This window comes from Saccopteryx leptura, chromosome 7, assembly GCF_036850995.1.
Source record: "Saccopteryx leptura isolate mSacLep1 chromosome 7, mSacLep1_pri_phased_curated, whole genome shotgun sequence".
Taxonomy (NCBI): Eukaryota; Metazoa; Chordata; class Mammalia; order Chiroptera; family Emballonuridae; genus Saccopteryx; species Saccopteryx leptura.
The window spans coordinates 14,652,379-14,796,557 of record NC_089509.1 but is presented as its reverse complement, the minus strand read 5'-3'; the positions used below and the strand labels follow the sequence as shown (position 1 = coordinate 14,796,557).

At 38.9% G+C, this 144,179-nt stretch overlaps 1 protein-coding gene across 1 annotated transcript; it reads left to right on the top strand.

Annotated features, from left to right (window-relative positions):
* The first annotated feature begins 23,994 nt into the window (after positions 1 to 23,994).
* ACTR3 (actin related protein 3) lies at positions 23,995 to 83,787 on the top strand. The gene is made up of 12 exons (XM_066345214.1): positions 23,995 to 24,322; positions 46,987 to 47,042; positions 51,500 to 51,624; positions 57,022 to 57,132; positions 62,252 to 62,347; positions 63,713 to 63,820; positions 68,732 to 68,875; positions 70,874 to 71,047; positions 74,461 to 74,553; positions 74,748 to 74,873; positions 79,972 to 80,055; positions 81,140 to 83,787. Exons 1-12 carry the CDS (start codon positions 24,279 to 24,281, stop codon positions 81,233 to 81,235), a joined length of 1,257 nt encoding a protein of 418 aa, XP_066201311.1. The 5' UTR covers positions 23,995 to 24,278; the 3' UTR covers positions 81,236 to 83,787.
* Positions 83,788 to 144,179: the final 60,392 nt, after the last annotated feature.

Below are 144,179 nucleotides of genomic sequence, written 5' to 3'. Positions count from 1 at the left end.
TTTGTGTTTTCCGTTTATCCAAAGTTAATTCCCACATCTGCTTGACAGTGTACTGTGAACTCACTGGCACTAGCTTGCCTGCATCTGCTTGATAGTGTACTGTGAACTCACTGGCACTAGCTTGCCTGCTTGTCATCGCGCTTTCTCAACGAGAGGAGATTAGTAATGACAGTTGTTAACCATTTGACATTTCTGTTGATTTCAGACTCTGTAAGTAGAATATTCCTGTTAATGCTCAGAAGGTATTTGACTGCGACAAAGTATTTGAAGGCAAAAATAGTGGGGAACAAAAAGAGAAATCATCCAATCCATGAACAGAACAAAAGCTTATACTTAGAGTAATGTAACTTTTGAGTTAGGCTAATGTTTTCTGTTCCTTCATGGCAGTATCTCTCTCTCTCTCTCATTTTAAACCAGAACATTAACTGTGCAACTAATCATTGAAATCCTTAAGATAAACTAGATGCTGCTACAGCTGCCCTTTTGAGTTTAGATGTTGCTTCACAGAATGTGCCTGAATATGCAGCATACAATTTTTAGGTGCCTCGTGTGACCAGGTCCAGCGGTGTTTCATCGTTTAGCCTTGGCATTGCAGATATACTTTCTTTCCCGCTTGGCTGGAGGCCACACTTGCCACAGGTAGACTTCTGAAGGAGGTGGGCCTTCCAACCACAGGGATGATACAGCGTATGTCTTGCTGCAACACAGGCTGAACATGGCGTCCCTTTCACATCTCACTTCTGCATCAAGACCGAAGAGTCTGTTTCTTATTATTTCATTTAGCATCATATGAGAAAAAAATAGATACTTTATTTTTTTATTTTTTTGTATTTTTCTGAAATTGGAAACGAGGAGGCAGACAGACTCCCGCATGCGCCCGACCGGGATCCACCCGGCACGCCCACCAGGGGGCGATGCTCTGCCCATCTGGGGCATCGCTCTGCTGCAACCAGAGCCATTCTAGCGCCTGAGGCAGAGGCCACAGAGCCATCCTCAGCGCCCAGGCCAACTTTGCTCCAATGAAGCCTTGGCTGCGGGAGGGGAAGAGAGAGACAGAGAGGAAGGAGAGGGGGAGGGTTGGAGAAGCAGATGGGCGCTTCTCCTGTGTGCCCTGGCCGGGAATCAAACCCAGGACTCCTGCACGCCAGGCCGATGCTCTACCACTGAGCCAACCGGCCAGGGCCAAAAAAATAGATACTTTAAAGTGATCGTACCACTTGACTTTAAAATAACCTCTCTGAATCCATATATGCATATTTGGATAACTGAATTGAAAATTATAGCTTGTCCTTAATTAAATTGAAAGGTTTATAAATAATATTTTTTTATTATCAAGCTCTTGGTGGAATCTAAATTAGTATTTGTAAGAGATGCCTGGTTCACTAATTACACAGACATTTTGCAATAATATTTGGAAGAAAGCAGTGTCTTTTGCATACTGTTATTCATTACAAAAATGTGCAGTTTGGAGTGTAATAACGAAATCATGTAGAATTAGAGAAATACTAGTTATATTATCACACACACACAAATGAAGCCCAAAGCTTATACAGACCTGGCCACATGAGGCATCTAAAAACTGCACACCGCAGATTCAGGTGTGGATTCTGTGTAGGAACACAACTAAACCCAGGAGGACAGCTGTAGCAGTACTGAGTTTATTCTAAGGACTTCTATGATTAGTCACACAATAAGGTTACTGTAGCTGTAATTATCTAGGTAATGAATAAAATTTATTTGCCTAGAAATGTGAGCATCAAATATGTGCAGGCACTAGGCTAGGCTCTGAGAATAAATAGGTTCCCATAGTTCCTGGCTGCCAGAAGTTTATAAGCTAGAGAGGCTACTCTATGGGCTATGAGAGATGACTTACACAAAGAAGGGAGATGTCCCTAGGTTAAGGGCCATCAGCAAGTTTTTAACCTCAGGGTTGGCAGATCTGAGCCTCTGGATCCTGGATAACACAGGAAGCCTTGGCCTCCTGCCCATGGCAAGCTTCAGCCTAGTGCATCACCTTGAGTTAATGTCACTCTGCTGTACACACCGCCACACCTTCTGCTAACCTCTCACTCCCAGTTCACAAGGGCACCCTTCACAAACTAACTTTCCACCACTTACACACACACACACACACACACACACACACACACACACACACTCTCTCTCTCTCTCTCTCTCTCTCTCTCTCTCTCTCTCTCTCTCTCTCTCTTCCCACATCAAACAGATCATCTAGTCCTGTGGATTACATTTCTAGAAATATCTCTGAACATTCTCCCCCTCTGCACCTACACTGCTCTGCTTGCCATTTCTCAATGCATTCTGTCACAATGGTCTCTTATCAGGTCTCCACGTTTCCTGTTTTGACTTGCTTTACTGACACTTTCTCCTGGCAAGAGAGTCCATTTCCAAAACACATTCTTCTCTTTTCCAGCACCCTCTGATAGACCCCCTTCCCTATACATGGTGATTCTCAGACCTGCATGTGCTCCACAATCATGTAAGGAATTTTTTTAAAACACAGATAACCCCAGAACCATTATTTCCAAAAGTGGGGCCAGAGCAATCTGTATTGTTTCAAGTTCTTTAGATGGTTTTTTACTGACATCTGGTTCTAGTTGGAGGACCAGGGTTTTAGGAACTGCAAGATAAAGTCAAATTTAGCACACATTCACATCTTCACACTGACTCTTCCTCTGCACATACCTGATACCATAGGGGTGGTTGTTATCTATTTCTGAAAACCCCAGGGTGTTTTAAACCTCTGTGTCGTTACCTGTTATGCTCTCCAGATTCGCTTATCCCCTCCCTTTTTCTCTCTGGAAAGCATTTCCGAAGGCTTCTTCTCCATAACCTTCCTGGATCTCTCAGCTGAGGGAACTATGGGTCATCCTCTGCCCCTAAAACCTTGTGCAAACCCCTTCTTATGGTGTGCTTTCCTTTAACTTACCTGTTTCCTTTCTTTCACTTTGACTTCTTCAAGGGGTGGGGCTGCCAATCACTCATCTTTTTCATCTTAGGTCCAGCCTTGTTCCTGATTCATAACTGGCCCATCATATAAATGAATGAATGGACAAATGAATAAGCAGAGTTCTAGTTACACAGTGATAAAAATTGGTTGTATGTGTATATGAGGCCATTACACTTTATGAACTGAATAATTATATAACTTCCAATAAAATACTGTTAAGTGAAGCTAGTGCAAACTCATCAGCCTTTGAGATGAAACAGAAACCAAAATAAACAAGTGCTACTGCAAAAATATAATGACTACTTTCCTAGTGCAGGATTGAGGCAATCATTATGCCTTTAATGTAATGTTTGGCAGATGTCCAACATTTAAAAAAAAAATATTTAAGAGAGCAGTGTTTTTTTTGTTTGTTTTTTAATTTTTATTTTATTTATTCATTTAGAAAGGAGAGAGAGAGAGAGAGAAGGGGGGAGGAGCAGGAAGCATCAACTCCTTATGTGCCTTGACCAGGCAAGCCCAGGGTTTCGAACCGGCAACCTCAGCATTTCCAGGTCGACGCTTTATCCACTGCGCCACCACAGGTCAGGCAAGATGTCCAACATTTTTATTTTTCATTTGCTTTTGTGTTTATTTATGGACTGACAATATAAACTCACACATGCAATGTATTTTTTTTGCAAAGTCAATGTTATTTTTCAATGTAGTTCTATCTTTATTTTTTTACAAGTATCCTTTTACTTAGTGTTGGTAGTATTTAAATTTTTTTATTGGTTGCTTTTAGAGAGACAGAGAGAGGAAGGGAGAAAGGCATTCATTTGTTGTTCCATTTAATTGTTCATTCACTGGTTTCTTTCCATATGTGTCCTCATTGGGGATTGAACCTGCAACCTTGTTATCTCGAGAGGATCCTCTAACCAACTGAGCTAACAGGCCAGGGCCAGTGGAATTTTTTAAAATGAAATTCTCATGAACACCCAAACACTAAGCAAGAAATTAACTTAGTGATGTAAGTTTATGATTCAACATAAGTGGAACTTTTAGTGAACTTCACTTGTTTTAACTTGCTTGACATTACCTCTCTTTACTTAATAAATACTTTATATTTTTCCCCTTGTGACTATCCCTTCTGCATTTTCTGTCCATGTGGTTCTTTTAGGTGGGACTGGTGAAGGGGGCGAAGGGAGTGTGAGCCAGGCTTGGCCAATTGGACTCACAGTGAAGTGTTCAGGAAGGAGATAGAAGCCAGCCAATGGTAGTTACTCCAGTTCCTTTGTTGGGACCACTGAGAAAAGGATGTATTTTCTGCACTAGGGTTAGAACGTAAGCTATTTTTGCCACTGTGTGAATAAAGCTGCCTTAGAATGGAGTGGACACAGTAGCAAACAAAGCCACAAGAGAAAGGCAGACGCTGACGATATTTTTGGTCTCTGAAGCTAGCTATGCCTAAGCCCAATTCTCCTTCTGGGATTTATACTTGGAGCTCCACTCACTTTAAAAAAAAAATTTTCCTTTTTATTCTTAAGCTTGTTTCAGCTTGCTTTCTTTCATTTACTACCAAAAGTGTCTTGGCCAGTAAGTAGGACATTATGACAGATTTTTATGCCATCATTAAATTTGTTATATTCCACAAGAATTGGGTGAATTTTCAATATAGCTTTTATCTCCTATGACTTTTTATATATATGTTTAAGAGGAAGTACTCCAATAGTTTGTTGTGCAATCTTAAATAAGACACTTATCTCTCTGTACCCCAGTTTCTTCATTTGCAAAACAGGGGAGTTATGTTAAGTCCTTCTGAAAAATTATTATTCTATTTAAAAGAAACACTAACACGACGTTAGAGCAATGGACTGCTCTTAGGCGTAAATGCAGTAATGGAACGTGATGTGCATCAGGGGCATGGGGGGAGGGGAGAAGCAGGAAGAGAACATTTGATAAACTCTGTTTTGGATAAACCCAAAACAGTCAAATAATTTATTATTTACTATATTATCATGATTTGCTTCTTTTGTAACTGGGAGACATGTTCCAGAAATGTGAGAACTGTCACAGGTTGTCAAATTTACCAAAGAATGAAAATAAAAGATGTGTCAGAAAAAAATGTATTTATAATCTAGTTTTTTTCATTAAAAATGGAGCTGAATACACAGTTTCAGATTGAGATGAGAAGCCTGAACATTTTTTAAACATGTGTTTTAAGGAGAATGGCAATGCCCAAGACAGAAATAGAAAAAAAGCAATGAATATTTAATACTGAGCTGCTCTAATACTCAAACCAGTTTTAGTAAAAAACCAACATAATATGCTGAACTAAATGCAATGTATGCATTGGGCCAAGGTAATTTCAAAGAATTAAGAATGCACAACAAACAACAAGTGCTGACGAGGATGTGGAGAAAAGGGAACCCTCCTGCACTGCTGGTGGGAATGCAGACTGGTGCAGCCACTGTGGAAAGCAGTATGTAGTAAACTAAAAAAGTGAGAAATGCAATTGCCTTATGACCCAGTGAGTCCACTTCTGGGAATACATCCAAAGAAACTGAAAACATTCAAAAGAATATGTGTACCCCTAAGTTCATTGCAGCATTATGTACAATAGCCAAGATATGGAAGCAGTCTAAGAACCCATCAGTAGATGAGGGAATAAAAAAGCTGTGGTACATTTACACAATGGAATACTACTCAGCTGTAAAAAGAAAAAAAAAGAAGAAAATCTTACCTTCTGTGACAGCATAGATGGATCTGAAGGGTATTCTGCCAGGAAAGTAAGTCAGTCACAGAAAGACAAGTATCACATGATTTCACTTATACGTGCCGTCTAATGAACAGAATAAGCTAACAAACAGAAACAGAGGCACAGATGGATACCTAGGGCAGACTGAGAGGTATCAGAGGGAGGGGTAGGGAATGGATGAAAAAGGTAAAGGGATTGAGTGAAACCAAAAGCAAAACCCAAAACAATACCTGTAAAGAGCCACTGCATCTGAATGCATCCAGCCTACCCACAGCTGAGCGCAGAAGAACAGCCTGCTCGACCTTGAGTGACCTGGCAGGACAAGTCACTAAAACAACTTGAAGGCTGTTCGCTGCACTGACGCCAGAAGCAAGGCGGCAAGCACACAGTGTTACCACAGGCTCAGGATGTCCTGATGTGCTTGTAGGATAGAGCCTTACATAGTCATCACCTCCACCCCCAGGACAATACCCTCCTGTTTAAGCATATAAAATAAACGGGGTTTCCAGGCTCGGGTCACTGTGTCTCCATCAGAGCACACTGTCCCACCTGGCCCAAACTTTATCCATATCTCTATGTTTTCCTTCATCCTCCATCACCTCACTCAGGTCTTCACTTCCCCAAGCTGGTCGTGGCAAATGGCACCCGAACACAGCCCTGAGCACCGGAGAACTCCACATGTCAGAAGAGAGAGTGCTCCTTGAAGAAGATGCACGTCAGATACTAGTTGAGGCAAGGAGCAGACTTTTACTAGGTGTAAAATATGAGCAGTTCTAATTCCCAAGAAAGAAATCTTTATGTGCAGATGCTTAAGGCAATGTTAAGAGCCCGTGGCTGAACTGTCCGCAAGAGTCATCTTTCTGAATTTTTACATTTTGTACAGGAAACATGCCCCTGCTTTCCTGCAGAGGGGACTGTTAATGAGAAAACCTGAGGAAGGGTTGGTAAGCACTTGAAGGTTATATGGCAGAAGACGCAGATAAGATACCAGTTACGGCCTTCTCCTTGTGGAATTTAATTAGAGATTGTCTTGATCCTACACGAGAGGACAAGAGATTGCCATCAGGCACTTTAGCCGATCATTTAAAAGAAACTGAAAGGGCACAAGGGGTTTCATACTCTTCCACTTCCCTCAGCTCCCTCCTCAGCCATCTGTGTATCTGAAGATGATGAGGAGTTTACTCCCAGTATGAACATAAGTCGACCAATCGTCCTCCTTTAGGGAGGACAGTTCTTCTGTAAGTTCCATCCTCCCTTGAAAAGTGTCCTCCTACATGTCCTCCTTTTTGATATTGGAAGATTAATCTGTAAATGTCCGTATTCAATCAATGCAGTCGATCCATTGCGTGTGATGTGGCATATTTGTATTTGACATGACGATTCGTCAGGGATCAGTATCTAAATGAGTACTTTTTTTTACAATTCTTATTAAAAATTAATAGGCGTGTAAGCATAATTACAATATAAAATATTACAAATGTTTTTAATATGCATTTATATTATAGTGTATTATTGTTGCAATGGATGTTTCTTTTGTTTATGATATTGTTTCCTTCAATTTATTTTTGTCCTCCTTTTCATTATAAAAAAGGTTACCTTAATGAACAAGAATTAGAGAAAGAGGCAGAAAGGGATAAGGAGGAAAGAGATGGAGATTCCTTCTCTGAGGAGGACATTAAGAACAGTCTTATAGGCCTGACCTGTGGTGGCGCAGTCGATAAAGCCTCGACCTGGAAATGCTGAGGTTGCCGGTTCAAAACCCTGGGCCTGTCTGGTCAAGGCACATATGGGAGTTGAAGCTTCCTGCTCCTCCCCCCTTCTCTCTCTCTCTCTCTCTCTCCTGTAAAATAAATAAATAAAAATAATTTTTAAAAAAATTAAAAAAAAAAGAACAGTCTTATAGATTTGGCAGTGGGCAGTCGTCCTCCCTTCAAAAATAAACAGTTAAAGAAAAAGGAAAGCTTAGGGGCCTCAGCCCCCAGTATGACTCCTCTACAAAGATGTTTATAAAAAGTTTGTGAAAATGGAGAGGATGTCACGGGGTTTTCTATGTACCCTGTCTTTGAGAGGCCAGATTCCAACAATCCAGGACAGACTTTAAGAATGCATGAGGCATTGTCTTTTAAAACATTGAAAGAACTGAAAACAGCTACAACAGTTTTTGGACCCACTGCTCCTTTTGTTATTAGTTTATTAGATTCCATTAGTTCTAATGCTCTTGTCCCGGCTGATTGGATTATGCTGGCTAAGGCATGTCTTAGTCCTGGTGAATTCCTCTTGTGGAAATCTGACTGGTTAGACAGAAGTGCAGAACAAGCAGAAAGGAATAGAGCCCATGGATTAAATATCCCTATAGAAATACTTGTTGGCACTGGTCAATATTCGACAGTTCAGAATCAGTTGTTATATAGATTGCAGGCTTATCAACAAATTACTCTTTGTGTATCTAAGGCATGGAAGTCATTTCCAGCCAAAAGGGAGAAAAATGGAGACTTAAGTAAAATTAGGTAGGGACCTGAGGAGCTGTACTCTGACTTTGTTGCCCTGCTCCTTCAAGCAGTGGGGAGACTGATCTCAGATCCAGAGGCAGGGAACTTTTAACAAAACAATTAGCTTTTGAGAATGCAAACAAGATTTGTCAACAAATTCTACAGCCATATTGAAACAAGGGCTCTATAAATGATTTTATTCACCTCTGCATAGATGATGTCCATCATATGTTCAGGGCGTGGCCTTAGCTAGCGCTCTTAAAGAAGCTTTTAATCTTAAAACTAATCCTAAAGGCCAGGGAAAAAGAGCTTATTTTAATTGCAGCCAGCCAGGACACTTTGCCAAAGATTGTAGAAAAGGTCATACTGGGAATTACATACCAGGTCAAAGGCCACGACAAGTGTGTCCCTGTTGCCAGAGAGGAAAACATTGGGCAAATGAATACAGATCAAAAACTACAGTTAATGGACAGCCGATTCAGGGAAACTCCAAGTGGGGCCAGCCCAGCCCCAACAGACAGTGGGGGCCCTTTCATTGATTGCTCCACAGGTGCTCCCTCAGAATGTAAACCTGCCATCAGAGACCTCACCAGGGCCAAGGCAGGGAGTGCAGGATTGGACCTCTGTCCCTCCACCTGAGTCATATTAACTCCTGAAATGCCACCTCAGGCAATACCTACGGGAATATACGGCCCTATTCCAAAGGGATATGTTGGTCTCATTCTTGGCAGAAGTGGTTTTACACTAAAGGGATTCCAAGTGCTCCCTGGGGTTGTTGATGAGGGTTATATGGGGGAAATTAAAGTAATGGCTCAAGTTAGTATAATTGTTCAAGTCTTCTTTGAAAATAGAATTGCTCAATTAGTCCTACTCCCATACAAAAAGGAAGTGAGGGTATTAGCTAACAACCCCAGAGGAAAGGGAGGTTTTGGATCCTCTGAAAAGGTATATTGGTCACAATTAGTCACTCAAGGATGACCAGAGCTAGGATTAAAAATTAGTCATAAGCTATTCATAGGAATTATTGACACTGGAACAGATGTATCTGTAATTGCTTCCATTCATTGGCCTTCTTCGTGGCTCACTCATGTTGCCACAGCTGATTTGCAAGGAACTGGAAATATTCAGGGCCCTCAACAGAGTGCCTCTCTATTAAGATGGTAAGATACAGAGGGGAACATGAGTCATTTCAAATCTTATGTATTGTCCCATCTCCCCGTTAATCTATGGGGGCAAGTCAAGAGACTAACGGGACGAGCTAGGTGCCTGATTGAAGAACAGGGAAGCTCCATATCCCAGTTAACAGGTTTGTAGCCATGCTTGCCCTGTTGTCAGACCAGGTGAGTAAGACCTATGAGGAGACCTACTGGACTTACCTTCCTGATGCCCCATGATTCAGACAGTTGCCTGGGAGGATGAATTTGTCCCGTTTTCACAAACCATTCTGCAATGATGAGAGGACAAACCAACAGCCATATTACCCCTGATTTTTATAATAATTATACATTTCAAGGTTGTTCTAAAATGGGACCTATCTGTTTTGCTTCTACCCCTAAGGTAAGGTGCCTTTTGATGACTTCTGAGAACAAAACTTCTTATGAGGCAATATATTGCACGTATTACTGGTCCCTGGGATATAGGTAAATATCTCCAGCAAGTTACTGAAGTAGGTTTTGGGTTTTTGAAATAGAACCTAACTCTTGCTGCAAAGCATCCTCCTCTCTCTTACTGCCCTAATGGCACCAGTCGTGAATTAAGCAGGTTCCTGCATTGGGCTGAATCTGCTTACATTCTGCTAAAATGCTTTAATATTATAGGAATGGCTGAACAAGTTTGTGATTGGTCCCAAAGATTTGATGTTTCTCATCATCATCACAATTATATGACTTCTGGAAGTTTTGTAAGCAATATACTTGTAACTGTTTCCACCACCTCCGCTGTTGTGGTATTTAGCCTCCACAACAGATTCTGTAAATTTTACCCCAAATCCTTCAGCTTCTGTCCTTTCTTCCTATGTCACTACACCCTTTTGTTATGGCCTTCTTGCATATGTCCAGCCTCCATATATACTGTTGGCTGATCTAGTAAATATTACTCCAACTGGACCATATAATGCAGTCCAGAGTTCATTGTAATCTGAAAAATTGTATCACTAGATATAATAAAGGACAGGACATTTTAGTATTAAAACAACCATCTTTTCTTATGCTTCCAGCAAATATTTCTGGACCCTGGTATCATGATGCTGGGCTCCAAGGCTCCAAGCTTTACAAGATGTACACCAATTACTTATCCACAGGTCCAAAAGAGTTGCTGGCATGATCATATTTGGCATAGTAACCCTTGTAGGCTTACTAGCTTCCACTATAATAGGAGCTCCTACTCTTATCCAAAGTATTCAAAATGTGCACTCTGTTAATCAATTGGCTCAAAATACTATTTTGGCTTTACATGATCAAGACATATTAATTTAAAACTGGAGGCAAAGCTGAATGCATTAGAAACTACAGTTCTGAATTCAGGTGATCAAATTCAGAGCATTACAGTACGCCAACAACTCCTATGTCATGCAGCCTTTCAGTGGATCTGTTACCTCTGTTCCCTATGATCAATCCCAATGGGAAGGGGAGAAAAGCAAAATCAAAATGCATCTTCAAGGAATTTGGAATGATAATAATATTAGTATTGATGTAACTAAGCTACATAAACATATTCAAAATATTCAAGATAGCCATGATGATACTGTTAGTCTGGCACAAGTAGCACATCAACTTCATAACAATTTACAAGGCTTTAACCCATTTAATGTGTTCAAACATACCTCTTGGTATTTGATTGCTTTAATAATATGTTGTTTAATTTTGTTTTGCTCATTTTCGGTTGGATGTCGAGTCATCCAAAGACAGCTCTTCCAAGCAAGCATAGCACAACATCGCCTGAATTTAAAAAATAAAAAAGGGGGTAATGTGGGAGAGTGGCCTGAGAATGGAATGTTGCCATAAACAGATATCATATCATTCATGTGAACTTAGGGACGCCGGGTCCCTGACATGATTATCTGCACAGGAGTCTTCTGTACTCTATTTGCCACTTCCTATTTCCCCCAAATATGTGCTTACTACAGGATGATCACCTTGTGCACTGAAGCTTTATGATAAGTGGATGAAGAAACATCTATATTTAAGAAATAAAAAAGAGGGAGATGTAGAGAGCCACAGCATCTGAATGCATCCAGCCTATGCCCAGCTGAGCGCAGAAGAACGGCCTGCTCGACCTTGAGTGACCTGGCAGGACAAGTCACTAAAACAACTTGAAGGCTGTTCGTGGCACTGACGCCAGAAGCAGGGCGGCAAGCACACAGTGCTACCACAGGCTCAGGGTGTCCTGATGTGCTTGTAGGATAGAGTGTTCCATAGTCATCACCTCCACCCCCAGGACAATACCCTCCTGTTTAAGCATATAAAATAAACGGGGTTTCCAGGCTCGGGTCACTGTGTCTCCATCAGAGCACACTGTCCCACCTGACCCAAATTTTATGTCTTTGTATTTTCCTTAATCCTCTGTCACCTCCACTCAAGTCTTCACCTCCCCGTGCTGGCTGCAGCATGGACCCACAGACACAGAAAACAGTACGGTGATTATCAGGGGAAAGTGGGAGGAGGTAGAAGAGGGTAAAGGGGAGGATAACTGGTGATGGAAGATGACTTGGCTTGGGGTGGTGGACACATGATATGCAGTGTTCAGATGATGTAGTGTAGGATTGTACCCCTGACACTTACATAATTTTATTAACCAATGGCATCCCAATAAATTCTTTTTTTTTTTTTTAATAATTTTATTTTTTTAAAGGGCTGACATCAATAAATCAGGATACATATATTCAAAGATCAACAAGTCCAGGTTATTTTGTCTTTCAATTATGTTGCATACCCATCACCCAAAGTCAGATTGTCCTCTGTCACCTTCTATCTAGTTTTCTTTGTGCCCCTCCCCCTCCCCCTTTCTCTCTCCCTTTCCCCCCTCCCCCCATAACCACCACACTCTTATCAATGTCTCTTACTTTCACTTTTATGTCCCACCTACGTATGGAATAATGCAGTTCCTGTTTTTTTCTGATTTACTTATTTCACTTCGCATAATGTTATCAAGATCCCACCATTTTGCTGTAAATGATCCGATGTCATCATTTCTTATGGCTGAGTAGTATTCCATAGTGTATATGTGCCACATCTTCTTTATCCAGTCATCTATTGACAGGCTTTTTGGTTGTTTCCATGTCCTGGCCACTGTGAACAAAGCTGCAATGAACATGGGGCTGCATGTGTCTTTACGTATCAATGTTTCTGAGTTTTGGCATCTCAATAAATTCAATTCAAAAAAAGAGAAAAAGAAATGCAACTCTTTTAATCTTTTATTTTAAAAATAATTAACATTTTCTATAAATTTTTTATGTAACTGGCAAGCATGTGTGTATATACTGCTTATAAAAGTTAGGGGATATTTCAAAATGCACTTTGAAGATCAGGGAACATGCAGATACTCCAGTACTTTCAGCCTTTTGTATGGTGCATTTGCACCAATGAAATAAAAGTTGGTTTTGCATCTAATTTGTATAATCAAACAACTTTCTTTGACTTGTTGTTTGCTTTTCTGATGTTCTTGTTTAATAAAAAAAAATTAAATGCTTCTTTTTTTTATCACTTTATATCCATTTTGAAATATCCCCTAATTTTTGTGAGCAGTATATATGGCTTCCAGTTTATTTACACATAAAATTATCACTGCGACCTATAGTGTGTTTTTTTTCTCTAGTTTTAGATATAAATACTTAAATTAATGACCTTTTTGTAAAACACATTGAAATTGGTCAGACTGAATTATTTTAAAAGCTTTCTTTGATTATATTGTAGCATTGACATTGGATTTCTAGTCCAGCTAACTTAGAAATTTTTCTCCTATCGCACTAGATTTAAAAAAAAAATTTCCCACTGATTTGAGAGAGAGAGAGGGAGGGGGGGGAGAGAGAGAGAGAGAAAGAGAGAGAAGCATCAATTCATTGTTTCATTTGGTTGTTCCATTTATGTGTGCATTCATTGGCTGCTTCTCATATGTGCCCTGACCAGGGATCAAAATCATGACCTTGGAGCACATGGACAACACTCTATCCACTTAGCCATCTGGCCAGGGCCCCCGACTAGATATTTGAAATTACAGAATTAATGTGTATGTATTCATTGTAAAAAGATAGAACATATAGTTAAAACAAAAAATGAGTAATCTTCCCCTTTAATCTCTTCACTTTTAGGTTTCTGGTTGTTTCATGCACAACTGTCCATATCATCTCTGTTTATACCACATATAAATATATATTATACATATAGCTCCTACCCTTACTTCCATTCCCCTCCTTTACTCCTCTCTTTTCTGTATTTTTCCAAATATTAGGTCACACTACAATCAAAGGTCCCAAACTGGTAGACTGAAGTTTAGATATATCAGGGAAAATATTTTGTTTGCAAAACATTGCAGAAATTTAACATGAAAACTGGAAGACCTCGATCCATGTGCCTACATAACAATATTATTGATGCTGCACAGGCTTTCCAATATCTGTTCCCTATCATTTAGGCCTTCACAAATCTACCTTTCTATATTACTAGCCTATCACCTATAAGTATTTGAGTTTAAAGCCTTCTGATATTTCTTGGGAACTTGCTTTTGGGATTTAACATATCATGGTATTCTCAATTAGAATTAGATTCAGCTGCATATAACTAAAAAAGCCATATTACACTGGCTAAACCTAAGGGTTTATTTTTTTGATCATGAAAAGTAAGTCTGGAAGTGGGTGGTCCAGGGCTTTTACAGGGCACTTCAAGGTCATTAGGGATCTGAGTTCCTATTTTTCTGTTCCACTTTCCATAGGAGGTATCTTCTAGTCTCCAGGTGAATTAATAACCCATAAGAGCTGAGAAGCTCTAATCACTTTATCTGTGTTTCAGGCAGGAAGAAAAGGAGAAGACATAAAACCAAAATGGCTCTTGTCCGGAGTCTTCACCTTCTTTAAAAATATTTGTCAGAAGTTCCACTCAACTATTTCTATCTTATTAATCATAACTTAATTACACAGCCACACCTACCTGAAAATGAGATGGAGAAATGTACTTTTTGGTTGGGCACATACGCATCTGAATAAAATCCAGGTGCTGTTATTAAGGAGAAAGCATGAATATCAGTTGCGGCTCCATATCGCTGCGAGTCCAAACAGACGTGTGGAGGACACAGAGTGCCGCTCCACATCCAGGCTTCCCTTTGCAGTTCAAAGAAAACCGAGATGCACGACGTGGTCACAGAGGCACTTGAAATAAAGGTTGCATTTCTGAATCTTCAAATTTTTAAATAATTCTTCATGATCATAATCTTATCTCCCTCCAAAATCCAGTACTTTTAATTTTTTAAGAGTCACCCAAATGAGGTTTTTAAGATGAACATAATCAAATTTTGACTTGTAATAGATATTGATAGTTAACTTTGTAGGAGGTTGCAGCCGTTCACATTATCAGAACAGGGTCAGTGCATGTCCATTTTCCTATATACTTATCAGCATTGGATATATTTTTCTCCTTTTTAAATGTTGTGAATGATGGGTGAAAAATGGTATCTATCATTGCCTGATTTGTAGTTCCCTTACTAACAGCCATGAAAAGCCTCTTTTCCTATGTTAATTGTTCATTTAAATTTTCTCTGTAGGGAGTTTTTCTTATCATTTTTAACTATTGGAGATATTAATCTTTGTCATATGTGACACAAATATTTTCTTCTAATTTATAATTTTAAAAAAATTAATTTGTTTATGTAACTAAATCTGTCCATTAATGACTGTGGATTTCTAATTTCTTTTTTGAGAGGGAGAGATGGAGAGAGAGATGGGGGTGGGGTGGAGGACAGATGGGAAGGGAGATGAGAAGCATCAACTCAGTTGTGGCATCTTAGTTGTTCATTGATTGTGTTCTCATATGTGCCTTGATGGGGCGGGGTGGTTCTGGGGGAGGGAACTTCAGCCAGGTCAATGAGCCCTTGCTCAAACCAGTGACCTTGGCCTCAAGGCAGCAACCTTTGGGCTCAAGCTAGTGACCATGATCCCACGCTCAAGCAGGCAATCTCAGGGTCTTGAACCTGGGTCCTCAGCATCCCAGGTCAACGCTCCATCTACTGCGCCACTTCCTGGTCAGGTTGGGTTTCTAATTTTCTTTTAGAATGTATCCCTAACCTTTTTTTTTTTTTCTTTCTTTCTTTTTTTAATAAATAATTTTTTATTAATTTTAATGGGGTGACATCAATAAATCAGGGTACATATATTCAAAGAAAACATGTCCAGGTTATCTTGTCATTCAATTATGTTGCATACCCATCACCCAAAGTCAGATTGTCCTCCATCACCTTCTATCTAGTTTTCTTTGTGCCCCTCCCCCTCCCCCTCTCCCTCCTTCCCTCCCCCTGCCCTCAGTAACCACCACACTCTTGTCCATGTCTCTAAGTCTCATTTTTATGTCCCACCAATGTATGGAATCAAGCAGTTCTTGTTTTTTTCTGATTTACTTATTTCACTCCATATAATGTTATCAAGACCCCACCATTTTGTTGTAAGTGATCCAATGTCATCATTTCTTATGGCTGAATAGTATACCATGGTGTATATGTGCCACATCTTCTTTATCTAGTCTTCTATTTTTTTTTATTTTTTTTTACAGTGATTAAAGCCTTTAAGCAAACTCTTGGCCAATACAGCAAGAATCCATAAAAGAGTAGTGTCCTTAACAAGTTCACCAAATCCAAGTTGGCCCCAACACCATGCCAAGTCCCTGATAAATGCAACCCAACCCCAGTTCAGTCTGTTAGGAGCTGTCTCAAGGAACATGAGTCCAGGAAAAGTCCTCATGGCACTGGAATTGTTGTCACAATTCTATACTTTGCTGCTCACGTCCAAGTCCCATTGACCGCTGCTTCTAGCTGGTAATGATTCAGGTAGACTGGAAAAGCCATCTGCAGCATGTGTGGAGATGGAGCTTCTGTTCTCCTCTGCCTGGAGAGATGAGACCAGGGTGCTTTTCCCTGGAGCTCTGCGACTGTGGCAAGGTAAAGAGATCCTTGGGATACACTAAGCAGTCTTGGTGTGGCTTCTTCAGTGTTCCTTGGTTGAGGAGTCCTCTTAGTTTAGTCCAAAGTTGGTTTTTCCAGATGATAGTTCTTAAAATTATATTGTAATCCACTTTGGTTCTGGAAGGTGTATGTTGGTACGTCCGCCTACTCCAGCACCATCTTGTCTTCTCCTAACCTTTGAGATTATATAAATATTTTCCTAAATTTCCTTCTAATATATTTATAGTTTTGTTTTTATTATTAGACTTATTCATTCAACTCATATTTGTTAAGCACTTATTATGTGCCAGGTCCTCTTCAAATTCTAGTGGGGACATTTACTAGCGGGAGAGACAGACAATAAACAAATGAGCCAATAAATAAACCAGGGATATCACCAGAGAATGATAAAATAGCGGCATGGTAGTATGAAGCAGGCTGCTCAGATTGGGGGGGAGGGTTAGGAAAGGCATCTCTGAAGAGGGGAAATTTAAACTGCTTCAGGAATAACTAATGATTAGGGAGAAGTAAAGGGAGAGGATGCTAATAGAAATGGCCTTGATGTGTGTGAAGAAGAGCAAGAAGGCTGATGCAGTTTATACATCAGGGAAAGGAGGATACAAGCTGGAGAGGGAGGCAGGCACCAAACCATGAGAGTTTACAGGGCCAAACGAGGGGTGTAGGTTTTATTCTACATTGAAGATTTGCAGTTCATCTGGAGTTTGTTTTCATATGTAATGGGATGTGTGTATGTGGAGTCTCACTTTTATTTTCTTTCTCAATCTTTCTTTACGTTTTTCTTTTAAATAAATTCTTTTTTTTTTCTTTGCAGACAGTGGGGGCACTAGAGTAATATCCCACAGAATCTCACCTCACTTTAAACACTATTCAGCTATTATCAATATATAAAATATATTTTTAACTGAAATTAAATATAAATACAGTATTTTCATGCCAGGAAATGTATGTGGGCACTGAGTAAAATCTATTTAGAACTTCTTTTTAGAACCATGGTCAGAAACAGTTGATTAAGTAACCTATGAAAGCAAGTTTTATTACGTATAGTCTCATAAAGCTTTTTATTAAAAAAAACAATAACATAGCCCTATTTAATCAACCATTTTATTCATTGGACTTGGCTCTGAAAAAATAACTTTGGCTAATTCCAAAAATCAAATCTACCCACAAAGGGCTAAGATTTGCCACCAGTGAAGATATTTACAAGAATGTGCTACAGGCCCTGGCCAGTTGGCTCAGTGGTAGAGCGTCAGCCTGGCGTATGGAAGTCCCAGGCTCAATTCCCGGCCAGAGCACACAGGAGAAGTGCCCATCTGCTTCTCCACGCTTCCCTCTTTCTTTCCTCTCTATCTCTCTCTTCCCCTCCCACACCAAGGCTCCATTGGAGCAAAGTTGGCCCGGTGCTGAGGACGGCTCCATGGCCTCTGCCTCAGGCGCTTGAGTGGCTCCAGCCACAATGGAGCAACGCCCTAGATGGGCAGTGCATCACCCCTGGGTGGGTATGCTGGGTGGATCCCGGTTGGGTGCATGCGGGAGTCTGTCTGACTGTCTTCCCACTTCTAACCTCGGAAAAATAGAAAAAAAATAAAAATAAAAAAGAATGTGCTATAGGCTCCAAAGGCAAGTCTGAAGGAGACCTTCCCAAATTATTTTGCACAATAGCAGCATTAAAAGAGTAGGCACACAGGCCCTAGGAGGACTTCTGTGAAGAGAAGAAGCCATTTTTGGATGTTTAAGTCTGTATGTTTACATAATAAGTAAAAGGGTCATTACTTTATAATTATACCATATTTCTCCGGATCTTTCCACAAGATCATTCTATAATTTATAATATGCTTTTAGAAAATTCAAACTTTATAACACCATATAGGTTAGGTATTTCTGTCAATTTTATAAAGAAAGATTAAAGAACTCATACTTGACTTGAGTCTCGTGATTCCAAATTCAGAGCTATCTTTACACAGTAAGTTAGTTGCCTCATCAAATAACATGAGAAGGGAGAAACCAGGATTCACAGCCACCCCCTAATCACTAGGCTATATGGACATCTTGACCATTTATCCATTTGCTCTTAATTAATGCTCTCGTGGATCTGACTGGGCTGCCAGTTTGCAAATAGTTATCTCTGTAGCAAGTACCCGAGTTGATTTTTAAAAACCATTTCCTATTTTAAATAATGGAGATTAAGTAACATGTGAATTTCTTGGATGTTTTGAGATCCAGAAACATTTGCTAAGTTGGCCTTTGGGCAGAGAAAAATAGAAAATCTCATGGAAACTGGTTAACAGTCTATCAGTGAAATCAAACAGTACTTGTGGCATTACCACTAAAGAGCCCTGAAAAGGATTCAGAACTGGTTTTGGATGGGACTCTGTTCCCTAGCTTCTCTAAGATATTGGGGAAAAATCACTTAAATTCTCTGTGCTTCTGTATCACTTAGGGTTCTTAAATTTGATGCAAGTAATGGAAACTGACCAGTACTAAAAAGCAAAATGGGATTTATTGAAAGGATATTGTAAGGCTTACAAATGCTTCCAAGGTTCAAAGTCAGGGTTGGAAACCAACAAGAACCAAGCACCTGGTTGACCTGAGCTAAAAGGAAATCAGGGTGCTATTAGGAAGTAATGGATATAGGGCAGCCAAGCAAACCCACCCATCCTCTGTTGCTTTCCTTCTGTATCTATCAAGATAATCTTTTTTTTTTTCTTTATGATGCCTTCTAGCTCTGACATCCTCTGCTTCTCTATATTTAGAGAAGGGTGAGCAGGAGGGGACATATGCAAACAGGGTGGTCAGAAATACTTTGGCCGGATGTGCATCTGAAGACTTTGCACAGCTGAGGAAGGCTGAGGCACCACAGCAGAACAGAGGCTGACTACTTTGACATGCAGCAAGCAGGAAGTAGAAGGGGTGTTAAGCAAGCAAAGAGTTTGGGTAGACAAATGATGAGAAACAAGCACAAATGACATGTCTAACAAGTGTTGGAAGATTCCAAACACTTCTAACAGTCACAGCCTTTACAAAGGACAGTCTGGACTATGTGAAAGACTCTGGTGGGTCTCCTCATGCCTGTAAAATGAGACATGGCATGTAGACCAACATGAGCTTCATATTTAAATGCAGTGCACAAGTGAATGTTAAACAGCCATTCAAGTTCACGAGTAGGAAACTTGTAGCCCACAGGTCAGATCTAACCTGCAAAGAACTTGTTACCAACAGATAAAAATATGGATTTCTGACTTTTCTTGAAAAAAGGGAGGCTCTGGCAAAAACTAGGCCTGCACAGCAAGTTTTCTACTGTCTTCTGTCAGGATATGGTCTTCCCAGATTGCTGTACCCTCATCATGGCCCTCTTCATTCATCATGTCACCAGTCTGGACCTTGGGAGCATTCCAGTTTCTGACCCTTGACAGAACTACTTCATGACAACTCACAGGCGGCCAGCATGTGGGCTGCCATCTTGAGGATGTACCAGTGTGGGCGTCCTTCAGTGACCTGTTCAAGTCCCTCTGTCCTTGGGGTCCCTCTGGTAGGAACCCTTTGCTCCCAACTTACACCTGTAATTCTGGAAACAACCATTTTCTCTACCCCAGTCAAGCCACATCTCCTTCCTTGTCAGAGCCAGGATCTACTCGCCCAAATGACCTTAAATACCTGATGGTGGAAAAGGCAGCAAAGAGTCCCCAGTTAGCATTTTCCAAAATGTAGGAGTAAAAACATCTATACATCTGAAAAAAGAACCACTTCTGTTTGACTTTTTGGAAGACAGTCTCTAAAGAAATCCTGCCTCCAGAGTTCTTTGTTTTTCTGTGAGTAGCTGTGGATGTGCAGGGCACTCATTGATGATGCTGATTCCCCTAACCGAGGCTTCTCTTCTCTGCAAATAGCTGATCCCACCTGGATGCCTCTCCTCACATATTTCTATCCTATCGTGTAAAGTACAGCACACAATGCAGGACAGAGACCATTCACCTCACTCTTTACTTTGTGGGACACATTCCCTACAAAGCAGCTACCATATTTTCATTTATGCCTATTGAATACTCAGGGTCAGCATAGTCTCATACATGATAGACTAAGTGAACAGTATTTTTTTAATCAAATGAATGAAAAATTCACATTCCATCCCCCAGGCCAGTCAACGCCATACTATGTAATCTTCTAGAGTGAATTAGACATCCCTTCTTAGGAACAATATTTTTATTACTGCCTCACATAAGCAAGGTTTGTCAGAAGGTAAGTCTGATGGACAGGAAAGCTGCCGGGGTCCAGCCCCGGGGGGAATCCAGGGGTCCCACAGGAAGAGACGGCGTCGGCACGAATCGAGTGAGAGAGCCGAATTCTTTTCTTTCTCTTTATTCTCCCGTTAGCATTTACTGCCAGGCATCTCTCTCAATTGCTGGTCTAGCTTTCCTTTTATGCACACACACTAAGTTACAATCACATGGTATTCAGAATACATTGATTAATCATTGTTTTTGTTTCACTATGGTTACATTTTCTAGGTAACAGTTAATTCATTTCTATAAACTGTAAGTCATTCAAAGTACAATTATACAATAACTTGAACAGCAATAACAATATTGATACAAACTTCCAAAAGGTCAGTACTGATTAATAACTCTACCTTGTCTAGGATACTATTGTCTAGTCAAATTTTATTTATTTACTATATTCATACACTAATTAAGTTCTAACTTTACTTTTCTCAGAGTGTTCCACCACCTGCAGGTCAGGTATGCAAGAAGAATGGAAAGTTTCTTTACTCTACCACATGAAAAGGCTAGGGAGGAAAAGTGATGAATTAAGTGAAGGCTGAAAGGTGCTGTGTGTATAGTTACTGTTTCCTACCTATTCATAAGTCACAATCTATTGTTTCTAACATGATTAATAAGAAGAAGTTCTCCTACCAACTTAACCCTTTATGAGGGATATCATAGCCAGCCTCTTATGTCTATGAGCCCAGTTCAAGGGGCTTACAGGCTTTTCTGTGGAACTCACACCCTCTGTCTCATTTCCAAAGATATTACTACGAATCTACAGGGAAAGTACGGTACTATTATCCCTGTGCCATAAATGATAGCACACACCCAGAAAAGGGGGGATATAAGGCCAGATTAATTCAAAAAGGTCTAAAGGGGGGAGTATTGTTGTGCCTTTCCTTTGCGGTGACTTTGTCAACCCGCAGCTGTTAGTCTTCACTGCGGTGATTTTATTAACCAGCAGCCATTGGTCTTCTTCTGCTGTGACTTTGTCAACCAGCAGTTGTGAGGATCTTCTTCTGCTGTGACCTTGTTAGCCAGCACTAGTGGATCGGCTCCTGACAGAAAGCTATTAAATTTCTAGTTTCTCCAGGTGAGGTCCCAGGCCATCATCTTGGAACTTGGTAGAAAAGCACATTACCAAGTCCCACTCCCAGAGTTCACTAATCAGAAAACTCCAGGGTTGTGGCCCAGCAATCTGTGTTTTAATAAGCCTTCTACGAAATTCTGATACACACCTAAGTTTGAAAACCATCCTTCTAGGCTTTCCAGGTTTTAATTTTTTTTTTTGAAAGGGAGGGGGGAAGAAAGGCAGGGAGATGAGATGAAAAAACATCAACTGGTATTTGCATTATTTTTGTTGTTCATTGATTGCTTCTCATACCAACCTTGACTGGAGGGCTCAAGCCCATGATCTCAGGCTCAAGACCACTGCTCAAGCCAGCAAACTCAGGGTTTCACAGCTTGTCAGGTCCATGCTCTATCCATTGCACCACCACTGGCCAGGCTTAACCTTGTTTTTTAAATTAAATTTTTGGTCTTTAATCCTTGGTATAATCTGTTAGTAGAATAGTATAATCTTAGTATAATCTGAAACTAGTCCAGAGGGAAATCTCTGTCATCATCTAAAAGTCATGAATAAAGGCCTATCTGCGTATACATGTATAGAATATGGAGAGGCCTTCTCTGTGAAGGGCCTACAATCCAAATATGTTGGAACAATTGTAATGTGCAATGTTATAACAACGCACAAGTGTAAATGAACAGAAACCTGGGTACAAAGGCATAAGACCCACGGTGCAAACGTTTCTTCTTCAGTCCTGGGCTGCTCACCCCCAGTCTGACATCGCTCTTTTCCAACAAGAAAAGCAGCCACTTAAAAGTTATGAGAATGGATTATAAATAATGCTGCAGGGGGAAGACGAGATGGTGCTGGAGTAGGCAGACGTACCAACATCTACCTCCCAGAACCAAAGTGGATTACAAACTAATTTTAAGAACTATCATCTGGAAAAACCAACTCTGGACTAAACTAAGAGGACTCCTCAACCAAGGAACACTGAAGAAGCCACACCGAGACTGCTTTCCAGGGAAAAGCAACCTGCTCTCATCTCTCCAGGCAGAGAAGAACAGAAGCTCCATATCCACACAAGCTGCTGATGGCTTTTCCAGTCTACCTGAATCATTACCAGCTAGAAGCAGCAGTCATTGGGACTTGGACATGAGCTGCAAAGTATAGAATTGTGACAATTCCAGTGCCATGCGGACTTTTCCTGGATGTGGACTTTTCCTGGACTCCTGCTCCTTGTGACAGCTCCGAACAGACTGAACTGGGGTTGGGTTGCATTTTTCAGGGATTCGGCATGGTATTGGGGCCAATTTGGACTTGGTGAATTTGTTAAGGACACTACTCTTTTATGGATTCTTGCTGTATTGGCCAAGAGTTTGCTTAAAGGCTTTAATCACTGTAAAAAAAAAAAAAAAAAAAAGACTAGATAAAGAAGATGTGGCGCATATACACCATGGTATACTATTCAGCCATAAGAAATGATGACATCGGATCACTTACAACAAAACGGTGAGATCTTGATAACATTATACAGAGTGAAATAAGTAAATCAGAAAAAAACAAGAACTGCAGGATTCCATACATTGGTGGGACATAAAAACAAGACTAAGAGACATGGACAAGAGTGTGGTAATTACCGGGGGGGGGGGGGGGGGGGGGGGGGGGGGGGGGGGGGCAGGGGAGGGAAGGAGAGAGAGGGAGTGGGGGAGGGGTACAAAGAAAACTAGATAGAAGGTGATGGAGGACAATCTGACTTTGGCTGATGGGTATGCAACAGAATTGAATGACAAGATAACCTGGACATGTTTTCTTTGAATATATGTACCCTGATTTATTGATGTCACCCCATTAAAATAAAAATTTATTTATTAAAAAAAATAATGCTGCAATAAACATGAGGTTGCATATATCTTTTTGAATTACAAAAAAAAAAAAAAGTTATAAGAATGGTTGTGTGCCGCTTACAACGTTTTCAATTAGACCGTCTTCCCCCAGGCACCGGAGAAGATAGTCGTAGCTGCGCACACGGTTTCACTCGCCCCTCCACCAGGCATAGATATAATTGAAACTAAAAGCCCCAAGAATTGGAGGCTGGAACTGACTTCTCCGCCCCTACCCTCTGGGAAAACCCGCAGCGGACTTCACTAACGTAGGGACGGGAGCGGCCGCCGGCGACTGCACCTCACTGCACATGCGCCCTCACCCCGCCCGCCCGGAGCCGGAAGCGGGAGCGCTCGCTGCCTGGGCCTGGCCTGGCCAGGGCGTCGGCACCGGCGGCCATCTTGGCTTTCCTGGGAAAGGCGGCGTGAGGGGAAGAAGTTGTAGGGTGGGGGCAGGAGTGAGGAGGAGGGGAGAAGGAGGGGGAGGAGGCCGCGGTGGGGCAGGGCGGGGACAGCCTGCCCGCCCGGGTTGCGGAAGTGGTAGCCGCTGACCGAGCTTGCCGCTTTCTCGCTACTGCTTCAGCTTCCCGGCTCCCCCACGGACGGAGAGGGCTGCCTGGCTGTGGATGGTCAGATAGCTCCTCTCTCCCGCCGCCAATCCCTGGCCACGAGCAGTACGGAGCAGACGGCGGCAGCGGCAGCAGCAGGCGAGGAGGAAGATGGCGGGACGGCTGCCGGCCTGTGTGGTGGACTGTGGCACGGGGTAAGGGGGCTGGGGGGCGGGGGTGGGGAAACTGAGGTAGGAAAATGGCGGGGCCCGGAGGAGGTCGGGCGATGAATGGTGCGGCCAGGTGCGGCCGACTGCGGGGTCCGCCGGAGTCCCGCCGGGCTGCGAGGGGTGGGGCCCGGAGAGGCAGTGCCTCCCCTTGTCCCGGGTTTCCCCCTCCGGGACCGGACCGGGGCGGGGCGGGGGCGCGGGCCCGAGGAGCCCCCCGGAGCGCGTGTCCCCGCGCTGCTCCCCCCTTCCCCCACCGCGCCGGTCGCCTCCGGGGTGCGCGCCGAGCCCGGGCACCCGGCTCCTCTTGGTTTGGGGACCGAGGGGACCGAGCGCGAGGACCGGCTTGGCGGAGGAGCGAGAAGGGAGAAGCGCTCCTTGCAGGTTTTGCAAGATTGCTGTGACAACACTGCCTGGGTGTGGGTGGCGGAACGGGAAGACTCGAGTCGCAAAATGGGAACCTAAATCGGGGCTTTCATTTGGCCGCCCACCTCCTCTTCCTCGGCTCCGGGGCTTGCCCATCTTACGCTGCGTTTTAACCGGCGAACCAAGTCACATTTTAATTCGAGAAAGATGTCATGTGTTACTTCTCTTGCCTCAAAAAAGTCCCCCAGTGAGCAAGCGCGCTGCAACTTCCTTAGTTTTGTCAAAGCGGCTTCCTGCTTTCGGTCTTTTATACCCTTATAAGGTAGTTTTTCGTTTCCAGCCTGAACACATCTTATTAGAACTTGCAGAATTAAGCCGATTTCAAATAGACCGAGTTACTGGTGCTAGGTATCAGTTTATGTGAACTTAAAAAATACATGTTTGTGTTCTACGGGAAGGGAAGAAGGGAATCCTACAGAAAAATAATTTTAAGTTGTAGACGTTTATTCTGTGACGGTATCTTAAAGAGAGAAGGAAGGTATGGAGTTATGAGGGGATGTGCTTGCTTTCCAAAGAGTTTTTTTAAAATCATAATCTGTAGTGTAGTTTATTAAAATATGGAATGGCGTTAAGGTGGTCTATTATTATTATTACTATTATTATTAGGTGTTTTAGAGAGTTATACCACACTTGGGAATTACATAGAAAATACTGTCAATATTTTAATGTTGAATGACTGCTTTATGTTACACTATTGGAAATGTTTTCTTTTTGTGGGTGTTTCTGTGCTGATTTACTATTACATCTGTTAATTCCCCAAACATTCCAATTTGGGGGGTTGGGAGGGGTTGATTGCCAGCCTTCATCCCTTCCCCCCTTTATTATTGGGCAAACTGTTCTTCAAGGATGCTCCTGTTTGCTCTCTGTAAAATTTCTCCTAACTTCAGGCTAGTGTGGCAGTTCGTAAAATCTCAGCCATACATAGGGAAACAACTGATCTATTAATATTTTCCCTTGGGAAAAATTAGCCTAGTTTAGCCTTGGAACTTTTATGGTATTTTTTTTTTTGATGGACAGCTTATTAAAGTTACTTTTTTCTTAATCCAATCTCACTTCCCTGAACCAGTATTTTCTCCCCTTCCTTCTTAGTCTAATTGGTAAATAGTTTTATGTTTAGGGTTAGTTTTAAAATTAGATTTGGCATGAGAAGGAATTTTCAAGTGTCGTTTGTTAAAGTGAAAATAGTGCTACATAACTAATATTTTATGCTTTAGAAATTATTGCATTGTCAATAAAGTGAGTGTAGATAATTGTGGCCCCAATAATAACATCTTAAATAGGATGTTACTTTTTCTCACTTCATTGTCCCCATTGTGAAATACAGTTTTGGTTATCGTATTTTTGAGTTAGTATACTAGGTATTTCATTGAGGTTAACTGTCCTTACGTAACCTTCTTGATAGGGCAGCCTTGAATTTAAAATACTGCTAAGCGACCAGGAGGTGTGGAGAGAGGGGTTCAATCTATATTTAGGATATTTTTGTTTTAATATTTCAGTTATTACTACATCATTACATTTTACTTGATTATATTTTCCTCACAAGAAGTGTTAACTGGCTACTCATGATTTGAATGGAAACTGATTAGGGTTCCCCACTGCCTATTACTCTTTTACCCTGTATCAAACTGAAATTCCATCTTTAGAGATCTCTTTATTTTAGTCTTCAAATACTTTTCGATCTTTCATTTGTCTATTAATGCAACTTATGTAATGTTACAGGTTCATCTTTATTAGCAGATAGTGGATTACCTCCTTGAGATTGGATTTGGGATAAATATCTCAGTAAGGGGCAGGCCTTAGTAGGAAGTTGTGTTTTCCAGAATATTGTGGCCTCCAGATGCAGATTGCCCACCCATGTATTTTCTGTGTTCCTTTGTGCCTCAGAGAATGCATTCATGTCTTAGGTCTCTAATTGCAGTTACCCATTTAATGTAAGTGAAAAGTAAAGACTTTAATCAGGTCGCTCATTCCATTTTATTATATAAATTAGGCAAAAGGTGACTGGAAAAAGGGGCCATCTCTGAAACTTGGTGGTTTTAGATAAGACAAGCTGTAAGAGTTAGGAACGTGAAGCTTAATCCCAGAATTTAAAGATCCTTCATCTTGTAAGATGAAGAATCACTTAAGCGTAGGTGATAAAAGAAAATAACTTCTTTTGAAAAGAATTTAGAAAGAAGTAGTTCTTTTATATTGATACCCTAGCTACACAATTTTTTGGGTCTGTATTGCAATAGTGTTGTAGAACAAAATTTGGCCACAAAGATTCTTGTTGATAGAGTTGGTTAAGAACTAAATTACAGAACTCAAACCTACTAGTGAGGAAATGTTTATTATTTTTTTTAAAAGCCCTTTTAAACACATTGTAACACTTGAAAAGTTAAAAATTCTTTTATTTTTGCATGTTTTCACTCAAATTTCTTCAACATTCAAGCTTCTTACATATTTTTATTATGTTGTATTGTAAAATTTCTTTTTCCCCTTAATGACTTTTTCCCTCTGAAATATATACATTGGTAAGTTATTTTCATTGATTATGATCGCAGAGGTTAATATAGCCTTATTGTAAAACTTTTGGATATAATCAAATCTAGAATGAATTAAGAAATTTCTCTAATTGACTTTTTAGCAATCTTAAAATGTAAGCATAAATATTTTGTTGGAATTAGTGGATGAGGAGCTTATTTGATTCTCCCTGTGGCCACATTCTAGCAGTGAGTGTGGATGAGATGATCTTCAGAGCAGACCGGAGGGGCTGAGTGCACGGAGGAAAACATAAGGGAAAAGTTCACGTTTCTTACGTGAAATATTTTGAGCATGATATTTTATAATGCTATTTATTTTCCCAGCCATCTCCTAGGGAAGAAACATTCACAATATCTTGTTATGTCAAAAAGTTGATTAAAATTTTTATTCCTTCATGGGTCATGTTTTGCATATTACTTTGCATGCTGTTTAGAGTTTTACAGACATGTTCCTGTTTAGGAGTTAGAGTCTTATTTAGATTTAAATAAAATCTCTTTCTCCTTTCTTTTCATTTCTGACTATTTTCTGTTGAAACATTGATTTTGGTTTGGGTATATATTGTATAGAATGAACTTTACAGCCATATTGTGAAATACAGTTCAGAAATTCTATTTTTAAGCATAGAAGGGAAAGATGTACCAATAGAGGATTTGCTGGCCAGGCATTTTTTGTTTACCTTTAATCTTGTGACAGCCATTTTTTACCTCATTTTACAAGTAAGAAAACTGGGTTAGAAAATTTAAATTACTTTTTTAATGTCACATAGTTATTAGCAGGTGGTGGGAGTTGCTATATGGACTTCAGTATTTCATAAGCCCTGTGTTTTCTGTTACACCATGGAGACTGGCTTTTTTCAGAATTATACACTTTGCTTTATTTTTGTTAGTAAGGTCAACTCTTTATTTTTATTTAAAATATTCTTTAAAAAATATTAGCATTATGCATTTGATTTCATTAACTAGAAAAACCTTGCTCCAAATCTTTCTGACTTAGATTTTTTCCCCTAGATATATGGACTCCTAGATTTATTTCTTGGTAACTTTGCTTAAATTTATTCTCTAGAAAAATTTACTGTTGAGAGAGAGAGAGAGAGAGAGAGAGAGAGAGAGAGAGAGAAACAGACTAGGTGTTTTTTTTTATCAACTAATGACAGCTTAACATCAAAAATTGTGTATCAGGCCTGACCTGGTGGTGGTGCAGTGAACAGGCCTGGGACACTGAGGACCCATGATTGGAACCCTGAGGTCGCCAGCTTGAATGCGGGCTCATCCAGCTTGAGCACGGAGTTGATTGCTTGAGCCATGAGATCATAGACGTGACCCTATGGTTGCTGGCTTGAAGCCCAAGGTAGCTGCTTGAGCAAAGGGTCACTGGCTTGGCTGTGGTCCCCTAGCCAAGGCAGATAAGAGAAAGAGTCAATGAACTACTACGGTGCCACAACTATGAGTTGATGCATCTTATCTCCCTCCCTATCTGTCCCTATCTGTCCCTGTCTGTCTGTCTGTCTCTCTCTCTGTCTAAAAAAAAAATTGTGTGCCAGATTTTGGGCTTCTTCTTGTCTTATTTATTTTTCACATTAACCTGAGAAGTGTATTATCCTTATTTTATAGACATGAAAATTTAGGTTGAGGGAAGTTAAACGACTTGCCCAAGGTAATGTACCAAATAACTGTGCTAGGACCACTATAGGGGTTGAGATAAAAGAAGGTTTACAGTTGTGAGTATGCAAAACAGTTTATTCTTGTATTATTAATTATTGTATTTCTCATATGAACAATTGTAAACCTACTTTTGTCTCACCCTGTATAAGTCTCTTTACATAGAGGGTAAGCCTTTGACAATTTTGAATCATTTAGGTATTTTTTGGGAGAATTCATATATGATGTTATAAAGACAAAAAAAGCAATGTTAGTAATTTAAGGAGTGCTTGCAGAGTTGGAAAGTGGTATTGTCAAGGCTTACTGTAACTTAGCAGCAGTCCAGGCACTCTTGGAAATAATGCATAATTCAGTCTGCTTTCAAGAAGCTTAATGAGACAAGAGCTAAAAATCATTTAAAATAGAGGATGGTGGAAGGCTGCATTAATCAAATGTTAAGGTACTTTTCTGACACTAATAGTTATTCGGTAGGTTGTAAGGAAAGAAATATTATTGTGGTCATGAAGAATCAAGGAATGTTCCATGAAGGTAGGATATGAGCTTTCCTTTTAAGGATTTGAAAGGGTGTATTAGAAGGAAAAGCATATATAGCAGAAGGGTTACCCCTCTTAGCTTGTGTTGTACACCCCCTCACCTTTATGAATTGAGGACTACTTAATAACATAGTGTAGACTAGATTATGTAATGTGAAAAAGTACTATCATTTATTGAGCACTTACTGTGTACCCGGTGTTCATTATATGTAAGCAAAGCTTTGATTTAAAAGAATTTTACATGATAAAGAATAAAAATCTAGGAGAGGAGTGAAATGTTAAAAGAGATTTCAGAATATGTTCAGGATAGAATGCAGTAGGATCAGATGTAAAAGGTATTTGGGATGCAGTTATGGGACATGCTGTGGAGTAGGAACTCAGATTTTTGTTGGATGAATGAACCAGTATGAATGAACAAGAGCATTATAGGGGTCTGGTTTAAAAAACTACTTCAGGTCCTGGCTGAGTAGCTCAGTTTCCTGATATGCCAAGGTTGGGGGTTCGATCCCCGGTCAGAGCATGTATGGAAGTGACCAATGAATGCACAACTAATTGGAACAACAAATCAATGCTTCTCCTCCTGCCCCAATCTCTGTGTCTATCTCTGTTTCTCTCTGTGTCTCCATTTCTCTCTAAAATCCACCAGTAAAAAAAAAAAAAAAAAAAAAATCAACCAATGACAGCGTGGATAAGAGAAACAACAAATCGAAGCTTCTCTCTCTCTCTGTCTCTCCCTTTTTCTCTCTAAAAAAAACCAAACCAAAAAAACCCCAAAAAACCTGCTTCAGAAACACCCATACTCAATGACTCAGGATCTCAAGGATTGGGCCTAGGAATATTCATTTAAATAGGCTTCATAGATGATTTTTAAGCAGCCCCCTGAGCACTAGCTTTGCAGAGAAGGGCTGAAATAACGGTGTTGGCAGTGAGAAGGGAGCAGAAGAGAGAAATTTGGGAAAGGTTGCTTTTTTTCCCTTTTAATTTGTACCTTTCTTCTGGCAATTATATTGTTTTGGATTGTTTATTTAGGATAAGTAAGGGCTTTGTAGTATAGTTGTTTTCATTTCACACTCTACCATTTCATATGACCTGAAGCTGTACACTTCAAATTCTCCAGGTCTTATTTTTAACCTTGTGTTATGTGGAGTTCATAATATCTAATTTTTTTTTTGAGATAATGAAAATGGGTCAGCGCAATGATTGGTGCATAGTAAGAGCTCACATACATTTTAATTATTTCATTTATGTTCTCTTTTATTGAATTGAAGATTTTAAGGAAAGGAACACAGTGTCATTCTTACTTTCTTATCTCCTGCAGTGCTTTGCACAGTGGAGGTATGTAACTAGGAGGTGTGTAACTAGTTGACTCAGGTGGATCGTAAATAGGCAGCAGTGAAGATTTCAAGATTATGAGTTTGCTTGGGACAATAAGGGAGTTGGATTTAAAAAGCTGAGTAAAATTGGAATTGGTTATTAAATTTGGAATAATCCATAATTGGAAATGTTCTAGAGAAACTTAGAAATACAGAATTTCAGGAATGAAAGGGGAGGAGATTTGGCAGTGATCATTATAATTTATACATTGAGGTTAATAAAATGACAATTTAAAGAGAAAACAAAAGATTGAATATTAATGTTTCTTCTTTAAAAGTATCTTGGATATGGGATCTGTCTTGAATATCACAGTGAGAAGCATGAGTGAGCACATGAGGCTTGAAGGAGTGAGAGCAGCTTCCTGATAGCCAGTCTCTTATCTCAGCCCATTTATTTCTCCTTAGCAGGAGAGTTTGCTCAGAATAGGGCTAAATTTTCCTCCACAGTGTTCCTCTTTGTCTAGCATGCTTCCCCTTCTCCAGCATGTGGAAACTGAAGTGTAGAATGGTTAAAATATAGCTTCAAGCAATATGTTTTCTGAGACAAAATTCCTCTATAAAAACGCATTTGAACGCTCACCTATAATTCTATTGGAACCTGTAGCCTCTTTTTATGACACTGCTGATCTGTAATAGCCACTGGCATAAAGAGGCAAGAGCAGCAGTTAAGTAATAACACTACATTAACCAGCTTTATAGCTTACCACACACTTATAAATACATGTATTATTTAGTAACAGTGCAAGATAAGGTAATTTTAGTGGATTAATGTTTTAAGTTTGGTTCTTCAGAATAGGATACTTTTTGTGCTATTTATATCTTTATGTGGGCCTTTATATTATAAACTATATAAAAGGTACCTACATAGTTGAGTAATAAGAGGACAAAAAGATAAAATATAACATCCTAATTTATTCCAAAGGACCATTTTGTGGAATTTTAACAGTTTTCTTTCAAAAATTTCTTCAAAACCATTCCGAACTGTTGATTTAAGTGCAAGCCATTCTTATAGAAATAGCTTTGAATTTGTGAGATCAGATAAATTCTTTTTTCCTTTTACTCCTCCTTATTGGTAACATATACCACCAAAAAAAATTTTCCCCCATCTTTTCTGATGCTGAATATTCCATCTTTAAACATTTCTCCTTTAAGGCTTTCTGTCCTTTGTGAAGGGTGTTTTTAAGACAGTTACTGTAATTAGTGTGCTTGAGGGAATATAATGTCTTAAAAAGGGGGAAATGCAGTGTAGGGTTGTTTTTTGGAATTCTTTAAAAATATAAATTATATAGTATTGATTTATGATAAAATACAAGTGTTTAGTCTGATTGAATAAAGTGCACTGTTCTGCTATATAAGCACTTTTAAAATTCAGTTACTTCGAGGCTCCAAAAATAGTATTTAATGTGTATTTTTGACTTTTTATAAATTACAGGAAGTGCCTAATGACTTATATTAAATTATGGAGCTGAAATAGAATTTTGAGAAATAATTTAAACCACTGTTTACAAATGAAATAGAGGTCCAGATTTGAGAAAAGTCTTTTAGGAATATTCTTTGTTATTAATTAATAGTACATTTAAATTTTCTTAAATTTTCTGTGGAGTTCACATTCATTGGGTATAGTAGTTGAAATTTCTTGTTAGTAGTTAATAGTATATATAACACAATGTTAAGGTAGTTTAGGTTGAGGCCTGGTGCAGCACATGCATCAAAAGTCTTTAGAGTTTTTTGTTGTAATAAAACATGTATGAAAAATAAAAAATTATACTTTTATGTTCCCCAGCATAACGTTTTCAGTCAAGTTTAGAAACAGTTTTCGCCCTGGCAGCTTGGCTCAGCAGTAGAGCATCAGCCCGGCGTGTGGAAGTCCTGAGTTTCATTCCCTGTCAGGGCACACAGGAGAAACGACCATCTGCTTCTTTACCCCTCCTCTCCCCCTTCCTCTCCCCCTTCCCTCTCCCCCTTCCCTCTCCCCCTCTCCCCCTCCCCTCTCCCCCTCCCCTCTCCCCCTCTCCCCCTTTCCCCCTCTCTTCCACTTCCCCTATCCCCTCTCCTTTCTCCCCTCCCATCTCCTTCCTCCCCTCCCCCATCTCCCTTCTCCCCTCCCCCCTCTACCCTCCCTCTCCTCTTCCCACTCTCCCGCTCTGCTCTTCTCTCTGGCAGCCATGGCTTGAGTGGTTGGAGCAAGTTGGCCCCAGGCGCTGAGGATGGCTCCATGGCCTTGCCTCAGGTACTAAAATAAAATAGCCCAGATGGGCAGAGCATCACCAGTAGGGGTACATGTGGGATATGTCTCTCCACCTCCCTGCCTATCATTTAATAAAAAAGAAAAAAGAAACAATTTTCATAATATGAATGCTCTTTTTAAAGAAATACTATATGCTTTTTATTGGTTTTATAGACATATAAATTTTAAATATATTAAGTTTTTGGATTTCAGTTATTTACTTGGTATGTATACAAAATGAGACACTTTTAGTAGTTTTGTTTTTGAGATAATTGTTTATAACCTTTTTTAGAAACCTATGAAGTAAATACTATTACATAATTACATTGTAAGTTTTTTTTTGTTTGTTTGTTTTTTGTATATATTTTTCTGAAGTTGGAAACGGGGAGGCAGTCAGACTCCCGCATGCGCCCGACCAGGATCCACCTGGCATGCCCACCAGGGGGCGGCGCTCTGCCCATCCGGAGCGTTGCTCTGTTGCAACCAGAGCCATTCCAGCGCCTGAGGCAGAGGCTATGGAGCCATCCCCAGCGCCCGGGCCAGCTCTGCTCCAATGGAGCCTTGGCTGCGGGAGGGGAAGAGAGAGATAGAGAGGAAGGAGAGGGAGAGGGGTGGAGAAGCAGATGGGTGCTTCTCCTGTGTGCCCTGGCTGGGAATCGAACCTGGGACTCCTGCACGCCAGGCCGACGCTCTACCACTGAGCCAACTGGCCAGGATATATAATTACATTTTAAAGATGAGGAAACTGAGGTATAGAGAGCTTAAATAACTTGCTAAAATAAATAGTGGATATAGTTGAGTAGTAAATCTCAAATTTGAGCCCTGAGGCAGTGTAATTCCATAGTCCATTGCTATACTGCCCCCAGTCGGGATACATTCAACAAAGGTAGCTAAATTGTTAACCCAGTTTTTGAATAGTGTTCAAATTTAAACATATAAAAATACTAAACATGTTTTTAGAACTGCTAGTTTGTAGTACAAATAAGAAATATATGGGGAGGTCTTAGTGACTAATTTATTGATTTGGTTAACCTAAAACACTTGCATGTTAAATGATACAGACTTATTAGCCATGTGAATATTGCAAGGACAGGTTGTATGTAACATGATAAAACTGATGATTGCAGATTAACTTAGGAGAGTTAAATTAAGAAAATATTTAATTACATATAACTTTCAAATGAAGGTATACATATTTCTGCAGCCACAATTTGAAAATGAATAATTGATGCATTAAAGAAGGCATTCCTCTCATAAAATACAGAAATGAAATGGTTCAACTTAAGGATAACTTAGTAATAATAGAACTGATAAATTTTTTTATTAGATGTAGGAGACTTAATATTTAGTTTTTGACTTTAAAAATAATGAATATATAGATTAAGGAAAACACATGGGTTGCCAGAAAGTAGAACATTTTTCTAAAATAGAACTATAGAGATTATCTCTGGTGTATATGATGGATGCACACAGTTTTAGTATTAGTGAAAACTTACATGTTTTCTTTTTTTTTTTTTTTTTTTTTTGTATTTTTCTGAAGCTGGAAACCGGGAGAGACAGTCAGATAGACTGTGCCGGATCCACCTGGCACGCCCACCAGGGGGCGATGCTCTGCCCCTCCGGGGCATCGCTCTGTTGTGACCAGAGCCACTCTAGCGCCTGGGGCAGAGGCCAAGGAGCCATCCCCAGCGCCCGGGCCATCTTTGCTACAATGGAGCCTCGGCTGCGGGAGAGGGGGAGGGGTGGAGAAGCAGATGGGCGCTTCTCCTGTGTGCCCTGGCTGGGAATCGAACCCGGGACTTCTGCACGCCAGGCCGACGCTCTACCACTGAGCCAACCGGCCAGGGCCAAAACTTACATGTTTTCTGTTTGGAAGTATTTATTTTAAAATTTTGCTGTATAAAAACCAAAAAAAGTAAAAGGTAACAGACCAAAGGAGAGAGATATTTTGGGGCTTTTTTCTTTGCCTTTTCTTGGTTAATTTGTTATTCATTTAAAAGATTAAATTTTTTCAAAAGGACTTGCTTTGTTTGTTTCAGATTGCCTTGTTGTCCAGAAAATTATTTAAAAAACGAAACAAAACAGAGGCTTGATTTTTAATTTTTTTTTTTAAGTGAACAGGATTTAAACTTGATAGGAAGACTGAGAAGAAAAGTAACTTGTTACTATATCAGTGAGAAATCTTGGATGCAAACAACAAAATGACTTGCTAATATAAGCAAAAAAAAGTTATTTGAACAGTTATGATGTAGATCATAAAATTGATGGGAAGGCTAAAGAATCAGGCTTAGGCTTAGAAAAGCAGAGAAAAGGGGAGGCCAGGTAACAACAGTCTGCCACCAAAATCATGCTCTAGTCAACCTTTTTATACCTACCGCCCACTTTTGTATCTCTGTTAGTAGTAAAATTTTCTAACTGCCCACCAGTTCCACAGTAATGGTGATTTATAAAGTAGGGAAGTAACTTTACTTTATAAAATTTACAAAGCAGAGTTACAGCAAGTTAAAGCATACAATAATAATTACTTACCAAGTACTTCATGTCAGATTTCCTCTAAGTTTGGCAGAATAAATCTTTATAAAACAACTTACTATAGTTAAATCTATCTTTTTATTTATACTTTGGTTGCTCTGCTACCACCCACCATGAAAGCTGGAGCGCCCACTAGTGGGCGGTAGGGACCAGGTTGACTACCATTGCTAAGGTCTGCAGGATGCTGCAACTAGATACTAGCCATATGAATTCTGACCCTTCTCTTCATCTTGTCAAGATTCAAAGTTCTGACCAGATAGGCTAGACATAGATCATGTGATGTGTTGTAGCTGACAGCAGTGGGATGGGTCAGTGTTAGTTCCTTCCTTCTAAAATGGGATGTGGGATTTGCCTCCTGCCAAGTCTTAATAATAGGTGGGTACCTCAGAGTAGGAGTGGGATTGGAGTCCGGCAGAAAAAAATGAGTGTCCACACTGTAGGGAAAATGATGGGAATGGGGAAATATGTTGACTATTTGTCTTTTTGTTGCCTTAATTTCCTTATTTCATTTTAATAATTACTTGATCTGTTATTACTTAGTTTGAATTAACATTCTTTTCCAAAAGTGTAAAACCCTTAGAATTTGTGTTCAATCTAAAGATGTGAAAGAGCAGTTTTTCAAAAGAATAATTGATAGCATGAATAATATGGAATATTCATTAGAACAGAGGTAGAGCAGTCTAGTAATTTTGGAAAGTAGGACCCAGTTGGTAATGCAGTGATACGAGAGGCTATTTAAGTTTTTTTTTTTAATAGTGAACCAGAATTATAAAGACTTTGAGCTGCACTCATTCTTTTCAGAAGATAATGTGATACACACACATTTGACAGGGAGAAAATAGCTTATGCATCTGTTTGTTCATAGTTGGAAAAATTTGATCTTCAGTAAATATCTAGTAAGCATCAAGTGCACAATGAATGCTTTTGCAATACTTTTGCCAAGGGGAATATAAAGATGAATAGGAAATGATGTGTGCGCCTGTCTGGTGGTGATGCAGTGGATAGAGCGTTACCTAAGATGCTGAGATCCCAGGTTTGAAACCCCGAGGTTGCTGGCTTGAGTGTGGGCTTATCTGGTTTGGGCGCAGGCTCAACAGCTTGAGCGCAGGGTCACAGGTTTGAGTGCGAGATCATCAACATACCAAGGTCACTGACTTGGCTTCAGTTGCCTGCTCAAGGCACCTATGAGAAGCAATCAATGAACAACTGAAGCGACACAGCTATGAGTTAATGCTTTTCATTTCTGTCCTCTCTCTCTCTCTCTCTCTCTCTCTCTCTCTCTCTCTCTCTCTCCTCTCTCTCTCTCAGAAAACAAAGAAAGAAAGAAAGGAAAATGGTGCCTGCCTTTAGGAAGCTTACATGTGCACAAGTAATTATGACAATGTGATAAATATTCTGGCAGGTAGAAATGAAACTTTTTAAAATTATAGGTGAAGGGAAGATGAAAAAGTCTTCCTGGTAGAGATAATAACTGAAATAGGCCTTCAAAGATGAGTAAAGAATTGATACAGGCAGAGATATAAGGCTGGTGTACCAGGTGAGAGAACAGTGGGAGGAAACAAAGTGAGGTGGGAAACGTGAGTTTGGGTATGTTAGGTTTGCAATGCAAGGAAGTAGTAATAGTATAGACAGAAAGCTATGTAGCATGATCTTAGCTTACAGTTTAATTCCAGAGGTGAAACTAATTTGTGTGCAATAATTAAGGATGATATTTTAGTCTTCAGATGTTTGAGAAGATTAGTAAGGGTTGTAGTATTTGGGGGATGGTTTATGAAGGAGCTGAACTTGACCAAATACTCGGTAAAGCATAACTGGGATATGATGGAAGGGAAGGAACACTTTGTCAATGTCTATGTAAGCTAAATTGAGAGCTGTATAATGGCAGCATATCTTTTTTATTCACTCTTCAAGTTATAGCCTCGTGCATAATATTCCATAATTCCCAGTAAATATTTTATTGCTAAAGGGAAGTCAGGAAGGAGTTCCAAAAAATTTGAGGGGGATCAGTTAAGATTGTCCTACCTAGAATTTATTATCTCTATTGGCAGCTGTGGGACAGCAAGTAGTTTGTATTATTTATATCCTGCCTTATTTCAGAAACAGTTAAAATGGGGCACAGTGGTTTGGAATTGATTTGATGGGCAGTAGATTGTGTAAACCGTTTTTTTGTTTGTTTGTTTTTTGTTTTTTTTTTTTTAGTGAGAGAGAAAGGAAGAAAGGAAGGGTGGGAAGGAGGTAGGGAGAGAGAGAAGAGATAAATGAGGTAAGAAGAGAAGCATCACCTCATAGTTGCGTCACTTTAGTTTACTGCAGGGGTCTCAAACTCGTGGCCCGCGGGCCGCATGCGGCCCGCCGAACAATTTTGTGCAGCCCGCAGACTAATCCACGAAGTTCAAAATATTTTGGATAAAATTAAGTAAGCCTAGGGGCCTACTTGTATTTTTCATTTCTCTAGCATCCTAGCTAGATATAAGCTTAGTTAACAGCAGTTGTGATGCGAACTACAGTTTCTGGTCGTTTTGTGACACTGAGTAAACTGCATGTATGATTGTGCTTGTTGTACTGATTTTTTTTGTTTTCAACTGCAGTGAGAAAAGTGTTGCGTAACAGTTGCCTTTTGTAGACCTAGTGCAGCCCTGCAGCCCGCCGAATGGCTGTGATCTTGCGCTGCGGCCCACATGCTGAGTTGAGTTTGAGACCCCTGGTTTATTGATTGCTTCTCCTATGTTCCAGCTAAGCCAGTGACCCCTTGGTCAAGCCAGTTACCTTTGGGTTCAAGCCAGTGATCTTGGGATCATGTCGAAGATCCCACGCACAAGCCAGCAACCTCGGGGTTTTGAACTGGGGATCTCAGTGTCCTGGGTCAACGCTCTATCTACTGAGCCACCACCGGTCAGACAACATTTAAGTCTAATACATTTTGAGTTTATTCTTCTAGTTTAAACTAGAAGATTGTCTAGTTTCATTTATTTGGAAGTATCTGTTTAATTTCCCCGACACTATTATGTAGACTATTTTTGTTCCACTATATGTTCTTGTCTCCTTTGTCAAATAATTGACTATATCTGCATGAGTTTATTTCTGGGCTCTGGAGTCTGTTACATTGATCTGTATGTCTGTTTTTATGCCTGTACCATGCAGTTTTGAGTACTTTGGCCTTGTATAGTTTGATATCAGGTAGCATGATTCCTCCAACTTTGTTCTTCTTACAATTGCTGTAGCTATTTTGTGTCTTTTGTGATTCATATAAAGTTTTGGAGTATTTCTTCTAGTTGTTTGAAATATACCACTGGTATTGTGATAAAAACTAATTGAATCTGTAGATTGCTTGGATAGTACAGATGTTTTAATAGTGTTTATTATTCACTGCACAAACATTGTATATGCTTTTCCACTTATTTTTATCTTAAAATTCATTCTTTAGTGTCTTACAATTTCTTTTAGTACAGGTCATTTATATCCTTGGTTAAATTTATTCCTGGGTATTTTACGTATTTGTTTTGAAGCAATTGTGAATGGAATTGTTCTTTTAGTTTCCCTTTCTGATAATTATTGGTGTGTAAAAATGCAACTGTTTTCTGAATATTTTGTATTCTGCTATTTTACTGATTTCATTTTTCAGTTCTAGTATTGTTTTGGTGGAATCTTTAGGGTTCTCTATATACAGAATCATGTCGTCTTCAAATATTGACAGTTTTACTTCTTCCTTTCCAATTTGGGTGCCTTTTATTTCTTCTTGTCTGATTTCTGTGGCTAGGACTTCCAATACTATGTTGAATAAGAGTGGTGAAAGTGACCATCTCTTTTTTGTTCCTGATGTTAAGGGAAACGGTTGTATATAGTTTTTCCCATTGAGTATGATGTTGTCTGTGGATTTGTCATATATGGTCTTTATTATGTTTAGGTATGTTTCCTTAAGTCCCATTTTGCTAAAAGTTTTGGTCATAAATAGGTGCTAGATTTTATCAAATGCTTTTTCTGTTCCATTGCTATGATCTAATGGTTTTTAGTTTTCATTTTGTTTATGTGGCTTGTGTATCATGTTAATTGATTTGAGGATATTTTACCAGCCATGCATCTCCAAAATAAATCCCATTTGATCATGGTGCATAGTTTTTTTAATGTATTGTTGGATCTGGTTTGCTAATACATTGCTTACAAAAATTAGCGAATATTTTATTGCTTCATATTTATTTTGAAATATACCCTAATCTGCTTATAAAAATTAGGGGATATTTTATTGCTTCATATTAATTTTGAAATATCCCCTAATTCTGCTCATAAAAATTAAGGAATATTTTATCATTTCATATTCATTTTGAAATATCCCCTAATTTTTGTGAACAGTATATTTTGTTGAGAATTTTAGCATGTATGTTCATCAGGGATATTGGCCTATAATTTTCTTTCTTTGTAGTGTCTTCATCTGGTTTTGAAATTAGGATAATGCTGGCCTGGTCAAATGAATTTGGGAGTCTTGCCTCCTCTTGGATTTTGTGGAATAGTTTGAGGAGGATAGATGTTAATTCTCTGTTGTGTTTTTTCCCTCCCTTCCTCTCCCCCATCCTTCCCGACTCTTGCTCCTGACCATTATCTACATGGCAGCCCTCATCTAGGGCAGATGTTCAAGTCCAACAAGCTATCCTCGGTGCTTGAAGCCTACACTTGAACAAGTAGAGCCACTGGCTACTGGAGGGGAAGATGGAGAGAAGGGGGCGAGGGAGGGAGGGAAAAGCAGATGGTCACTTCACTTGTGTGCGCTGACTGGTAGTTGAACCGTGACATCCATAAGCCAAGCCAACACTCTATCCACTGAGCCAACTGGCCAGTGCCTTAATTCTTATTTGGATGTTTCCTACAATTCACTGGTGAAGTTTTCCAGTTCAGGTCTGTTTGTTGGGAGTTTTTGATTATTGCTTCAGTTTTACTTTTTATAATCTGCCTATTTAGTTTTGGAAGGTTGTTTCTAAGAATTTATCCTCTTATCCATACTGTCCAATATGTTGGCATACTGTATAGTTGTTTATAATATTTTCTTACACTCCTTTGTGTTTCTTTGATGTCAGTTGTTATTTCTTCTCTTTCATTTTTTTTTTTAAAGTGATGTACTTTTTAAAAATTTTTTTTTTTATTCATTTTAGAGAGGAGAGGGAGAGACAGAGAGGGAGAGAGAGAGGAGAGACAGAGAGAGAGAAGGGGGAGGAGCTGGAAGCATCAACTCCCATATGTGCCTTGGCCAGGCAAGCCCAGAGTTTTGAACCGGCGACCTCAGCATTTCCAGGTCGATGCTTTATCCACTGCGCCACCACAGGTCAGGCTCTTTCATTTCTGATGTTATTTATTTGGCTCCTCTCTTTTTCTTGATGAGTCTGGTTAAAGGTTTGTCAGTTTTTATCTTTTCAAAGAACCAGCTCATTGTTTCATTGATCTTTTGATATTGTTAATTAGACTATTTATTTCTGCTCTGATCTTTATTATTTACTTTCCTCTACTCACTTTGAATTTTGTTTGTTCTTTTTCTAACTCCTTTAAGTGTCAGCTTAAAATGTTATATGAGATTTTTCATGGTTTAGAACTTTAGATAGACCTGTAATGCTGTGATTTTTTTTCTCTTAGAATTCCTTTCAGTCCTAATCTTAGGACTGTGTCCCATAGATTTATTATTGTTATGTTCCATTTTCCTTTGTTTCAAGGTATATTTTGATTTCATTCTTGATCTCATTGTTAAGTTAATAATTGTTTAGTAACATGTTATTTAGCCTGTATGTCTTTATGTGTTCTTCAAGTTTCTTTTTTTTTTTTTTTTTTTTTGGTGACAGAGACAGAGTGAGGGGACAGACAGGCAGGAAGGTGAGAAGCATCAATTCTTCGTTGCAACTCCTTAGTCTCCTTAGTTTGTTGATTGCTTTCTCATACATGCCTTGACCTGGGGCTATAGCAGAGTGAGTGACCCCTTGCTCAAGCCAATGACCCCGCTATCAAGCTGGTGAGCCCCCGATCAAGCCCGCAGCCTTGGGGCTTTGAAACTGGATCCTCCACATCCCAGTCCAACGCTCTATCCACTGTGCCTATCACCTGGTTAGGCTCAGTTTTGTTTTCTTCTGATTGGTTTCTAGTTTTATACCATTATGATTAGTGAAGATGCTTGATATAATTTCGTTCTTGTTAAATTTATTAATACTTGTTTTGTGTTCTAATGTGTGGTCTATCCTAAAAAATGTTCCATGTGCACTTAAGAATGTATGTTCTGCTGCTTTGGGGTAAAATGCTCTAAACATATCAGTGAAATCCATCTGGTTTAGTGTGTTATTTAAGGTTGCTGATTACTTGTTGATTTTCTGCCTTCAAGGTCTATCATTTGCTTTACATATTTACATATTTTAGGTGCTCCTGTGTTGGGTACATTAGTGTGTTTAAGGGTTATATCCTCTTGTTGGATTGCTCTGTTGATCATTATGTAGTGTCCTTTGTGTATTATTACAGCCTTAAGACTGTGTTGTCAAAGATAAGTATTGCTACCTCAACTTTTTTTATTTTCATTTGTATGAAATATCTTTTTCTGTCTCTGAGAAAGGGGTTTTTTATTTTTTTTTAATGCAGGGAAAAAGTAAAAAAATCTTTTTCTGCAATCTGCTTGAAAAGTTTCTTCTCTGTGGTAGCTATATGTCTTAGCTTAGCTATTTCAAATATAAAAACTGGTAAGAGTTAATTTTGGTTAATGGAATTTTACATTTGAAAAGCTTTTTATTTGTAAGTTTTAAATAAATTTACTATTTTGTACTTTTTCTAATAAATTTTATATAAAGAAAATTTAGAAGTTTTTAAGCAAACCTTTTATAGCTATACCCAAGCCCCTTCTAGTTTATTAGTGTGCTCTTCAGATATTACTGTTTTATATATACTAATATGTAAAGTGTTGGAAATGTAATTTTTCAGCTCATCCTTTTAGATTCCACTTTTAGTCTCAGTTCCTTCAAGTTTTATTGAATTCTTTTCCTCTCATCTTTCCTCCTCCTTACCTAAATGCTTCTATTCTCTGCACATATATGAGCACTAAAGTGTTTTATATGAGCATTAAAATGTCTGTTTTAAGCCTGAGTGTTCTGTAGTCCTATTCTGATATTTTTATTTTTGTGATGTATTTTCTAAACAGTTTCTGAACTTTGAATTTTTGAGTATTTTCAAAGCAATTTTTAAAGTTTGCTAATAGTATATATAAGAGTGTTTAAAAAGAGACAAATTCTTATTTTGTTATCTAGCACTTTGCTCTCTCTCTACCAGAGAAAATGTGAATTTTTGAGGGTTCGGCCTGACTCAACAAATCTTTTCCAGGTTTCAGTATGTGACTTTTTCTATTTTTATTGTATTCTATACCACATTTTTTTTGAACCAAATTAACTTTTAGAAGCTAAGCAACTTTTATTTATTTATTTTTAATTTTCCCATTAACTTGTGAGAGATTGAAAGGGAGAGAGAGAGCGGAGGGATAGAGAAAGAAGCATTAACTCGCCATTCTATTTAGTAGTTCCAATTATTTGTACAGTCATTGACTGTGGATTGAACCCACGACCTCTGCGCTGGGATGATGCTTTATTTACTGAGCTACCCTGTCAAGACCAAGACTAAGCAACTTTTAAATTTAAGTGAACTTAAAAATTTCCCCTCATATTTTTTAATTGGTAAAAATAGTGTCATCTATGATAATCATTAATTACTATAATTTAGAAATCTGTATCCAGTGTATTTAAACTTCACATGATTTTGTTCTTTAGGAATATTATTTAAATTTTAAAATCTAGGCTGTAGAACATCAGTAAATATATTTGGCTGTCACCTCACATTAGAAAAATATTTTGCTATGGAGTTTTAACTATGGTAGAAATGATTAGATGTAATGATAAATCCATACAGTTGATGTACTTTATATATTTTTGTGTGTGTATGTGTGTTTTGGGGAAGAACATACTTGTTTTGACTGTTTTGTATTAATAAGTTCATTAGACTCTTGGTATTTGTTTTTTTTTGTTGTTGTTGTTTTTTTGTATTTTTTTGAAGCTAGAAACCGGGAGAGACAGTCAGACAGACTCCAGCATGCGCCCGACCGGGATCCACCCGGCACGCCCACCAGGGGGCAATGCTCTGCCCCTCCGGGGCATCGCTCTGCTGCGACCAGAGCCACTCTAGCGCCTGGGGCAGAGGCCAAGGAGCCATCCCCAGTGCCCGGGCCATCCTTGCTCCAATGGAGCCTTGGCTGCGGGAGGGGAAGAGAGAGACAGAGAGGAAGGAGAGGGGGAGGGCTGGAGAAGCAGATGGGCACTTCTCCTGTGTGCCCTGGCCGGGAATCGAACCCGGGACTTCCACACGCCAGGCCGACGCTCTACCGCTGAGCCAACCGGCCAGGGCCTAGTATTTGTTTTGAAAGTAATTTATTGAGGAATATGCTCAATTGAGGGAATTTGATTTTAACGAAGAATGGAGTATTGATTAATCTGGTGAATTTGTTAAATGGAAGTTTCTTAAGAGATTTTCTACTGTAATAGAATGTCTGCCTCAGATATCTTAATATCATATTTGGGAGCTGTTATTTTACACACATAAAAATAATACAGGCTTGTAATACATATTCAGGGAGTGGAAGAGATAAAGACTTTATTTAAAGAAAGGATGACTGATAGTTCAAGTGATCAGGAAAAACTTCACGGAGGAGTCCTAAATTGTGAGAGCTTTTCTGAAAGGGTGAAGTGTAAGCACAGATAATATGTGAAGGGGAAATGTGCAAGTCATGTAGGTGAAAATGAGTATGCTTTAGGTTGTGTTCATGGGAGCAAATGAGGGGAGACATGCATGTACAGTAGAATTGGGGCTTATTTATGGAGAACTTTAATATTCATCTGAAGGATTTAATTAAAATATTTTTTTGTCTGAAAGGGAACTATAGGAACTATTACAATCACTCATTTTATAGAAACAGGAACAATTTTGTATTTAATTTTGTAGGCAGTACAGCCTCATTTGAAGATTTTTGAGGTAAGCAGTGAGATTTGGGAAAGAATATTCTGTTCTCCTTGTTGGAGGTCAGAATTGAAAGCAAGATATTCCCTGTGTTGTTTGTTAGGGTATTGTTGTATACGTATATGAGTTGAACTGCTGTGGTAGCAAATGGGAATAATTAGGTATTAATCCTTCCACTAAGTGTTAGTCAGACTGTAGATTTTCTGGTATTGTGGCCCAGACAGTTTTGGCCAGTGTCATGTTTTAAATGTTTTTATTTTGATAAGGCACAGTCAGTTCCACTGTAGCTTGTACTCTTTCGAGTAGTGTTTTAACTGATTTTACACTCTTTATCAGATAGATTATAGTGGTTTTTAGTAATTCAATGAGAACAGATTATTCATATCAGTTGATGTTGGTTTTATGTATTTTAATATTTTAGCTATTCTGTCCCCAAACCAGGGGAATGTGAGCTCTCGAGTCATGCTGACATCTTATCTATTACAGGAGTTCTGTTTTACTACACATAAAATTTTCACATTAATAAGAGACTCTTGATTTGGAAGAATAAAAAAAAGTTGACATTGGAAGTGTGATAAAAATATCAGATATAAGCTATAATCTGAAAAATCTTATACAGACTGACTTTGGTTTATAGATAAAGGAATAATTTGTACTGTAACTGTAAGCATTTAAAAGTTCAGGTGTCTGTATGGCCTTTATCTGATTGAAGAAATGAAAAATTTAAGAGAGTGGAGGAAAAGAGTAATTATAGAGTTGACAGGTATTGAATGTGTACTCTGTGCCAGGTGCTTAATGTCTCATCTTTAATACTCTGAACAATATTGAGTTACTTCTTATTTTATAGCTGAGGGAGTCTCAAGGCGTAGGAATTATTATTAAATAATACCTGTATTCACAAGGGCAGAGGTAATCAACTCTCTTGGAAGTTATGAAAATTTTCATATGAGGCAGGGTTATTTAATCTGAAGTTTTCAGAATGAGTAAGAGTTTAGTTGTTGCAATCAGTGTTGAAAGTAGCTCATTTTCTGTAGTTGAACAGTGAAAAAAGTGGCTTTGTGGCCTGAAATGCGTTGGTCTGCTCAGAAATTCAGAAGTGTTATGGCTAGGGAGGGCATCTGGTGTAATGTCAGGGTTGCTGGGGGAGGTTGTCAGGAGCCAGTTATTAAAGGAGCTCTTCTGTATACCTTGTAAAGATGTTTTGTTTATCATTTAAAACATGGACAGTGGGGAATCTTTGAAGGAATTTAGTCAGTAGAGCATTAGAACATTTTGAACAGTTTATGTATTTCTGTTATTTTTAATGATTTAGTCTCTTTGGCACTCACTCTCAGGTTCTCAAACAAAGTTTTGGGGCTAAAATACCCCCAGAGATTCCCCCCTTTTTATATTAGAAAAAAAATCCTGTGGATATTATAAGAATAAAAGAATGTCAGCAATTTGCCTCCCTACTCTTTAGCAATGAGTTTGAATATGTATTGTTATTTTCTCTCTAAAGCACTCATAGGTAGTTAATAGGCCACACGGCCAAAAGGTGTCCAGCTATCTCACAAGTAGCCCCCAATACGTTACTTGTTATTTATTATTTTGTTATTGTGAGAATATAGGTGGAATTCACTGTGGCAGAACAGTTAAACAATTTATTTATTAATGAATAGTAATGCATTCAAATAGTATGAGACTGTTGCAATTAAAACTATGCACTAAAAACCTTCTCACCTCTGACCATCACCTACTTCCCCAATTTTCTTCCCTGGGGACAACTATAATTACTGATTTCTTTATGCTCTTTCAGAGATACTATTCTTTGCCTATGCAATCAACTATTATTTTGTCTGTTTTTACCTTGTCCCTTTACTTTTATACAAATATAGAATACTTGAAAAATTGTTCTGTACCTTGCTTTGTTCAGTTAACAGTACATTTTGCAGTTGTTTCTATCAGTACATAAAGACCTTCTTCAATCTCCTTTTTAAATAGCTATATACCATATCATATCATAAATTTAGCCTATTTAGTTTCATTTGATGGTTATTTCCCCTTTTGCTGTTATAAGTAAGATTATAGCAAAAAGAGTCAGTATATATGCATATATATACATGTATATATATAATAACATGGCCCTGTTATATGTTACTTCTCATATGTACGAATATTTCTGCAGGATCAATTTCTAGAAGTAGAATTTCTCTGGTTAAATCTATGGATATTTATAATTTTAGAAGTATAGATTTTAAATGAACTGAAGCTACGGAATTTTATGCATTATCTACCCACCACGAACCTTATTATATAATAAATGGAAATCTAACAAATTCATAATTGCTATGATGTAAGTGAAATCCTTATAAAATTCTTTGTTTTTCAGGTATACAAAACTAGGATATGCTGGAAATACAGAACCACAGTTTATCATTCCTTCCTGTAAGTGTTTCTTTTAAGCCACACATTAATTTGTTAAAGATCTTTTCTTAAAGTAGAAGAAAATCATTTCTGATATACTGTTATATTTAATCTTTAAATGCATGGTTTGTAAAGTGTGGTCTCATTTCTATACTTCTAACCATTCATTTCAGCTCTCTGTTTAGCTCCATTTAACAAATCTCCCAAATATCTTTTTTATAAAGACAAAAATGAATGAATTAAACAACCTTCTGCTTTAAGGATATTGCTGTTACTGGTGTGTGCTTGTAATAGGTGAGGATTAAGTAGTGCCTCTCCTATCACACAGCTGTGAAGACTGCCCTTTGGTTTGTGGGTATGGTTACTGTCTGCAGGGCCTTGTGCTTGTTGACATCCCTGATGAGAGCCCATGTTTCGGAATAAGGATGGCATTTCCTATTTAGAGATGTTAACTAGCTATTTTCTGATACAACCACACAGTGTTATTGTTCTGTCCTGTTTTTGTTTAATTGACCAACAACTTTCAGTAGTTTTTTAAAAATACTCTCACATTTGGTTTGTTAGTGCTTTTATTTGTTAGCATGGATTATGTTTCTGGTACCTGGTGGGTGTACTTTTATACTTTTGACTTTCAAACAATTCACCTTTTGCATTTTATATAGTAACACCTCTGATCTACTTGTCCTACTGCTTAATTAAAACTTTAGCTTATTAGATGACAAATCTTTAGAACCTTTGCTTGGTTGTCTTTATAATTTAATTTTGGGAGTGTCAGTAGTTTTGCAAGGTTGTATTTATGTGACTATTTGAATATTTTTGTGTATTTTTATTGGTTTATGGAAAGGAGAAAGAAACGGAAAAATAAATATGCGAATAGTAGTGAAAGCAGCTTAGATTTCAGAAATAGTGAAGCTGAGAACTAGGCAGAAATTACTAGGCTTGCCAAAAACTGCAGGTCTTTAGTTTCAATTGGGGACTCATTGCACATGAGCAGGTCAGTTTCATCTTTTGTGTGTGTGTGTGTGTGTGTGTGTGTGTGTGAGAGAGAGAGAGACAGACAGACAGACAGGAGGGAAAAAGATGAGAAGGACCAATTCTTTGTTGTGGCACCTCATTGATTGGCTTCTCATATGTACCGTGACCAGGGGCTCCACCTGAGCCAGTGACCTTGGGTTCAAGCCAGCGTACTTTGGGCTCAAGCCGGCAACCATGGGGATTGTGTCTACAATCCCACGCTCAAGCCAGAGAGACCTTGGGGTTTCAAACCTGGGTCCCCTGTGTCCCAAGCTCTATCCACTGCACTATCGCCTTGTCAGGCTGTTTTGTCTTTTGTATAGCAAGAAAATGAAATGTGTGAAGTAGGCGAAATACAATGTCAAAATTGTACTTAAAAGCAAAGCTTTATATATTTTTTCAGTCTTTGGGAACAAGCCTATTTGACTTTTGCACTTCTGATACACATTTTGAATATTTTTCTAGGAATTGGTTTTAAGAAATTACTTAAGTCCAATTCTTTAATACCTGGAATGGATTTTAGGTGACACTGATGAAATAGCTTATTCATGTGTGTATAGTGGTCTTAGTTTGTTGGTATTTTTGTCTGTGTCTAACTGAGGGATAGGTTTGCTTTTCTTTTCCCCCACATTTATATTTCAGTTTATTCTTTGTTAAAAGATTTGATGACAAATATTGGCTCTATTGGTGACTTTTTTGGACCAGTACTTTAGTTATTATGGGTGTGGGCAAAAGTAGACTTATAGTTGTGAGTTATGTGAAAGGTGAAACAGTTTATTCTTTTATATATTAATTATTGCATTATTTATTTTAAGTGTAAACCTACTTTGCCCACTTCTATATTTGAGTTTAGTGTTGTTAGACCATTGTATGGGCTTCTATTAATTTCCTAAGGCTGCCGTAACAAAGTAACAAAAACCTGGGTAGCTGAAAACAGCAGAAATTTAGATTTCTGGAGTCGGGAAGTCCAAAATGAACTTGTCAACAGGACCCTGATCTTGCTGACAGCTCTTGGGGAGAAACCTTGTCTCTTGTAGTGTCTGGTGTTTGCTGAGAATCCTTGGCATTTCTTGGCTTGTATACAAAGTCCTTGGTTTTCTCCCTGTATGTCTTCATATTGTCTATCTTCTGTGTGTGTCCCAAGTTTCCCCTTTCTATAAGGACATCAGTCATGAAATAGGGGCTGCCTTAATTACCTCATTTTAACTTGAAAGACCCTGTTTCCAGAGAAAGTCACATTCTGACGTTAGGAATTCAACATATCTTTTTTTGTGGGACACAATTCAACCCATAAAATGCAGATTCTGCAATCTTTTTTTTTTCTTTTTGTATTTTTTTGAAGTTAGAAGTGGAGAGGCAGTCAGACATCAGACAGACACCTGCATGCGCCCGACCCGGATACACTTGGCATGCCCACCAGGGGTGATGCTCAGCCCATCTGGGGAGTTGCTCCGTTGTGGCCAGAGCCACTCTAGTGCCTGAGGTGGAGGCCATGGAACCATCCTCAGTGCCCGGGCCAACTTTGCTCCAGTGGAGCCTTGGCTGCAGGAGGGGAAGACAGATAGTGAGGAAGGAGAGGGGAGGAGGGTGGAGAAGCAGACGGGCACTTCTCCTATGTGCCCTGACTGGAAATTGAACCCGGGACTTCCACATGCTGGGCCGACGCTCTACTGCCAGGGCTGATTTTGCAATCTCTTAAATTTGTAATCTTTTATAAGACATTATGTTGTGATTAGACATTGATTTGAGAAGAATACTGATGTGTCTCTCTCATCTTTGAAAAAGTTGATTTTGTTTATGCTGTATTTTATCTCTGTTGAAGATCCTTATAATCTTTATATTTTAAGCCTTAGGTTCTCATCGTCTTTGTACCCTTTCTCTGTTTCACCTCTCTGCCAAAATATGCAGTTTTTAATTTTCATTGTATTATTGTTTTAAGAGAGAGAGAGAGAGAGACGAGAAGCATCAACTTGCAATTGCTTCACTTTAGTTTTTTTATTGATTGCTTCTCATACGTGCTTTGATGGGGCAGGGCGGAGCTAAACTGAGCCAGTAACCCCTTGCTCAAAGCAGAGACCTTGGGCTCTTGATCCTACACTCAAGCCAGCAAGCTCTGGGTTTTGAACCGGATCCTGCACTCAAGCCAGCAACCTCTGGATTTTGAACTGTGACCCTCACTCTATCCACTGCACCACCACTGGTTAGGCCATTGTATTTTTTTTTCTTAGAGATTACACGCAATGTTATTTTGTATTAGTTTCAGGTATACAGCATAGTGACTAGGCAGTCATAAACTTTACAAAGTATCCGCCCCTGATATTTACAGTACCCACCTGGTAGTTTTCATTGTTTTATGAAAAGTAGCAATATATTAAAAATTTGTCTTCTGGAAGAAGGTTTTTGGTTTTAGTGTTTTTTCACTCTACCCGTTTTAATGCTGCTGCAGGTACAGTGTTTATAATTAGCAGATATAGTCAGTGCCACTGATGAGCATGGATATTTGATCTGGAAAGACTATAGATATGCTTCAAAGTTATTTTCATATGTCCTTGTTTTCCAGGAAACTTATAGTGAATTATCTGGATGTCTTTGCACATTATAAATGAATTGCTAGAGGAGCTTTAACACTTAGAAGGAGTAGGCTGTGAATTTAGAATTTTTTTCTTTCAGTATTTTCTACCCACCTTATTAAGGATATAATTGTTACTAAATGAAAGTGTAAAAAGTTGAATGCCAGATTAAGTGTATGCAGAGAATAATTTTTAAATTATTTATCTTACAGATACTGCATGTAGTTATTATATATAGGTGATTATACTAATAATTAAGGACTATTTAACTTGGTGGATTTAGAAATTTATAACAAGAAATACAACAAGTTTTAGGTCTAGAACAATACTGAATTTCTGAAGTTATGTAAGGGGATTGTTGTGAGTTTTAGCTAAAGATTTTAATTTTTTTGTATATGATTAAAGTTTAATAGAACTGTATATCAGTGTTATATTTAAATTACTAATCCTTAATAGTGCAAATAGCATAGAAATATGAAGAAAGCTTTTTTAAAAAAAAATCCCCTTGTAATTTTTTTATTGTCATTTGTTAGTGTTTTTTTTTAGTTTTTTCTTTCTGATTGTCCATCAAGCATATGTTGATTTGGTGGGAGTATAAAATCAAGATACGTAGATCTTAACATAGGTTTTTAAAACTATAACTGAAACATTTCCAGAGCAGTACTTTTTTGGCTTTTCACATTTGAGGCCTTGTCTTTGGGTTGAGATTTCATTGTGTTAAGTGAATTTTGTCATTGGTTTCCTATGACCTTTGTGCTTTAGGTTGACAGTTTAAATATGCTAGATTATGTTTTGTTTTACAGCACTTTATAATGGAAGAAGTACAAGTTATAAATTCGTTTCCCCTGACAATAATAACATTTTTGATGTGTATAAATAACTTTTATTTTAAAGGTATTGCTATTAAGGAGTCAGCAAAAGTAGGCGATCAAGCTCAAAGGAGGGTGATGAAAGGTGTTGATGACCTAGACTTCTTCATTGGTGATGAAGCAATAGAAAAACCTACATATGCAACAAAGGTATATTTTATGACTTGTAAAAATAATATTTTCTTTCAAAAAATTTGTTTAATGATTGTGCCATTTGGTATTTCACTCAGTTATAGGCCTAATATGCTCAACCTCTTTACAATAGAAATTTCTTCTTCCCCGTGGCCCCTCTCAATTTTGCTTTAACTTTATTTTTTTCCCAAAAGGAAGATTTCAATCTGTCCAAGTGAGTAGTACTTACTTTTCCATACCCACTCAGAACCATCAATATGAATGTCTTCCTCTTACCTCCACACATTGCCACATTTAGAGACATTTCTCTCCTGTTGTTACTCAAATCTGTATCACTTCTTTACTTTTGAAACTTATGTCATCTGGAGGTGCCTCTCTCTTTTTCTCTTTTTTTCTTTCTTACTGTGCCCTTTTTGCCTCTCTTTTTATCTGCTATCTGTCTGTATTTATTTTAGCAAGAGAGAGAGACAGACAGACAGGAAGGGAGAGAGATGAGAAGCATCAACTCATGGTTGCAGCCCTTTAGTTGTTCATTGATTGCTTGTTATATGTGCCTTGACCTGGGGGCTCCAGCTGAGCCAGTGACACCTTGCTCAAGCTGGTGACCTTGGGTATTCAAATCTGGATCCTCAGCATCCCAGGTTGACTCTCTGTCCACTGTGCCACCTCCTGGTCAGGTACTCTTTCTTTTTGGGGGGGGCGTCTTTCTTTTAATTGAGGTATAATTTATATGTAGTAAAATAGGTAAGTCTTAATTAAAACATAGTTTTAAAATATTTTTTACTCTTAATTGCAAACGTTCGGGATACAGAGTAAATCTAGTAAGCAGATGCTTTCTTTGTGCCTACTCCCATAGTCATCACCCCTACCCATACCAAAAAGTAAACACCATTCTAGCATTTATCTTATTTTTGAACATTGACTTTGCCTGACTTGCACATTTCCTCCTTTGTACCTTATTTCTTCTCTTCATATAATTTATTTGTTAATGAACAACTACCATGTGTACAAAGCTTGGCTAAGTGCTGAGATACAGTGGTAAATAAACTTCCTTCAGATAAATGGCTCCCCTGAATTTGAGGCTATTATAATGTGTGCACTGAAGAAATAATTACAAGTGTTAAGGGTGTTACAAAAAGAAAAGTACAGGATATTCTGGGAATGTATATCAGGAGTTGCTAACCTATTTTGTGGATGCAGGAATGTCTTTGAGGGGTAAATCTTTTAACTGAAGCTTGAATGATAAAATAGGAGTTAGTTGGGTGAATTGTGCAGGCAAGGTTGTTCTAGGCAGACTCCAGTATTCAGGAGTCTAAAAGTATGAAGGAACCAGGAACTAAACAACAGTGTGCCTGAGGCATAGAGGAGGAGGTAGAAAGAAACGGGTAGGCTAGATGAGGAGGTCAGGATAAGGTTGTTGAAAGTGTTGTTGGACCATGTTAAAAAATATAACTGTATCCTGTGGATGACATGATGGGTGTAAGTATGGATTGAAAGTACAAATATTGCAGTCTGTCTGCTTGGGCTGTAGTTCTGGCTGTGCCACTTTGTAGCTTTGTGAGATCATTCATTAACTCAGCCTTTCTGAGTTTTTTTCCATCTGTAAAATGGAGATAGTCTTAGTACAGGATTGTTTAGAGCTTACTGAGATAATGTATATAAAAGCAGTCATTATTGTGCTTTAAACATAACGAATACCCAGTATAGATTGGCCGTTTTTATTATTTAGGGACAAAGCATCATTCTGGGAAGACCAGGCAGACTATTGTAATACTAGGTAAGGAATATTAGTGACATTTACTACATTGATCGCAATGGGGATAAACAGAAATGGAAATTGTGTGTGTGCACACAAACATTTACCTTTCGTCATGGGAAACTTCATATATAAAAGTAGTGGAAGAAATATAATGAACGCCCAGGGACCTATCTCAGAGCTTCAGAAGTTAAAAACCTGAGACCAAACTTGTTTTATTTGATTGTCCCTCGCCTCCCAGATTATTTTAAAATAAATCTCAGATGGTATTTCACATACAAATACTTATCTTTTGAAGGTAAGGACTTTAAAAAATATAGATATATAGTAAATATATTATTTTTAAATACAATATGCATTTTCTTAATATCTAAAATCTAAACAGGGCTCAAATTTCCCTCATTATTAATCTGTTTGAAGTAAGATTCAAATAATGTCTGCTCACTGAATTTGGTTATGTCTCTTCATCCTCTACAGAGAATATGTGTATCCTATGTGTATGGATGTTTCTTCTTCCTTTTATGGAAAAGATCTGGTTAATTGTTTCATTCTGGATTCTGATGATTGCATCCTTCTTGCATCTTTTAACATCAGCCTCTACTTTCTATATTTACTTTTGGGAGGGTTGTAAAATGATAGTTAAATCTAGAAGTCTGATTAGATGTGTGTAAAAATAAAATTTTTTTGACTAAGTATAAAAGTGGGTATTTAAGGGAATGATTAACAAGATATTGGTGGTAATTTGTACATAGTAATTGAGGATAATTCCCAGCTCCTGGATAGTTTCCTTGTTCCTCCTTATTTCTTGAGACTGAGAACATTTAAGGAGAAACACTAGGGTGTGGTGTAGGGAAGAGAGGATAAGATTAATTTTTACCAAGTTGTGTTTTAGGTATCTGGGAGACATCTGATACATTTTATACAAATATCTGTATTTTGGAGCCCAGAAAGAAGACATAGGTATTTGGAAGGTATCAGATACCTCTGGAAAGGATGAAATTACCCAGAGGAATGTATATTGGGGAAGAGGTGTGGGACAGACCTGATCAGTGCACCGTTACGTTTGGATAGAGGAGGAAAACCTTGCAAAAGCATATTTAGAGGACGGGGTAAACAGGAAAGTAAGTGATAAACATCATGGAATGCTTCTGTGATATCAAGTCAGCTGGAGCCTATACATTAGTTGGTGTCTTTAACTACAAGGATGTCATTTGTAACCTTAATAAGAATAATTTAAAAGAGTACTAAGGCTGGATTACAGTAGGTTGGATTGTGAATGGTAGGCCAGGAAAAATTGACAATATTCATTGAGGTTTGGCTGTGATTAGGAAAGACAGATAGATGAAGAGGCATATTGTGAATTTAAGATAGATGTTTAAATGCTATTGTGAGAGCCATTAGAAAAAGATTTAAGTAACGGGAAAGATGGAGTATAATCCAGTCTCTGAGAAAGCTAGGGGGATGGGATCTAGAGCACACATGATCTAATTGATATGTGGAAGATCTCTTAAGTTATAAAAAGTAAAAAGGTGAAAGAGAATAAAGGAGGAAGTATGGAATCAGTTTTATAGATGATGAAGGGATACCTACTCTTAGCTTCTGCTTTCTTTGGTAAATGCAGTGTTTGTCTTTGTTTTTGTTTTTTTTCTGTCTACATATTCTTCCTTCTCCCTCCTCCAAGAAAACAAAATTGACAGGGTTTCTCCTTTAAGACCCAGCTTAAGTATGATGAGCTCATCTGTCATACAGAAATTCCAGCCTTCCTATTTTTCTTCAGAAGCCAAGTTTTGCATCTTGTGCTAGGTATTCAATAGTTTATTTCTTTAAAAACTTACAATAGATTTGTATCCATTTCTTTCATTAGACTGAGCTTCTGGTGAGCAGGATGTTTATGTCTTAGCTTCTCTGCCAGTGGTTTGCAGTTGGTGCACAATAAAATAACACCGAGAACATTGAAATAATGTAAACTGGTTATGTTATGAAATGAATGATGTAGTACAGTACATTTTTTCCTTACCTAAATAGAGGAGAAGTCATAGTATAATGCTTTAAAAAGTATGTAGAAGACTAGGGTGAGATGTGGGTATTAGGAATTAATAGGTAAAAGGTTTAATGATTAAGTGACTACAGGATATTTACTTGTTCTTTCAGCATAAGGTATTGAGTATGTACCATGTGCATACAATTATATTTTTGTGTTTTTATTTTGTTATACTTATTTTAAAGTTATTGCTTAAAATTTTTAATTAGCTTGTTTAAGGAATTCTTTATACATTTGTAATACTAATCTTTCATTAGTTGTATGTGTTGTAGAATTGTATTTTATTGTAGCGATTCACAGATTTTCTCAGTGCCTTTAATGTCTCAGTAAGCTTGTTTATAGTGCCTTCTAGACCAAAACGAATATCTAACAATTCTCCTTATTAAGTAGCTAGATCTAAGCAACTAAATAGCCATTTGAAAAAATAAGACACTTATTTGAACAGGAAATATTTTTATTTAATTGTTTAATCACAATTATTATTAGGATGCATGTGCCTGTTAGGCACTTCACAACTTCTCATACCTGAATCAGATTGCACATTGCCACCACCGTTTCTTTTTCCATGGGTTTTTTGGGGGAGGTACTTAGTTTTTATTATACCAGCTACTGGCAACTCAGATTCTCAAAGAAATGTTAGTAAGAAACACAGTTTTGAACTGATTTTGAGTATCACTGTAATTTTTGGAAAATTTAAAGTATGTACTTGAGGTTGTCTTTGTGAATTTGTTGTAGTACCCTGGGGCTTAATTTTGGAAGCATGATTCTGTACAAATATATAAAAAAAATTTTTAAATTTCACCTCTTGACTTATGATTATTTTTCATCTGTACTTACGAACTATGTTTTATATATTACAGAAAAAACACTTATGAAAGAGCTGATAAATTAAAAATTAAGAAAATTGCAATAAACTGTAATTTTCATAGGATTAATTATTCATGGTTAAGTTTTTCCATTATGACAATTTTTAGAATTCCAGAAAGACTAGTACAATGATCTTTTATCTAAACTTACAATTTTAACCTTTTGACATGTTTACATTATATTTTTTAGTTGAATCATCTGAAAATATGTTGTAGAAATAATTTTATGTTGTTTCTAAATCTTATGTATCTCCAAACAGTGATTACAGTTGGATCATCACCCCTAAGAAATATGTCCTTACCTATTATCCACTAATGATCTTGTTAGTATTCCCTGGATTTTTAAGGTTTATTCATTCATTCATTCATTTATTTATTTATTTTTACAGAGACAGAAGGGGGGGGTAGATAGGGACAGATAGACAGAAACAGAGAGAGATGACAAGCATCAATTATCAGTTTTTCGTTGTGACACCTTAGTTGTTCATCGATTGCTTTCTCATACGTGCCTTGACCGTGGGCCTTCAGCAGACTGAGTAACCCCTTGCTCAAGCCAGTGACCTTGGGTCCAAGATGGTGAGCTTTGCTCAAACCAGATGAGCCTGCACTCAAGCTGGCGACCTTGGGGTCTCAAACTTGAGTCCTCCGCCTCCCACTCTGATGCTTTATCCACTGTGCCACTGCCTGGTCAGGCTAGTTTTATTTATTTTGATATAAATATTTAATTTGTGTTTAATTTTTTGTTTTAATAGTGGCCAATCCGTCATGGTATAGTTGAAGATTGGGATTTGATGGAAAGGTTTATGGAACAAGTGATCTTTAAATATTTAAGGGCAGAACCTGAAGATCATTATTTTCTTTTGGTAAGTACAAACTGTAATTTTATTGAGGAAACTTTTGAAGAAACTTATTGAAAATGTATTCATTTCATCTGTGTTCACTAGACATACATTATTACTGTTTGTTTATTTATTTTTTTATTTTTTTTTATTTTTCTGAAGTTGAAAACGGGGAGGCAGTCAGACTCCCGCATGTGCCCGACCGGGATTCACCCAGCATGCCCACCATGGGATGATGCTCTGCCCATCTGGGGCGTTGCTCAGTTGCAACCAGGGCCATTGTAGCGCCTGAGGCAGAGGCCATAGAGCCATCCTCAGCGCCCAGGCCAACTTTGCTCCAATGGAGCTTTGGCTGTGGGAGGGGAAGAGAGAGACAGAGAGGAAGGAGAGGGGGGAAGGGTGGAGAAGCAGATGGGCGCTTCTACTGTGTGCCCTGGCTGGGAATCAAACTCGGGACTCCTGCACGCCACGCTGAGGCTCTACCACTGAGCCAACTGGCCAGGGCCCTGTTTATTAAATAGTAATATCTAAGAAAGCTATATTATCTTTTAAGACCATCCAGTTCTGGGTTCCAGTAGAGTAGTAATATGTTGAAGCACTAGATTTTAAGCATATAGAAATTCTTTTATTATTATTATTATTTTAAATTTTTTTAGGTGAGAAGAAGGAGGGGAGATAGTGAGACAGACTCTTGCATGCTCTCTCATTGGGATCCACCTGGCAACACCATGTGGGGTTGATGTTCAAGGAACGAGCTATTTTTTAGTGCCTGATGCTGATGCGCTCAGACCAGCCGAGCTTTCCTCAGCGCCTGGGCTCATAAACTCTAAAACCAGTTGAGCCACTGGCTGCGGGAAGGAAAGAGGGGAGAGGAAGAGGTAGAGAAGTAGATAGTGGCTTCTCTTGTGTGCCCTTGGGAATTGAACCAGGGACGTCCATACACCAGGCTGACACTAAGCCACCTGCCAGGGTCTAGAAATTTGTGATAATTAATATGTAATCTGTATGATAGTACGTTCAGAAAAAAAGGTTGGAAATATGGCATTTCTCTTTTTCTAGTCTGATTATCTTTTCATCTGTAATTCTTGGTAACAAAAATACAATATAAACTGTTTTCTTCTTTTTACCACAGTTGTGCATGTTTATAGCTTAAAATATCAAATGGTAAAGATTTAAAACAAAACAATAGCACTTTTTTTCCTCACCTCTTCCAACACTTGATTCTTGTCCCGCAGAGGCAAACATTTAAAAATTTTTAGTTATTTTCTAAACAGTATTTATAAATTTAAAGTGTTTTATTTCTTTTTAAATATTAGACACTCTCCACAACCTGGTAGGAAAGATGATAATTTTGTTCTTTTCCTTTTATTCCCTCACGCTTAACACGAGATCCATCTTTACCTCCTTCCTTCAGTATAGTTATATCATAGTTTTTTGTTAAATCAATATTTTATATTTTGTTATGGCGATTTGTGAATACAGGCCTACTTTGGGAATAGTGTGGGTTCAGTTCCAGACCACTGCAATAAAGCAAGCTGTAATCTTTTTGCTGGTTGAAGTTGTAGCCTTAATTTATTTTTTTTAAAAAGCATTATCTGTGAAGTGCAATAAAGTTCAGTGCAATAAAACAAGGTATGCCTGTATTATTTATAGCTGGACCATAAACATAAAGTTGAAAAAATTTGCTATGAGTGCTGATATACATACAACCTAGGCTCAACAATTTTATTACAGTTGCTTTATGACATCTGTCAGGTTATCCATTCATTATCCCATCTTATTTTTTAATTCAAAATTAGTTGCAGGTGGAGTCATTTCACTCTTAAATAGTTTAGCATGCACAGTATCAACTAGAATTCATTATTTATTTGGAGTTCCTTTTCATATAAATATACGTGCTATAAAATAAACCTGCCATTCTATGGGTTTTGATAGGTATTGGTATACTTTCTCTAATGGACCAGATAGCAAATACATTTTTCTTACTAGGCCATATGATCTCTGTTACAGTTACTCAGCTCTGCTGTCATAAGCTGGGGAAATAGCCACAGACAGTACTTAAATGAATGGGTATGGCTGGGTTCCAATAAAATTGTATTTATAAAAACAAGTGGTGCATTGGATTTGGCCTACAGGATGCATGTTTAGTTAGCCAGTCCCCTGATTTTGATAGATGCATACATCTGTGTAACCTAACCTAAACTTTTATTGAGATTTAGAACATGACTGTCTGTCCTTTTCTAGTTAATTCCTTTTTTCATGCCCTAGAGGCAACTGTTCCGATATTTTTCAGCATAGGTTTTTGTGTACATTGGAGTTTCTTAAACAGAATCATGTAAGATCTGCTCTTTTATAAGACTTCAAGACTTTACTCAGAATAATCTTGAGATTCATCCTTGTTGTTGAGGATACTGATAACGTGTTGCTTTTTGTGGTTGGGTTGTATTCCATTATATGAAGATGCCTTTCTATGTATAGTATTTTCCCTTGATGATAACCTGGGCTGTTGACAGTATTTTTTTTTTAATCAATGAAAGAGAGACACTTATATTTTCATTGGTTGATTCTTGTATATGCCCTTACTGGGTTCAAACCTGCAACCTTCATGTGTTGGGACAGTGCTAACCAACTGAACTACCCAGCCAGGGCCTGATTCCAGTATTTTACTATTAGGAATATTTTGACTATTTGGAATATTCTGTGCAGATAATTTTGTGGATATGTTTTAATTTCCCTCATATAAATACCTAGGAATTTCTGTATCATGGGTTAGGTGCGTAACAGGTTTTGTAGGAAACTTTTAGAACTTTTTCTAAGAGGTACCTTTTTGCACACCCACCAACAATGTGTTAAGTGATTTGGTTGCTCTACATTCCGTCCAACATTTGGTGTGTCAGTCTTTTCAATTAAAAAAAATTTTTTTTTTTTTTTGTATTTTTCTGAAGTGAGAAGTGGGGAGGCAGAGACAGACTCCTGCATGCGCCCGACTGTGATTCACCCAGCATGCCCACCAGGGTGCGATGCTCTGCCCATCTGGGGTGTTGCTCCGTCACAACAGGAGCCATTCTAGTGCCTGAGGCAGAGGCAATGGAGCCATCCTCAGCGCCCAGGCTCCAATGGAGCCCTGGCTGCAGGAGGGGAAGAGAGAGAGAGAGAGGAAAGAGGGGGGGAAGGGTGGAGAAGCAGATGGGTGCTTCTCTTTTGTGCCCTGGCCAGGAATCGAAACTGGAACTTCCACGCACCAGGCTGATGTTCTTCCACTGAGCCAGCCAGCCAGGGCCCGGTCTTTTTAATTTTAACCATTTTAGGGGGTAAGATTTCTCATATTGGTTTAGTTTGCATTTGCCTGATAACTAATGACATTGAGCACTTTATGTGCTAGCGATTTGTATATTTTCCTTGTGAAGTCTCTAATTACATTTTTTGTATAACTTCTGTTTGTCTTAGAGTTTATTGTTTAACTGCTTTGGTTTTTTTAAGTTTGCTTAATTTTGTGTATATTATTAAAATCTTCATACTGTTGAATGTAGTTCCAAAACTTTTAAATAAGTTCAAATATGAGACAGTTTAGATCATAAACAGGTTTCGTATATGGAAAGGTCTACTTGTGGTTAGTTTTTCTTTTTTAACTTTATAGTGTCTTAAAATTGAAAAAAGATTTAATTTTTAATAAATTTAGGCTTTATCATTATTTATCTTTGTAATTATCTTTGTATTTGTAACTTTTGCTCTTTAAATTTAAGGAATCCATGACTTACCTCAGTCAAAAAGATAATTCTGTATTAACTTTAAAAGTTTTACCTTTCAAGTTTAGATGTTTGAGATAAAGGCTGGGATTTGTTATATCAAGCCCATAAGAATCAGAAGTCTTAACCAATTTCCAACTTTAATAATTTAAACAAATTAAATAATCATGTGGCATAGGCAAAACAGGAAGTCCTGGATTGCCAAAGTTGTTTCTATGGCCTTTCTGCCTTAGATTTAACCCACAGGTTTCAGGTAATTCATGCAGCTGAGTAAGTTAAATTGAAGAGAACTGTGGAAACATCCCCATTTAATAGTCGCTTAACATTTTCCAGGAAACTATTCCAAGCATTTGTAGAATCTTGGCTTACTTACTTTTAATTTTAGACCAGGTACATCCTGCTATAAACATTGTATAGATCAGTGGGAGTCAACCTGGTCCCTACCGCCCACTAGTGGGCGTTCCAGCTTTCATGGTGGGCGGTAGCGGAGCAACCAAAGTATAAATAAAAAGATAGATTTAACTATAGTAAGTTGTTTTATAAAGATTTATTCTGCCAAACTTAGCGAAAATTCGACATAAAGTACTTGGTAAGTAATTTTTACTATGTGTTGTAACTTGCTGTAACTCTGCTTTATAAATTTTATAAAGTAAAATTACTTCTCTACTTTATAAATCACTGTTACTGTGGAACCAGTGGGTGGTTAGAAAATTTTACTACTTAGACACAAAAGTGGGTGGTAGGTATAAAAAGGTTGACTACCGCTGGTTTAGATGAACATTCTACTAGCTATGTTTGCCTGGAGGTTTGTCACTACAATGTTTACAAGACAATTTAACTTAGCTCTCCTCCGTCCCTTTCTCCTTCCCTTTTTCTTTTTTTCTTTTTTTTTTAATTTTATTTATTCATTTTAGAAAGGAGAGAGGGAGGGTGAGAGAGAGAGAGGAGAGAGAGAATGGGGGGGAGGAGCAGGAAGCATCAACTCCCATATGTGCTTTGACCAGGCAAGCCCAGGGTTTCGAACCGGCGACCTCAGCATTTCCAGGTCGACACTTTATCCACTGCGCCACCATAGGTCAGGCTTTTTTCTTTTTTTTTTTTTAATTTTTTTTTCTCCTTCCCTTTCTCAATGTTTAAGTCTTATAAGTGATATGACATTGGAATCCAGTTTTTTTTTTTTTTATGTGAATAACCACATTATTTTCTTATATGTATAGATCTGTTTGAATTCTCTGTAGTTTTTCTCTGGTCTGTGTGTCTGTCTTTACCTCTTAAATTTAATGACTTAATGACTTAAATACAGTGTTTGAAATAAATTATTTTCTCATTTAAAATTGTCTATAAACTTACCAAAATAATCGGATATTGTCTATTTATAATGTTATTCAATTGAATAGACGGAACCTCCTCTGAATACTCCAGAAAACAGGGAATATACTGCTGAAATAATGTTTGAGTCTTTCAATGTTCCCGGCTTGTACATTGCTGTGCAGGTAAGCAAGTTCCTAAGTTAAGCTTGACTCTTAAATTTTAATCTAGTTAAATTCACTCTTAAAAAATATATGTAAATATATTATAACCTGAAAGCATATCATAGTTCTCTCCTGTATCAATAATTTAGAAATCATGGTACAGGGAATTGTAATTTAGTCAATAAAAGTGAAGTGTTAACATAAGTTAATGGTTTTTGTTTAATTTATTTTAAAAGCCAGATAAAGGAGAACTAATATTTATTTAGTGTTTACTCCACATCAAGAACATACATACACACACATATATTTATATATTCACTTACCCTTGTAACATTTTTTTAAAAATTTGTTTTAATGGATTTATTGCTACGCATATTTGATTACTTTCTTTGTGCCTCTCCGTATCCCATAGATCATAAATTTCTGTAATATTTTATTGCACTTACTTTGTGTATGGTACAGCTTCTGTCCCACCCCTCAGGATCAGAACTCCTGTCTTGTTTTTTAACTCCATACTGAGAGTGATGCCTCCATATTACAAGTGATTGAGTTTATAAACTTTTGTATAGTTCTGTTAGCCCACAATGATAGTGGTGTGGTCCTGTATTAAAATTGGAGGTTGGCGTGGATATCTTTCTAGGTCCCTTTCAGCTATTATAGTGCAAGTAGATAAAATAAAGCCAGTTTAGCTCTTTTTATTATTAGTCATTATGTCTTGTTTGAGGCTTGTATTGTATGAAATTTAGATTTTTATAAAATGAACTAGCTCTGCTAATTTCTTAATTTGCAAACTCCTTTTTTAAAGTAATACACTTTATTGCCATGGCAAATATTTCAAAGAAAAATGTTATCAACTTTATTTCCTGATTAAATCATAGTATTTGGCAGTGCATAAGGGCTTTTTCTGTGGATAAAGTGTGTACATATTTCTAAATGCATGTTTCACTTAGAAAATTTGGAGCTAATCTTATAAGAGTGATACTTGTTTGCAGCCATTTGTGTATTGAATAATTCCGCTGATTGGGTGGCTGGTTGTGTGCTTCTACTTTGTAATGGTTCCATATAAACATAGTTAGACTTTTCATCTTAGTATTGTACAATTTCATGTTAGTCTTCCACATTTGTCTGACTCTAGGAGAAAAATAGGCCTTAATAAAATATGGAAAATGTATAAATATGTTGCTAAAAGTGAATATAAGCCTTTAAGATTGTCTTAAGAAAATGTAGGATATGAACAATTTTCATAGTATAAATTAATTTTGTGTATTTTCTTTCTAGTCATTTCTAGTCATACTATATTTAAAACTTAAGTACTCCAGTAAAATATTTTTTCTTTTAACTCTCTATTTGTTTTTACTTTTTCCCTGTCTTATTTGTTTATTTAAGGCCGTTCTTGCCTTAGCTGCATCCTGGACCTCAAGACAAGTAGGAGAACGGACATTGACCGGTACGGTAATAGACAGTGGAGACGGTGTCACTCATGTCATTCCTGTGGTAAGGATATTTTAAAATTATTGAACAGTACATCAGATAACACATCTAGCGAAGTTAAATTATATGACTTAACATTAGTCTTTAAAAACTTGAAATATTATATTTTAAAAATTTGCTATAATTTGGCCATTTGTTCAGCTATAACTAGTTTGCTCAATTTATTGTTAAAATTTCATGAACAAATCCTAAAATGTTTCCTTTGCTATAGGTTTGTACCACTGTTGGAAATAATTAGAAATAGTTTCTAATCATAATTAGAAAATGATGAGTATTTGTAATGGAAATGATACTGCTTTCTTTAAAAAAAAAAAAAAAATTGTTTATGGATTTTAGTGCGGGAAAGGTGGGAGGGAGGGAGACAGAGACAGAATCAGAGAGAGACAGGAAGATCCATCTTTCCTTTATGTACCCTGACCAGGGATCTAACTGGCAACCTCTGTAAGTTGATTTGTCTTTGTCTATTATTTCTTTACATAAACTCTCCCTTCTTTACCTCCTTATCTTTGGAAAGTTGAATTACATGTATATTAGCCTGTTTCAAGTTGTCTCATAGTTAACTAATATTTTTTAAATTTCTTCTGACCTTTTTTCTGTACCATTTTTGGATAATTCCTATTTCTGTCTTTAAGTTCACTGTTTTTTATTCATTGTCTAATCTGCTGTAATTACATTTGATGTATTTTTAATTTCAGATATTTAATTTTATCCTTAGAAGTTCTTTTTTTATAACTTCCATTTCTTTCTTCCTCATATTTCCATTGATCTTTATCATGTGGAATGTACAGTGAGTGGTACCTTGAGATACGAATTTAATTCGTTCTGAAACCAAGCTCGTCAGTCAGTCAATTCATATATCAAACTGCCGATACTGGACCCATACGCTAATGTGCCAATTAGAGGCAGCTTCCTGAATCACGACTTGTATCTCGGAATTTCACTCAGATCTCGAACAAAAATACAGACCAAGTTGCAGCTCATATCTTAAAAAAATTTGTATGTTGGTCTGTTTGTATCTCAAGGTAACACTTTATTAGCTGTTTTGATGTTCTTGTCTACTAATTCTATATATATATATTTGACATTTTAATTTCTTTTTCTATTGATTGATTTTTCTCCTGTTCAGGGGTTGTATTTTCCTGGTTCCTTTCTTGCTTATAACTTTGGATTGGGTATATAGATTCATATTGTTATGGTCCTGGGTTTTTGGACTCCTTTGAATATTTTAAGGTTTTTCCTTGGGACATAGTTAAGTTACTAGAATTCGGTTTGATCCTTTCAGGGGCTCCTTTATAACATTATTAAGCATGTCCAGGACAACATTTTGTGTCTAGGCTTACTTTGACCCAAGTACTGAGGCAATACTCTTCTGAAGACTACTAGGTGTTCTATATTTGAGGTCTTTAAACTCTGGTTAGTGGAAACATAAACTATTCCCAGCTATGTATAAATTGGAGATTTTTGCCCACTATTTTCTAGAGGTTTTTTTTTCTCTGGCCATGATTGTTTTGTCACATGCATTTGATGATTGCTAGTCAGCTAAGATGATAGTGCTCTTTAGATATCCAGATCTCTCTCTCTGTACAGCTTCTTCCACTCTCTTTGTCTGACTTGCAAACTGGAACCACCTTGACATCCCTGAAATCTAAATTCTGTATCCTCAACCTAATGAGGCCACCAGACTCTGGGTTCTCCCTCGCATTATTGCTGCTAAAAGAACTCCATGGGCAGTAAGATGGCATATTCATAGCACTCACTTTGTTTTCCCTTTTCCTAGGGATCACTGCCCTACTCAGTCTGTTCTCTAATACAGGGAGTCCTTGGGTTATGAATGAGATAGGTTCTGTAGGTTTGTTAAGTTAAACATTTTCAAATACAGCTTTAAATAATCTTGGATGATGCAGAAAATGATGGGCTTGTTGGAGAGGCTGGGACTGGTGTTAGAGAGTCAAGGTTTGATTCGGCTGCTGGAGTCAGTGTCTTGAATGAAGTAGGCATCAAGGGAAGTTTATACAGTGCTTTTCTTTTCCTCATCATAAATGACCCTGTAGCATCCTAGGCTTTTGGTACCTGTATGGTAAACTTTGGTGAGCCTCTGTGTATCAGGATCTTGCTCCTGTAACTTTACAATTCTTGCTTCAATGAGACGAAAAGCATCAGCTCTTTTGTAGAAAAGTTTTTCAGGTCTGGAATTCTGGGTCCCCGTTTTCTTCTCTGAATGCTGTCTGCTCTAGTTCCATAAGGTCTTCATGGGTTAGTTCTTTGCCACGGTAGTCAAGTAACTCTCATTTTCACTAGTGACCAACTGCAGTATGTTAGGTACATTTGGAAATAATTTACAGGGATCAAAGTTGATCGAAAAGGATATTTATTTGAGGCTTGTTTGAGCAGGGGAGGTCGTGTCTTAAGGACAACAACCTCTCCGAGCAAAGGAAGGGTAGAGGTTACATAGGGGATTCGTTGGTGCAGGTTGCTGGCATCCTGTTAGGCTTCTCTATTGGTCTGGTCTGGTGGATGTTCTCGTGGGTGTTCTTTATTTCATGGTTCTTTTGTGGCCTTGGGGATGGAACGTTCCTTCCATCCTGTGGTTATAACTTACAGGAACTTTCATGATTTATGTCTAGTTAGATATTTTTATAACCTGACTGAAACTGGCTTGGGCTAGACCCTTAGTCGGCAAATTGTTGCTCGTGAGCCACGTGCGGCTCTTTGGCCCCTTGAGTGGCTCTTCCACAAAACACCATGTGCGGGTGTTACCTCAATAAGGGATGTACCTACCTATATAGTTTACAGTTAAAAAATTTGGCTCTCAAAATAAATTTCAATCATTGTACTGTTGATATTTGGCTCTGTTGATTAATGAGTTTGCCAACTACTGGGCTAGAACAGTGGTTCTCAAAGTGTGCGCCCTAGAAGATTTCCAGGTGCGCCTTATCGTATTTCAGAGAAATATGTGCCTGTTGGGGACCAAAAAACCAATAGGGTTTTTGGAGTTTAGATTTTTAGGGGACAGAGGTGTGGGGAATTGGCTGGAAGCTGACAGTCTGCCCAACCCCCCACCTCTTCTGCCTGATTAGGTTGCAAAAGGCTGTTAAACTGTGGTGCTGGATTGCTTACACTACCCTCCATGTTCCCCAGAAAGACTGGAGGCAAGTTTCTTCTATCCTTTGTTTGGTGTAAAGTTAACATGATATGTATGGTGGGGCTTTTCTGCACTCAACACAATTAAAAGTAAAAAGAGAGGAATTCTTCAATGTATTGACGAGGAAATGAGAGTTTGCCTTTCAAATATATGCCCAAACATTCAAGAAATCGCTAGGACACATCAGGCTCATGTTTCTCATAAACACAAGAATGAAAAACCTTAACACATTCGCTCTGGGACCTGCCGAATTTACTAAATCTTACTAAGAATGTATCTATATAAATAAAAAGATAACTTTTTGTCTTTTTTTAATTTTTAACCCCTTTTTTACGAATTCTAAAAAGCATAACTCAAAAAATGAAATATAAATGTTTTTTAATGTCAGAGTAAATTTAATTTGGTTGTATTTAGTTTAATTACCATAAAAGCACGCTTGGACTTTATATTTTTTCTTTAATATTTGACTTAATTATTATTATAACATATTTCTCAGAAATTTGTATATAGTGCACATACAATTATTTGTAAAAATTTAAATGCACCCTGATTTCAAAAAGTTTGAGAACTACTGGGCTAGACTATTGTGATTTTGGTTAGGGTTAGTTATTTTCAGTAATCTTAACTGAAACTGTTAGCTGCTAGCAACAACTTTTAGCTTACTCCTAACACAGTTGATTACCAATAGCCCTATGGCACTCCATTCAGAAGTCAGATATTTGTAACTTGGGACTATATCTGGAAACCTAATTTCATATAATTTGTACTGTTTTATTTTCAAGGGGAGAGAATGAATTCAATCTTTATTATTCTGTCATGGCAGATGAGGACATACCTGACTTTTTTTTAAGCGAGGGGGGGGGGGAAGGATAGGAAGACAGGAAGGGAGAGAGGTGAGAAGCATCAACTCGTAGTTGCATCACTTTAGTTGTTCATTGATTGCTTCTTATATGTGCCTTGACCATGGGGCTCCAGTGGAGCCAGTGACCCCTTGCTCAAGCCAGTGACCTTGGGCTTGAGCCAGCGACCATGGGATTATGTTGATGATCCTGTGCTCCAGCTGGCAACTTCGTTCTCAAGCTGGTGAGTCCATACTCAAGCTGGTTACTTTGTGATTTTGAACCTGGGACCTTAACGTCTCAGGTTCATGCTCTATCTATTGCGCCCCCACCAGTCAGGCTCCCTGACATTCTTTATTAATGAAATTTATTTTTGCTTTATTACTTTTTGTACTTCTGACTTACTAGTAAATTTATGAACTCATTCTACAGAACTTAATTATTTGGTATTATGATATAGAATGTCCTAGGCTTATGAAAATTGGTACCTACTTTATTGGGAAAAATGATAGTCTGTTTATGAGTTAAAGATCAAATTTCCTACAGTGCAATCTAAATTTTTTATTGAAATTATAGAAGATTTAAAAATCACTTCTTCTAAAGCCTGCTATCTAAAACATTTAATACTTCTGAAAAATCATTGTTTCTATGTTATTGACTTATTTTAGTCCTGGTTATATTATAAACTCTTTTATCAGTAGTAGAATATGTCTTAAGTTACTGACCATTCTTGTTACCTGAACAGTATTATAAATTCTGTAAATAAATTGAAAAGTACAGTTGAGAAATAAAGACTGGAAAACTTATCCTGCGATAAAGCAATACTTAAGATACAAATAGACTAATCTGAGGTATTGGTCTTTAATAGCTAATTATTTATATCACATTAATTTGAAAACATTGATAGTAAATTTGATGCTTTTTTCCATGTAGGCTGAAGGGTATGTGATTGGCAGCTGTATCAAGCACATTCCCATCGCAGGACGAGATATAACATATTTCATTCAGCAATTGCTGAGAGATCGAGAAGTAGGAATCCCTCCAGAGCAATCCTTGGAAACTGCTAAGGCAGTAAAGGTAAAGAATGATGAGAGTGTAATTCAGTTAAAATTAATCAGTGTTATAATAATATTTAATTAATGAAAAACTTAAACACAGTACTTAAAAGCTTGTTAACCAAGTTATAAATCATTGCCCTTAATTAGATACATGTTTTCTCTGTATTTTTTGTAAGGAAATTTTGGGGGATTATCAACCCTTTTCCTGTTCTCTTCATATTTCAACATTTGAAAGGACTAACGTGGAAGAACATTGATACCAATTGATTGACATATATTTTGGTGATTATTTCCTTTTGTAAAATAAATTAGTTCACTTCAGAGCTTTCACACTTAATTTCTTCACTGAATTTCTTGTTACAAAGTTTTTTGATATGTAATTGATTGCTTTGATTATAGAATAGTTGGCTCAGGTTTTATGGCAAATAAAAAAATGTGAAGGCTGTGTAAGGTATTTTAGTTTGCATGCTATGTAAGTATTATTTCATACAAATTCAAAATAGCATTGCTTTTTAAATTATCATTTGTCAACATACTTAAAAAGTTTCAGTGGGTCTATCATACATCTTTTGAATATATAAATGGAAAACTGTCCTGGCAAAAATAACTTCATTAATTTGCCTATCTTTAAATGATTATAGTGCTTTTCTCTTTAAAGGTTAGGAATAAAAATGAATTTTCTACTTTCTAGGTGGTAAAGGAATTAAATAGCTGCCAAAAGTTGCCCCAGATTGATAGTATCAGCATTAAATGTGTAAAAAATAAATAGGAACACTACTTGTTTTAACATTTTTGGGAAATCTTTGGGGTTCAAAAAAATAACAAGAACACTTACTATTCTAGAGAATACTGGTGCTCAGTCTGAGTATCTTTAAAGGATCTGTGTAATTCCTGTTTCCAAGGTTTGGAGAAGGAAGCCCTAATATAACATAAGAAAATCATCCTCTGTTTTCTAATATTCTTTCCCTTTATGTCCTTTAATTACTAATGTTTATCTTTCATGGGTATAATCCGTGTTGTGTAAAAATAAATTGCAAATAACAGTTATAACCCATAAATAACATCTTTGAATTGAATTTTAGATGATAACTTTTACTTGGAGCATATAATCAAATATGCAGTTCAGCCAAGCAGGTGATACAGTAAAAATAATTTATATTTTTAGCCCCCCCCCCTTTTTTTTTAATTTTTCTGAAGCTGGAAACGGGGAGAGACAGTCAGACAGACTCCTGCATGCGCCCGACTGGGATACACCCGGCACGCTCACCAGGGCGAGGCTCTGCCCACCAGGGGGCGATGTTCTGCCCCTCCAGGGCGTCGCTCTGTTGCTACCAGAGCCACTCTAGCGCCTGGGGCAGAGGCCAAGGAGCCATCCCCAGCATCCGGGCCATCTTTGCTCCAATGGAGCCTTGGCTGCGGGAGGGGAATAGAGAGACAGAGAGGAAGGAGGGGGAGGGGTGGAGAAGCAAATGGGCGCCTCTCCTATGTGCCCTGGTCGGGAATTGAACCCTCCCCCACACGCCAGGCCGATGCTCGACCACTGAGCCAACCGGCCAGGGCCTTTTTTTTTTTTTTTTTTGCTGACCATAATCAGTTTTGTTTCTGATGGGTATTAAGGCTTTACATTAATTTGTGTGGGTTAATTTATTAATTATTCATTTCTGTGTGTTTTATGCTTTTTCCTCTCTAGAACATAGGCTCCATTGCTGAAACAGTATAAAATCTTGGATGATATTAATGAATATTTTCATGGAGTAACATTGAAATGGTAGAACTTGGCTCATTTGTCGAATCATAGCCTGCTTATACATGAAGCCAGGAATTTTGTGTAGGATAGATGAGCTGTTCATTTGTACTACACATGCATTAATATCCTAGCATAAATTTTTTTCAGCTTTGTTTCCTAACTTTATTTCCTGAAGATTTTTTTTATTTGTTTCTAATTTACTGAAAATATGCTGTTCTTTTTTACTTTTCCTGAAACAAGAGGAAAAAGTTAGTTTCTTTGTTTTTCTAGGAGCGCTATAGTTATGTCTGCCCAGATTTAGTAAAAGAATTTAACAAGTATGATACAGATGGATCAAAGTGGATTAAACAGTATACTGGAATCAATGCTATCTCAAAGAAAGAATTTTCCATTGATGTTGGTTATGAGAGATTCTTGGGACCTGAAATCTTCTTTCATCCAGAGGTAATTTTTTTAGGTGGAATTAAAAAAAAAGTACTCAGCAGAAAATATCAATCAACTATAAGATCATTCAGGGAGAGTTAATTTCAAGAACTTGGTCATGGAAAGAGGGGCGGTTTTGAAATTTTTGAATGTTTAAATAGAATATGTAAAATGACCATTATAAAGAACCTTCAGTTGACCGCCATAAAATATTCAGTTATTAGCAAAATAGTTTTCTGTCTCTGAAACATTAGTAACATACAGGCCGTATTAAATTAATGAAAAATAAAGTGCTTTTAATAATGAAAAGTTCTTGTAGTAACATAAGAAATTTATTAATAGACTGACTAATGTTAAGTGCCTGTTCTTGTTTATTCATTCAGCAAATAGTGAATGTAATTGTCATACTCTCGGTTTTAAACATTGAATGTTCAAAACTTAATTTGTCTTACTCTTAAAAGAGAGATGAGTATCTAAACAGGTATAGTTGCTCTAATGGATGCATGTATTAGGTTAGGGAACAGGAGCAAAGAGCATCTAAGCTTGCTTGGAAGAACTGAGAAACTTTTTAGAGGAGATGAACAGTTCAGCTGAGACTTAAAGGATGAGTGGGTATTTGTTAGGTACATATGCTAGGGGAATATATTTCTGCAAAGGAGATAAGCTGGTCGAGTGTTATGATAGGGGTATGAGAGGGCTGGGATATAAGAGGGCTGGATACTAAAGTGCAGAGGAAGGGAGTGATAGGAGATGGATCCAGATAGATGTTAATGAGGGGGTAATATACTATGCTGAGGAGTTACTGGATTCTGTTAAGTTGTGTAGAAAACTTTAGTGTGGAAATGCCACAGATTTTTGTATGGTATTAGAAAGGTCTCTGATTGATTGGATAGATTGCAACAGAGATGTGAATTGTGTTGGAAACAGGTGAGTTTAATGCAGTTTTTCAGATGAAAGATAAATAATGTCAGATCAATGAGAATGAGAAAGGTGAAGAGAAAATAAATACAATCAACATGATTGCTGATTGCTTAGATGTGAGGAGTATGATTCCCAGGTCTGTAACATGAACAATTAAATGTTGTGCTATCCACTCAAATTAAGAACAGTGAAGGGGGAAGAATTAGTTAGGAGGAAACATGAGATGGCTTTATTATTCATCTTAGAAAGGTTCCAGAATGAACACTTGGATTCTAAGGGTTTTGAACTGTAGTGTCTATTCCAGAATGAGGATAGATAGAAGTCATCACCACATGTGGAACAAAGGAAGAGATTGTTCAGGGAGAGGATATGGAGTGGGAAGAAGGGAAGAATGAGGCCTAGTCAATATCAGCACTTTACAGACAGGAAGAGTGAGAGGAGCGTGCAGAGGATACTGAAGAATGCAGAAAAGGAGAAGTCAAGCCAAGGTATTGTGGTGCTAACATTAAGAGAGGTGAATATTTAAAGAAGTGAGGCTAAATAGTAGTGGCAGTTTATACAGAATGGCAATAAGGGAAACTTGAGCAGTGCTCATGGGTTTTTATCTTCCAGATTTATTGGTTATTCTAGGGGAGCCATTTCAGTAGAACGGTGTGATATAGAGGCAGTTGGTTGCATCAGTGAGACATGCAAGTTTGGGAATTGACAGAGGGGGCATACTGGATTATGCCTCTTTAAAAAATTCTCTAGGGGTGCTTCTAGTAGAGAGAGAATGAGGTTAGATATGTGTGTTCAATTCACCATGTTCCAAGAAGAGACCTGTTTTTTGTATGGTATGAACTGTGTCACTTCCCAAGTGAATTTGAAGATTCATTCTTCTGTAGTTTCAGGCATTTCTTTGTCACAGTTCTGTCATTTTTGAAGGATTCACTCTTTTTTCTTTTATTTTTTTGATTAATGTATATGCATCTGAACTTGAATAGTGAAGATAAAATGTGTGAAACAGTAAAACTATTTATTTTTGAACTGCTAAATTCATCACATATAAGAACTGTTTTTTAGAAAGGAATATGTTTGGCAGTTTACCTTTTTTTTTTTTTTTAAAGGAAATTAAAATTTTTGACAAAGCAATTTGAATTGCTATGTTTTTTGGGTGTATTCTTCATAAGTTTTTCAGAGGAGAGAAAGAATATTTTTCCCTTGTTAGCAACTTCCAGTGATATGAAGGCCTGATCAGGGAGCAGTTAGAGGCAGGACTGGCCCTTTTGTTGAAAGTGAAAGAAAGGCCTAAAAATATTGTTTTGTTTTTACAGGGACAGAGAGAGAGTCAGAGAGAGGGATAGGTACGGACAGACAGGAATGGAGAGAGATGAGAAGCATCAATCATCAGTTTTTCGTTGGACACCTTAGTTGTTCATTGGTTGCTTTTTCATATGTTCCTTGACCGTGGGCCTTCAGCAGACCGAGGAACCCCTTGCTTGAGTCAGTGACCTTGGGTCCAAGCTAGTGAGCTTTTTGCTCAAGCCAGATGAGCTCGTGCTCAAGCTGGCGACCTCGGGGTCTCAAACCTGGGTCCTCTGCATCCCAGTCCGACGCTCCATCCACTGCGCCACCACCTGGTCAGGCTCTAAAAATATTCTTAGCACCCTGGGTTGAGCCTATTTTTATCAAAGTCAACTATTTATTGTTAGTTTGTTTATTGTTAATTCTTTTTCCTTCATTTATTGACTAAATACTCATTCATTGCTTGCTTCTTCATACTATTTTACTTGTTGTCTGTCACTTGGGCTTCTGCAGGATTATAGTGCCTGAGTTTTTTCAAGAGATATACAGTAGTCAAATCAGACTTTATTTTTTTCTAAATCAGAATTTCTGTGGGTGGATTCAGGTTATGTGAATATTCTAAGGTTCTATTAGCTTTTCATTTTTGTATGTCTTCCATTAAAAACTGTGATTGAAGGTATAGCACAGAATGAATGACCCTATTCCTGCCTTTTTACTTGCTCATGGTATAGCACATAAACTGTCTTAAAGGTAGGGAAAGTATTATGGGAAGGGTAATCTCATGTGCATGTGTGTATTATTGTTTTAGGTAAATAGTGAAGAGTATGATTATTAACAAAGGTCAATGTAGAGAATTTACAACTTAGAGAATGGTTCATATTCTCTAAAATGATATGAACAAGTTGATACCATTTTTTAAAATGATTATTATAGAACATATTTTCTGTCTGGATTTTTCAATCTTGTAGGCTGTTGACAGGTTCTCAGGTTGTAGAGGTTATTTGGAGTGGTAGGTAAATAAATGTATTTTGTGCAACATACTTTTCAGATTTTTTCTTCAACAGACTGCTTAGAGAGGTAGGTTTGAGATAGAAAGTCACTTGACAGTTTAAATCATTATGGAAATGGAATGAAGTTAAAAATAATATTTTTAAAACTTAATTTTTAATTGTGATATTTAAGTCAGTAGTGATCTAATTATTATATATCCAACTTTACTTACTTTTCAGTTTGCTAATCCAGACTTTACTCAACCTATCTCAGAAGTTGTAGATGAAGTAATTCAGAATTGTCCTATTGATGTTAGACGTCCTCTCTACAAGGTCAGTACTTATAGCTAAATTGTTATTCAAAGTTGTATTTTTAAAACTTCTTAATTTTCTGTCTGTTGTTGAATATTAAAATTTAAAATATCTCTTCAAAAGGATATAGTAGGAATTTTAGTACCATTTCTTATATCTTTAAAATTTTTATTCTTTCTTTTAAAATATTTATTTATTTTTCTCTACTAATATAGAATATTGTCCTCTCTGGAGGGTCAACCATGTTCAGGGACTTCGGACGTCGCTTGCAAAGAGATTTGAAAAGAACTGTAGATGCCAGGCTGAAATTAAGTGAGGAATTGAGTGGTGGTAGATTGAAGGTTGGTTTTTTTCTGTTGTTGGTGGGAAGGTTGAGGGTGCCCTGAAAATTGTAATGGGGATGGGTCATGTGTGCAAACTTCTGCTTTTATTTGGGAAAATAAAAGGAACCTACTAGGTAGGTATGGATAGTAATTAATATTATAGATTCATATCTATATTCTTGGTCATTTGATTCCTCTAGGATATAATCTACAGTTATGGAAAATATTCTTAGTTGTAGCTATGAGAAAGATTTTTAAAATATCTCTGTTAGCTAACTGGTTTGCTCATGCACAGTATTGGTGGTGGTAGTCGATTCCTTGTTTAATCCAGGGATAATGTTCTTCATGGCTCTACAAAATTTTGACTACCCCTATAGCCAGACAGCAAAGCAGAATTGAGAAAGAAGCTGATGTTGTGTGGTCAAGCTTGCTTTCACAGACGGACTCAAGGCCCCCATCCCTCCCACCCTGCATCCTCATAATGTGAAATCAAATTGGTGGTTCAGCAAAATAACCTTTCTCTGACATGTATTGGACTTTTGGGCTTACTCTCAAGGAATCAAAATTAATTTTAAATTCTCAGATATCTGTTTTCTGTATCTATGAGACAAAATTTCACTTCCATTCTTGTTAAATGTAGAATATTGAACCAAAACATCAATTCAGAGGATATGTTGCTAGATATTCAAACCAAGAATGAGGGATCCATCTGAGGCTGCTACAGTCAGTCAGATTTTCTTAAAAATAGAATATACTGATCACGAAAATTATAGTATTGCTGTTATCTCGCCCTTTAAATCCATCAAAGTCTGCTTTATATATTTAGGTGCTCCTCTATTAGGTGCGTAGATATTTATAACAGTTATATCTTCCTGTTGGATTGCTCCCTTTATCATCATGTAGTGACCTTCTTTATCTCTTACTATAGCCTTTGTTTTAAAGTCCATTTTTTCTGATACAAGTATTGCTACTGCAGCTTTTTTTTCATTTCCATTTGCGTGAAATATTTTTTTCCATCTTTTTATCTTCAGTCTGTGTGCATCTTTTGTTTTAAGGTGTGTGTCTCTTGTAGACAGCATATGTATGGGTCCTGTTTTCTTATCCACACAGCTACCCTATGTCTTTTGATCGGATTGTTTAATTCACTTACATTTAAGGTTATTATTGATACGTAGTTGTTTATTGCCATTTTATTCTTTAAAACTGTATTCCTCTCTTGCCATATTCTTTTTCTCCTTTGATCTGCTTACAACAGGCCCCTTAGCATTTTTTACAGCATTGGTTTGGTTGTAGTGAATTCCTTGAGTTTTTTTTTGTCTGGAAAGCTTTTTATTTTTTCTTCAATTTTAAATGATAGCCTTGCTAGATAAAGTAGTCTTGGTTGTAGGCTCTTGTTCTGCATTACTTTGAATATTTCTTGCCATTCCCTTCTGGCCTCAAGTGTTTCTGTTGAGAAGTCGGAAGCCATCCTTATGGGGGCTCCTTTGTAGGTGATACTCTTTTTCTCTAGCAGCTTTTAATATTTTCTCTTTATCACTTAGCTTTGGTATTTTAATTATGATGTGTCTTGGTGTAGATTTCTTTGGGTTTCTCTTTAATGGAGTTCTCTGTGCTTCTTGAACTTGTGAGACGTTTTCCTCTCTTAATTGAGGGAAGTTGTCAGCTATGATATGTTTGAACAAAGTCTCTATCCCTTGTTCTTTCTCTTCTTCAGGCACCCCTATGATGTGGAAATTATTTCTCTTGCTTCCGTGCCTTCATTTATCTTGTCCTCTAACTCGCTGATTTGATTCTCTGCTTCATCCATCCAGCTTTTAATTTCTTCCATTGTGTTCTTCATTTCTGATATTATAGTTGTCATTTCTGACTGATTCTTTTTTGTTATTTCAATGTCCTTTTTTATATTTGCTATCTCTTTATTTAGGTGTTCGTAATGACCATCTATTGTTCTAATATCTTTGAGCATCCTAACAATCGTTATTTTAAACTCTGCATCTGGTAATTTGGTAATATGTGACTCATTCAGGTCCTTTTTTGGGGATTTCTCTTGATTCATTTGTGTTGCATTTCTCTGCCTTCTCATTTTGTCTGTGTAAAAGAAGATTTTGGCCACTGGAGTCGACTGATGTGGCCTCTGTGTTCCCTAGGTGTGGTCTGTCTGCAGGTCCACCACCCCCTCTGCTGTTGCTGCCTAGGGTGTTCGGGTATGAGCATTGCTGGTGCCTGCCCACTGGGGCTGTTGCTGTGGTTTCCGCCTCTCCTTCACGGGAGTGGCTGTGATCACATCCTCGGGTATACAAGCCTCGGTGGCCTTGGCCTTCACCCCGCCCCCGCGGGTGGCATTATGCACAGCCCTGAGGGCAGGGGTGAGCACCTTTGTTCAGCTGCGGGTCTCCACCTGTTTCCGGGCTTTCGCCCTGCCCCTGCAGGAGGAGCCCGCTCGTGGGACGGCTGCAAGCCTTGGCTCCATAGGCTGGGCGGGACTGCGTGCCCACACTCAGTAGCAGGACTCCGCCTGTTCTGGGCTTTTGGCTCCACCGCCATGGGAGGAGCCGGCTCCCAAGTCAGGCCACAAGCCTTGGTTCCGTGGGCAGCTCAAGGCTGTGCTCCTGCACCCTTACTCAAGGGCGGGTCTCCGCCCCTTCTGGGGCTCCTGCCCTTCCCCTGCAGGCTGGATTGCAGGCGGCCCACAGCTGGGCTTGACCACTTTTACACATCCCCTCCTCCCCAGCCAGGCAAGACTGAGCTCACACCTGGGCCTCAGTGGTGGCCAGCCAGCTTCTGCCCTTGCCGACAGAACCGTGCTTCTGCGTCCCACCACTGCCCGCCCTCGGGCAAGCCCTCAGCCGTGTGGGTGCAGGAGCTGCAGCACAGACCCTAAGGCTCACGACTGTAGACCCGAAAGCTCCCTCCTTCTAAGCGACTGCTCTGAGTGCTGCTGGAGAGCTTATTTGGTTGGTGTCCTGCTTCCCTTTGCTGATATTGCTGTTTCCAGGGGAAATATTCACTTCAGATTTGGGGAGTGACTCATCCCAGGGGTTATGGTAGCTGTCCCTCAAAGTGTTTCTGCCTTTGCCTCCTAGATTACACTTTCTTCCTGCTACTCCAGTCCTCTCCTCTCTCCCTGACCCCCAGAGCCCCGGGTGAGTGGTTGTGAGAGAGGTTTTCTGCGCAGTCCCTTTAAGAAGAATCCTGGGTCTGAGAAATCAGTCTTTTTCTCACAAACAGTATCCTGTCTTGTTTCCAGCTAAATTCTGTCCATATGCCTCTTCTAGGCTCTGGGGCTGCAGACTGGGGCTTTGTTCCTGGAACTCAGGACCCTCCCCTCTCTGCTAAACTCACTTCCCACCACGTGAGTCCCTCTGGGCCGTCATTCACTCCGGGGAGCTGGGCAGCCCTCTCCGCGTTTCCATTTTTCCTACCAGTCTCAGTGTGCCTTCTTCAGTGATCCTTGGTTTAAGAGTCCTCTTGGTTTAGTCCAAAGTTGGTCTTTCCAGATGATGGTTCTTAAAATTAGTTTGTAATCCACTTTGGTTCTGGCAGGTGGAGGTTGGTACGTCCGCCTACTTCATCGCCATCTTGTCTTCTTGCTCACAAAAATTAGGGAATATTTTATAGCTTCATATTTTGAAATATCCCCTAATTGTTGTGAGCAGTATATAGCACTCTAGTTTGCTGCTGCTTGAGAAATTACATGATAGCCAGAGCCCCTAAATTTTGATTATCTTAAACCTATCCCTCCCGGTGCAGTTAAATAGTTGTTTAAATAGTTTAATTTGTAGTGATTCATTACAATTTCATTGAAATGGAAAAAGAAATGCTGTTTATTGAGTATGGTATTTCAAGAAAGTAAAAGTGTTTAACATTTTTAAGCTTCTGGTACATTTCTAAATAAGAAATGAGGGGGACCCCCCTCCCCGTGATAGCAATGCTATAACTGACATCTAGTGATACAGGGAAAACTTGAAACAGGATTCTGACTCTGTCCTTTTTATTGCACTCGGCAGTCATTTTATAGAGTTTCATAATATCTTTATAGATCCCTGGTTCTCATTAAATTTTCAACACTAGTTTTAACATCTATATTTTTTTCCTAAAATACCTATTACTGTAGTTGTGGTAGTTGCCAACTCAAATGATATTTTGCACATTCCATCATTCCTTTAAGTTTTTTAGTCTCATTTTACTAGGGAAGAGTTTTTCCTTATTCATTCAGTAATATTTGTATAAACTGATTTCTCATAAGATTCCATAGGCTATTTATTATTATGATTTGTATATCAACATGTTGATACTTATATCAACATATTGTGAATACTATTAATGTCATTAATTTTGATGCTCAAATTTTCTCAGATTTGGCCAGTGGGAGCCATTCAGGTAGTTTCTGTGCCTTTTGGTGGGTCCCAGTACTCCTCAAGCACTTTTTACTTCTGGCAAAGCAGGCTATTCCAGGCTCATCCTGAACTTTCTCTTCAATCTAGGAATCAACCCCTTTTCCCCCGAGGCAGCCTTGTTCATTTTAGTGGAGAATACTATTAAGAAATCAAATTTTTGATACTAGGTCTATTCATTGCTACTGGTGTTACTGGCCTTCTTGGCAGACAGATTAGGATGTATGAGTATTTGTGTGTGCACGCACATCTACATCTACTTCTCTGTTTGTAAATTAAAAGCTGAATTCATACTGATTTTGCCAGTTCTAGAATACCACCTTTCCATTTTTGTAATGCCTTTCTCTGACAGAGTAACTGGCTTCCATTATCTATGATATATGATTTTGCTCAGTCCTAGAATACTTGTTTATAGTACTTTCAGAATTGTTGCTTTTACCACTGTGAGAAATAAGCCCACTAACTAGAGTTCAGTATTGTATTTGTTTAAGTTATTATCTTAAGCCTGAGGGCATAGTCATAATTCTATGTTCACAAGTTACTTGAATTAGTCCCTTCCTCAACCTGAATGGTTTGGTTCTTCCTTTTTCTTTTTTATTTATTTTTTAAATAAGCTTAATATTTTTCTGCTATATTCTGTGAAACATTGCATTTGATGTATGTAGAGTTTATAGAAACTGTTATTTTAATTTATTTTTGAACCATTCTTGTGTTTTTTTTAGCCAAAACCTATTGATGTACAAGTCATTACACACCATATGCAGCGATACGCAGTTTGGTTTGGAGGGTCGATGCTGGCGTCCACGGTAAATGAGATGAAGCTTACTTTTATAATTTGATTTTTTTTTTTTAGATATAAGAATTCTTCAATACTTAAAAATATTTAGAAGAACAAGGAAACTTCTTTAATTGTTTTAAAGTCTTAAAATCAGATACCTGTCTACATGGTATTTTTAAAAAGTGCAATTCATTTGGATTTAATGTTCATACTTTACCTGCTAGACTTTTTTTTCAGTGAGCATTTAGAATTTTTAAATTTATCTTTAGGAAAAGTTCTTTTAACCCTGTGGTAATACAGATATTGGAAGGGCATTATTTTTTTCTTTGCAAATATTTAAAAGCATTGAATTAAGAGTAATGTTTACGGTATAGGAAGTACCATGATCTACTCTAAACTAAGTGAAGGGAGTTCTCAGAGCCCTCTTCCCAAACCAAAAGATCTGAAAACCTCTTTAAAAGGTATTTTAACATGATTGGTGCTTTATACCGTAGTGCACAGAGTATTAATTAAAATGAAGGTGCTTTTATCTGAATTATTGAAAACTATACAGCCTTGAATTTTAAAGCATTTAAAAATCAGAGATAAAAGTATTTTATTCCTTAACCATAGTTGTCTTCAGTTGTGCTGTATAACCTAGTTGAGTTTGTAGCTTTGCCCTTTGAGAAATGAGATGACAGAGTATCGAGTAGTCGTCTACACCAGATATTGAGTGAAGAAAGCGAGTTGACTACAAGTTTTTGTAGCATGTAGTGGTTTACCTGTACTTCTTATTAATGCTTCTTGTTTAGATTATTGATTCAGTATGTCATTTTGGAAAGACTTACTAGAATAGTCTTGGCATTTGAGAATCAACCTTCCATTCCTTAAAGTTTCAAAATCTAGGATATATTGGTTGTGAGGAGGAGGTGCGGGACATGAGTTAAATGTTCCTTTTCTATTCGGAGTTAGATTTATAGGTGATTTTAAGTCATGGTTGGTAGAATTCCTAAGCTTTGTTCAAGTACTGTAGATGGACCAATAAAAACATTTTAGATTTAACAAGTCTATTTTAAAGCATATTGAAGAATGATAGATTTTTGACCTTCATAAAAATATGTTTTTATTTTCAGCCCGAGTTCTACCAAGTATGCCACACCAAAAAGGATTATGAAGAAATTGGACCTAGCATTTGTCGTCACAATCCAGTGTTTGGAGTCATGTCATAAAATTGACTTCATAGTTATTGGGGTTAGGGAGGTGGGAAAGAAATAATCTTTCTGATTACTTGTTTTGTCTGGATGGCTGGTTTTGAGGTTTTAAACCTGACTTGAAATAATAAGACCAAACATAATTAATTATACAGGAATATTTTAATAAATATATCAACATGCGAATGTAGAGGAGAGCCAAAATTAAGTGTTTTTCTTTAAATTGAATATTTGAATATTATGTGTAACAAAAAGAAGTGGGTTTTAGTTCTTTCTGTGTCCTGATATTTTGTATATTATTGAATTATCCAAGATTTGATGGGATTTATTGGTATGTAGATAGCTCTATAATGCTTGAATTGTACACTTACAAGTGTACAATACAAGAGCTTGTTTATATTTCATACTTTTATACTTTGAGGAAAAAAGTCAAAGAAAAACTAGTATTTGAGTACAAAAAAGTGACCAAGTAAAGGAGAAATTAAAAAAATAGCCTCATGAGACTTATCGTGCACACATGCTCATGGGATTCCAGTTATTATGAATTGTTGCCGTTCCCCATGCTGCCCGGTGATTTTCTTTGCAAGTGCATTTGAAACTAAGAAGCTAGGATCTTGGATTAACTGATGCCTGCTTGTGCTTTCTGATTACTCACATTCTGTTTGTCGCTTTAAAGGAAAAGTAAAGACAAGACTGTTGGACCAGTATTGCATATCTGTAGTGTCCTTTCGTATTTAAAAAAAATTAATAATTTGGTTACCAAAATTCATATATGTAAAGCCTAAACCATTCTAATGAAGGCACAAATTTCTTTTTAATACTTGTTTCAAGCTCTAATCTTTATAAGTTAACTAATCTATTTTCTTCAAATTTCTGCAATAGTTCTTTAAAATCACAACAGTTGGTTAGCAAGCCAACTTTTTTATGTGCTCTAAACAAATAATTGTGAACTTTTAATATGTTGAGTGCTTTCATTTTGATAACTGGATCTCCATTTGATATTTCATCTGTATAACTCATTTGCAGTCTGAAATTTTTTTAGTGCCAGCCCCTGACATATCATGGAAAGTTAATTTTCTTTGCATTTTAAAATATCTGGATCATGAAGAAAACATGATGAAAATAAATTAAAACTGAATTACCTTTTCTAATGTTTTTTTTTAAGAAGCAGTGTCATTCTACTTCATGTCTATGTATTTTATATGATTTCTGGTTTTGTTGGAATAGTGGGATTCATTAAAAATCCCTAATATGATAGAAAATTTCTTGTGAATTTCAAATTTTACCAGTTATTTATAGAAGACAAAAAGGGGAGATTTTACAGGCTTTTTAGAACTTACGCAATAATACCAGTGAACACTTGAACTTCATCACCCATGAAAATGACACATAAGATTATTGGTATCCAAAAATTGAAGAACGAAGTGTTTTTGTTGTTAATATAAAGATAGAATTGGGGAATAAACTTTATTTAGACTGAATCTGGATACTTAAATTATATTAATTATTTATATGAATCTTAATTCTTTGTATGTGGGAGTAAAGAACAAACTATGGTCTGTAGTGGTAGTAGTATCAGTTTCAAAGATCTCTTTTTACTTGAAAAAATATTTCATAAACATTTAAAAAAACCCATCAAATAGTACTAAAGAGTAAATAGTGGGAGTAGGTTTCTTTCCCACTCTAGTCTGTCTCATTTTCTGATCATTACACTGTTAGAAATGTCTGTGGGTCCTTGTAGTTTTCTGTGCATATTGAAATGAATATAGCTCCTTTATTTTACATGAATATGTTGCAGACATCTTTTGATACAGAAGTAAATTGATGAGCATTTAAGATTTCGTGCTCTTGGCTCCATAAGATATCACTAGCATTGTCATGAATATGTCTTTTACACTTGGGATGGTTGAATGATAAATGAATAAACTTGGAAGACGTTTACAAAGCTGCAGGTTACAATCTCTTGCATACTTAAAATAAATATGTTTTTAACTGATTTGAAAATGTGAAGGTCAGTAATTTTCTTTAGAGCTTACGCTTATTTGGGAAAACAAGAAGACTCCTGATACACCTTTTGCCCTGCTTTTATAGAATATGTGCTGTAATATGATAGAAACAGTGCTCTTACAATCTCTCCTGTCATTGTATATCATTTTTTTCCATTTATATCACCTTTGGTTGTATATGTGTAGAGGTTGATCAAGATGAAATCAAATCTGTAATACTGATTTGATGTCAGACTTCATGAGCATGGGACAGTGGAGAAACACCAAACAGTCCAGTGGCTGAAATTTTTATTCTGGATCTACAAATTGGTGATATAACTCATTAAGTTTGATTTTTTTGTTATTTTTAAAACTAGAAACATATTTGTATAATCTTGGATAAATTCTTTGAATTCTCTGGACCTTAATTTAATTTATATATAAGGTAGTGATGTTATCTGGGTTAACAATGCAATTTTTATGAGTTTTTGAAAATATAACCTAGCTGTCTCCTTTTTAATAGTTGGGGCTTTGTTCAATGGAAAATATTAATGGACAGAAATAAAATAGATGGTGGTTATCTAACTTGATGCCTACTGTTTTTAGTAAGCAAGTTCTCAAAATTTAACCCCTCAACAGTAAATGACATATACTGCAAGTCATGGCCCTCTTCTGACCTGTCTTCCTCTCGCATCAGATAACAGTTACCTACTCAGGTCGTCCAATACATAATTTTGGTTTTTAAGGCTTTGACAGTTTGAAATAACTGTTCTTGCAGTTATTTCTAGAAATATCTTTAGAAGTAATAATATGAATTATAGGGATAATAGGCTATTATGTTCATTGTTCTTTCCTTAGTTTCTACAAAAAGAAGTCCTAGAGCAGTGGTTGGCAAACCGCGGCTTGTGAGCCACATGCGGCTCTTTGGCCCCTTGAGTGTGGCTCTTCCACAAAGTACCACGTGCAGGCACTACCTTGATAAGGAATGTACCTACCTATATATTGTAGTTTAAGTTTAAAAAATTTGGCTCTCAAAAGAAAGTTCAATTGTACTGTTGCTATTTGGCTCTGTTGAGAAGTAAGTTTGCTGACCACTGAATATATCTGTATAAATAGAAACTTTCAGATACCCTAAACTTTCTGGTACCCTAAAAATGGTACCAGAGTATGTTATAGCATTGAGGAAATGAGTAAAATTGTACTCATGCCATCGTTTATTTATGGTTTTGATTTTTTAAAAAAAATTATTGATTGATTTTAGAAAGAGAGTTTGTTGTACCACTTATTCAGGTGTTCATTGGTTGCCTCTTGTATGTGCCCTGAGTAGGGATTAAACCTGTAACCTTGGTGCATTGGGACTATGCTCCAACCAACTGAGCTCCCCAGCCAGGGTCTTCCTTTTGCTATTGTAAAGAGAGTTGTTATTCCTCTAAATACTGGGCTAATTGGTAAATATTAAAGTCCAGTGAATTTCTTCCTTTGTTACCAGCCCAGATCTGACTTCTCTGACCACTACCATCCTGATCTATTTTAGTTCATAGTCACCAGGTGTGAGTACCTTGATAGCCTTCTGCAGTCTTCTTCAACTCCTAGTACTCAGATTACAATTTTGGTTGATGGGCACTAAATATATTAGTTAAAATACACAATACAAAATATGTGCAAGCTCTGGAGTGAAGCATTCTCCCATGCAGATTGGAGTCCTATGCTAGGACATATTTCAGTGTAATAGCACTTAGTCTATACAATTGGCCAAGGAGTTATTACCAAGAACTTATGGGAAACTTTCCTAGCAGATCCTGAAAATAAACACTTTTTCTTACTAGGTGTGTAACCACATCTAAATTGACCTTAAGTGAGAATGTTTAGATCTGCTGGAGGGTCTGGAAATTTTTAGATCTTAGTAAAAAAGGATTTCTGCTACTCATTGTTGATAACTCCCCAGTACTGTGTATATGTTCATTCCTCTTCCATAATTTGTCAGCATACCACACTTTTTGTTATAACCTACTTGGTCTCGATAGAATTAACAACAAAAAAAGTGGTTGTCTTTGGTAATCTCCATGTCATAACCCAGTTTATTTAGTGCATTTGGAACTCAGGAGCTGAAATTAAATAGCTTCTTGAATTTACAATTACATTAGCATTTTTCTAGTAATTATAGGAACAGAAGGAAAAGGGAACAAAAATAGAAATGAATGATTTAGAAAAAATGACAACTGAAAAAACCAAAAGAAAAAAAATTAAGCTAGAAGAAAAGTATGTACTGCTTTTGTTAATTTGATTTAGCAAATGATTATTCTTGACTGTTTTTCAGTGTTCCATCCCTTCTGGTTACTTTTATGCATTACAATGAAACTAAGATACTGAGTCAAAATAGTTTCACTTTTATTCAAACACTACAACTTATTTATACTCTAAGCAGTGGTACCAGGTTTTGTTTTTTTGTTTTTTGTTCTGTTTTGTTTTTTTGTAATTTTCCGAAGTTGGAAACAGGCAGTCAGACAGACTCCCGCATGCGCCCGACCGGCATCCACCCGGCATGCCCACCAGGGGGCGATGCTCTGCCCATCTTGGGGCGTCGCTCTGCCGCAATCAGAGCCATTCTAGTGCCTGAGGCAGAGGCCACAGAGCCATCCTCAGAGCCCGGGCAAACTTTGCTCCAGTGTGGAGCCTTGGCTGCGGGAGGGGAAGAGAGAGACAGAGAGGAAGGGGGGGGGGAGTGGAGAAGCAGATGGGCGCTTCTCCTGTGTGCCCTGGCCAGGAATCGAACCCGGGACTCCTGCACTCCAGGCCGACGCTCTACCACTGAGCCAACCGGCCAGGGCTGGTACCAGGTTTTGATACCCCAATCCCAGAGACATTTCTTGATTGTATTCTGTGGCTTAAGCACTGTGCGTGAAGATGAATAAAACGTTCTGTCCTAAACTTAGTGGCTAATATAACAGTAAAGACACTGAGGAGAGAGAAATATTTTGCCCAGATATTTGAGAGAGCTTACTAGGTTTAGAATTTCATAAAGGTGGTGGTGGTGGTTTTAAGGGGAAAAAATAAAAACCAAAACTCAGCTAGGTAAGGTGGTAAACGTTAAGTGCAGCTGTGGTTTCAAATTACTTCGCACCTGAGATTCTTAAAATGATAAATGTTGCATATAACAATTGAAGGAAGTATTTCTACAGTAGGATCTGTCTTATTCATTTGGTATTTCTAGTGCCTTCACATTTTGTCTGGAACATAATAGGGTTTCAGACAAATGTGTTTGATAGATTAGTGAATGAATGAATAAAATCATTTTTCATTTTGAAATTAAAACTTTGAATTCCTTTAGCGTACAACTTTTGTTCCTTTAAAAATACCCATATTTACCAAGAAAGTAAGACTGGGTTGTTATATTTTTCTATTCCACTAGTGTTTGCTTTAAAACAGTGACAGTCTACATAAAACTGGGGGATTATTAAGTGTTCATAAATTTTCTAATGTAGGTCTTTAATAGTTGCTTAATTAGGTCTTAGATCATTTTGAAATCTCCACAGTGTAATTATTGTCTGCTCTAAACATTGTGCAATGCTAATTGAAATGCCCTTAAGTATTTTATGACATTGAACATCAACAGTAAAAACACTTCTAATTTTCAGCTTTGGAATTTATTTAACAATTTGGTTTTCTCGTGTAAATCCCATTTCGAACCTACAAATTTAGAGATGATGACTTAGAATTTTTTCCATTTTGAGTGAAAAAGTCAATGATGCAATAGATTGTTAATCTTAACCTAGAGGTGTAGTAGAAAGTTGATAACAGGAATTAGAACTGTATATCTTTTCTCTTATGGAGAGTACATATTTTTCCCAAACAAATTATTAATCTGCGTAGAGGATTGGGCAGTAAGAAAATAAGAGATTTCTCTTTTTGTTGCTGTAATGCTTAGTTGGATTGTCATACATTCATGACTTAACTAAATTATTTTATATAGGGCAGTTTCTGCTGGAATAGATTTCTCTTTTTTCGAAGACCTTGGAAGATGAATAAAATTTGGTAGATGCAGAGTAGGTGGGGAAGATGTTTTAGTTATCAGAGAAACAGCCGGTAGTATAGCAATTAGTAATTGAGAGGAGGGGTGAGCAGGATTGATTGTAAGCAAGTTAGAAGAGTAGCGGATAAGGAAACCTGCCACTCAAACATTCTGAGAAAAACTTAACGGATGCAGTTAAGGTAGAAACCACACGTGGAGACACTTGATATCAGTTACTTTGTTGAATTTTCAGAGTTTGGTCTAGTCCAACTACATTTTACAGATGAGAAAACATTTTAAGGGCTTTGGCAAAGACCACATATATAGTGGCAGAATAGAACTTATTGGTAATTCTTAATGTGTTTTATTTATACTGAGTAGCATATGGTTTATTAAACATTTTTATTTCAAAATTTATTTGGCAACATTGCTTAGCTTCTCTGACCCAGTTTGTTGAGAGAACTGCTACTAGCCTTAATGTGCTAGATGCTACTGAGGAGAGAGGTACCAAATGACTTAAGTATGTCTACGAAATCATGCCCTTGGCTGTCAGATAAAGAGTGCCAACATGAGCCTGAAACAGTGTATTAGGACTAAAGGGGAGAAAAGGGACTCTGTACAGAACAACAGTTGGAATTTGAGACTATCCTGATTGAGGCCAAGTTGCATATTTGAGCTCTTGCACATTTGGGGCATGAATTTCCAAATTGGTGCTAAATTTGTACCTTATTTCAGATTTCACTGATACTGAAAGTTAAACTTTCAAGTGACATAATTGGATTTTGTGAATCAGAAAGTACCTTAACGATTTTTTTTTTTTTGTATTTTTTCTGAAGCTAGAAATGGGGAGAGACAGACAGACTCTCGCATGCGCCCCACCGGGATCCACCCGGCACGCCCACCAGGGGGCAACGCTCTGCCCACCAGGGGGCGATGCTCTGCCCCTCCGGGGCGTTGCTCTGCCGCGACCAGAGCCACTCCAGTGCCTGGGGCAGAGGCCAAGGAGCCATCCCCAGCGCCCGGGTCATCTTTGCTCCAATGGAGCCTCAGCTGCGGGAGGGGAAGAGAGAGACAGAGAAAGGAGAGGGGGAGGGGTGGAGAAGTAGATGGGCGCTTCTCCTGTGTGCCTTGGCTGGGAATCGAACCCGGGACTTCTGCACGCCAGGCCGACGCTCTACCTCTGAACCAACCGGCCAGGGCCACCTTAACGATTTTAAAGACTGGGAAAATATTTTTAAGCTACAAATAAAAGTGAAGTTTGTGAATATGTTATGAAATACTGTTTTTGACATGTGGTTGAATGCTCAAATCTTTGTTGAATAAGGTTATCTGGCTCAAAAAAGATGTAGAAATGGTATTTCTGATCCTATCACTATTTTGATCCAATAATTAAAGAGAATATTTAGGACACAGAATAGTGTCTACTTTTAAAACGTCACATATTTGGCACCAATTAAAATTCTGTTTACACACCTGTTCATAGCTATCTTAAAAATTCATCTCTTTCAAGACAATCCATTGAAAAAGTGGCTTAAATTTTATATGTACATACATTTTATGAACCTCAAGATCAAGGACCTGCTAATGATTTCACATTTGAGTTAGTTTGAATTGTGTCTGTAGATTCCCTTGCCACTGATACAGCTCAAGAAAGAAGAATGATATTTGATCTGAGCAGTGCTATCCTTTCCTATTTTTTCATATTTATAAAAGTTGCAACTCTACATTATTTCTTAGGGCACTGGAAGCACCAATGAAATGGTTTTAATACTCTCTTTTTTTCCCCAAGGGGAAGGGAAGGACTTATTGAGTCCCAAGTAGAAGACTTTGTTCAATCATTAGCATTCTGGTATTCTTGAAATTGAAGTAACTACTTGCTTTTGACATATTTCACAAAGAAGACATTTAGCTGGAGATGGAGTGGTTGATGTGGGTTTTGAGTGTAGTCTTTCAGTCCATCCACTAGGTGTCTCTCTTCTCTCCCCTCATCCATAAATGCAGGGGTCCCCAAACTTTTTACACAGGGGGCTAGTTCACTGTCCCTCAGACCGTTGGAGGGCCCAACTATAAAAAAAAAACTATGAACAAATCCTTATGCACACTGCACATCTCTTATTTTAAAGTAAAAAAATAAAACGGGAACAAATACAATATTTAAAATAAAGAACAAGTAAATTTAAATCAACAAACTGACCAGTATTTCAATGGGAACTATGCTCCTCTCACTGACCACGAATGAAAGAGGTACCCCTTCCAGAAGTGCGGCGGGAGGGTGGGGGGCAGATAAATGGCCTCAGGGGTCCGCATGCAGCCCGCGGGCCGTAGTTTGGGGACCCCTGCATAAATGGATATATTTCAATTAGATGTGCTGCTATCAAAAGTAAATTGGATCTGGGTTGTGGAAATAACACATTTCATTTTCCCATTTAAAAGATGTCATTTTCAGCCATATAGCCATGACTTCAATACAAACAAAGATGTTTCTTAGGCTGCAATAGTAATTCACAGTGGGATTTATTTACTCAGCAGTATCGATTTGTAACATTTTAAAATGCTAAACACTTTTCTAAGGTGCTAAGGATATAATAGCAAAACCGACATGGTTTTTTGCCTTCTGGAACTTTAAAAGGATGTCTAAACCATGGTAAAATATATTAAAATTTCAGTATCAGAATTAAAATCATATATATTATTGCATTAAGGAAAGCCAGAAAATGTAAGGGACTGGGTAACATTCTAAGCTTTTTTTTTTATTCTTAAAGTTTAGTTTTTAACAGTAGTTGCTACTATTCTCTCTGTTCCTTTAAGGTAATACTGTACAAGTTCTCTTTAGTGACAGGCATTGAAAGATGCAAAATCAACAACAAAAAATATAAAATTGATTTCCTTAAGTTACATGGACATAATTGCCCTTAATTCATCATGCAGATTTGAGGCACCCATCAATTTATGTCCCACATTTTCCTAATTAATATATATATATAGTGTAAATGAAAGTTACTTATCCAGAAAAAAAGCTCAAAAACGATTTCCATTTTGCAACATGTGATCTAGAACTCCATGAGGGATGTGCTTTACAAGTATGTATGAAACTAGCCAGTTGCTCTTACTACTTTGGCTTAGAACTGTACCCCTAAGTGTTCTGATCCCGAGATTACTTGAGCTTTAGCATGGCAGGGGATTATGATTTTGACTATATTCCAGAGCGTATCTATTTAGGATTATACCCTCCTCTGTTCTGTAGTCTAATAATTTAAATTGGTTAGTCTATTCCACAGAAAAGCTTTAAATTTATTTAACTGATCAAAATTATGAAATTGTAGCAAGAATTGAGAATTTACAGTGTTCTGAGACTTGGACATTGTGTGCTGTGGGTCATCTACATTCTTGGCTAGTTCATTTCCCATTGCCAAGCAGCTTTCCTGCCTGGGTGCATCATCTCAGAAATGAGCAACAACAGCAGAAGAAAGTGATTCAAGTTTTTTACATAAGTGGACATAGCCATTTTAGCCTAAGTAGCATAGAAATGAACTAAAGTTATACCTTCTCACACAAAAGAGTCATTCTGTGTGCTCTTACATGGAGCATTCTCCTAAAACCTGTAAAACGGATTCAGCACAAGCCTAGAGAGCTAACAAAGAATATCTTCCCTATTCCCCAAGGCTATTGTGAGTTTGGGGGATAGCCCTTCAAATTGAGATCAAAGCTGCCTGTGGTTATTTGAAAAATGGAGTAAATGTCCATGTATTGTGTTTACAGTGCATAAATATTTTAAGTATCCTTGAGCTACTTTGGAGTGAGGGAGCTTTCGAATTACACAAGCAGGCTCTGAGACATAGCTCTAGTACATATCCTATCACTCTTGTTCTCAAGAAGGGGTGCCACACAATCAATGAAAACAGTCTTTCATCCTGAGAGGCACTGCTGCCTCTGAACATGTGCTTTATGTATCCACCTTGAGATGAGGGCCAGTTCCCCCAGATGTAGCTAATCAATAGGACATGGTAGAACAATTGGTGAGGAATGTTTCTTTTTCTGTTTTTGTTTTGTTTTGTTTCTTTAGTGAGCAAGAGAGACAGGAAGAGAGATATAAGAAGCATCAACACGTAGTTCTGGTACTTGAGTTGTTCATTGGTTGTTTCCCATATGTGCCTTGACCAGAGGGCTCCAGCCAAATCAGTGACCCCTTGCTCAATACAGCAACCTTTGGGCTTCAAGCCAGCGACCCCATGCTTAAGCTGGCAAGCCTGTTCAAGCCGATGAACCTGTGCTCAAGTTGGATGGTTTCTCAGCGTCCCACATTGACACTGTCCAGTGCACCAGTCAGGCAGTGAGGAATTTAAGAACAGTTTTCATTAGTAATCTAAACTTAGTTTTTATTTAATAATCTAGATGTTGCCTGATAAATTCTTGCTTGTAATTTGGTGTGAAGAAGAATGACTATCAAATGAGAAGTCTTGGGTTCACCAAATCCTAGTAGGTTTACCTTAGAATTAGTAAATGTATAGAGATTTCTGGTGTCCTGTCTTTAGGGCTTGTGAACAATGGTTTTCTGTTCTCCAGTTCACACCCAGCAGACCAATTTATAAACAACTTTTGACAGTGTGTTAAAATGATGAGATGAAGTGGAAAGTGTTCCTGTGACACAAAAGCCCTTTACTTGATGGGTTCTGCAGGGTTAAGGACATTTTTCTACTCCAAATGGTTTCATTGTGTTCTCTATAATGGGTGTAATTGTTTAATGATGACATTTGAGCTGAGAAAATTGAACATACATTATTTGAGCAATAAAAACTGAATAGTTTCTGCCTTTTACAGAAATTAAGGTATGCCTAGGGTAGGATAAGACAAAGGAAAGGCCGATTACAGTCACCATTCATAGAAAGGAAAATCTGAAGGGTACAAGTTTAAAAGTATTGTGTTGTTCCTAGACAGGATTTACACAAGGCTAACTTGAGTGTAGCTGCCTATTTCCTCGGAAAGTCCCCTTTGTAGGCGCAACTTTGCTGAATGAATTCTGTTGAAATCCTGTTAAAATAATGTTTCTTCCAGCTGAGAAAGAATGCCCTGCTTTGTTTTGCAAGTGTGGAGGTCGCTGTGGTGGGGAAGTGCTCCCTAACCTGCTACTTGACTTGGCCTAATCTTTGTTTTACTTAGGTCTTATGTGCCATCTTTGATGAACTTGAAATGTTATTTCTTGGTAATCAAATTCAGCCCAAGAAATATTTTTGAGCATCCACCATGTAGGAGACTGTGCTAGTGCTTGGTAGGGATACAGAACACTTTATAATTATAGCTTAGCATAGAGATAGCCCTGAACATTACTAACCCAACTGCAGGATGGTGTGTATTTTGGGTTGTAATGGATGTGGGAAAGTAAAAGCTCAGATTGAGAAAATATAAATATTCTTTGCCCTTCATCAAGTAACATTTAAGGCCAGCTGCAGAGTTAATAGGAACCAATATTTCTGACAAGGACATGCAGCAACTGTAACATGTTGTAACAACTCCTTCGAGCGACTACTGGCTTCTTACTTGCTGAGAAACTGCTCGCTGAAATCACAGACTGTCAGAAATTTTGCTATTTGAAATTATGTAAGAATGAAATGAAATAACCCACTGTAACATAACTTACTTTGACACAGAAAAATTGCCTCTATTCCCAAATGAGGTGCAGAGCCTCAGAAAAGGGTTTGGGGATACAACATTCTACATCTAAACTTTGTAGTATCCAAGGATACAGAATCCTAGGTCCAATTTGTGGTCCTAATCTGAGGTTCAGCCCTTTACACACAGTCCTGCTTTGCTCTGAGCCCATCACAATGCTGATTTACTTAAATTTCACCCTTACCTCTGTAAACCAAAATTAATTTTAGATTGTAACAAAAAATAAAAAAATCATTTATTTGAACAAAAAAGCAGCTGCAGCCTAGAAAACACAGATTCAGGTAGCAACCTAAATTGTGTTCCTCCAATACAAAGGGGAGGCTTCCTGCCCAGGTTCTCTATTAGGTTTGTGTTATGTAAATGACGCATCCAAATTGTGCAGTTCTGATTGTACAAGGCAGGTCTCGCTCGTTGGTAGAAAGAGAGCCAGGTTTTCCCCACAGCAGATGACCAGATGGTGTAAACAAGTGGGGCATAGTGCCAGAGTGGAGAGTTCAATCTGATGTGAGCCCCTGTCAGCAAACGGCCACTTGACTGTTGTTATTCGTTAAAAACTGGGCCCTTGGTTGACCATGGGGAATCTCAGTAGATAAATTCCTTTTCAGGGTTTACATAATTATCTTTTCAGGGTCCATACCCCAAATCTTCTAATTTTTACATTTCCTCCTTGTGCAGTCTCCTTCATAGTAATGGGTGCATAAAGTTGACTTTGTCAGGCTATTGGTTTGCTCCTGAAGTCAAAAGTTGTTGGACTAGGACAGAACTGCATTCCATGTGTAAAGCACAAAGGGTGGAGAAACTGATTTTAACTGAGTTATCAGGTACACTTCAAGAAGGCAATTGCATTAATAATTTATTAGATGTTGTTCAGCTTTTAACAGTTTATTTAATACAGATATTCAATTATTTTTTCCATTTTGATAACTCAATTTATCATTAAATATGTGTGTAATATACTTACGTAATACATATTACATACATGCCTGTATCCTGTTTTTTTCATTTTTTCTTTTTCTTTTTTTTCTTTTTGCATTTTTCTGAAGCTGGAAACAGGGAGAGACAGTCAGACAGACTCCCGCATGCGCCCGACCGGGATCCACCCGGCACGCCCACCAGGGGCGACGCTCTGCCCACCAGGGGGCGATGCTCTGCCCATCCTGGGCGTCGCCATGTTGCGACCAGAGCCACTCTAGCGCCTGGGGCAGAGGCCACAGAGCCATTCCCAGCGCCCGGGCCATCTTTGCTCCAATGGAGCCTTGGCTGCGGGAGGGGAAGAGAGAGACAGAGAGGAAGGCGCGGCGGAGGGGTGGAGAAGCAAATGGGCGCTTCTCCTGTGTGCCCTGGCCGGGAATCGAACCCGGGTCCTCCGCACGCTAGGCCGACGCTCTACCGCTGAGCCAACCGGCCAGGGCTGTTTTTTTCATTTTTAATGGTTTTGTATGTGGATACTTTTCTTTCACAAAATAATTATCTCTTCCTAGAGGGTGAAATGTGTGCTTAAAATTCCACCTGACTTTTTCTCTAATGTCTTGAACATATAGTAGATGTTCAATAAATACTTTCCACATTGAATCAAAGAAGCCTCACACTTGAGCAATTTCCTTGAGCCTTTATCCAAATTGGAAACCTAACATTGTGGTATTCTCTTCATCAGTATCTCACCTAATAAAGTTTAAATTGCCCTTAGGCAATGAGGCAGTGCGTAATTGAAGCATTTTATAGCCCCATTTGTCTGAAGTCACCTAAATGTCAACGGATAGATGTGTTTGTTATAATGTGTGGTGAGTGCAAATAGGCCCCCATTAGCAGTATCATCAGAGATAAAGTAGATACACAGGAACTCAAAGAGGTGATAAGCTGTCAGATTCCACTCTAAAGAAATACAGATTGCCACTTGTAGTTGAAAATGGAAAGAAGTAAATGCAGTTCTTCACCTGAACTTGATATGTTTTTCAAACCTTTACGTATTTACTTTTATTCATCCACTGCTTTGATTGAGGCACAGTGAAGTAAAGCATTAATTAAATACAGCTCAGGGAAACTACTGAATTCATTATAGATCTGTATACAGCAGCATCAAAAAAGCAGTCTCATCTTACTGCATTGCCTTCCAGACAGGCCCTGTCTTTTATGCAGAGGGTTAGTGGAAAACAGGCATCTCTGGCTCTCAGTGGCTGGAAGGGGATCTGTGTCATTGACCTACTTCAAGTAACACTTTTCCTTTCTGGAAATTTAGGTGAGCAGGTATTCATAAAACCAGCAGAAATAGGAAATAATAATAAGTAGGCAACTGGAGATGATTTGATAAAAGTCCACATTCTGAATGAGCCATCCTTTCTCCTCACTGGTCTCAGTTCATGCTGGCATGATGTCGGGAAAACAGCTGTGTTAGGCTTGCTTGCTTGTACTTCACCTGATCACTAAATGAGCACGTGGCATGCGTGTATAGTCTATGTAAGGCTGTGGGTACTCACCCTCAGGGCAGATTGTGAACTGCCTGCCCACCACTTTACTTAGGGGGCCATTTTTGCTGTTCGTTTGCCTGAGAATCAGTTTTTTCTATCTGTTTCCTCGTCCACCATTTTGAGACTATTAAACCATATGACCCACTGCTTTCTGGCTTTGCACTTTCTCTACGGTCTACCCAAATCCAGTGTGGACCTGCCTGGCCTCAGCCACCAGCATTGCTCTTGGTAAACAGTTTGAAAGCTCCATTTTCTGGTATTTTGGTTTTTAATGAATGTCAGTATATTCAGTATATTAGGTTTTGAACCAGTGACAAAGGATTTACTTGTTTCCTGTTTCCACATTCCTCTGGGCTCACTAACTAGTTTGAGAAAGGAACCAAGGTCACTTGAGTATTGGACACACTTGGAACAGTTTTATTTTTCCCACCACTAATTGCATGCAAAGGTGTTATAAGGTGCCAAAAGCTGCAGAATTAATATTAATATTTTAGGAAGCTTAAAGAACATTTTATTAATTTGGGCTAAGTGTGCAGAAAGATTTTGTAAATGTGATTTCTATGCTTGTGTAATTAGCATCAAAACTAAGATGGCCGATGACATTGTGTTGTAAATGCAGAAGAGGAAGAAGTCTTGGATTCTCCTAACCTTCCCCCATAGGTATGGGAGAAGGTTGAATAGCTAGCCAGGTACAGGAAGAAAAAGATTAAATTAAAAGCTTTTCTAATACTGATGAACCATTTACAGGTATTTGTCTCTATGGAAACTACCCATCCCTTCCTGAAAGCATGTAGTTAATGCATGTATCTCTAAACAAAGGGTATAAACTTATGCTGTGATGTCAGGTTTTTTCCTTTCCCATGTATAATTAAGAGTATATAAATAGCCCCTGAACTATTTTTGGGGTCTGCACAATTTGGGTCTTGTTGCCCTGTGTCAGCCATATGTGGCTGGCATATTTAATAAATTTCCTCCTTTAATAAAACTTTTAAAAAACTTATTTGGACTACATGCCTCTACAAACACCCACAGAATTGTAGATTTAATTACTTTACAAACACTTGGTGCCCAACGTAGGGCCTATGGTGTTTCATATCACCGGGTAGAGGCATCCCGAATCAGCTGATCTCTCTGGGAGGCAGCCCAGTCCTGCTTGAGTCCTGAAGAGAGGTGCGCCACCTGAAATGTTGTCAGGGCTTCCAGTCTTCCTATGGGTCTGGACAGTTTCCTGGTAGACACCCCCGGTTCCCAAATTTGACAATTTGGACTATTTGGCAGAGAAATAAAGGAGGTAAGTAAAGCAACTCTTTCTGCTTTGTTAAATTTTTCTGTCTTTCCTCTGAATACTTGCTTTCACTTTTCTGTCTGAGACTGGTACTGGTCAAATTTGTTTGGGACTCTTTGTTAGTCTTGTTTAGGATTCTCTGGGATGCACTTAGTTATACTCTGGAAGGACAATTAGTAGGAGCTGAAAGTGACCAAGTCCATCAGCTTCTATCACAATTTTATGCTTGCACATTTACATATTTCTTGAGAAAGATAATTAGAGGAGACTGAGTAGAGACCCCGAACTTCCAAAGGCAGCTAATTGTGTTATGCTTTCAGAGAAACCTGAGTAAAGACACCTTTGTATTTATCGAGATCTCATTCTTCTTTGTTCTCTTTACTTTTAAATTCTAAAATTCCTGGGTTTAAAGTCTAAAGGATGTACGCAGGGATGCGGCCTGAGTACACCTGAGAGGCCACGAGGGAAGCCCTTCCCTTGTCTATGAAAGCGTGCTCGTGTGTGGTTGTAAGTCTTTTGTTTAATGTCTAAAATGTGTCTGTTTGAGTCTTTTCTTTCCTCAGAACTCTTGCTTTCGCTTTTCTGTTTGGGACTAGAAGTAGGTAGAGTGGATTTGGGAGCTTTGCTGAATTGTGACTCTGGGGATGTGGAACCCTGGTGGAAGTAGGTAGGGCTTTCAAAACTGTTTTACTGAGACCTGAAGATGGCAGCGAAGTAGGCGGATGCACAGACTCCCAGCTCACACCACCAAACTGGATTAAAAATTAATTTAGAAACAATCAGTGTGAAAAACCAACTCTGTACTACAAGAACAGCTCTCAAAAACCAAGGAGCAAAGAAGAAGCCACACTGAGCCTGGTAGGGAGAGCTGAGAAGTGGTGGGTCTCCCCTGCTTACAGGAATGGGGGGGGGGTGAGGCTGAGAGCCCAGAAGGGCTCTCACTCCAAGGAAAAGAGCAGAAAATATCGCTCATAGCCACTTGCCTGGGGACCTGGAAACAAGATGTGTTGAAAGGGCTGGCTTGTATTCCAAAAGGAAAGGAGAGAGAGAGAGAGAGAGAGAGACAGATGGTGAGGGGAAGAGGAATGCATGGGATGACCTGAGAAGCTGACTCATCCAGTGCTGGAGGCAGCCAATGCTGGGGGAGGGGTTGATCCTTCCACACAATACAAAACTAAAGTGGTTCTGGGTGACACATCTCCAGACATCTCTCCAGCTCCAATCAGCATAACAAGACACATCTGAAAACAAGAAGTGGGTAGGAGGGGCAGTAACTCAGGACTCCATGGAGATCTGAGATACACCTTCCCCTACTGAAGCTGAGAAAACACCCTGCCCCTGGAGAGAGTAATTGGCAGATCAGGCCTTCAGAGTCTCAAGTTATACCCACTGCATTCCTGGATACAGTTTCAAATAAGCACCCTGCTGAGATCAGTAAACAAGACTACCACTGTGTTAAGAAAACTGAGAAGAAAACAACAAAAAAAAAGTCAAGACTTCAAAGGGGCTCTACTAGAAAAGCCAAATCCAACAGTGGATTACAAATAACAGCTGATGCCAACCCAAGAGACCTAGAAATAACAAAACTGAAAATTGGATGCAGACAACACCAAGCCTAGACTCAACCAGCTCTACAAACAACACACCCAAACACACAGATATAATGAGAAGTCAGAGAAGTGCATTCCAAATAAAACCACAAGAGAAACCTCCAGAAAGTGAACTGAGTGATATGGAAATAACCAAACTTCCAGATGCAAAGTTTAAAATAATGAAGATTAGGATGCATAGGGATCTAGATCAACAATGCATGGTCATTATAAACACCTAAATAAGGAAATAGCAAGTGTAAAAAAGGACATTGAAATATTAAAAAAGAATCAGTCAGAGATGACAAATACAATATCAGAAATAAAGACCACAATGTAAGGAGTTAAAAACAGGCTGGATGAACTGAGGATTGAATCAGCCACTTGGAGGACAGGTTGAACAAAGGCATGGAAGCAGAGCAGAAAAAAAAAGAGACTTAAAAAGTCTGATGAAACTCTAAGAGAGCTCTATGACAACATGAAGAAAAATAATATTCTCATCATAGGGGTTCCTGAAAAAGAAGAGAAAGAACAGGGAATAGAGACTTTATTCAATCATATCATAGCTGAAAACTTCCCTAAATTGATGCAGGAAAAACTCTCACAAGTTCAAGAAGCACAGAGAACTTAATTAAAGAGAAACTGAAAGAGATCTACACCAAGAAACATCATAATTAAAATACCAAAGCTAAGAGATAAAAAGAAAATATTAAAAGCTGCTGGAAAAAAAAGAGGATCACATACAAAGGAGCCCCCATAAGGATAACATCGGACTTCTCAACAGAAATACTTGAGGCCAGAAAGGAATGGAAGAAATATTCAAAGTAATGCAGAACAAGAACTTACAACCATGACTACTTTATCCAGCAAGGCTATCATTTAAAATTGAAGGAGAAATAGAAATATTCCCAGAAAAAAAAATACTCAAGGCATTCATTACAACCAAACCAATGCTGCAGGAAATGTTAAGGGGCCTATTGTAAACAGATCAAAGTGGGAAAAGACTATAGCAAAAGAGAAATACAGCTTTAAAGACTAAAACGACAGTAAACAGCTACATATCAATAACCTTAAATGTAAATGAATTAAATGATCCAATCAAAAGACATAGGGTAGCTGCATGGATAAGAAAATAGGACCTGTACATATGCTGTCTACAAGAGACACACCTTACAACAAAAGATGCAAATAGACTGAAAGTAAAAGGACGAAAAAAAATATTTCATGCAAATGGAAATTAAAAAAAAAGCTGGGGTAGCAACATTTATATCAGACAAAATGGACTTTAAAACAAAGGTTACAGGCCCTGGCCAGTTGGCTCAGTGGTAGAGCGTCGGCCTGGCATGCAGAAGTCCGGGTTCAATTCCCGGCCAGGGCACACAGGAGAAGCGCCCATCTGCTTCTCCAGCCCTCCCCCTCTCCTTCTTCTCTGTCTCTCTCTTCCCCTCCTGCAGCCAAGGAGCAAAGATGGCCTGAGTGCTGGGAATGGCTCCATGTCCTCTGCCTCAGGTGCTAGACTGGCTCTGGATGCAACAGAGCGATGCCCCGGATGGGCAGAGCATCACCCCCTGGTGGATGTGATGGGTGGATCCCAGTGGGGCGCATGCGGGAGTCTGTCTAACTGCCTCCCTGTTTCCAGCATCAGAAAAATACAAAAACAAACAAACAAACAAACAAAAACAAAGGCTACAGTAAGAAATAAAGAAGGTCACTACATAATGATAAAGGGAGCAATCCAACAGGAAAATATAACCATTACAAATATCTACACACCTAATATAGAAACACCTAAATATATAAAGCAGACTTTGATGGATATAAAGGGCAAGACCAACAGCATTACTATACTAGTAGGCGATTTCAATATCCCACAAACATCACTAGGTAGATCTTCAAGAAAGAAAATTAAAAAAGAAACAGTAGACTTAAAGGACAAACTAGATTAACTCCATTTAATAAATATCTTCAGAACCTTTCACCCTAAAGCAGCAGATTATACATTCTTTTCAAGTGCTCATGGTACATTCTCTAGGATAGACCACATGTTAGGGCACAAAAGCAGTCTCAACAAGTTTAAGAAGATTAAAATCATATCAAGCATTTTCTCTGATCACAATGGCATGAAACTAGAAACCAACAACAACAGAAAACACAAAAATTCTCAAACATATAAAAACTAAATAGCAGGTTGTTAAATAATGAATGGATTAACAATAAGATCAAAGAAGAAATAAAATAATTTCTAGAAACAAATGATAATGAGGATACAACAACTCAAAATTTATGGGACACAGTAAAAGCAGTCCTGAGAGGGAAGTTTATAACATTACAGGCATACTTTAAGAAGCTAGAAAAAGATCAAAATAACAACTTGACCCTGCATCTAAAAGAAATAGGAAAAAACAGCAAGTGAAGCCCAGATGTAGTAGAAGGAAGAAAATAATAAAGATCAAAGCAAAAATAAATGACATAGATGCTAAAGAAACAATACAGAAGATCAATGAAACCAAGAGCTGGTTCTTTGAAAAGGTAAACAGACCAATAAACCTTTAACTAGACCAATGAACCTTTAACTAGACAAAAAAAAAAAAGAGAGAGGACTCAAATAAATAAAATTAGAAATGAGAGTGGAGAAATAACAACTGACAATAGAAACACAAAATATTGTAAGAAAATACTATGAAGAATTGTATGCTGAAAAAGTATGAACCTAGATGAAATGGACAAATTCCTTGAAACGTAAATCTTTCAAAAATCAATCTGGAAGAATCAGAAAACCTAAACAGACTGATTACAACAAATGAGATCAAAATAGTTATCAAAAAACTCCCAACAAAGAAAAGCCCTGGGCCTAATGGCTTCACAAGTGAATTCTATCATATATTCAAAGAAGAACTAACTCCTGTCCTTCTCAAGCTATTTCAAAAAATTCAGGAGGAAGGAAGACTTCCAAGCTCCTTTTATGAGGTGAGCATAATTCTGATTCCAAAACCAGGTAAAGAGAAAACAAAGAAAAAAAATTATAGGCCAATATCCCTGATGAATATACTTGCTAAAATCCTCAACAAAATATTAGTAAACTGCATCCAGCAATATATCAAAAAAATCATACATCATGATCAAGTGGGATTTATTCTGGGGAGGCAAGGCTGATATAATATTTTCAAATTAATCAATGATATCCATCACATAAACAAAAGGAAGGAGAAAAACCACATGATAATTTCAATAGATGCAGAAAAAGCATTTGATAAAATCCAGTACCCACTCAAGTTCAAAACTCTCAGCAAAGTGGGAATACACGGAACATACCTCAACATGATAAAGGCCATCTATAACAAACCCGCAGTCAACATCTTAATCAATGGGCAAAAATTAAAAGCAATCCCCTTAAGATCAGGAACAAGGCAGGGATGCCTCCTTTCACCACTCTTATTCAACATAGTTCTGGAAGTCCTAGCTAGAGCAATCAGACAAGAAGAAGAAATAAAAGGCATCTAAATTGGAAAAGAAGAAGTAAAACTATCATTATTTGTAGATGATATGATATTGTATATAGAAAACACTATAGTCTCAATCAAAAAACTACTAGGCCTGATAAATGAATTCAGCAAGGTGGCAGGGTATAAAATTAATACTCAGAAACAGAGGCATTTTTATACACCAACAATAAATGGTGAGAAAGAGAAATTAAGGAAACAATCTCCTTCACTATTGCAACAACAATAACAAAAATAAAGTACCTAGGAGTAAATTTAATCAAAGAGATTAAGGACTTTTACTCAGAATTATTAAAACATTGATAAAAAAATCAAGGAAAATACAAACAAGTGAAAGCATATACCATGCTCATGGTTAGAAAATAAACATCACTAAAATATCTATATTACCCAAAGCAATTTATAAATTCAATGCAATAGCAATTAAAATACCAATTACATACTTCAAAGATATAGAACGCATATTCCAAAAATATATATGGAACCAAAAAAGAACACGAATAGCCTCAGCAATCTTGAAAAAACAACAACAATAAAGCGGGAGGTATCACACTTCCCGATATCAAGTTATACTAAAGGCCATTGTACTCAAAACAGCCTGATACCGGCATAAGAACAGGCATATAGATCAATGGAACAGAACAGAGAACCCAGAAATAAACCCACAGCTTTATGGACAACTGATATTTGATAAAGGAGGTAAGAGCATACAATGGAGTAATGACAGCCTCTTCAACAAATGGTGTTGGGAAAATTGGACAGCTACCTAAAAAAAAAATGAAACTAGACCACTAACTTACACCATTCACAAAAATAAACTCAAAATGGATGAAAGACTTAAATGTAAGCCGTGAAACTGTAAGCATCTTAGAAGAAAACATAGGCAGTAAGCTCTCCGACATCTCTCACTGCAATATATTTGAAGATTTATATCCACGGGCAAGTGAAATAAAAGACGGGATAAACAAATGGGACTAAATCAAACTAAAAAGCTTTTGCACAGCTAAAGACAATAAGAACAGAATAAAAAGACAAACTACACAATGGGAGAACATATTCAACAATACATCTAATAAGGGATTAATAACCAAAATTTATAAAGAACTTGTAAAATTCAACACCAGGAAGACAAACAGTCCAGTAAAAAAAAAAAGGGCAATAGAAATGAATAGACACTTCTCCAAAGAGGACATACACATGACCCAATAGGCATATGAAAAAATGCTCAACATCACTAATCATTAGAGAAATGCAAATTAAAACCACAATGAGATATCACCTCACACCAGTCAGAATGGCGCTCATCAACAAAACAACACAGATTTAGTGCTGGCGAGGATGTGGAGAAAAGGGAACCTTCCTGCACTGCTGGTGGGAATGCAGATTGGTGCAGCCACTGTGGAAAACAGTATGGAGATTCCTCAAAATAATTAAAAATCAAACTGCCTTTTGACCCAGCTAATCCACTTTTAGGAATATACCCTAAGAACACCATAGCACTGTTCCAATAGGAGAAATGCACCCTCATGTTTATGGCAGCATTGTTCACAATAGTGAAGATCTGAAAACAGCCAAGTGTCCGTCAGTGGACGAGTGGATTAAAAAGCTTTGGTACATATACACTATGGAATACTACTCAGTCATAAGAAATGATGACATCAGATCATTTACAACAACATGGATGGATCTTGATAACATTATACCGAGTGAAATAAGTAAATCAGAAAAAACTAAGAACTATATGATTCCATACATAGGTGGGACATAAAAATGAGACTCAGAGATATGGACAGGAGTGTGATGGATACAGGGGATAGAGGGGGAAAGAGAGGAGATATGGAGAGGCACAAAGAAAACCAGATAGAAGGTGACGGAAGACAATTTGACTTTGGGTGATGGGTATGCAACATAATCAAATGTCAAAATAACCTAGAGTTGTTTTCTCTGAACATATGTACCCTGATTTATCAATGTCACCCCATTAAAATAAAAAAGAAGCAACACCTGTTTATCAAATACTTGACTATTTTCTGGTGTTTGTACCAACCTTACCAGATTGGAGATTAAAAGCATATATAAAATTAAAAAAAACTTTTTTGCTGGTTGTAACTAGTCTATAGTCTTTCTTTTTGATCTGCCACAAAACAGATCAGACATGGTCGTAAATTCGCACAGGCTCTCCAAGACTGAGAGTCGGTGGGGATTTTTAGTGGTCCTGTCTTGGGTTCTAGTTGTGCTCTCAGTAGAATGCCAGAATTGGGTACAATGCATCTATCTCTAGGTAGGCTAATGAAGGTTAAGTCTGTCTATGATTAGTCAGTCTCACATCGCACTGAATCAGTGGAGACTGAGCTAACCTGGATTGGTTAATCTCGACCCAAGACTTCCAAGAGATGTCTCTATGTTTGTCGAGATTTCAGTCTTTGTTTTTAAAGGTGTCTGTTTAGAAAACCCTGGTTTAAAGGAATCTCTGGTGCAGTCTGCATGCACCTGAGAGGCCACGAGGGGGAGCCCTTTCCTCATCAGTGAGGCACAGCACTTTTCAGCATCTGGAGTGCAATGCTCTCCGTTGAGTGGAACTCCTCCCTTGTTTATTGAACTTTGTTTTTGTTTGCCAGAAAAATTAGAATAAGTAAAGTACGCTCATTAAAACTTCTGGATTTGTTTGTATAAGTCCTTTGTTTAATGTCTAAACATGTCTGTTTTAAGGCCTGTTTGAGTCTTTTGTGTTAAAATTGGAAGCTTCTGACTAAAAGCAATCTTATTTATTTATTATTTTTAAAAATTTTTAACCACAGTTAATGGGATTACAGTAAAACCTCAGATTCTTTTTTTATGTTACATAAAGCTTTATTTACTTTATTAATTTTAACAGGTGACATTGATAAATCAGGGTACATATGTTCAGAGATAACATTTCCAGGTTATTTTAACATTTGATTATGTTGCATACCCATCACCCAAAGTCAAATTGTCTGCCATCACCTTCTATCTGGCTTTCTTTGTTCCCATTCCCTCCCCGCACCCCCTCCCTCTCTTTTTCCCTCCATCCCCCCCCCAGTAATCATCATACTCTTGTCCATGTCTCTGAGTCCCATTTTTATGTTTGTCTATGTATGGAATCATATAGTTCTTAGTTTTTTCTGATTTACTTATTTCACTCAGTATAATGTTATCAAGATCCATCCATGTTGTTGTAAAAGATCCGATATCATCATTTCTTATGGCTGAGTAGTATTCCATAGTATATATGTACCATGTCTTATTAATCCACTCGTCCACTGACAGACACTTGGGCTGTTTCCAGATCTTTGCTAGTGTGAACAATGCTGCCATAAACATGGAGGTGCATTTCTTCTTTTCAAACAGTGTTATGGTGTTCTTGGGGTATATTCCTAAAATTGGGATAGCTGGGTCAAAAGGCAGTTTGATTTTTAATTTTTTGAAGAATCTCCATACTGTTTTCCACAGCGGCTGCACCAGTCTGCATTCCCACCAGCAGTGCAAGAAGGTTCCCTTTTCTCCATATCCTTGCCAGCACTTAATCTGTGTTGTTTTGTTGATGAGCGCCATTCTGACTGGTGTGAGGTGATATCTCATTGTGGTTTTAAATTGCATTTCTCTAATGATTAGTGATGTTGAGCATTTTTTCATATGCCTATTGGGTCATGTGTATGTCCTCTTTGGAGAAGTGTCTATTCATTTCTATTGCCCATTTTTTGATTGGATTGTTTGTCTTCTTGGTGTTGAATTTTACAAGTTCTTTATAAATTTTGGTTATTAACCCCTTATCAGACATATTGTCGAATATGTTCTCCCATTGTGTAGTTTGTCTTTTTATTTTGTTCTTATTGTCTTTGGCTGTGCAAAAGCTTTTTAGTTTGATATAGTCCCATTTGTTTATCCCGTCTTTTATTTCACTTGCCCATGGAGATAAATCGTCAAATATATTGCTGCGAGAGATTTCTGAGAGCTTATTGCCTATGTTTTCTTCTAAGATGCTTACAGTTTCATGGCTTACATTTAAGTCTTTTATCCATTTTGAGTTTATTTTTGTGAATGGTGTATGTTGGTGGTCTAGTTTCATTTTTTTTCAGGTAGATGTCCAATTTTCCCAATACCATTTGTTGAAGAGGCTGTCATTACTCCATTGTATGCTCTTACCTCCTTTATCAAATGTCAGTTGTCCACAAAGCTGTGGGTTTATTTCTGGGTTCTCTGTTCTGTTCCATTGATCTATATGCCTGTTCTTATGCCAGTGCCAGGCAGTTTTGAGTACAATGGCCTTGTAGTATAACTTGATATTGGGAAGTGTGATACCTCCCGCTTTATTTTATTTTTTTCAAGATTGCTGAGGCTATTCGTGTTCTTTTTTGGTTCCATATATATTTTTGGAATATGCGTTCTATATCTTTGAAGTATGTAATTGGTATTTTAATTGGTATTGCATTGAATTTATAAATTGCTTTGGGTAATATAGATATTTTAGTGATGTTTATTCTTCCTAACCATGAGCACGGTATATGCTTTCACTTGTTTGTATCTTCCTTGATTTTTTTATCAATGTTTTATAATTCTGAGTAAAAGTCTTTAATCTCCTTGATTAAATTTATTCCTAGGTACTTTATTTTTGTTGTTGTTGTTGCAATAGTGAAGGAGATTGTTTCCTTAATTTCTCTTTCTCACCATTTATTGTTGGTGTATAAAAATGCCTCTGATTTCTGAGTATTAATTTTATACCCTGCCACCTTGCTGAATTCATTTATCAGGTCAAATAGTTTTTTGACTGAGACTATAGTGTTTTCTATATACAATATCATATCATCTACAAATAATGATAGTTTTACTTCTTCTTTTCCAATTTAGATGCCTTTTATTTCTTCTTCTTGTCTGATTGCTCTAGCTAGGACTTCCAGAACTATGTTGAATAAGAGTGGTGAAAGGAGGCATCCCTGCCTTGTTCCTGATCTTAAGGGGATTGCTTTTAATTTTTGCCCATTGATTAAGATGTTGACTGCGGGTTTGTTATAGATGGCCTTTATCATGTTGAGGTATGTTCCGTGTATTCCCACTTTGTTGAGAGTTTTGATCTTGAGTGGGTGCTGGATTTTATCAAATGCTTTTTCTGCATCTATTGAAATTATCATGTGATTTTTCTCCTTCCTTTTGTTTATGTGATGAATATCATTGATTAGTTTGCAAATATTGTATCAGCCTTGCCTCCCCAGAATAAATCCCACTTGATCATGATGTATGATTTTTTTGATATATTGCTGGATGCAGTTTACTAATATTTTGTTGAGGATTTTAGCAAGTATATTCATCAGGGATATTGGCCTATAATTTTCTTTCTTTGTGTTGTCTTTACCTGGTTTTGGTATCAGAATTATGCACACTTCATAAAAGGAGCTTGGAAGTCTTCCTTCCTCTTGAATTTTTTGAAATAGCTTGAGAAGGACAGGAGTTAGTTCTTCTTTGAATATATGGTAGAATTTACTTGTGAAGCCATTAGGCCCAGGATTTTTCTTTGTTGGGAGTTTTTTGATAACTGTTTCAAACTCATTTGTTGTAATCAGTCTGTTTGGGTTTTCTGATTGTTCCAGATTGATTTTTGAAAGATTGTATGTTTCATCAACAGAAAAAATAAAAAATACTCAAACACTTGGATACAAAATAGCATGTTATTAAATAACAAATGGGTCAACAATGGGAGCAAAGAAGAAATAAAAAATCCATTTCATCTAGGTTTATAGTTTTTTGGCATACAATTCTTCATAGTACTTTCTTACAATATTTTGTATTTCTATTGTGTCAGTTGTTATTTCTCCACTCTCATTTCTAATTTTATTTATTTGAGACCTCTCTCTTTTTTTCTTGGTGAGTCTGGTTAAAGTTCATATATCCTGTTTACCTTTTCAAAGAACCAGCTCTTGGTTTCATTGATCCTCTGTATTGTTTCTTTAGCCTCTATGTCATTTATTTTTGCTTTGATCTTTATTATTTCCTTTTTTTCTACTACATCTGGACTTTACTTGCTGTTCTTTTTCTAGTTCTTTTTGATGTAGGGTCAAGTTATTTATTTGAGCTTTTTCTAGCTTCTTAAAGTATTCCTCTAGTGCTATGAACTTCCCTCTCGGTACTGCTTTTGCTAAGTCTTATAAATTTTGAGTTGTATCCTCATTACCATTTGTTTTTAATTTTTTTTTTATTTCTTCTTTGCTCCCATTGTTGACCCATTTGTTATTTAATAACATGCTATTTTGTTTCCAAGTGTTTGAGTATTTTTTATTTTTTCTGTTGTGAGTGATTTTTAGTTTCATGCCATTGTGATCAGATAAAATGCTTGATATAATTTAATCTTCTTAAATTTTTTGTGACTGCTTCTGTGCCCTAAAATGTGGTCTATCCTATAGAATGTACCATGAGCACTTGAAGAGAATGAATATTCTCCTGCTTTAGGGTGAAAGGTTCTGAAAATATCTATTAAATTGAGTTGATCTAGTGTGTCCTTTAAGTCTGCTCTTTCTTTGTTAATTTTCGTTCTTGAGGATCTATCTAGTGATATTAGTGTGATATTGAAATCTTCTACTATTATAGTATTGCTTTTTAAAAAATACATTTTTATTAATTTTAACAGGGTGACATCAATAAATCAGGGTACATATATTCAAAGAAAACATGTCCAGGTTATCCTGTCATTCAATTATGTTGCACACCCATCACCCAAAGTCAGATTGTCCTTCATCACCTTCTATCTAGTTTCCTTTGTGCCCCTCCCCCTCCCCTTCCCCTTTTTCTCCTTCCTTCTCCCTGCCCCCTGTAACCATCACACTCTTGTCCATGTCTCTTAGTCTCATTTTTTTAATTTTTTATTCATTTTTAGAGAGGAGAGGGAGAGAGAGAGAGAGAGAGAGAGAGAGAGAGAGAGAGAGAGAGGAGAGACAGAAAGAGAGAAGGGGGGAGGAGCTGGAAGCATCAACTCTCATATGTGCCTTGACCAGGCAAGCCCAGGGTTTCGAACCGGCAACCTCAGCATTTCCAAGTCGACGCTTTATCCACTGCGCCACCACAGGTCAGGCTCTTAGTCTCATTTTTATGTCCCACCAATGTATGAAATCCTGTAGTTCTTGTTTTTTTTCTGATTTACTTATTTCACTCTGTGTAATGTTATCAAGATCCCACCATTTTGTTGTAAATGATCCAATGACATCATTTCTTATGGCTGAATGTGTATATGTGCCACATCTTTTATATCCAGTCTTCTATTTTTTTTTTTACAGTGATTAAAGCTTTTAAACAAACTCTTGGCCAGTGCAGCAAGAATTCATAACAGAGTACTGTCCTTAACATGTTCACCAAGTCCAAGTTGGCACCATCACCATGCCAAATCCCTGCAATCCAAGCCCAGTTCAGTCTGCTAGGAGGTGTCACAAGAAGCAGGACTCCAGGAAAAGTCCACATCCAGGAGAAGTCCGCATGGCACTGGGATTGTCGTCACAATTCTATACTTTGCAGCTCATGACCAAGTCCCAATGACCGCTGCTTCTAGCTGATAATGATTCAAGTAGACTGGAAAAGCCATCTGCCTCATGTGTGGAGATGGAGCTTCTGTTCTCCTCTGCCTGGAGAGATGAGACCAGGTTGCTTTTCCCTGGAGCTGTGCGGCTGTGGCATGGTAAAGAGCACCTTGGGATACACTAAGCTGGGTGGCAAAGGTAGATTCATAATAGAAGTTGGCAAAAGGGGGAAAGAGAGCTCTAAATTAGGAGTAGGTCCCAGCCTGAAATATGAGTGGGGCATTGAGGTAGGAGGAATAAAGGACACACTATATATTAAACAAAGCAGCAGAAAATAGGACTATCAACACCCACAACAGAGAGCTTCAAGGGAAGAATAAAAAACCTGACTATTCAGGCAAGACATAGTTAAGTGGCCCTTGTGCAAATGAGATCAGTTTACCTGCTTCTTGGAAGAAATACACTAGGCTCGTCCACAGTGTCGTAGATGGGATCGATGGCCCTGGGCACCTTCAGCCTTCAGTGGCAAACCCCAGCATTCTGGGCAAGGTTAGGTCATAGGTGGCTGGAGCAGGGCTGGAAGAGACTGAACCCTCCCTTAGAGGAGCGAGGGGGAAGCCTACCTTCCAGTGTCCCTGTTTCCTCACAGCAGAGGCATGTAAATCTGGTAGGCTTTAGCTCAATGACCTTCCTTTCCACTATTAAAGCAGGACCTAGATGGCATCCTATGAGACCCCTTTGGGGCATTGGAGCCTTTAAGGGTGTATCCTAGAAGCTGGTAGTTCACCTGATCTCTATTGGGCTTTTTCTACCTCTTGGTATCTTAAAAGCCATGCTCAGAAGACCTCGCTGAGGGGTTTGAGGATCCCCATCTGCCTATATAAATCTTTTCCAAATATCTGGAGCTATTTGGAAAAAGACAAAATAGTGTTATTAGCTGGATCAAATAAAAGAAGGTAGAAGTTTGCAGGAGAAAAAGATTTGGCATCTCCTGTTCATCAGCATTCAAAAGAAATTTAAAATTTTTTAAGTAAAAAGCATGATATGGTAGACCCATAGGAGTTCCAGGGTATGACTCCCCCCTTTTAAATTTTTTTAAATTGACCTTAAAATATTTGCTGGGTACACTTTAATAATACCTTGACTTTAAAGATTGTAAGAAATACACATAATTCAAAAGGTTTGATAAAATACAGTAAATGCTTTTGCTCCATATGCAGGAACATGGTCAGTTTAACCAGTTTAGGAAATCCAATAATAGAACAATGCATACAGACAATGAGCTATAACATGCTTAGCAGCCTCTCCTGTTCTGACAGAGGTTACTATAAATCTGGAATATGTATCCACTGTAACGTGGACATAGGACTGTTTGCCAAATGAAGGTATATGAGTAACATCCATTTGCCAAAGTTGTCCTAGTAGTGGTCCTTGAGGGTTAACTCCAAATGAAGGGACAGATTGTAGTATAGGACCCCTTGGAAAGGATTTCCCAATCTGCTGTGCTGCTTCCCGAGAAAGTTGAAAAGTTTACACAGGGCTGCAGCATTCTGGTGATGAATAGTATGAGACTGAATTGCTCGATCTGTCATGGTTGCTCCAAATAATTTTCTTTTGGGTAGCTTGATCAACAAGGGCATTCATTCCCTTGTGCTAAAGCTCCTGGGAGCATGGAGTGAGCTTGAGAATGTCCTATAAAACATGGAGCTCTATGTTGACATACAAGTCTCTGAAAAGGAGGAACTGCTGAAATAGTTCATCAGCATTTGTCCCTGAGACAGCAGTCTTTATAGTGGAAACACCATAAGTAAATATTTGCTGTCTGTATATAGATTAAAGGGGAATATGGCAAATGCTGAAAAGCCATGATAATGGCATATAATTCTAGTGTTTGAGCTGATTTTAAGTTAACAGTTTCAATATAAAGTTGTCCATTGATTTACAAGAGCTATCTGCCATTTAGTGGAAGTTTCCCAGAGCCATTGTTGTTGATCCTTTGAAAAAAAGGAACAACAATAATTTTGAGGCTCAAAACCTATAAGCTGTAAGGGTCGCCTATGCCCCTTGATAATCCAGGAGGCATCAAGATCAAAATATGGAAGTGTATTCCATGGGCTATTAGATGGTTCAATGTGCCCAAGCTGTAGCTGCTCTTGTACCAATTGAGCAGCTGCCCTAAGTTTCTCCTGAGAAAAGGGCCATTGGTCTACCCATACAGGATTATCTGATTTCTAAGTAATTGGGTCTGCACAATGCATTATTGAGGTAGCAGGAGCTACCAGGGCACCTATGCTAAATTTTGATATCCTAATCCACACCTCTGGTATTGGGTGCCACTTCTATGGGGGTGAGAATTCCTCGCTGCTCTTTCCCTAGTCCCTTGGTGGGCAAAACTCCCAATCAAGCATCTGAGTACTGACTAAACCATTAGGACTGACAAGCAATGGTCCTATATTTTTCAAAACATCTCTACCTCACAAATTAACTGGCCATCCAGGGAGCACATAAGGCTTAAAAAAATCCTGAATGACCTTCTTATTCTTCCCAATTTAGAAAACTAGAACTTTGTTGAGGGAATTTACTCTGCCCTATACCTCGTAATTTTGTGGCTGCTGCATGAGTGGGCCAGGAAGGAGGCCAATGTAGCTTAGCAATAACAGATATATCAGCTCCAGTATCTAAAAGTCCTTTAAATTTATGCTCATGTATTGTTAGTTCCATTTCAGGGCGTTCCTCACCTATTTTTTTAAATCCAATTGGCAAAATCAGAGGATCCAAATCACCAATTTTCTTGGGGCTCCTTATGCAGGATGTGGCCTGAGAAGCAGAATTAGCATCCTTATACTCTTCTTCTAACTGCCTGAATTAGCCATGAGACAAATTCTTTTTTTTTTTTTGATTAATTTTAATGGGGTGACATCGATAAAATTGTCTTCTGTCACCTTCTAATTGGTTTTCTTTGTGCCCCTCCCCTCCCCAACCCCATGCCTCTCCTCTCCCCCACCCTGTAACCCCAACATTGTTGTCCATGTCTCTGAGTCTCATTTTTATGTCCCACCTATGTATAGAATCATATAGTTCTTAGTTTTTTCTGATTTACTTATTTCGCTCAGTATAATGTTATCAAGGTCCATCCATGTTGTTGTAAAAGATCCGATGTCATAATTTCTTATGGCTGAGTAGTATTCCATAGTATATATACACCAAAGCTTTTAAATCCACTCATCCTCTGACGGACACTTGGGCTGTTTCCAGATCTTTGCTATTGTGAACAATGCTGCCATAAACATGGGGGTGCATTTATTCTTTTCAAACGGTGCTATGGTGTTCTTGGGGTACCTTCCTAACAGTGGTATAGCTGGGTCAAAAGGCAGTTCAATTTTTAATTTTTTGAGAAATCTCCACACTGTTTTCCACAGTGGCTGCACCAGTCTGCATTCCCAGCAGTGCAGGAGGGTTCCCTTTTCTCCACATCCTCGCCAGCACTTATTCTGTGTTGTTTTATTGATGAGTGCCATTCTGACTGGTGTGAGGTGATATCTCATTGTGGTTTTAATTTGCATTTCTCTAATTATTAGTGATGAGCATTTTTTCATATGCCTATTGGCCATCTGTATGTCCTCTTTGGAGAAGTGTCTATTCATTTCTTTTGCCCATTTTTTTTTTAATTTTTTGTGTGTATTTTTTTGAAGCTGGAAACGGGGAGAGACAGTCAGACAGACTCCCGCATGTGCCCGACCGGGATCCACCCGGCACGCCCACCAGGGGGCGATGCTCTGCCCCTCTGGGGCGTCGCTCTGCCGCGACCAGAGCCACTCCAGTGCCTGGGGCAGAGGCCAAGGAGCCATCCCCAGTGCCCAGGCCATCCTTGCTCCAATGTAGCCTTGGCTGTGGGAGGGGAAGAGAGAGACAGCGTAGAAGGAGAGGGGGAGGGGTGGAGAAGCAGACGGGCACCTCTCCTATGTGCCCTGGCCGGGAATCGAACCCGGGACCTCTGCACGCCAGGCCGATGCTCTACCACTGAGCCAACTGGCCAGGGCCTTTTGCCCATTTTTGATTGGATTGTTTGTCTTTCTTGTATTAAGTTTTACAAATTCTTTATAAATTTTGGTTATTAACCCCTTATCAGACGCATTTTCAAATATATTCTCCCATTGTGTAGTTTGTCATTTTATTCTGTTCTTATTGTCTTTAGCTGTGCAGAAGTTTTTTAGTTTGATAAAGTCCCATTTGTTTATCCTGTCTTTTATCCATTTTGAGTTGATTTTTATGAATGGTGTAAGTTGGTGGTCTAGTTTCATTTTTTTTCAGGTACCTGTCCAATTTTCCCAACGCCATTTGTTAAAGAGGCTGTCTTTACTCCAATGTATGCTCTTACCTCCATTGTCAAATATCATAGTATTACTGTTGATCTTGCCCTTTATATGCATGAAATTCTGCTTTGTATATTTAGATGCTCCTATATTAAGTGTGTAGAATTTTATAACAGTTTTATCTTCCTGTTGGGTTGCTCCTTTTATCATTATGTAGTAACCTTCTTTATCTCTTACTATAGCCTTTGTTTTTTATTTTATTTTATCTATTTTTTATTATTAATTTTAATGGGGTGAGATTGATAAATCAGGGTACATATGTTCAGAAAAAACATCTTCAGGTTATTTTGACATTTGATTATGTTGCATACTCATCACCCATAGTCAAAATGTCTTCCATCACCTTTTATCTGGTTTTCTTTGTGCCCTTCTGTTCCCCTTACCCCTCCCTCTTAGCCTTTGTTTTAATGTCCATTTTTTCTGATATAAGTATTGGTACCCCAGCTTTTTTTTCATTTTCATAAAATATTTTTTTCCATCCTTTTACCTTCAGTCTATGTGCATCTTTTGTTTTGAGGTGCGTCTCCTGTATACAGCATATGTATGGGTCCTGTTTTCTTATTCACCCAATTACCGTATGTCTTTTGATTGGATTATTTAATCCATTTACATTTGAGGTTATTATTAATATGTAGTTGTTTATTGTCGTTTTATTCTTTAAAGCTGTATTCCTCTTGCGCTATATTCTTTTCCCCCTTTGATCTGTTTACAACAGGCCCCTTAACATTTCCTGTAGCATTGGTTTGGTTGTAATGAATTTCTTGTTGTTGTTTTCTTTTGTCTGGGAAGTTTTTTATTTCTCTTTCAATTTTAAATGATATTCTTGCTGGATAAAGTAGTCTTGTTTGTAGGCTCTTGTTCTGCATTACTTTGAATATTTCTTGCCATTCCCTTCTGACCTCAAGTGTTTCTGTTGAGAACTCAGATGTCATCCTTATGGGGTCTCCTTTGTAGGTGATAGCCTTTTTTTCTCTTGCAGCTTTTAATATATTCTCTTTCTCTCTTAGCTTTGGTATTTTAATTATGATGTGTCTTGGTGTAGATTTCTTTGGGTTTCTCTTTAATGGCATTCTCCGTGCTTCTTGAACTTGTGTGACTTTTTCCTGCATCAATTTAGGAAAGTTTTCAGCTATAATTTGATTGAACAAAGTTTGTATTTCTTGTTCTTTCTCTTCTTCTTCAGGAACCCCTATGATGTGGATGTTATTTCTCTTTATGTTGTCACAGAGCTCTCTTAGACTTTCCTCAGACTTTAGAGCCTCTTTTTATTTTTTTTGCTGCTCTGCTTCCTTGCTTTTGTTTATCTTGCATTCTAACTTGCTTTTTTGATCCTCAGTTTCATCCATTCTGCTTTTAATACCTTCCATTGTGGTCTTCATTTCTGATATTGTATTTGTCATTTCTGACTGATTCTTTTTTATTATTTCAATGTCCTTTTTATACTTGCTATCTCTTTATTTAGGTGTTTGTTATGTCCATCTATTGCTTTTTTAAGATCCTTGAGCATTTTAGGAAACATTATTTTAAACTCTGCATCCAGTAATTTGGTTATATCTGATTCATTCAAGTCCTTTTCTGGGTATTTCTCTTGAGTCATTTGTGTTGCATTTCTCTGCCTTCCCATTTTGTCTGTGTATAAGAAGGGTGTGGCCACTGGAGTACAATGGGTGTGGCCTCTGTGTTCCATAGGTGTGGTCTGTCTGCTAGCCTGCCACACCCTCTGCTGCTGCCTCAGGTGTTTGGGAATGACCGTGCTGGTGCCGGCCAGCTGTGGCTGTTACTGTAGTTTCCCCCTCTCCTCCCCAGGAAGGGCTGTGTTCATGTGTATGGGTCTACAAGCCTCGGCTGGCCCTGGCCTTTGTCCTGCTCCCACAGGTGGAGCTGCGTGCCATGCCCAGGGCTGCAAGCCTTGGCACCACAGGCAGGGCTGCTCACCTATGCTTAGCTGTGGGTCTCTGTCTGTTCCTGGGCTTTCACCCTGCCCCTGCGAAAACTGTGCTCCTGCATCAGTCTGCAAGTCCAGGCTCCACAGGCTGGGTGGGGCTGCGTGCCCATGCTCAGCCATGGTTCTCTGCAGTTCCAAGGCTTTTGCCTTTCCCCTGTGGGCAGGATTGCAGGTTGGACCACTCTTGTTTGCCTGGGTGTGCAGCCTTGCCAGACCACTTTTGTGCATCTCTTCCACCCCCGCCAGGTGAGACTGAGCTCCTTCCAGGCTTCAGTCGTGGCCTGCCCAGTTTCCAACCCTGCCGACAGGACCACGCTTCTGTGTCCCGCTGCCGCCCACCCTCTAGTGAGCCCACAGCAGTGTGGGTGGGGGCACTGCAGCTCAGACCCTAGCACTCAATACTGTATTCCTGAAGGCTCCCTCCTTCTAAGCAACTCTGCTCTGAGTGCCGCGGAAGAGCTTGTTTGGCTGGTGTTCTGATTCCCTTTGCTGGCGTTGCTGGTTCCAGGGGAAATATTCACTTTAGATTTGGGGGTTGACTCAGCCCAGGGGTTAGGGTGACTGTCCCTCAAAGTGTTTCTCCCTGTGCCTCCTAGATTATACTTTCTTCCTACTATTCTGGTCCTCTCATCTCTCCCCATTCCCTGGAGCTCCAGGTGAGTGGTTGTGAGAGAGGTGTTCTATGCGGTCCCTTTAAGAAGAATCCTGGGTCTGAGAAATCTGTCTTTCTCACAAACAGTATCCTGACTTGTTTTGCAGCTAAATACTGTTCATATGTTTCTTCTAGGCTCTGGGGCTTTATTTCTGGGGCTCAGGACCCTCCCCTCTTCACTAAATTCACTTCCCGCCACGCAAGTGTCTCTGGGCTGCCGTTTCCTCTAAGTAGCTGGGCAGCCCTCTCCACATTTCTGCTTTTCCCTTCAGTCTCAGTGTGGCTTCTTCAGTGTTCCTTGGTTAAAGAGTCTTCTTAGTTTAGTCCAAAGTTGATTTTTCCAGATGTTGGTTCTGAAAATTGAGTTGTAATCCACTTTGGTTCTGGGAGGTAGAAGTTGGTATGTCCGCCTACTCCATCGCCATCTTGCCGCCTGCTTGTTTTCCCTCTCCTCTTTTCTTAAAATATCTTCTCTTTTCTCTTGTTGCTCTCAGACATTAAGTATGCTTTCTGCAACAAAAGCTAGAAAGCCCTTCTCTGGAGGCAAGGATGCACAAGATGTTAACTGTCTTCATGGAATAGAGGAGGGGAAAAGCAACACAAAAATACACAAATTAATATTACAGTTAGTTAGCCTGCTATAGAATCATCCAGAGGAAAGGATCTGAGGGTCTGGACTAGAGTGGAACGTAGGAGAGGGGGAAGGGTGGTTGTGAGAGGGTATTGAAAAGGCAGCATTGGTGGAGTTTGGTACATAATTAGATCTGGTGGAGGTGGAGAAAAGACAATGCTGTGTAGCTTGGGTTGTGACAAAGATGACTGACTGGGTGTGAGTGGAATGCATGTTGGTGTCAATAGCAAAAATAGGCATAAAGTGCCTGACCTGTGGTGGTGCAGTGGATAAAGCATCGACCTGGAAATGCTGAGGTCGCCGGTTCAAAACCCTGGGCTTGCCTGGTCAAGGCACATATGGGAGTTGATGCTTCCAGCTTCTCCCCCCTTCTCTCTCTCTGTCTCTCTCTCCTCTCTCTCCTCTCTAAAAATGAATAAATAAATTAAAAAATAGGCATAAAAGTAAGTTTAGGATGGAAAATGATGAGTTCAGTTTGGTACCTGTTTGTTGGAAGAAAGCCAAAGCACTGAGTGACTTTCTGTTCCCATCCTGAGGAAGTGAAGGTCAAGGTCAAGCACTTGTGACTGAAAGCAGTCGCATCCAGGGAAGGCCCAGGGATGTGGGTGTTTGGCCCAACTGGAGCTTTCTGCAGGTCAGGAATCAGACAGCAGATGGTTTAGTGTTTTGTCTCAGAAAGGACAAGAGAAGTCTAATCAGTTTTGCAAAACAAAATAATAAAATTGGACAATGTATTCTGCTTGTTAGTTTCTTACATAAGATGACATATTTCTGCTTAATAAATTGAATAGCTGATCTCTCCAAGGCACCTCAATCCTGGAGAGATTGGGATCCTCCACTTGTAGTATTGTTGTTGCTGCCTCATTCCTTTGTGGAACCCTGAACATTAACATCACCTGTTGATTTTGAGGGCTATATGGAAGGTAACAATGCAAGTGTCCACTAGGTAGGTGCAGATAGAAATCTGTACCTTAACAAAACCTTGAGAGGACTAAAGGTAAAGATCAAGCATTCACCACTCACAAAGAGATAAATGCTGAAGTCTTGAGAAAGAAGACTTAAAGGAGAGAAATAAGGCAAGGATAGAGCTTTGGAGAATGCCATGCAGATGGAGTCAGAGGAGAAAGGAGGGGGTGTTTATGGTATGAGGGCGGGAATCTCAGAGAGTAGGGTTTCCTGGAAACCAGGACAGCAGAGGATATTAAGGATATAGCTGACAGAGATGCCAGAAGCTGCAGAGAGTCGACTAAGAAGACTGAATAAAAGGTCATCCACTCTCCCAACTGGAAGGTCACTGGTAGCTTTTCAAAGATCAACTTCAGAAGAGAAATGGGAACTGAAGCAGGAGCTAGTGGGTAAGGGATGGTGCTGAGACAGATATGATCATTGTGAATAGCTTTTTCCAAGAAATGTGCACTTAAAGGAGTATAAAAGGACCCAACGGGTAGAGGATGGCAGGAGACGATGGAGGACAAGTTGTGTGGATTTGTTTCTCTGAGGAATGTTTAGCATGTCTGTGGGCTGACAGAAAGTGCTTTCTGACTCCAGCTTCCAGACGAGGTAAAGAGGTGGTAGGATGGAAAGTGAGAGGGTGTGGTGTGCTAGCTCTGAAAAAGAGTGATGAGTTGGTCCTCTCCTCAGAAAGCAGGAGAGGAGGAGAGGGTGGGTGAGACATTCTGGGTGGGAATGGAGCAATTTCAGTGCTAGTGGCTTGTCCTCATCATGACATGGCTCCTGAGGGAATTTTTTGTTCTACTTACTCTGAATATATAAAGTTTATAAATGTTCCCCTTTTGGGTTTAGAAGGATGGATTTCAAACCAGCACACACAGAAAAGGGCTTCCCAACTACTCAAGGCTAGATGGTAGAGATCACTCTCCCGAGTCAAACTGTAACCACTCCATCTTTCTTGGCAGATGGCAGCTAGGTGGGGGTTAGGAACCAAACCACGATGTGTTAACAAGATACATGGGGTGCATGTCCTTTGATTAGATTATCAGGGGTGGAATTGCCCAGTGTTAACATTTGGGATTAGCATTGGCCAAGGAGGTTGGCAAGGGGAACCTGGGACATGCCAGACTTTGAATTCAGAATGCTTCCTGTTTGTGTTCATTTTTACAATTATATTTGCAACACAAAAGGGACTCTGAGCTGATTGAAAGAGCTTCACAACTAATGAGATGATTGTAAGCATGCGGTCTACTCAGGCTAGCATGACCCTGCACCCCTGAGTGCTCATCGGCGGGTGGTACAAGGAGGTTGCTAGATCTTTTACTTGACCTCAGGCTTCTGGCTGTATTCTGGAGGGTTGAAATTACTAGAAATCTGGCTACTTCTTAAAAGCGCTGTTATGTTTCTTAAAAACCCTAGCAAGTATTCTGTTTGGCTAGTGTAACAGGCCCAAATATACACAGATTGAAACTGATATGAATATATTTGCTGACCTTCTAGGCAGAGGACACTGGTCTTAAGGCTGCTCCATTCATTAGCATCATGTTGGTTTTTCTTCTCAATATTACATATTTTATCATTGATACCTTTAGAAAATAAAAAGCCACTTCCCATCTCCCTTGCCCACAACATACATATGGATCTTAAGATGTTTTTTGTCCATTCCTTTTCCTTCTGTTAGCATGGCCTAACCCCAAACGATTTGTGGTGGGTGCTCCAGGTGTTAACATAGAAAGTAATAAACAATATATCTAGGAGCCTACCTTTCTGGAAGATCACTCAAGGACACTAATTTTTCTAAATGTTTAGAAATCAATTTCTAAAATTTTATCAATGAACTCTGAGTGAAGACACTTCAGAAACTGAGGCTGCAGCAGGGTGACTCCTTCCAGCCTCCATTTTCTCCCCTCCCACCATAGTCATGGTCTTTTCTGTGTGTGATTTTCCTCTGCCTGGAGTTGGATGGGAAAAGGCACTAAGTCCCTGAAAGATGTGCTCCAGGCCTCTGGGAACCTCCATACTTGATAGCAGATGGTGGCAAATTAAACTGGCAATGGAAAAGCCAGAGAATTCCTGGCCCTCTGCTAAAGGAGTCCAGAGGGATAGAGGCAGGGAGGACACAGAACTGGAAAATAGTCCAAAACTTTCAGTACTTGGAATCAATTTGCTCAATAAACACTGCCTGTTGATGAAGCTATTCCAGACTACAGGTTCACGCAAAGATTACAGACCTGCGTTTTGTCCCTTAGTTAGTAAGACTGAACACATGGAGGAGCATAGGAACAGTTCTAGGCTGGGTAGAAGTAGGAACAAAGGCTTATGTAAGGGCGAGCTAAAAATTACATCAGTCCACCCTTATCCTCAGTGTCACTTTCATTGGTTTCAGTTACCTGCAGTCAACCAAGATCTGAAAATATTAAGTGAAAAATTCCAAAAATAAACAATTCATAAGCTTTAAATTCTGTCATGTTGAGAAGCACAATAAAATCTCTTAAGTCTCAGTCAGTTCCTGCTTGCATGTGACTCATCCTTTTGTCCATCATCTTCCCACTATACACACTCTTGCTTCTGCCTGTCAGTCACTTCATAACCCTCTTGGTTATCAGATAGACTGTGGTGGTATTACAGTGAAGCCACAAAGTGCTTGCTCTAAATTAAAAGGTTAGTATAGTACACTTAAACATCTTAGAGAAAGAGAGAGAGAGAGAGCATAGTCACAGAACTTTTATTGTGGTATATTCTTATGATTGTCCTATTTTATTATTACAGTTTTATTTTATTTTTATTCTTTTTAGCAAGAGAGAGAAACTGAGGCACAGGAAGGGAGAGAGATGAAAAGTATCAACTCATAGTTGTGGCACCTTAGTTGTTCATTGATTGCTTCTTATGTGCCTTGAACTGGGTGGGGGGGGGGGCTCCTGCCAAGCCAGTGACCTTGGGCTCAAGCCAGCAACCTTGGGCTTCAAGCCAGCTACCTTTGGGTCATGTCAATGATTCTACGCTCAAGCTGGTGACCTCATGCTCAAGCTGATGAGCCTGCACTCAAGCCAGAGACCTCAGAGTGTTGAACCTGGGTCCTCAGCATCACAGGCTAATGCTCTATCCACTGTACCACTGCCTGGTCAGGCTATTAGTTACTGTTTTAAATCTCTTACTGTGCCTAATTTATAAATTAAACTTTATTTTAGGTATATATATATATAGTGTATATAGGGTTCAGTACTATCAGAGGTTTCAGGCATCCACTGGGCGTCTTGAAATGTACCCCCCATAGAAAAGGGGAGGGCTACTGGAAAGCCATGACACAATTATGTAGTAATGTGTATTAAAGGGTAAGTCTTGAATGATATGAAGAGGATGAGGAAAACAAAATTTGGGGGCTGGAAGGGACATGAGGTCAGTTCCCTCAATTTAAGGATGAAGAATCTGAACCCCTACTCAGCAAGATGAAGTAACTTGTTCCAGGTCAAGGTCACTCAGTTTCTTGGCGCTCAGTGATTAATAGTACTACTGCTACTAGTACTAATAATATAACAAATATTAATAGTAATAAAATGAGTGAAAGTAATAAAATAGCACTAGTAATACTACTAACGATAGTACTAACAATGCTACTAATGCAGCCCTAAGATGATACAGCACGTACTCTATGCGGCCACTACTCTGCGTACTTTAGTTAGTAGTCACAGCAGAAGAGTGTGTCATGCTCTGAGTCATAGAGCCAGTATAGGTGGCTCTGAGAGTCACACCAGAGCTTATGCTCTTCTTAATTTCTGAACTACACAGTCCCTTGGATCTTTGACTCCTGGTCCAATGCTCCTTGTCATTGAACTGGGCATGTAAAGAATTGAGGAGACACTGAACACAGGAGTTACATGACTAAGTGATATTTAAAAATGATTGGTGTGGGTGGCTTCAGTAGTCAAGGTAAACTAGCGAAGAAATGGAGAAGGGAGACCAGGTAGAAGATTGTCTAAATACAGCTATGATGAACATCTGGACCACAGCAGGAATAGGGAGGTTTGCACTGAGTAGGAATGATCAGTTAGTAAACATTCACTCCATAGTATGAATCAGTCTGTTTTGTTGCTTATCTTCTTAGAAAACAAAAACTTGGACTTTGGAGAAAATGGAGAGAAGGTAAAGAACCAAAAAAGGAAAGGAATAACATAGTAAGGGGAAGTGGCAAAGGAGCAAAAGTAGAAATGGAACAGATATTGATGATTTTCCAATATTCCTTACATAAGTCCAGGCCCTTTGGGGATGGTTTCATTTACTTCAGGTAAACTCCAGTGTTGATTTTTCATTGAAAGACAGTAAGGAAGAAGAGAACATGAAAGATGCCATCTCCTAGTGAGAATAAGAGCTTAACAAGGGGTAAGCACCACATGAGGAACCCAGTTGGCTTTTCCAGATCAGGGACTCCTTCAGGGAAGGCCGTGGCACCGCACTGCTAGGAGGCCTGCCGGAAGACCCTCCTCGTCTGTGCTCCTGGCCTCTGCCGGGCGACCCACAGCCACTGACAGACTCAGGTGGGGTATAAAAGTCAGGATGTCTTGGTCCAATTCAGGCAGCACTGGCTGGACATCTACCCTCTCTGCTCCCATGGGGCAGCCAGGCAGCTCTCGGCTCTCGGGCTGCACACAGCTCCCCCTTGCCCACCCCTCCCTGCCCACGTCCTGCCCACTCAGCTGCTCAGAGTCGCCTCCCTGGGAACCCAGAACAACCACGGAATCTCTCCCTCCGGCTGTCTCACCTGTCATGACTCTGATGGCTCTGACAGGGAGAGAGTACATCCTTCCTGCACGACCATGCGCTTACGCCCGAACTGTCCACATTATGGAAGAAGACCAAGGAAACCTGTGGTCTTTAGGGCAGAGGGTAGCCACCTCCTTTGCTGGAAACTTCAAACACGCTTAGGGCAGGTTGGTTTATCTCACTGTTGATCACAGATGTTACGCAGTACACAGAGCATGAAATCCCTCAGAAATTTTTGATAAGAAGCGATTTTTCACTCCCATGAAGTCCTCAGGACACTGGAGGTGAAAAGTCCCTGACTCTGTCAGGTGACCTCAGAGGTCTGACGACTCAGGCTTCAGGCTCTATTGACAATCAGACCTTTATCACGAGCATGTGTGTCTTTAACTGTGAGTAACCCCCAGAGCCTCCTTCAGTAGGAGAGAGGCCGTCATGGTTAGACACAGTGAGACTCAGAGTCCAAGCGCAAGCATGTAGCCCGGGACCCGGAGTGCTCCGGGTGCAGGCAGAGGGCCATGCAGCTCGCTCAGCTCTGGGCTGGTGATGGCAGCACCTCTCTGCTGGGGTCCACCTCCCCGCAGGGTTAGCTTCCTTAGCTCATGGTTTCTGAATAATGTTTCCAATCCCAAATCCTGAACAGGGAGCATCTGACTGCTCAGCCTGAGTGAGATGGCCATCCCCGTACAGCGACCTGCAGAGGGCGGGGGACTTGTTGCACATTCCTAGCAGAACCTCTCACCTCATTAGGGGCGCACCATGTCAGAGCCAGGGGCTGTGGTAAGCCAGGGAGCGGACCACAGAAGTCACAGCCAGTGTGTCCCTCTGTCCATGGAGGGTTAGACTCAGCCGAAGGGCAGCTTATGAATGAAATCTGACTAGATTTCTCAAGATACAGCTCTCTTAGGTAGATGGCCAGGGTAAAGAGGTACAAGAATTATATTCTGGGAAGAAGAAAATAGACAAGGAATAGCTGTTTCAGTCAACTGTAAACAGGACTGTAAAAATGAGGCTAGAAAACAGGTAAGACTCTGCCAGATGCTTCTCATTCATTCTAAGAATTAGTTCCCGTGTACAAAGTCAGATATTGAATCAGCCCATATTTGAATGCTGAGCTCTTGTCATCTTGACTTGACATTGCCACAGGCATTCTGTTAGGACAGCTGCCCTCAGATGTCCGTTTTCAAACACAGGACAGGAGCAGTTTCTCAAATATCCACCAGATGGTACCTTTCTACCAGAAATTAGGCCTCAGGTGGTGGAAATTCAAACTGTTTCCCCACCCTGCAGACACGCTATATATAGAATGGGATGTCTCTTCTGGCTATGTTAAAGGGTCGTAAGAACAAATCTGGGTGCCAGGCAGAGTGGGAGGCTAGAGCATTTTTATTTTCAAGCTTATGGAACTGAACTTAAAGTGTCCTCTTTGAGGTGGGGGAGCCTCTTGCAGGCGTGAGGAGCAGAGTCACTAAGAAGGCCCAGTGTGGGGTCAGCTCTCAGGAAGGCCTGGTCACGAAGCCCTCAGTGATCCTTTGTATGATCCCACTGGTTGCCAAATATGTCTGTAGCCTGCCCGGGCCGATGGGGTGCTCGGCCCTGGTAGCCGGTGGCCCTGTATAGGAAGGAGAGCCTCTGTTGGAGACTCTTCCTCATTTGCTCTAAAGCCCAAGACATAGTCTCCCCAGCTTGTATAGTGTCCTTGGGCTGGGGAAGGTAACTAATGTTTACTGTGGGGTGACCATCAAGTCCTGTTTTGCCTGGTACTTTTCTACTTTCCCCCCTCTTTTTTCTTACTGGTTGTTTTGAGAGCAGCAGGGGGAGATAGACAGGAACATCGAGCTGCTCCTGTATGTGCCCTGGCTGGGGATTGAACCGACAACCTCTGCACCCTGGGATAATGCTACCAACAACTGAGCTATCTGGCCAGGACTACATTCCTACTTTTAACACTGAGAGGAAAGCAAACCTACGTGGCCGGTCACCCTGGGTAACCGGGGTGCATGCACTGGGGGTGTCATGAGGCTGTCACATGACTCAGTGAGCTGGGAGATGGGGTGTGGACAATGGTTTCCAATTATGAATCATTTTATTGCTGCCATTTTCTTATCAGATGCCCTTGTCCCATGTAGCCAGTGAGATGTATGCCAGGAAAGGCAGATACCTGGAGAAAAGAAGGGGTCTTTTTGGCTTTTGAGTTTCAGAAGTTTAGGCCTTCCTCAGTAGACTTGGGCAAATCGGTAGATGTGGTCAGTCAGCACAAGTTTCCCAGGTTGGGGAGTGGAAAGAGAGTGGGGGGGGGAAGATGAGAGACAGGGTGCTGGGGGGCTTGTGTGCAGGGAGGCTGCTTTGTTCTCACTCACCCTCAGCCAGGTTCCCTGGGGAGGGATGGATGGGTGGGATCCACGTGAGGGCCTGGCCTTCTTAGCTGGGGAGAACATGGGAAGGGTGTTAAGATCTCAGAGAGCAGAGGGCTGGAGAGATCTAGGTATCTTTACGAAGCACAGAATCAGCAGGGGAATCTGTGCGCTTGAAGGCACCTCTGAACATGTATGTGCTGGGTTGCCTAATGTCCCTAAAGTCATGTCCATGTAGAACCTCAGAATGTGTTTGATTTAGAAATAGGCTCTTTGCCGATATAATCAGGTTAAGATGAGGTCATAACAGGTCTGAGTCCCGTATTCCAACAGTTTAGTGTCCTAAGTAGAAGGAAGTTTGGACACAGAGCTGCACACACAGAGGTAAGACTGCCACATGAAGATGGAGGCAGAGTCTGAGTGATGCTGCCACAGACCTGGATGCCCAGAACTGCCAGCATCCTCCAGAGCCAGGGGCAGCCGGCTGAGCACGGACTCACCCCTGGGGCCTGCAGAGGGGGCACAGCCCTGCTGGCAGCTTGCTTTCAGATGTCTAGGCTCCAGGATTGCGAGAGGATCAACTTCTGCTATTTTAAGCCACCCAGTGTGTGGTTCTTTGTTTCAACACCCCTAGCTGACTAATCCAGCTGGGAGTGAGGATGGTGGAGAAGCAGCCAGTGTGGACCACACCTGAGGAGCAGGTGGGGAGAGAGGCCTCCGAAGATGCCAGCACAGACAGAGGACAGTTGAGCACTGGGTGGCCTTTAGCACAGGACTTCTGTAGCGGGAATCCTGAACCGTATGAGATGATGCTCCCGGCATCAGGGAGAATGAGGCTTGAAACAGAAATTGAGTAAGGAAAAAGGAAACGTTACTTTTAAATTTTTGTTTTCCTCATTTTTATTGTTTGTAGACTAAAATTTAATACCATTACAAACCCATTTTTTTCTTGAATTCTCTGAAGACTAAGGACCATTATCCATAGCTGATGGTCAAGGACCTGAGGCCTAGGGAGGGGGTCACAGCCACTGAGTGGTCTGCTGTGGCAGTCTGCTTGCCAAGCTCTCCTGCCGGTTACTATCATTTCTGTCCTGTTCTACTAAATGCCTGAAACTTTGGCCAAATTGACCTGGGCCCTGTACCCTACACAGCCCGGTGCCTTCCCCTCAAGCCCCGAGATCAGGCTGCATCTCGGCCGGTTAGGGTCCTCCATTCCTGTTTGCTGTCAAAATCTTTACCACACCCAGCTTGTGAACTCTTTTCCAAGTTTTCCAAAGGAGTTGTCATCTCTTTTTCATTCTGGCAATTGTTCTATAGAGTATCTTTTGCTGGCTGTACTGCAACTTCCCCAATTCTTCTCATATGTCTTTGTGTCCCTGTAACATTAGCATAGTGGCCCCACTCCATGGCAGATCTCATCTCACAGTGCAGCGGCCACCATGCTAATGTTACAAAGACAATGTTATAAAGACATTATTTGTTTGGTGTGATCATTGCTAAAAACACTACTGCATTCCACAGTGCACTAGGGATAGTACCTCCTGGTTGGTGACTGCAGCAGGCCCTTGATAAGTTGGGGTGTTGTCTCTGGCCTCAGCAGCACCAGTCCAATGGACTGAAGGCTTTCTGGTACCAGGGTCAGAATATCATTAGCGCTGTGGGTGTGACTTGTGACTTTCCAGAGAGGGGATGGAAGAATGAGCATCTGAGGTCTCTCTGCTTAAGGATCTGCGGCAATGGCTCCGGGATGGCGCTCCCAGCCCCCTCCACCCAACACCTACTGCTTTCACTCTTGAGTCTCCCTCTGCCTGCTGACATCTGAACTCTCTCAAACTGGCCATACACATCTGCATTCTGGAGTCAGAGATAAGACAGGGAAGCAGGTTTTCCTGTGAGGGAAACGAGCTAATTTAACATTTCACTGAGGTCTGAGCTGTTGATAACAAATGCTTTCATGAGGGTAGCTTTCAAGCAAGGGGAGGCGGCTGGGCGGGGGTGGGGTGGAGGAGGGACCACAGGGAGGAGGCTGGGCGGGGGGAGCAGAGGGACCACGGGGAGGAGGCTGGGCGGGGGGAGCAGAGGGACCACGGGGAGGAGGCTGGGCGGGGGGAGCAGAGGGACCACGGGGAGGAGGCTGGGCGGGGGGAGCAGAGGGACCACGGGGAGGAGGCTGGGCGGGGGGAGCAGAGGGACCAAGGGGAGGAGGCTGGGCAGGGGGAGCAGAGGGACCACGGAGAGGAGGCTGGGCAGGGGGAGCAGAGGGACACGGGGAGGCGGCTGGGTGTGGGGGGGAAGCAGAGGGACCACGGGGAGGCGGCTGGGCGGGGGGAGCAGAGGGACCACGGGGAGGAGGCTGGGTAGGGGGAGCAGAGGGACCACGGGGAGGCAGCTGGGTGGGGGGGGGGGAAGCAGAGGGACCACGGGGAGGCGGCTGGGTGGGGGGGGGAAGCAGAGGGACCACGGGGAGGCGGCTGGGCGGGGGGAGCAGAGGGACCACGTGGAGGAGGCTGGGCGGGGGGAGCAGAGGGACCACGGGGAGGCGGCTGGGTGGGGGGGGAAGCAGAGGGACCACGGGGAGGCGGCTGGGCGGGGGGAGCAGAGGGACCACGGGGAGGAGGCTGGGCAGGGGGAGCAGAGGGACCACGGGGAAGCGGCTGGGTGGGGGGGGGGGAAGCAGAGGGACCATGGGGAGGCGGCTGGGCGGGGGGAGCAGAGGGACCAAGGGGAGGAGGCTGGGCAGGGGGAGCAGAGGGACCACGGGGAGGAGGCTGGACGGGAGGAGCAGAGGGACCACGGGGAGGAGGCTGGGCGGGGGGAGCAGAGGGACCACGGGGAGGAGGCTGGGCGGGGGGAGCAGAGGGACCACGGGGAGGAGGCTGGGCAGGGGGAGCAGAGGGACCACGGGGAGGAGGCTGGGCGGGGGGAGCAGAGGGACCACGGGGAGGAGGCTGGACGGGAGGAGCAGAGGGACCACGGGGAGGAGGCTGGGCAGGAGGAGCAGAGGGACCAAGGGGAGGAGGCTGGGCAGGGGGAGCAGAGGGACCAAGGGGAGGAGGCTGGACGGGAGGAGCAGAGGGACCACGGGGAGGAGGCTGGGCGGGGGGAGCAGAGGGACCACGGGGAGGAGGCTGGGCGGGGGGAACAGAGGGACCACGGGGAGGAGGCTGGGCAGGGGGAGCAGAGGGATCAAAGGGAGGAGGCTGGACAGGAGGAGCAGAGGGACCAAGGGGAGGAGGCTGGGGGGGGGGAAGCAGAGGGACCACGGGGAGGCGGCTGGGTGGGGGGGGGGAGCAGAGGGACCACGGGGAGGCGGCTGGGCGGTGGGAGCAGAGGGACCACGGAGAGGAGGCTGGGCAGGGGGAGCAGAGGGACCACGGGGAGGCGGCTGGGTGGGGGGGGGAAGCAGAGGGACCACGGGGAGGAGGCTGGGCAGGGGGAGCAGAGGGACCACGGGGAGGAGGCTGGGCAGGGGGAGCAGAGGGACCACGGGGAGGAGGCTGGGCGGGGGAAGCGGCTGGGCGGGGGGAGCAGAGGCTGAGCTGGCTGGGCAGGGGGAGCAGAGAAGGCGGAGCAATGGGGAAGGGAAGGAGGCCCAGGGCACTCAAAGGGAAAGCTTATCTATACCCCACCCTTTTTTTTTGTTATGAGCTCTGCCTGATTCTGATATTCTACATGAATGGATTTCTGACTTTTGATTTCACAAATCTAAAAAGTAAGTTTCTTATAAACATTCTGGAACACCAGAAGGTTGCCATTATTTATTTGATTAAAAAAAGAACATCAAGAATAAACAAATCAACCCAAAACCTCAACCACATAGAGTCACCACCATTTCATGAAAGAAAGGGTGTTTTTTTTTTTTTCTTTTTCCTTTTTTTTTTTTTGTATTTTTCTGAAGCTGGAAACGGGGAGAGACAGTCAGACAGACTCCCGCATGCACCCGACTGGGATACACCCGGCACGCCCACCAGGGGGTGATGCTCTGCCCCTCCGGGGCATTGCTCCGCAGCGACCAGAGCCACTCCAGCGCCTGGGGCAGAGGCCAAGGAGCCATCCCCAGCGCCCGGGGCCATCTTTGCTCCAATGGAGCCTCGCTGCGGGAGGGGAAGAGAGAGACAGAGAGGAAGGAGAGGGGGAGGGGTGGAGAAGCAGATGGGTGCTTCTCCTGTGTGCCCTGGCCGGGAATCGAACCGGGACTTCTGCACGCCAGGCCGATGCTCTACCACTGAGCCAACCAGCCAGGGCAAAAGAAAGGGTGTTTTAATGACAACACGTCATTGAGAAAGACAATCAGAATAAAGGCTATTCTTTTAAATTGGAAGTGTGGAGGTTTATGGGGAAAGATATGACTATTCTGCTCCAATCTGTCTCCCTATGCTGACGGCCTAGAAAAAATGTCAGGCAGAGACTGGCAACCTGTTACCAACTGGTTTTGAGAATCACTGAATCCCCCGATTCTGTAGTTCACGATGCCCTGCTGCCTCCTCGTTGCTGACAGGAGTAGCTGTAGTGGCTAATGGGGTCTGACCATATACTTAGGGCCCATTTTATTGATTATATTCCATATATATTCCACCCACTATGCACTAAGCTTGGAGCAAGAGATAGCTAGGCCCTTGCTATCAAGAAGCTTTCCTAAAATTCAGATGTTTCAAACAGAAGTTAGCAAAAATGTTTGGATTTGCATGTTGAAATGTCAACTCACCACCAAAGTGACTTACGTCTGGGTTCAGAGGCCCTGAATAATCAGACATCTCTGTTGTGGAACGTAATCAATCTCAGCATCAGAGCAGTCCTGTGAACTTGGGCCTAGCTGACCCCTATAGCTTTGTTTCCAGCCCTGCTCAGAAGCCTGAGCCCAATAGTGCCTATAAAGCTGGAAAGTAATCTTGCAGAGCAAATGTGGCCAGGTTGTCCCCCACAGGGCATTCCTGCGCTCAGATCTCCAGTGGTCTAAATCCTAGTACGTGGCCACCCTTAGGTCAGGCAAGCCTACTTTTCCCATGAAGTCCTTCCAGGCCTACTCCAAATCCACAGTGACCTCTACAGGATGATTCTCTACTATCATTTTTTCTTTTTCTTTTCTTTTTTTATATCTTTATTTGTTATTACTTTTTTGTTTAGAGATTAAATTTAATGGGTGACATTGATCAATAAGAATACGTAGGTTTCAGGTGAACATCTCTATAGCATTTGAACTGTTGATTCCATTGTGTGCCCATCACCCAAAGTCAAATCATTTTCTGTCACCATATATTTGGCTGTCTTAATGCCCCTACTCCACCTCCCTTCCCCCTGGTGACCACTTCACTTTTATCTCTGTCCATGGGTCTTGGTTTTTTATCCCACCTATGTGTGAAATAATATAGTTCTTAGCTTTTTCTGATTTACTTATTTCACTCAGTATAATGTTCTCATGGTCCATGCATGTTGTCATAAATGTCACTGTGTCATTACTTATGGCTGAGTTGTTGGGGACTGAAAGCCAACAGGGTCTTTGCAGTGTAGATTTTTGGGGAACAGAGGTGTGGGGAACTGGCAGTAAACTGACAGTCTGCCCAAACCCCCACCTCACTTGTTCTCTGAAGTTGCTAAAGGCTATTTTCCCCACACCTTTATGTTAGTTATACTGCTAACAGTATAACAGTTAGTTTTCTCCATTTCGGAGAATTCTTGGGATGCCTTGGAAATGTGAATTTTGGATATTAGGCCCTTATCTGTTCTCTATTTCATTTATTTCTGCTCTGATTTTTATTATCTCCTTTCTTCGGCTGGTTTTGGGTTGTCTTTGTTCTTCTTTTTCTAGTTCCTTAAGGTGTGAAGTTAAGTGGTTTACTTCGGCTCTCTCTTGTTTGTTCATATAGGCCTGAAGTGATATGAACTTTCCTCTTATTACTGCTTTTGCTGCATCCCAGAGATTCTGATATGTTGTATTTTCATTTTCATTTGTCTGTATATATCTTTTGATCTCTGCGCTTATTTCTTCTTTGACCCATTCATTTTTTAGAAGTATGTTGTTTAGTTTCCTTATGAACCAGCAATCCCTCTACTGGGTATATACCCCAAAACCTCAGAAACATTGATACGTGAAGACACATGTAGCCCCATGTTCATTGCAGCACTGTTCACAGTGGCCAAGACATGGAAACAACCAAAAAGCCCTTCAATAGAAGACTGGATAAAGAAGATGTGGCACATATACACTATGGAATACTACTCAGCCATAAGAAATGATGACATCAGATCATTTACAGCAAAATGGTGGGATCTTGATAACATTATAAGGAGTGAAATAAGTAAATCAGAAAAAAACAAGAACTACATGGTTCCATACATTGGTGGAACATAAAAATGAGACTAAGAGACATGGACAAGAGAGTGGTGGTTACCAAGGGTGGGGGGAGGGAGGACATGGGAGGGAGGGAGGGAGAGAGTTAGGGGGAGGGGGAGGGGCACAGAGAACTAGATAGAGGGTGGCGGAGGACAGTCTGACTTTGGACGAGGGGTTTGCAACATAATTTAATGACAAAATAACCTAGACATGTTTTCTTTGAATATATGTACCCTGATTTATTAATGTCATCCCATTACCATTAATAAAAATTTATTATAAAAAAAAAAAAAAAAAAAGAAAAAAAAGAAATGTGACTTTGCTTTAATGATCTCTTTAATTTGCTAATGGCCTCTCTTTGCCCTATAAATAAAGCAGGTTGGGGAATGGAGCTTTGCTTTTTGCAAGCTATTTCTTGCATTGCAAAGAGACTGCCTGAGCCCATCCTTTTTCTCCAAGCCTATTTTCTTAGTTCTGCGCCATTCCCACTCAGGACCTAGAATTACTAGCCGCGCTGGCTCGCAGCACTGAGTAGTATTCCATTGTACATATGTACCACATCTTCTTTATCCAATCCTCTACTGAGGGACACTTTGGTTGTTTCCATGTCCTGGGCACTGTGAATAGTGCTGAGTGAACATGGAGGTGCATGGGGCTTTATGTACCAATGTTTTTGAGTTTTTGGGTATATACCCAGTAGAGGGATTGATTAGTCATATGATAATTTTATTTTTTTTAAATTTATGATTTTAATTTGTGTTTACATAGATTCAAGTGTCCCACCGAATATATCTCTCCCCACATCTTATTCCCCTCAACACCCCATGCCCCCTCCCGCCAATGCCTTCCCCCCTTCCCTCCAGGATTTGCTGTTCCTGTTCTCTATAATGCTGTGTTATGTATATATAAATATAATTTCATCTCCATCCCTTCTCTGATCCCATCTTCTCTTCTACTTTCCCTCTGACCCCTTTTCCTCTGGTCCCTTTGATCCCGCCTCTGCCTCTGTTCTGTTGCTCAGTTCCCATTGTTCATTGGATTCCTCAAATGAGTGAGGTCATATGATATATTTTTTTTCTTATTTACTTAGATGATAGTTTCCAGGTCCATCCATGTTGTCGCAAAAGGTAAGATTTCCTTCTTCCTCATGGCTGTGTAGTATTCCATTGTGTATGTGTACCATTGCTTTTTAATCCACTCATCCATTGACGGACACTTGGGCTGTTTCCAGATCTTCGCTATTGTAAACAATGCTGCAATAAACATGGGGGTGCATTTCTTCTTTTGAATTAGTGATTTGGTATTCATAGGATATATTCCTAAAAGTGGGATAGCTGGGTCAAAAGGCAGTTTTATTTTTAATTATTTTGAGGAATCTCCATACTGTTTTCCACAGTGGCTGCACCAGTCTGCATTCCCACCAGCAGTGCAGAAGGGTTACCTTTTCTCGCCACCCTCTCCAGCACTTATTATGTGTTGTTTTGTTAATAAGTGCCATTCTGACAGATGTGAGGTGATATCTCATTGTGGTTTTAATTTGCATTTATCTAATGATTAATGATGTTGAACATTTTTCATATGTCTATTGGCCATCTGTATGTCCTCTTTGGAGAAGTGTCTATTCACTTCTTTTGCCCATTTTTGATTGGATTGTTTATCTTCCTGGTGGTGAGTTTTACAAGTTCTTTATAAATTTTGGTTATTAACCTCTTATCAGACGTATTGGCGAATATATTCTCTCATTGGTGGATTGTCCTTTTATTTTGTTAATGGTGTCTTTTGCTGTGCAAAAGCTTTTTAATTTCATATAGTCCCATTTGTTCATCCTGTCCTTTATTTCACTTGCCCATGGGGATAAACCAACAAAAATATTGCTACAAGAGATATCAGAGAATGTTTTCTTCCAGGATGTTTATGGTTTCACAACTTACATTTAAGTCTTTTATTCATTTTGAGTTTATTTTTATGAATGGTGTAAGTTGGTGAGCCAGTTTCATTTTTTTGCAAGTACCTGTCCAATTTTCCCAACACCATTTGTTAAAGAGACTGTGTTTACTCCATTTACTCCATTTAAAGAGACTGTCTTACCTCTTTTGTCAAATATCAATTGTCCATATAGGTGAGGGTTTATTTCTGGGTTCTCTGTTCTGTTCCATTTATCTGTATGCCTGTTCTTATGCCAGTACCAACCTGTTTTGAGTATGATGGCCTTGTAGTATAACTTGATATCAGGAAGTGTGATACCTCCCACTTTACTCTTCTTTTTCAGAATTGCTACGACTATTTGTGTTCTTTTTTGGCTCCATATAAATTTTTGGAATATTTTTTCTATATCTTTGAAGTATGTCATTAGTATTTTAATAGGAACTGCATTGAATTTATAAATTTCTTTGGGTAATATAGACTTTTTAATGATGTTTATTCTTCCTATCCATGAACATGGTATATGCTTCTACTTGTTTGTATCTTTCTTGATTTCCTTTATCAATGTTTTATAAGTTTTCTGAGTACAAGTCTTTAACCCCCTTGGTTAAATTTACTCCTAGGTACTTTATTTTTGTTGTTGTTGCAATAGTGAAGGGGATTGTTTTCTTAATTTCTCTTTCAGACAGTTCATTTTTGGTGTATAAAAATGCCACTGATTTCTGAATGTTGACTTTATAACCTGTTATCTTGCTGAATTTATTTATCAAGCCCAGTAGTTTTTTGACTGAGACTTTAGGGTTTTCTATGTACAGTATCATATCAACAGCAAATAATGATTGTTTTACTTCTTCTTTTCCAATTTGGATGCCTTTTATTTCTTCTTTTTGTCTGATTGCTGTGGCTAGGATTTCCAGAACTATGTTGAATAAAAGTGGTGAAAGGGAGCACCCCTGTCTTGTTCCTGATCTTATATGGATTGCTTTAAATTTTTGCCCATTGATTATGATATTGGCTGAGGGTTTGTTATAGATGACCTTTATCATATTGAGGTATGATTCCTGTATCCCCACTTTGCTGAGAGTTATGATCATAAATGGGTGTTGGATTTTATCAAATGCTTTTTCTGCATCTATTAATATTATCGAACCTCATTGGCTACAATAGTGCCACTGTGCAAAGGTCTATTGATATTATCATGTGATTTTCATCCTTTCTTTTATGTGTTAAATCACATTGATTGATTTGTAGATATTGTATAAGCTTTGTCTTTCTAGAATAAATGCCACATGATCATGATGTATGATTTTTTTAAAATGTATTGCTAGATCTGGTTTGCTAATATTTTCTTGAGAATTTTAGCATCTAAGTTCATCAGGGATATTAGTCTATAGTTTTTTTTCTTTGTAGTGTCTTTGGCTAGTTTTGGAATCAGTATTATGCTCATCTCATAAAAGGAGTTTAGCAGTCTTTCCTTCACTTGAATTTTTTGAAATAGCTTGAGAAGGATAGGAGTTAGTTCTTTTTTGAATATTTGGTAAAATTCACCTATGAAGCCATCTGGCCCAGGGCTTTTATTTGCTGGGAGTTTTGATAACTGTTTCAATCTCATTTTATGAAATTGGTCTATTTAGGTTTTCTGATTCTTCTATATTGATTTTTGAAAGATTATATGTTTTGAGAAATTTGTCCATTTTGCCTAGGTGATTGTCTAATTTTATGCATAGTTCTTCATAGTATTTTTTTACAATCCTTTGTATTTCTGCTGTGTCAGTTGTTATTTCTCCTCTCTCATTTCTAATTTTATTTACTTGAGTCCTTTCTCTTTTTTTCTTGGTGAGTCTGGTTAAAGGTTCATCAATCTTGTTTACCTTTTCAAAGAATCAGATCTTGGTTTCATTGATCCTCTATATATTTTTTTTAGCCTCTGCCATTTATTTCCACTCTGATCTTTATTATTTCCTTTCTTCTACTTTCTTTGGGTTTTACTTGCCGTCTTTTTCTAGTTCTTTTAGATGCAAGGTTAAATTGTTTATTTAAGCTTTTTCTAGCTTCTTAAGGTATGCTTTTAGTGCTATGAACTTTTCTCTCTCAGTACTGCTTTTGCTGTGTCCCATAAATTTTGAGTTGTATGTTCATTTTCATTTGTTTCAAGGAAAATTTTGATTTCTTCCTTGAGCTCATTGTTAACCCATTTGTTATATAATAACATGCTATTTAGTTTTCAAGTATTTGAGTGTTTTTTTTTGTTTTTCTATTGTAGTTGATTTTTAGTTTCATGCCATTATGATCTAAGAAGATGCTTGATTTGATTTCAATCTTCTTAAATTTGTTGAGATTCATTTTATGTCCTAGCATGTAGTCTATCCTAGAGAATGTACCATAAGTACTTGTAAAGAATGTATATTCTGCTGCATTAGGGTGAAAGGTTCTGAAGATATCTATTAAATCCAGTTGATCTAGTGCATTCTTTAAGTCTGCTGTTTCTTTGTTAATTTTCTTTCTTGAAGATCCATCCAGTGATATTAGTGGGGTATTGAAATATCTTACTATGATATTATAGTATTGCTGTTGATCTCACCCTTTTGCCCATCAAAATCTGCTTTATATATTTAGATTCTCCTATATTAGGTAATTAGATATTTATAATCTTCTTGTTGTGTTGCTTCTTTTATCATTATGTAGTGGCCTTCTTTATCCCTTACTATAGCCTCTGTTTTAAAGTCTGTTTTGTCTGATATGAGTATTGTTACCCCAGCTTTATTTTCATTTTCATTTGCATGAAATATTTTTTTCCATCCCTTTACTTTCAGTCTATGTATATCTTTTGTTTTGAGGTGGGTCTCCTGTAGACAGCATATGTATGGATTCTGTTTTCTTATCCATGCAACTACTCTATGTTTTTTTTTTGTTTTTTTTTGCATTTTTCTGAAGCTGGAAACAGGGAGAGACAGTCAGACAGACTCCCGCATGCGCCCGACCGGGATCCACCCGGCACGCCCACCATGGGGCGACGCTCTGCCCACCAGGGGGCGATGTTCTGCCCATCCTGGGTGTCGCCATGTTGCGACCAGAGCCACTCTAGCGCCTGAGGCAGAGGCCACAGAGCCACCCCCAGCGCCCGGGCCATCTTTGCTCCAATGGAGCCTTGGCTGCGGGAGGGGAAGAGAGAGACAGAGAGGAAAGTGCGGCGGAGGGGTGGAGAAGCAAATGGGCGCTTCTCCTATGTGCCCTGGCCGGGAATCGAACCTGGGTCCTCCGCACGCTAGGCCGACGCTCTACCGCTGAGCCAACCGGCCAGGGCTACTCTATGTTTTTTGATTGGAGCATTAATCCATTTACATTTAAGGTTATTATTGATATTTAGTTGTTTATTGCAATTTTATTTTTTAAATCCACATTCCTCTTTTGCTAGATTTCCCCCCCCTTTTTTTTTTTTTTTTTTTTTTTTACAGCAGATCCCTTAACATTTCTTGTAGCATTGGTTTGGTTGTAATGAATTTCTTGAGTTTTTTGTTTTTTTTTTTGGTCTGGGGAGCTTTTTATTTCTCCTTCAATTTTAAATGATAGCCTTGTTGGATAGAGAATCTTGGTTATAGGCTCTTGTTTTTTATTACTTTGAATATTTCTTGCCATTTTCTTCTGGTCTTTAATGTTTCTGTTGAGAAGTCCAATGTCATCCTTATGGGGGCTCCTCTGTAGGTAATAGACTTCTTTTCTCTTACAGCTTTTTGTATTCTTTCTTTATTTCTTAATTTTTGTATTTTAATTATGACATGTCTTGATGTCAGCCTTTTGGGTTCATCCTTAATGGAGCACTCTGTGTTTTTGAACTTGTGTGACTTTTTCCTTCACCAATTTACAGAAGTTTTCAGCTATGATTTTTTCAGTCAAATTCTCTATCCCTTGTTCTTCTCTTCTCCTTCAGGAACCCCTAATGATGTGGATGTTATTTCTCTTCATGTTGCCAAAGAGCTATCTTACAGTTTTCTCAGTATTTTTGAGCCTCTTTTCTTTTTACTGCTCTACTTCCTTGCTTTCGTTTATCTTGTTCTCTAACTTGCTGATTTGATCCTCAGCTTCATCCATCCTTATTTTAATTCCTTCTAGTGTAGTCTTCATTTCTGACTGATTATTTTTTCTATTTATTTATATTACTTTTAATGGGATGACATTAATCTATCAGGGTACATAGGTTCAAGGAAATATCTCCAGATTATTTTGACATTTGATTATGTTGCATACCCATCACCCAAAGTCATGTAGTCTTCTGTCACCTTCTATCTGGTTTTCTTTGTGCCACTCCCTCTCTTTCCTCCCCCCATGGTAACTGCCACACACTTGTCCATGTCCCTGAGTCTCATTTTCATGTCTCACCTATGTATGGAATCATATAGTTCTTAGTTTTTATCTGATTTACTTATTTCACTCAGTATAATGTTATCAAGGTCCATCCATGTTGTTGTAAATGATCCGATGTCATCATTTCTTATGGTTGAGTAGTATTCCATAGTATATATGTACCACATCTTCTTTATCCAATTGTCTATTGAAAGGCCTTTTGGTTATTTCCATTTCTTGGCCACTGTGAACAATGCTGTGATTAACGTGGGGCTGCATGTGTCTTTACGTACCAGTGTTTTTTTTAATTTTGTGGGTATATTCCCAGTAGAGGGATTGCTAGGCCATAGAATAGTTCTATTTTTAATTTTTTGAGGAACCACCATACTTTTTCCCATAGTGCTTGTACTACTTTATATTCCTACCAACAGTGGATGATGTTTACTTTTTCTCCACAACCTCTCCAACACTTGTTATTACCTGTCTTGTTGATAATAGCTAATCTAACAGGTGTGAGGTGGTATCTCATTGTAGTTTTGATTTGCATTTCTCTAATAGCTAATAAAGATGAGCATCTTTTCATATATCTGTTGGCCATTTGTATTTCTTCCTGGTAGAAGTGTCTGTTCATGTCCTCTTTCCATTCTTTTTATTGGATTGTTTGTTGTTGAGTTTTATGAGTTCTTTGTATATTTTGGATATTAGGCTGTTGTTTGATATCTGTGCTATTGTTTGAAAATATCATCTCCCATTTAGTTGGCTGTTTGTTTGTTTTGTTGTCAGCTTCTTATGCTGTGAAAAAGCTTCTTAGTCTGATGTAGTCTCATTCATTTATTTTTGCCTTTGGAGTCAAATTCATAAAGTGCTCATTGTAACCAAGGTCCAAAAGTTTAGTACCTATGTTTTATTTTATGTAATTTATTGTTTCAGGTCTTATATTTAGGTCTTTGATCCATTTTGAATTAATTTTAGTACAAGGGGACAAACTGTAGTCAAGTTTTATTTTTTTACAGGTGGTTTTTCAGTTTTCCCAGCACCATTTGTTGAAGAGGCTTTCTTTTCTCTATTGTGTGTTGTTAGCCCCTTTATAAAAAATTATTTGACCATATACATGTACTTTTATTTCTGGGCTTTCTAGTCTGTTCCACTGGTCTGTATATCTTTTTCCCAATAGTATGCTGTTTTGATTATTGTGGCTCTATAATATAATTTGAAGTCAGGTATTATAATGCATTCAGCTTCATTTTTTCTCTTTAAGATTGCTCTGGCTATTCAGGGCTTTTTATAGTTCCATATAAACCTGATGATTTTTTGTTCCATCTCTTTAAAAAATGACATTGGAATTTTGATGGGAATTGCATTAAATTTGTATATCGCTTTAGGTAATATAGTCATTTTGACTATATTTATTCTTCCTGTCCAAGAACAAGGAATATTTTTCCATTTTATTATATCTTTTTCGATTTCCCTTAACAATGTTTTGTAGTTTTTATTGTATAGGTCCTTTACATTCTTTGTTATGTTTATTCCTATGTATTTTATTTATTTTTTTGTAGCCATAAATGGGATTGGTTTTTTGAGTTCGTTTTCTAATATTTCATTGTTGGCATATAGAAAGGCAATCAACTTTTGTTTATTAATTTTATATCCTGAGACCTTACTGTATTGGTTTATTGTTTCCAGTAGTCTTTTTTGTGGAGTCTTTGGGTTTTTTGATGTACAGAATCATATTATCTGTAAAAAGTGAAACATTTACTTCTTCTTTCTCAATATAAATGCCTTTTATTTCTTTCTCTTGTCTGATTGCTCTGGCTAGAACTTCTAGCACTACATTGAATAAGAGTGGAGAGAGTGGACAACCTTGTCTTGTTTCTGATTTTAAGGGAAAAGTCCTCAGTTTTATGCTATTTAATATGATGTTAGTTGATGGTTTATCATAGATGACCTTTATTATGTTGAGATATTTTTTTTCTATACCAATTTTGTTAAGTGTTTTAAACATAAAATGATGTTGTATTTTATGGAATGCCTTTTCTGCATCTATTGATAAGATCATGGTTTTTGTTCTTTGTTTTGTTGATATGGTGTATTATTTTAACCGTTTTATGTATGTTGAACCATCCTTGTGATTCTGGGATGAATCCAACTTGATCATGATGAATTCTTTTTTTAATGTGTTGTTTTATTTGATTTTAGTATTTTGTTTAGTATTTTAGCATCTGTATTCATTAGAGATATTGGTCTGTAGTTTTTTTGTGTGTCTTGTTCTTACCAGGTTTTGGTATGAGGGTTATGTTGGCCTCATAAAATGTGTTTGGCAGTACAGCTCCTTCTATAATTTTTTGGAAGACTTTGAGTAGAATAAGAACCAAGTCTCCTTTGAATGTTTGATGGAATTCACTAGTATAGCTGTCTGGGCCTGGACTTTTATTTTTGGGGAGGTATTTAATAGTTGTTTCTATTTCCTCCCTGCTTATGGGTCTGTTAAGGCTTTCTGCTTCATGACTCAGTCTAAGAAGATTGTATTGTTCTAGGAATTTATCCATTTCTTCTATATTGTTTAATTTGGTGGCATATAGTTTTTCATAGTATTCTACAATAATTCTTTGTATATCTATGATATCTGTGGTGATTTCTCCTTTTTCATTTTGGATTTTGTTTACATGAGTTCTTTCTCTTTTTTCCTTGGTGAGTCTTGCCAAGGGTTTTCAATTTTGTTGATCTTTTCAGAGAACCAGCTCCTTGTTTTATTTGTTCTTTTCATAGTTTTTCTGTTCTCCATTTATTTCTGCTCTGATGTTTATTATTTCCTTCTGCTGGATTTGGGTTGTTTTTGGTCTTCTTTTTCTAGTTTCTTAAGATGTGAAGTTAAGTGGTTTACTTGGGTTCTCTCTTTGTTCATATAGGCCTGTAGTGATATGAACTTCCCTCTTATTATTGCTTTTTTTGCATCCCAGAGATTCTGATATGTTGTACTGTTATTTTCATTTGCCTGTATTTATTTTTTGATCTCTGCACTTATTTCTTCTTTGACCCACATATTTTTTAAAAGTATGTTGTTTAGTTTCCACATTTTTGTGTGTTTGTTTACCTCTTTTTTGCAGTTGAATTCTAGTTTCAAGGTTTTATGATCAGAAAATATACTTGGTATAATTTCAATCTTTCCGAATTTGTTGATGTTATTTTTGTGGCCCAACATATGGTCAGTTCTTGAGAATGTTCCATGTACACTAGAGAAAAACGTATTCTCTGGCACTTTGGAATAAAATGTCCTGTAGATGTCTATCATATCCAATTGTTCTAGTGTTGCATTTAAGGCCAATATTTCTTTATTGATTTTCTGTTTGGATGAACGATCTAGAGCCATCAGTGGTGTATTGAGGTCTCCAAGTATGATTGTATTATTGTAGGTTTTTGTTTTTAGGTCAGTCAGTAGCTATCTTATATATTTTGGTGTTCCTTGGTTTGGTGCATATATTTTAAGAAGTGTTATGTCTTCTTGATTCAATGTCCCCTTTATTACTATGAAATGACTGTTTTTGTCTCTGATACCTTTGCTGTCTTGTAGTCAACATTATTAGATATGAGTATTGCAATACGTGCCTTTTTTTATGTTATTTGCTTCGAGTATTGTTTTCCAGCCTTTCACTTTGAATTGGTTTTTATCCTTGTAGTTTAGATGTGTTACTTGTAGGCAGCATACATTGGATTTTCTTTTTTAATGCATTCTGCAACTCTGTGTCTTTTTATTGGTGAGTTCAATCCATTTACGTATAGTGTAATTATTGACATCTAAGTGTTTCCTATTGCCATTTTATGTATTGCTTTCTGATAGTTTTGTGTCTTGTTTCGTTCTTCTCTTTTATTTTTCTATCATTTGTTTTATTTGGTTGTAATCCATACTTCTTTTCTCTGTTACTTCTTTTTTCAAGCCATGTTCTTCTTGTTGGTTTTTTTCAGGGGTGGTTACCATTAAGAAATGTAAAGCATACATATCATGTTCATTGTAGTACATTGTCTCATGAGTGCTTCTGCACTCCATCCTCCTTTGCTACTCTTAATTTTTGTCCTCTCTCCTTTTTTGTTTCTTTCTCACAGATTAATCTTGTTTTTATTGCAATCTTGAAGGAGCTTTTACTTGTAGTTTTGTTTTGTTTTGTTCTTTGTGTCTGGTCAGAAAACCCCCTTTAGTATTTCCTGAAGTGGGGGTTGTTCTGTGATAAATTCCTGTGAATGTTTTTATTTGTCCTTCGTATTTGAATTATAGCTTTGATGGGTATAGTATTCTTGGCTGGAAGTTCCTCTCTTTCAGAACTTTAAATATTGCGGTCCACTCTCTTCTAGCTTGTAGAATTTCTGCTGAGAAATCTGTTGATAATCTAATAAGCTTTCCTTTATATGTTGTATTCTTCTTTTTCCTGGCTGCCTTGAGAATTTTTCTTTGCATTGGTTTGTGCCAATTTCATTATGATGTGCCTTGGAGTAGGTTTGTTAGGGTTAAGATTACTCAGTGTTCTGTTTGCTTCTTGAATTTGAGTCTTTATTTCTTTTCCACAGGCTTAGGAAGTTCTCATCTATTATGTGTTTGAATATGTTCTCCATTTCATTTTCTCTCTCTTCTTCTTCTGATATGCCCATTATTCTTATGTTACTCTTTCTGATGGAGTCAGACAATTCCTGTAGGGCTATCTTTTTTTTTAGTTGTTGAGTCTCTCTCCTGTTCTTCCTGTAGTACCTCTAGTTGCCTGTCTTTTATGTCACTAATTTTCTCCTCTATCTGCCCTGTTCTATTAGCTAAGCTTGTTACCTCATTTTTCAGTTCATGAATTGAATTTTTCATCTCTGTTTGATTCATTTTCATAGTTTCAATTTCTTTGGTAAAGTATTCTTTCTGTTCATTGAATTGTTTTTTATGATCCCTAAATTTCCTTTCTGTGCTTTCTTGTATATCCATGACTATTTTTAGGACTTCAATTTTAAATTCTCTGTCATTTAACTCCAAGGTTTCTAAGCTATTGAAATTATTTTCTATAGATTTTTCCTCATCTATGTAGCTACATCACTATCCTTTGTATCCATGACATTCGATCTCTTTTTCTTTAATGACATTTGAGAGTGGTTATTGTTAATAACACTAATATGAGTTGATAAAAAAAATTTTTTTTGAGAAATTGCAACTGAAAAACTGAAACTTCTTTGTGCTAAGTGGAACATACATATGTAGAACAGAGGGCCTGGGTTTGAGAGGAGTGACAGAGAGGGAAAAAATGAGGCAAGAACCTACAAAATACCACAAGAAAAAAATTTGGATCAAGAATAAAATAATTTGTTTGTAAATTATGGTCAAATGAGAGAAATAGTATAAGAGAAAAAAAGAAGAAGGAAAAAAAATACAGTGAAAAATAAAAATTCTATTGTATTATGTGGCATAAAAGCTATAGAATGGAGAGCTGGAGTAGGGAGAAATGCTAAAGAAATAAAAATAAAGTGAAAAAGCACACATAATGCCAGAAAAAACATTTAAATCCCGAATACAGTAATTTGTTTGTGGGTGAGATTTGAATGAGGGAAAAAGTGAAAGAAAAAAAAAGAAACAAAAAGAGAGAAAGAAAAATAATTAAGTTTTTTTGGGATATAACACTCGTAGAAAAAAAAAAAGAATGAAAAATGTCACACCTATGTGTAATAATGTTCAAAATGAAAAGAAAAGAATAAAATGGAAAGAGGATAAAATGCCCATAGTGAAAAGAAAGAAAATGGATAAAAAATACAAGAAAGAAAATGAAAAAAGTTATAAAGACTGTGGATTTTTCCTGGTTTTGAGAAGTTATCTTCTTCCTTTTTGTTTCTTCTCTCTCTTTTTGGCCAGTGGTGCTGTACCCCAGGTTCTGCCCTTGTGGCACTCTTATGCAGAGATTTGCTGTTGTGTTACTATGGTGATGACATAAATTAGGATTCAGGCCCGTTGGTAGGAGGGGTTCTTAGCATTTTCAGGCTCCAACAATGGGAGAGTACATTTTTCTGGATCCTCTCCCCAAATCTCTCCTTCCTGAACCAGCAGCCTGGGGAACCCAGCTGTGAAGTTGCCCTAGCCACTGCCTGGAGAGCCAGAGGCTCTAAGAGCTGCCAAATCCCCCCTCGATCCCTACTCAATTCAGGGTTCTGGGTAAGGCTTTGCCAGCCAGAGCCACCAGCGTAATCAGGCAGGGCTGGGATCCGATTGCCTTTCAGATGTCTTTCTATGAGCCTCCTGGCATGTCTAGCATGCCTTAGCACTCTGCAGGTCTGCTCTCCAGAGGCTGTCTGCAAGCTGCCTGCACACTTTTCCCCCTCCACTTCCGCAGTTCTCTTTCCCAGGAGTGTGCTTTGTTAGCCTGCCACGCCCAGACAGGTCTGGGTGTAGGGAAGCCAGTTTTCATGCACTTCTCATGCGCTGTTGTTTGGGAAGCCAAGATTATTCAGAAACTCTGGTCACAGCCCACACAGAGGGTCACTACTGACAGTCTCCATCCCAACCCACTGTCCGGGAATGCAGGTACCCAGGCCTGAAGCTCCAGGTGGATCCACTTGCACACTGCCTATGCTTGCCAACCAGAATACTGGGAGTAACAAGGCAACTGCTTGCGCACCTCTGCCAGTGTCTGCCACTGGCGTTAGCTTGGTGTGGGCTGAGCTGTGGGGACACTCTC

Excerpts from the sequence above, each read along its gene's own strand:
- ACTR3 (XM_066345214.1), top strand. The coding sequence starts at position 24,279 with ATGGCGGGACGGCTGCCGGCCTGTGTGGTGGACTGTGGCACGGG. Across the intron at positions 74,554-74,747 it reads TTAGACGTCCTCTCTACAAG|AATATTGTCCTCTCTGGAGG; the intron begins GTCAGTACTTAT and ends CTACTAATATAG. Across the intron at positions 80,056-81,139 it reads GGTCGATGCTGGCGTCCACG|CCCGAGTTCTACCAAGTATG; the intron begins GTAAATGAGATG and ends TTTTATTTTCAG.